Genomic DNA, 121,896 nt, shown 5'->3' on the forward strand with positions numbered 1-121,896 from the left:
TGCTCCCAATAAGATGGTAAATTCCTTGAGAACAAGATGTGTTTCTTCCTCCTTCATCGGCTCCCACATGCCCACCATAGCCCCAGGGGAGGCTCGGTAACACCAATTATAGCCACGGTGACGGCAGCTTCCATGTTCACTGTGTGCATTCCGATCACAGCGCTTTATTAACAGACAGGTGAGGTTACCGGTGGCCCAGACGGTAAAGCGTCTGCCTGCAATATGGGAGACCTGGGTTCGATCCCTGGGTCAGAAAGATCCCCTGGAGCAGGAAATGACAATCCACTCCAGTCCTCTTGCCTGGAAAATCCCATGGACGGAGGAGCCTTGTGGGCTACAGTCCATGGGGTCACAAAGAGTCAGACTTGACTGAGTGGCTTCACTTTCCCTTTATGTGGATTAAGACACTGAATACTCACCCAAAAAACCCCTTGGAGGCCAGGACTGCTATTATCCCCATTTTGCAGATAAAGACACTGAGGCACAAAGAGGTTAATTTAACTTGCCCGAGATGACTGCTAGGAAGCGGCAGAGCCAGGAATGAATCCCGAGCCCACGCGACCCTGTGATGCTGCACAAACTCTGGAGGGCAGGGACAGCAGCAACAAAGGCCAAGCTTCCCGCCTCCGGGACCTCCGTCTGGTGCCTGCAGCAGGACACTGTCTATGCGGTCCCGTGGGAGCTGAATGACGGCACCCAAAGGTACATTTGTCTCTGCTGAGCCACCGGGGAAACAGAGGGTGTGCCAGCCAGAGGGACCGAGTCCTGGGGAGACCTGGCTGACACCAGCCCAAGAGGCCGGCAGACGTAAGGAGCCAGGGAGGGGGGAATAGGCGAGGGTAGAGACTAGGGGGAGGGAGCAGCAGGGCTGAGCACTGAGCGCGTGTGTTTCAGTTATCAGAACAGAAACTGGGGCGCGTGTGCAGGCAGATTAAGGGCACAGCAGGTTCACTAACTCCTGAGTCATCGTAGCCACAACAAGCTACAAGCGCTGCACATCGCAGCCTCAAACCCGTGCTCCTTCGGTGGCCTGCCAGGCCTGAGCTCTGGGCCCCGGGCTCTGCGTGGACCTCATTGCCTGTCCCCACCCCTTCACCCACCCACAGTGCTCAGGCCACTCTGACCCCTGAGAATGCCCATCTCAAGCCTTTGTAGCTGCAACCCTGCCATCATGCCCTTCCCTATGACACCCAGCTCTCTCCTTCCTTTCTCTAAGGTCTCTGCAGTTCGCCTCCTTCCAGGGGCCTTCTCTGACCACCTTTCTAGGCTAGCAGCCCACTACATCCCTCTGTAATTTGATTTTTCTCCATAGCATTGATCATAACCTAGACTGCGTAGGTACTTGTTTATTGCCTGTCTCTCCAACTGGACGTAATATCACAGATGTATCCCCGTGTCTCCACACTGTACCATCCAGGAGCCAGGAGGCGCAGGTGCCTGTTTACTTTTACATGTAAATTACGTGAACATGAACGGGAACTTGGGATTTCTCTGGTGGTCCAGTGGCTAAGACTCCATGCTGCCGACGCAGGGGGCACAGGTTCAATCCCTGGTCAGGGAACTAGATCCCACATGTTGCAGCTCATGCCACAACTAAAACTCATCACAGTCGAATAAATAAATATTTTAAAAATGAAATGGAACTTAAAGCTCAACTCCTCAGTCACGTTAACCACATCTCCAGTGCTTGGGAGTCATGTGTGGCTGGCAGCTGCCTGCCTGAGAGGGGCACATCTAGAGCGTTTCCATCATTCTTTGTGCCAAGAGTCAGTTAACACGAGGCAGGCGGAAGCACCGACAGGGCACAGCAGCGGCTTCCTGCGGAGCTGGTCTAATCCCGAGGCCCTCCCCTCCCAGCCTCCCAGGCACCGCTTGCTCTCTCTCCCTTCCTGTCTGCCTCCCCTGAATTTTGGGGTCTGTCTCCTGCCCTCCTGGGTGCTTCCATACCCTGAGGTTACCCTCCCAACTGCATTTACTGGATTCTCTTTTTTAAAAATTTATTCTTGACTGTACTGGGTCTTCATTGCAGCACACAGGTTTTCTTTAGTTGCAGGGCTCAAGCTTCTCACTGCAGGGTTTCTTTTTGTTTGCTTGCTTGTTTAAACGTTTTATTTTGTGTTGGAGTATAGCCGATTCCCAGACAATGTAGTGATATTTTCAGATGGACAGCACAGGGACTCATGGAGAATGCATCCATTCTCCCCCAAACTCTCCTCTGCATCCAGGCTGCTACACAACATTGAGCGGAGTTCCGCGTGCTATACAGTAGGACCTTGTTGGCTATCCATTTTAAAAATAGCAATGGTACATGTCCATCCCAAACTCCCTTCCCCGCGTCTTGCAACCATAAGTGGATTCTCTAAGTCTGTGAATCTCTTTCTGTTTTGTAAGTTCGTTTGTATAATTTCTTTTTAGATTCCACACATAAGGGGTGTCGTGCAATGTTTCTCCTTCTCTGTCCAGCTTCCTTTGCTCAGTATGACACCTCTAGGTCCAACCGTGTTGCTGCAAATGTCCTTGCGGTCATTTCTCTTGCTGTGGAGCACAGACTCTAGGCACACAGGAGTCAGTAGTTGTGATGCACGGGCTTAGTTGCTTGAAGTGTGCGGGGTCTTAGTTCCCGGACCAGGCATTGAACCGGCTCGTGTCCCCTGCATTGGCAGGTGAGCTCTCCACCAATGGACCACCAGGGAAGTCGCCACGTGCTGGATGCTAATTGCTTCTTCGCGTGCTTTTCCACAAGCCAGGAGCATCCCAGGGAATTGAGGTGTACCTCTATTGCCAGAGAGGCCACAGAGGCCTCCGTAAATGATGGTTCCCAGCGACATTTTCACCCTCGTCCCCTCTCCATTCCCCTGAACCCTAGAGATTCTGATGCCTGGACCCCCAACCCCTCCCCAAGCTGGTGGAGCCTGGTGGCTGTGCCCTGTGGTTGCTGGGGAGGCAGGCCAGAAAATGGTGCCCCTTTTGACCGTCGGCTTCGTGTCTGTTGGTCTCATCGTCACTTGACTTTCTTGTACAGGCTCAACAGCACGACAAGTCAATGTGTGACCTTTACAGCTGTGGAAAAGACTGTTTTTAGTGCACGCGCTCCTAGAAGCCCTGCGCTGCCCCGTGGCACGTCCCCCTCACCTCCTGCCCGTAGAGGATGGGGCCCCCAGGAGAGTCCTGCTGCCTTCCCTCCTCTCCTCCCTGTCTGGGGGCCTAGCCCAGGGAGCAGGGCTCCAGATGGAGGCCGGGGAGGCGAGAGGGCAGGGCCCAGGGTCAATGAAGGGAAGAGAGAGGGCCTGACTTGGCTTATGTGCCTCCCACGCCCAACATGCACGCACACGCCCCCACCCCACCCCCAGCCTACTCCATCCAGATGCTGAGCCATCTGGTCCGGACTCTCAGATTTGTGCAGGAAGTCACTTTGTGGCTGTTCGCCTGGCCTACAGCCTCCCCAGACACTTACCTAGAGCCTGGTGGGGCAGAGGAGGGCGGCAAGGTACCTGCAGGGACAGTCAGGAATTACATTTTCCCAGGGAGGGCACTGCCCACAAGCCTTTGGGATGCTCCCCATCGGAAAGCAGGCTCCAGCCCCAGACACAGGTGGAATTGGTGGAGGTTAGTGCGGGCTTCCCTGGTGGCTCAGAAGGTAAAGAATCTGCCTGCAATGCAGGAGATCCGGGTTTGATCCCTGGGTTGGGAAGATCCCCTGGAGAAGGAAATGGCAACCCATTCCAGTATTCTTGCCTGGAGAATCCCATGGACAAAGGGTTGCAAAGAGTCGGACACGACTGAGTGACTTTCACTTTCATTGCGGGCCAGGGGAACACCTCTAGGGGAGGGTTGGGGGGGTTCCCTCCTCAAGTCCCTGAGACACTGAGAGTTGGAGCGTGTGGAGCCCAGGGTGGGGTTGTCCTAAGCTCCGTAATAAAGCCCCTCCCTGTAATAAAGACCCTCCACTACCCTTGAGGGCTGGGTCTCAGGGGACACAGTCTCCCTTGGGCCCAGCCTGGGGAAGGCTCTGAGCCTTGCCCCTCCCCACCCAGGCTCCCAGAGAAGCTCCAGAGCAGCGGCTCTGAGGACAGGCTCTGCTGAGCGTTGCTTTCCTATTAGCTGGAGTGAGAGTGTCTTCCTGGTCCCCAGGGCCTCGTCCTTTGACATGAGAGTGCTCTTTCTCAGGGGAATCCTCGAGGGGTTTCTCCCTGACGCAGGGTCATTCTCCCCACCCCACTCTGTAGTCCAGGACAGAAGCAGGACAGACTAACACCAGAAACCCAGGCTTCCTAAGTGCAGTCACATTCATTCTCCACCTCCTTGCTCAGAGTGCTGGACTTGACAGCCCCACGGAGAAGCCCCCACTCTACAGAGGAGGTGGCTTAGCACAGACAGGAAAGGGGCTCATCCAAGATCGTGCCAAAAGTTAGGACCAAAGTCTCCTGCTGATCACGGGCTTCCCTGGCGGCTCAGAAGGTAAAGAATCTTCCTGCCGTGCAGGAGAGCCAGATTCAATCCCCAGTATTCAATACTCCAGTATTCTTGCCTGGAGAACTCCAGGAACAGAAGAGCCTGGCAGGCTACAGTCCACGGGATCACAAAGAGCTGAACACGACTGAGTGACTAACACACACACACAGACCTGCTGATCAAACTAGCCATGTGGGCTTTAGAAGCGTGTGTTGGAGCCTGAGTGTGTGTCTTCTGGCGTTTGCCTGCGGGGTGTATCACTGCATCAGAAACCTCCTCTCTCCCCTCCTTCTGGGAGGGGACTGGCCTGACTGAATTGGGGGCTTCTGAGGAAGCTCCCAAGGACCCAAATGTTTCTCTGGCAAAGTGGATATGGCCCATCTGCCGGCTGCTTGGCACCCAGACTCCCCACCTCTTGGCAGACTCTCCCCGTGTGTGAGTCTTGGGAGGCAGAGCCCCGACCCATTTTGGAAAGCAAAGGGGAGCAGACAGGCCCTCCCCAGCCTGGGCAGCTGGGCTGTGGGCACACAAGCCATCTTGGCCAGAGGGTGTTTTTGCCCAGGATTTCATTTTCTACATTAACGTGTAGTGTAATTGATCTAACCTTTTTGGTGGACAGTTCTATGAATTGTAACACAGGTATAGACTCCTGTGATCACCACCACCATCCCCACAATCAGGAGAAGTGGGACCGTTACAAACTGTTCACAATGTGCCAGTGTCCAGATACGTGGGCATCCAGAGGTGGCCAGCGTCCGGAGGCAGCAGCGACCCCTGCCCGAGGCCAGCTGCCCCGGGCATGACCCTGGCTGCGTCTTCTTCACCAGCCTTTCTTTCTTCTAACCAGGTTTCGGAGCCTGCCTCTCCAGCCTTCTCATCAATTCAAGAAGCTAGGATATGTCCTCCCAGCAAATCCCTTCCTCGCTTGAGTTGGACTGGTTTTTGTTTGTTTGCTTTTTACAGTTTGTACTGTGATCCCTGATGAGTTCAGGTGGGTCTGGGGTCTGGGGAGGGAAAGTCCGTAGAGAGCTCAGGGCCAGAGAGAAATGGGATCTTTGGGGATTTCCTGGGACGAAAGATCTTGCTCCTGGGCGGCCCCTGGGGTCTGGTTTCCTGGACGGTCATTTCAGGAAGGCAGACCTTGCTCTAGCATCGCGCACCGTCCTCCTCCCCCCCGCAGCCCCATTTATCTCTGGCCTCGGTCTTAGTGTCCCCCCCCATCTAGTCCTCAGCCAAGAGACAGAACCACCTGCCTTCCTCTCAGTGAAGAAGCAGAGCCCCTGCTGGGAAAATCTGGGGGAGGGGGATTATTTTCAGCTTGGGGCTCCCCTGCAGGCTGGAGCAGGGGCGGTGTGGGGGCGGGGGTGGCGGGGGCCGCTGCCCAGCTCCTCCTTCCCAGGGAGGTAGGTGGGGGAAGGTTTCCATGGAAACAGCAGCTCCAGCATCTCCAGAGATTTGGGGAAAAACTGGCTTTAAAAAATCACCATCTTCATTTCAGGAGGGGAGGGCAGCATAGCTCCATTGGGAGGAGAGGAGCTTGAGGGTGACAGGGTCCTGGAGGGAGAGCCAGGGACCCCCCCAAGGGCCCACTGCCACCCCTGTCAGTGCCTGAAGCCCCCTCCTGTGCCTGGCTCTCTCTGCATCTCCTTCTGCCCCAAAGAGAAACTGGCCTCCTTCCCTTCCTATTGCTCTGTATCCTCACACCGCCCCTCCCTCTCTCCCTGATGGGCAGAGCCCATCCCTCGTCCTCCAGATGCTCCTCAGTGCCCCCTCCCTTGAAGACTCCAGCTCCCCCTTCTCCCATACTGTGAAGATGTGCCCCTCAGGTCTCAGCCCCAGTGCACTGCCCCCACCCCCATCCCAGCCTTGGGGAGGGAAGGAGAGAGGCGTGGGAACTCTTGCCGGGGAGTTAATCAAAGTGTCTGCAGCTTCTCCTGTTCCTGTCCCCTCCCTTGGGAGAACGGGAAGGAGGGCCAGGGACCAATCTGTGTGTGACCGATGCAGGGGCAACATCAAACATGCCAGCCCCGAGGCGTGCGCAGACATGAAATCCATTGGAACTCTTGCTTTAAAAATGACTTTTCCAGCAGCGTTCCTCCCTGGCCAGGGCCCCCCATCTCTGCTAAGGATCTTCCTAAATTCCTGGTGGCGCGAGGGACCTTGCCAGCCTATTCCCAGAAAAGGAAATGACCCCTGACCTCCCCACATCCAGACTGCATCCCACAGAGATATTCATTCATGCATTAGCTCTTCGTTAATCATTATTGAAGGAATATCGATAATGCTAATGATTATTTTGTGCCGGGCAGAGTTTTAGTGCCACAGACACAGAGCAGATATTGGTGGGTGTGTGTGGTGGGGGTAGGGGTCGGGGACAGGCAGGAAGCAGACAAAAACTCCAGCCCTCCTTGTGGAGCTTGTACTTGACAAAGAGACAGAGATAGAGAATAAACAAATAAATAAGTAAAACACATCATGAGTCAAATGTGATGAAATACTCTGGGAAAAAAAGCAGGAAGAGAAATGAGAGAATGTTTGTGTCTGGGTGGATGGTTGGTGGGGGGGGGTGTATATTTAAATCAGGTGTTCAGGGAGAGTCTTACTGTAGGGCGATGCTTGCTCAGATGCAGAAGGTGAGAATGAGCCAAACCAATCCTGAGGATAGAGTCCTGCAGCCAGAAGGAGCAGGACATGCAATCGCCCTGGGGTGGAGATGTGCCTGGCACTTGCAAGGAGCAGCAAGGAGGACCCGTGTGGCTGGAGCGGAGTGAGCCAAGGGGAGAGCAGTCAGAGACGCGGTGTAGGTGATGGGGCAGCATGGGTAAGACAGAGGCTCCGGGCTTTGCAATCCGTTGTAAGAGTCCTGTTCTAGAAACCCCCCTCCAATGCCTCCACCAAGCAAACATATTTTGAGCATGCTATGGGGCTCCTAAGCCCAGGTGGAAAGGACTCTAAGGATAATCTCAGCCTTCCCACCCTCAGGTCGCCCTAGATGAAGAAGCATGGACCTGCGCCTATGGTTAGAACTCTGCTTAATTCCCTGGCTCCCCCTCCGCATTTGGAATGGGACTCTGAAAGCCCAGTGTGGGAGTGCCTGTTGACCACAATCCAGAGAGGCCCAGGGGCCGTCCCAAGGGCACACAGCCAGGCCTCCTGCCCACTGGCAGGCCTCTCCCCTTTATCCTCGCTGCCCACACTGGCCCCTGCAGTGCTGTAATGCTAGGCCTGTAGCAGCATCTGTATAATTACGGTGATGACTTCACAACATGTGGCTTTCCCTTCTCTTATCACCTCCCGGTGCGAAATAAACCGTTCAATAATTAATTGACAAAGATGAACTTGTTGTCCTCAGCTGGGCTGGGAGGGTGGAGGGGGGTGGGTGGCCACAGCCTCCACAGACAAATGATGTGAGAAGTAATTGCCCTAGGAGAGGAGGCGAGAGGTATCAAGATCAGATTTGCAAGGTCCCTTCCAAGAGCCCGTGGGCACCAGGCGACAGCAACCGCTGGGATTTACGTTGCTAATTCATCACTAATTAATGTTCCAAATTGGGCCTGACAGGAGGAGAAATAAATGCGGAGGCATCCACAGAGATAGGGAGACAGAGGCTGGGAGCAGAGAGAGACAAAGCGGGGAGGAGACACACGATCAAACGCTCGAGAGGCGGAGAGAGATGTTGGAGCGAGACCACATTCCAGATCTGCGTTCCCAGTGGTGGTGGTGGGGGGGACAGATAAGACCCTTCCCCTCTCTGAACCTCAGCATTATAGTCTATTAAAATGGTGCTGGGCAATGATCTCTGAAGTTCCTTCTAGATCTGATGTCAGTCCTGATTCCAAGCTAGATCTAGAATGATCGTGGGTGTGTGTGGCACAGAGAGGTCACCTCCCTCTCTGGACCTAGTCTATTAAAGGGGGCTGGGAGGGGCTTCCCTGGTGGTCCAGTGGCTAAGACTCTGCTCTCCCAATGCAAGGGGGCCAGGTTTGACCCCTGATCAGATCATGGAACCAGATCCCACATGCCACAACTAAAGATCCCACGTGTGGCAATTAAGACCCGGCGCAGCCAAGCAAATATGCACATTTTTTAAACGGGGCTGAGAAATGATCTCTCAAGTTCCTTCTAGATCTGACGTCAGCCCTAATTTCAAAACTGGTCTAGAATGATTCTGTGTGTGTGTGAATGTGTCTGTGTCTATGGGCATCTTTGCTACCACACGGCTCAGCTGGTAGAGAATCCACTTGCAGTGCAGGAGACCTGGGTTCAGTCCCTGGGTTGGGAAGATCCCCTGGAGAAGGGAAAGGCTCGCCACTCCAGTATTCTGGCCTGGAGAATCCCATGGACTATAAAGTGCATGGGGTCGCAAAGAGTCAGACACTTCCCCTTTTTCTTCACTCTGCTACCCCCCTGGTGGGGGCCGCCGTCGTCTCTGGCCCGGGTTACTGCCTCCGCATCTACCTCATCCCCTCTCGGATCTTTTCAGACAAGCCAGTTCAAGCCTGTGTCTGTGTAAATCCTCTCATCTCCCCAGGCCCCAAAGCCAGAGCCGAGGGGGAGCTCCAGAAACCCTCCACCACGTGGCCGCTGTGGCCCACCGACTGCAGCCACACCAACCTCCATACCGGTTCTGGAGCACGCCAGACTCACCCGCCTCAGGACTTTCGCACTTGCTGTTCTCTTGGCTTGCAAAGTTCTTCCTCCACGTGTCTGCCTGATCAGCTCCTTCTCTTTGTTCTGATCTCTGTTTATCTCAGGTCTTCCCAGATGGTACAATGGTAAAGAGTCTGCCTGCCAATGCAGGAGATGCCGGTTCAGCACCTGGGTCAGGAAGACCCCCTGGAGGAGGGCATGGCAACCCACTCCAGTATTCTTGCCTGGAGCACCTCATGGACAGAGGAGCCTGGTTATCTCCTCAGAGAGGCCCTCCTGGACCACCCTGCTTAAGTGATCACCTCTCTCCTCCGTTACCATAGTGTATGTTCCCACCTGACATTTCTCTGACTGGAGTCCGTCGGTCCATTCTGGAATGTCAGCTTCGAGAGCAGAGACGTTGTGTCTTGTGTTCAAGGCTGTATCCCCAGCACTGAGATCAGGGCTGGACATCGGGTGGGTGCTCAGTGAACATTCTGGAAAGAATTCCAGGATTCTGCTTCAGAGAAGGGTGGGCAAGACAAGAGAGTGAGGGGTTGGAGAAGGATAAGAGAGGACAGGGAGGGGCCGTGGGGGAGCTCTGTCCTTTGTTCCCTGGAGGGGGGTCAGCAGGAGTGAGCAGGGACTGAAGACAGAACTCAAGGGTGGCCGGGGCCGGGCCGACACCTCCTGAGTCCAGGCGTGTCCCCAAGCCTCTCTCCAGCCAGCCACTGCTGCTTCTGTGGGCACAGAAACGCTCTTCCTAGGCCGGCTCCTTCAGAAGCCACCGCCAACCCAGCATGGGTGTCCCTGACGCCTCCCCCTAGTTTAGGAGAGGATGAGAAGCCATCCAATTGCTACACAATAGGGGCCAGTTAAGTAAAATGGAGTCTGTCAATAGAGTGGAAAATTAGGCAGGCATTTAGCAGGCTGAGATGAGAATTCTGTCGATACCTGGAGCAGTATATGAAATGTTATGAGACCCAAGGAGGCCTCCGCGTTGGAGGCACGTGTAGGTCACTCTTCCCAACGCATTTATGGAGCGCCTGCTGTGTGCCTGGCACCCTGCTGGGGGCCTGCAGCTGGGCTGGTAGGCAGATATGCACCCTGGCTGGGACACGTGACTGTCTCTAGGAGACGGAAGGCCCTGCATCAAATCCTGGCCCAGCCTCTCACCAACAGGGAGCCTGGGCATGCCCCCGAGGCTCTGGAAGGCGTCTTTTCTTTCCCTCATGGGGCTGTGGGAGGCCTCAGCACTGAATTCCGAGCCTGGAGTAGTGCTGTGGGTCTTCCTTCAATTTTACTACTACTAAGTGCTACTCCTATAAGGCATATAAGCTTAAAAATACAGGTTAATAAGGTTAAAAATACAGGCTTGAGCTTCCCAGGTGGAGGATAAAGAACCTGCCTGCCAATGCAGGAGATGCCGGTTTGATCCCTGGGTTGGGAAGATCCCTTGGAGTAGGAAATGGCAACCCACTCCAATATTCTTGCCTGGAGAATTCCACGGACAGTGGAGCCCGGAGGGCTACAGTCCACGGGGTTGTAAAGAGGCGGACACGACTGAGCGACTGAACACACACACACACACAAACACACACACACAGGCTCAGGAGCCTGAGTCCGTTTCTTGGCTCTCCCCCTTAACCAGCTTTAAGCCTCAGTTTCCCAAAGTGTGATTGAAGGTGCCAGCAGCCCCTTGCAGCATCCCAGGAACGCACTCACTCATCCTTGCCAGTTTAGTCTCAGTCTGCACAGCTGAGAGCTCAGTGGGGGCATTAGTGTCCTAGGGCTGCAGTTACAAAGCGCCACAGGCTGGGTGGCTTCAGCACCACATCTCCATTCTCTCCCAGCCCGGAGGCTGTGAGATCAAAGTGTCGGCAGGTTGGTGACTTCTGAGGACTGTGAGAGTCTGTTCCAGGCCTCTCTCCCAGCTTCGGGTGGTTTGCTGGCAACCCTTGGCTTTCCTTACAGACGGTACGTTCACATCATCTCTGTGTGCGGCTCTTTCTCTGCATGTGGCATTTTTTATAAGAACACCAGTCACATTGGATTGGGGGCGCCTCTTATTCCAGGATGATCTCATCTTAACTGTATCTGCAATGAGCCTATTTCAAAAAAAAAAAAAGGTCACATTCTGAGGTCCTGGTGGTTAGGACTTCAATATGCAAATTTGAAGGGACACAATTCAACCCGTCACACTGAGTGTGAGCACTGGTTACTGGGGTCTGTGGCAGGGGGAGCCTGAGGGAGGGCTTCTTAAGGGAGGTGATGCCTGGGTGAGGAGTGGAGGGCAAAGGGGACACATCTGCCTGGTGGAAGAGGAAGGGAGATGGGAAGCTCATCCAGGCAGAGGGCTCATATCAAAATGGAGGATCAGCTCATGCTATCCTATGCTTGGTGGCCCAGTGGCTAAGACTCTGCCCTCCCAGTGCAGCCCAGGTTCGATTCCTGGTCAGGGAACTTAGATCCAGCTCAGCCACTACTAAGAGCTGTGGCAGCCAAATAAATAAAATAGAATCTTTTTTTAAAAAATAACAAAACAAAATATAGCTGTCAAGCTCCAGAGGCAAGCTGGGCTGTTGTAAAGAGTTAGAAAGGTGATGTTAGGGCGCGAGGTCATTTTTATACAGTCAGAAGATCGGGCAGACACTGGAGACATTTGGAGAAGGTTGCACAAGGCCCTTGTGTGAGTCTCAACTACTTTCACTCCGGCATCTGACAGCTCCAGTGGCCTTTGGAGTTAAACGGTAGGGGAAGGTCAGGCGAGAAGAGGGAGGGCTGGGCCGGACTGGGGTGCTCTGGGGGACATCAGAAAAGCGCTGGGCCCTCCCTGGGAGGTCTGCTAACTGCCTTCCCCACGCCCCCCTGTGTGCATGTCTCCCCCTTCAGCAACGCCCTTTCCTGCAGGCCCCAGATAAAGCGAACATTTCAGCATCCCCATGGCCGGCGTAAACCAGTATGACCCTGCCTTTGCTGTGTCAGCTGCCTCATTAAGGGCAAGCAGCCCTCTCCCCCACGGCCCCTCTCCTCCCAGCAGCAAAGCCTTGGATGATCTGTCCCACCTGCTGCACAGGGATGCTGGAAAACCCTATGTGACCATCTACACAAGAGCGCCTTGTACCCTGGGTCAGGCGGAAGGGCTCCATTCAGGACGGTTACCGACTCCAGTCCCATCCATACGCTTTTGTTCTGTCCTTGGAAAGTATGTTGAGCTCTTCCCAGATTATGAGCTTCCCTTGTGGCTCAGCTGGTAAAGAATCCGCCTGCAATGCGGGAGACCTGGATTCGATCCCTGGCTTGGGAAGATCCCCTGGAGAAGGGAAAGGCTGGCTACCCACTCCAGTATTCTGGCCTAGAGAATTTCATGGACTTTATAGTCCATGGGGTCGCAAAGAGTTGGACACGACTGAGCGACTTTCACTTCACTTCACAGAACAGTATAAAGAGGATGCTAGCGAAGAGTATGCTAGTACATGGTCCAGCGGTTAGGACTCTCTGTGCTCTCATAGCCAAGGGCCTGGGTTCAATCCCTGGTTGGGGAACTAAGACCCCATAAGCTGAGTAGTGCAGCCCAAAACAGAAAAAGTGAGTATGCTAGCATTTGCATAAAAATGAGGGGATAGGAACATCATGTAAACATCTTTTTGTGTAAGGATTAAATATCTCTGAGAGCAGGGGGTGTTTCCAGCCTGGGGAACCTAGTGGCTGTGGGCGGCAGAGACTGAGATTTCACTGTGTCCCATTTTATGTCTTCTGAATATTGAAACATGCACTTGTATTACCTATTTAAATCAATTAAATTATATCACCTAATTAAATATGTTCCATTAAATACTATAATTGAAAGTCACTGAAGAGGTTCAGAAGAAGAAGGGATGGAGCCTCCCAGAACCCGGGCACCAGGGTGAGTGGTATTTTAGGTGCCAGTGAAGGACTGACCAGGGACCTTCCCCCTCCAGTGAGCAGGGAGGTCAGCGGACCCTATGAGACGAGGCAGTGAGCATCTCTCTCTGAATCTGTGAATCAAGGCCAGGTTCACAGATGACCCTGGAGCAAGGTCATCTAGGCTCTCTAAGCCTTGATGGCCTCACCTCAGAAGCGGGAACACCATGGAATGCTAAGCTGTAATGAAAAAACAACATGCCCAAGGTACAGACTAGAAAAAGATCTTGAGAGTCCGTTGGACTGCAAGGAGACCAAGCCTGTCAATCCTAAAGGAAATCAACCCTGAAGAGTCACTGGAAGGACTGTTGCTGAAGCTGAAGTTCCAATACTTCGGCCACCTGATGCAAAGAGCCGACTCATTGGAAAAGACCCTGAGGCTGGGAAAGATTGAAGGCAAAAGGAGAAGGGGTGTCAGAGGATGAGATGGTTAGATAGCATTGTCAACTCAATGGACGTGAATTCCAACAAACTCCGGGAGAGAGTGGAGGACAGAGGAGCCTCGGGTGCTATGGTCCATGGGGTCGTGAAGAGCCAGACACGACTTAGCGACTGAACAACAGAGACGTATAGACAGATACAAGGATAGATATTAAACATCCAGTGTTGAGAGGGAAAAAAAGAGACAGAATTGAGGTCCACAGCAAAATATCATTTGTGGAAATTAGAAACACATTCTCAGGCAACCAACACTACATATTTAACAAGAATAGGCCTGTATAATCAAGGACACCAGGATGTGTGCTGGCGTCAGGGAGAAGACGAGAGTAGGCATCAGGGATGAAAGAGAGGAAAGACAATGAAGATGGAGGGCCTTGCGCAGACCAACAAAAGCACACCATGGGCTGAGGGGTGGTTTCTTGTGCTTTGGCCCAGCACGTCCCCTCCCCAGGTGATGACTACTTTACCGGGATATTGCAAGGGCCTCCTGAGAGAATGTATGTGAGCACAGAGCAGGTGCTTAAGTAAATCTTTCAAAATATAGGACTCTTTCCATGGGTGTTTTGCTATCTTGCTCTTCATTTTTTTAAAAGACTTAGGTGTGAGCATTGGCCCCAGGAAAACAAAAATGACCACAGGTGGTGAGCCGCAGGGCCAGAGTTTTCTCCCAGGCCCCCCCAGCTCCAAAGCCAGGACTCTTTCCCGCCATAACTGCCAATTCCCTCCATCTTTTGCAAATGGAAAACCTGAGACTCAGTGATTATTATGGGGGTCCAGATGGGGGTGTGGGCCTTAAGGGGCCTGGATCTGGCAGGAGGGGTTGGACATGCTCATTTGCAAGCAATTGACATTATAAGGTGGCATGACACGAGGTCTGTCTGCTCTCTGGCTGCTTTTAGAATTTTTTCTTCCTGTTTGATATTCTTTTGATGAGTTTCTCTTAATAGCCAAGGGCCATCTTCAGGAGGACAGTTATCCCAAAAAGTTCAGGCAGCCTGGCCTGATGGTTTAGATGAGGCTTTAAAATTTTATCTTCCTTTTCACTGTACTCCCTGTATCTATGAATCCACATTTTTAATCAAAATGGGAAAATTACTAGCCATTATCCCTTTAAGCATTTCAATCTCTTCTCCATCTACTCTCTTCTTCTGAGACTCCAACTAGTCTTTCACACCTTCCAACCCCTCTCCCATATTTCATTTCCTTGACTGGCTGCAGTGCTATCAAAATGCTGTCTTCAGCTCTAGTACCCGCTTCACGAATTTTTTCTTCAGCTATATCTAATCTCCTATTTGACTCATCTACTGAGTTTGTTTTATTATGAGGTGAATCCAGTCCTTCAGAAAAATCTGCCTCGGAGTTCCTTGGCAGTCCAGTGGTTAAGGCTCTGAGGGTCCAATGTAGGGAGCACAGGTTCAATCCCTGCCTGGTTGGGTAATAAGATTTCACATGCCACGTGGTGCAGCCAAAAGATTAAAAAAAAGAAATCTGCCTTGCCATTTTTTAGACTTGTTGCATGATTGTCTTTGCAATTCTATTTGCAATTTTAAAATACTTTGTGCATAACTATTTTGTAACTCGTGTCTAATTACCCTTGTATCTGAACTTCGTGGGAATTCATATCCGTTGCTTATTGTTTCTGCCGGCTCTCGGTATGGTGGCTCATTTTCATAAGTGTTTGGTGAACTTTGTTCATGAGATTTTTTTTTCTTAATCCTAATCTGTAGGAATCCTGGGGGTACTAAATTGGTGTACTTTCCTTGACAGGGGATTTGCAGTAGCTTTTTCTGGTAGCCAGGGGACACAGGCTTGAAGTACTGAGTCTCTATTTTTTTTTTTTTTTTTTCTTGCAAGTCAACTCTCTACTTAAAGCAAGAGTGCCTGGCCAGTTTCCTTGCCTTCCCCTTAGTTATCCCTACTGCGGGGCTAATACCAGCATGTTCCCTTGGGGCAGTCTTGAAGATTCCCTCGACTTTTCCCAAGCCCCACATCATTGTACATGGTTTGTTAAGGATTTGAGTGTTTTGAGACTTCTCTGGTGGTCCAGTGGCTAAGCCTCCACACTCCCAGTGCAGGGGACCCGGGGTTCAGTCCCTGGTCAAGGAACTAGATCCCACATGCCACAGCTAAGAGTTCGCATGCCACAAATATAGATCCCATGTGCTGCAGCTAAGACCTGGCACAGTCAAATAAATTTTAAAAAAAAAAAAAGAGGATTTGAGTGTTTTATAGTCAGAAGGCCCTTCAGTATGTCTAGTCCGTCATGTTCCTGCAAGTGCTGTATCAAGTGAGAGGTCCGGGACAAGGGCTACAGGGGTTCAAGCAGGACAGGTGACTACCAAAAGCTGGGGCGGTAGTGCATGATGGGTAAGGGCAGGGGTGATAAAGTGAGCAAAGTCCCAGACATGCCCTCCCTCATAGTGTCTGGTCCAATAGACCCAGAGCGGGGCCCATGACTCAGCATCTAAAACCCGCTGCCTTCTATACATTTCATGTGATTCTGAGGCCAATGGTGTGAGCCCACTTCAAGAAACTCTGGGCTATAAGCAGTCAAAGAAGGCTTAGCGGAGGAAGCTGGATTTGACCAGACTCTTTAAGGGGCTCAGCTGAAGAAGACAGAAATGAAGACAAAGAATAGATGGTCTAGTTCTCCAGAAGGCAGAGTCCTGTAGTGAGGCAGGGCTGCGGGGAGGGCCCAGATGGTGGAGGCCCCAAAATCTCAGAGCTAGGATTCGGGACTTTATCCTGTGCAAACTTGGGAGCCTCTAAAAACTCTTAGGGGAGGGGATGCAGTGACAAGAGCAAAGAAGGATTTTAAGAAACTCAATCAAGCAGCAGGGAGCTGGATGAATTGTATTTCGACAGTTACCTACTTACTACGGAGAATAATTAACTAAATCACGCTGTTATTTTAATAGAGTTGTGTATTTTTTAGAAAAAGGAACCGTGACCAGCTAATGCTTAGTGTTCTGGGCTGTCAGCTCCCAGAGCCTAGGGGACGGGGCTGAATAGAGCGACGTGGCTTCCACGGGCCCCAACCTCCTCCTGGCCAGGCTGTGTAAATCTTTGGGGACGGGGCTCAGGGGGTCCTAACTGGCTTCCTTCTGAAGATGAGCCTTGGCTCTTAAGAGGATCCCATACATTAAGGCCCACATTCCTGCCTTGGACTCTGCAACCTCAGAGGGCAGGCAGGTGTCGCATCACCCTTAACAGGGGGTTCAAGATGCTGCCACCCCAGTAAGGTACATGATAGCAATTAACTGTAGTAATAGGCCATCATGCTTATGCAATGATTTACAACCTACCAGCTGCTTTCACTGAAACCATTGCATTTAACCCTACAACAATCCATGGTGCTAGGCTCTCTTCCCTCTGTGATGGATGTGGCTCAGAGAAGTTTGCCTATTTGCCTGGGATCACACAGCAAACCAGCAGAGCTAGGACTTGAACCCAGGCCTCCTGGTGGTAGCCCAGAGTTCTGGCCATTGCGCTGTTAGTGGTGGAGGAAATGATGAGTTAGGGGGCTACTGATGAGGGCAGCAGTGGTCGGGGGAGTGGTGGGGAGTTCTGCTTTTCCTGGACACCTGGCCAGGGGTTCTTGCTAGACAGTCTTCATTTCCAAGGATAGCGCTTCCTCAGATTAAAGAAGTTCTGAAAAGCAACCCGGCCCTCCCCCTTCCTCCCTGTAGGATGGCAACTGAGCCTCAGGGGTAAGCATCCAATCAGGGGAGAGAGCCTGCAGCTTGAGCAGATCCCCTCTGCACCAAGCCCCACCATCCTGCTGCTGCTAAGTCGCTTCAGTCGTGTCTAACCCTTTGCGACGCCATGGACTGTGGCCCACCAGGCTCTTCTGTCCATGGGATTCTCCAGGCAAGAATACTGGAGTGGGTTGCCATTTCCTCCTCCAGGGGATCTTCCTGACCCAGGGATCGAACCCACGTCTCTTATGTCTCCTGCATTGGCAGGCAGGTTCTCCATCACCAGCGCCACCTGGGAAGCCCCTAGCCCGCCGTCTTGGCGCCTTCGTCTCTTACGAGTGGGAACTCCTTCCTGCTGTCTGCCTCCTGTTCTCCTGCTGCTTCAGCACATTCCCAGCAGAAGCAGAAATCGGTGGCTTCTCACACGTTACAGTAATCTCCTAGACCTGAGGTCTAGAACCAGAGATCTCTCCTGTCCCAGGCTCTCCAATTTCTCCCTCGTGCAGATTGATGACCAAGCCTGGGAGCTCCTCTCCCTCAGACTGAGGGCTCCCTGAGTACAGGTGCTGTGCCTCCTCCGTCAGACTGGGAGCTGCCTACGGGGCAGGCACTGTGCCTCAGCCCTCAGACTCACACTCAGACTCAGACTCAGACTGGTGGCTCTTCAACACTCTCTCCTTAGTCCAACTCCAGGGCTGGGTAGACCCTGCATGCCCTTGGAGCGGAAAACTCCCTCAGCCCTGGGGTCAGGATTTTCTTCCTATGCAAGCTTTTAGACTGTGCCGGGGCATTTCGAGGGGGCTTCCCAGGGGGCTCTTTTGGTGAAAAACCCGCCTGCCAATGCGGGAGACATAGAGACCCAGATTCGATCCCTGGGTTGGGAAGATCCTCTGGAGGAGGAAGTGGCAACCCACTTCAGTATTCTTGCCTGGAGAACCCTGTGGACAGTGGGGCCTGGCAGCTACAGTCCACGGGGTTGAAAAGAGTTGGACACGACTGACGCGAATTAGCACGCACGCACGGGGCGGCTAGGTCAGGAGCGAATGATGGGAGATGGCCCCTCATCAAGAAGGGGGCCACTAAGTGACGTGACTATATGAGCGTGTGTACGTGTGCACAGCAGTGGGCTGGCCCTGGGAGAGGGCTTGCAGGGGCTGAGAGGGTGCCTCTAGGCTCTTTCACCTCCTCTCTGCTTCAGACCAGGTGCCCCAGGGATGGTGTTCTGTGTGCAGAAAGATTGCCTCTCCTGTTCTGGAGGTAGAAAGGGCTTCTCAGCCCCAACAGCTCTCCCTGTTGGCCTGCCCCACCCCTACCAGCGAGTGCCTGCGTCCCCAGCTTGGCCATAGTGGTATTGCAGGCAGGGGGACCCCTTCCAGGACCTGAGAGTGGGCTCTTGTCTAACCCTCAGAAATGAGTTGTCTGAGGAGACACATGTGCTGACAGAGGAAGAGACTTTATTGGGAAAGAGGTGCCTGAGTGGAGAGCAGGAGGGCAAGGGAACCCAGGAGAACTGCTCTGTTAGTAGTCTAGGGTTTTACGGTGATGGGATTAGTTTCTGGGTCTTCCCTAGCCAATCACTCTAACTCAGGGTCCTTCCTGGTGGCACACACACGTTGCTCAGGGAAAATGGATGCCAGCAAGGATTCTGGGACAGGGAAGGACACGTGGCCTCTCCTTTTGACCTCTCCCAAATTCTTCCAGTTGGTGGTGGCTTGTTAGTTCTGCATTCCTTACTAGGATCTCCTGTTGTAAAATAACTCACACAGATGATTACGACGGTGCCTGGTCAAGGCGACGGTTGTAGTCAGCATGTTGCCCCTAACAGTGGGGGGCTCCCGGCTTTCTCCCTTGGTGAGGGTGGCTGAAAAGGAGTGTTGTACCTGTCCTGGGCTGTGCAGAGTTGGGGGTAAAGTGGGGTGCATGTTCTAATTCTGTGTGTGGCCTGGAGACCATGTATTGGCCTCCCTGGGTTCCTGAACTTGAAGCAGTGGCTTAAAGCCTTGTTCCTCAAAGCGTGGCTCACCGAGGGCAGCGCCAGCATCATGCAGGGCCGGTTGGAAACACAGAGCCACGGGCCTCGCCCCAGGCTAAGTGGGTCAGCACCTGCGTTTTATAGGGTCCCATGTGATTCCTGTGCACATTCAAACAGGCAAAGCCCTGGATTCTCTAGTCTTGGAGAAAAAAAAAAGTGAAAGTGTTAGTCACTCAAACACCATGGATTGTAGCCCTCCAGGCTCCTCTCTCCATGGAATTCTCCAGGCAAGAATATTAGAGTGGGTTGCTGTGCCCTCCTCCAGGAGATCTTCCCAACCCAGGGATGGAACCTGGGTCTCCTGCATTGCAAGCGAATTCTTTATTGTCTGAGCCACCAGGGAATCTCCCCTCTAATCTCAAGGTCCCTCCCAGCTCTGATGATAGCAGTCCCTGGGAGCTGGCTTTAGAGATTATAATGAAGAAAGCACCCAGACTTCTTCTGGCTTCAGAAAACTCTTATTTGGGGTGGGGAAAGGCCCTAAACTGAGAAGGAACAGCAGTCTGAACCCAGGCATGGGGCATGGTTCTGGAGTGGCAGAGAGATTCCTCCAACTCCCAAGATTCTAGAGGCAGGTGTTCCGCCCAGGGTGGCTGTGCTTTGGGGACCGTGCTGCCCCTCCCAGATGCTCACACTCTGCCTTTCCTGAGGTCAGGTTCTCCACCAGCCACTCCCGGCCCACCTCCCGCTTTAGCAGTTCAGTGCAGACCGAGAGCCCTTTTGCCTGGCCGCCAGAAGACCCAGAATAACCAGAGGTGCTGCCCACCCCCCAGGCCAGCTCAGAGTGCCCCCGCCTTTCTGTGACAGCAGGGTGTGTTTGCAAGGAGAGGGTCACTGTCTTTGAGGAGCGAAGACCCCTCAGCAGGTCTACGGGCATTCTTGCCCACAGCTGCAGCCTCTGCACCACCAGCCTGGCTCTGCACCACTCAGCCCTCAGCTCTCTCCGGGAGACCAGGCTCCAGAGGAAGTCTGTGGGCTGTCAGCTTTGTTTCTGCTGCCTTGGAGGAAAACCACTCTCTATCACCCCTCCAGGCCCCCTTTGTCCCCCGGTGTTATGCTTGCCTGTCCTTCCCAGAGACCCGTGGTGGCCCGTGCTAAGTGCAGTGAGAGAGGAACTCTAGCAGGAGCAGACAGCAGGCTGCAGTCCAGGAGCAGAGGACTGGGAAGGCAGGTTCCCTCCCAGAACCCCATGAGATCCTCCATTTCCGTTCACCAGCCCCTGTAGTGAGCACACCCTGAGTCCCTGTGCATGCATCCAACCCAGTACTGGGTCCCTTGGGCTGCAGGGACTTCACCGGTGGTCCAGCGTATGACTTTGCACTCTCAGACTTTGCACATCAGACTCCACACTCCCAGTGCAGGGGGCTCAGTCTGACCCCTGGTCAGGGAATTAGATCCCATATGCTGCAATGAAGAGGGAAGATCCCGCGTCCCGCAACTATGACCTGGGACAGTCAAATAAATAAATAAAAATAAATGAATAAAAAAAAAAAGAAGAAGGGGCTGCAGCCAACCGGGAGACAGGACAGAATGAAGAAAGCTGGGTATCGATAACAACTTAAATATGCATCTATAGTGCAATGCATATATGAAGTATGATATACCCATGTTACAGTTATCTGTTGCTGGGTAATTAATCACCCCAAAAGTTAGTGGCTTAAGACAGCAATAATCAGTTATTTTCCCACATATCTGCTATCTGGGCCGGGCTTAGCCAGGCAGACGTGTGTTCTATGTGGCACCAGCTGGGACAACTTGGTTAAGGCTGGATGAGTCACTTCAAAGTGACTTCTTTACCTGGCTGGCAAGTTGGTCCTGACTGCCAAGCAAGAGTTCAGCTGAGACTGTAGCCCTGGGGCCTCTGCTTCTCTCAGGAACCTCTTCATGGACTTCCTGATAGCACTGTGGCTGGTTCTGAAAGCCAGAATTCCAAAAGCACAAGGTGGAAATGTTTTTGACTAACCTTAGAGTGTTGAGTACTCAAGGCAGTCACAAAAGTTGGCCCAGGTTCCAGGGGACAGAACTCAGACTCCATTTATCAAAGTGAGCTTCTGAGATGAGAGATAGTGTTCCAGCCATCTTTGGTAAATACAATCTGCCACAACGTATAATGCGGAATGCCATGTAATCATTTAGAGATTTTAATGTGTATTATCAAATTTAAAAAGATATAAAAATGTATGAAAAAGAGGAAAGCATGTGCATGTTTATGAGAAAAATACTGGAAAGATAGATACTAAAATATAGTTCCCCCTCTGTGCTTTCTACTCTGTGTTTGCTCTAATGATTTATCAATTTATTTTTTTTTTGCAATTGGGCATGCATTATTTTCCTAATTAAAAAGAAACACAAACCATTTCTATGTTGAAAAAAAAAATGGAAATACAAAAGTCACAATTAGGAAGTAAATGATAAGAAACAAATGAAGGGTCCTACACAGGAGAGAGTGGGATTATCTCATGTCCAAGTTCCTGAAGCCCTTGATATTCTGATGTGCACTGGGAATCTATGTGAGAGGGTTAGGGGATAAAACATTTCTTGGTATTATTTAACCAAGAGAAAGAGAGAGAGAGAGTGTGTGTGTGCACACATGAGATATTCGTAGGCGTTTTTTGTGTATCACTACATGCATGTATGTTTTGCTGTGTACATGGGGGTATGTGTTGTACATGGGTTTCAATACGTATCTGTGTGCATGGTGTGTGCGCTTGTTGTACGTGCATGGTGTGTATGCTTGCTTATCTGGGTGAGTGTATGTTGTGAGTGTGCACGTGTTGTGGCATCTCAGGGAACCCATGATGCTCACATACACTTTGGGCGAAGCTGGTCCAGACAGAAGCTGAGCTCTGTGGAGGAAGGGGGCGTTTTCCCTCACCTCCATGCCGCGTCCCCCTGTTTCTGCCTCTCCTTTTTCTCTCCCACTTGGTGCCCTTTCTTCATTCTGTCTGTCTCACTGGCAGCTCCCAGCCCCTCATCATGGCAGAGACTGGGCATGCGGCTCCCTTTCCCTTCCGCACCTGCCCCTAACCCCTGCTCTTGAGCTCTTGACAAAAGTTGCAGGGTCAGGATGGGGAAAGTGAGTGAGGAAGAAGCTACGCAGGCAAGGCAGGAGTTGAGAGAGTATCAGAGATTCTCAGGAAGTGTGATAAATAGCATCTAAATCCTCTTGAAAGAGACATTTTATGCCTCTTTAAATACTTCAAGTACGTGGTTCAGGTACAGAGATGAGGCTCAATATCTTCCAGTCATTGTCGTTTATTGTTACAGTGTGACTCTTTGTCCCAGACCCTCACAAACACGCACACTCGTCACACACTGGGATTGTGACCACTTCATTATGAACTCTGGGAGAAGCCTTAACACCAAGGGATTAGACCAAGCTTCCCCCCACCCCCTACCCACTAGAGAAATATACACAGAGAGACATATACAAGGAGGTTCGCAACAACAGTGGAAAAAGCAAAAAAAAAAAAAGGCTGGGGGTACAAATTAAACGTCCGTGAACAGAAGAAGGGATAACCTGTGGCATAATCCTGCAGTAGAATACTATAAGAATAAAAGGTGAATGAATAAGATCTACACACAGAGCATGGATGGATATCATAGCACAATATTAAGAGAAGAATACTTAACAGAAGAATTGCACACAATGTGATACCATTTATATATGAAAACATTAAAATATACCATGCATAGTTTGGACATGTATGCTGCTGCTGCTGCTAAGTCGCTTCAGTCGTGTCCGACTCTGTGCGATCCCATAGATGGCAGCCCACCCGGCTCTGCCATCCCTGGGATTCTCCAGGCAAGAACACTGGAGTGGGTTGCCATTTCCTTCTCCTTGGACATGTATACATTCAAGTAAAAGTACTGATATTTTTAAAAGCCCAAGACAGATAACGCACTCAGGTTAGTGGTTCCCTCAGTTCAGTTTAGTTCAGTCACTCAGTCGTGTCCAACTCTTTGCGACCCCATAAATCGCAGCTCGTCAGGCCTCCCTGTCCATCACCAACTCCTGGAGTTCACTCAGACTCACGTCCATCGAGTCAGTGATGCCATCCAGCCATCTCATCCTCTGTCGTCCCCTTCTCCTCCTGCCCCCAATCCCTCCCAACATCAGAGTCTTTTCCAATGAGTCAACTCTTTGCATGAGGTGGCCAAAGTATTGGAGTTTCAGCTTTAGCATCATTCCTTCCAAAGAAATCCCAGGGCTGGTCTCCTTTAGAATGGACTGGTTGGATCTCCTTTCAGTCCAAGGGACTCTCAAGAGTCTTCTCCAACACCATAGTTCAAAAGCATCAATTCTTTGGCGCTCAGCCTTCTTCACAGTCCAACTTTCACATCCATACATGACTACTGGAAAAGCCATAGCCTTGACTAGACCGACCTTAGTCGAAGGTTACCAAAATATTTTCTCTTGGAGAATGAGATGGGTAGGGGAAGAAATAAAGGGGGGATAGATGAGCTGCTAATATTAGTATTAATTGTGTTGCTAATATTAATTATCTATTTCTGAGTATAAAATTATCACAAAACTTAGCAGCTTAAAACCACATACATCTATTATCTCAGTTGGAAATGATCATGTGGATTTTCTACTTTGGTCTGTTAATATGATGGATTACATCAAACAATTTTTGAATGTAGAATCAGTCTGTCGTTCTTGGAATAAACTCCGCTGGGTCATGGGGTATTCTTCGTAATATACATGTTGTTGCATTCAATTTTTTAGTATCTTGTTTAAGATTTTCGCTATGTTCATGAAGGATATTGGTCTGTAGTTTTCTTCTTCATCTGGCTTGTGCACAGGGTAATGCTTACCTTGTAAAATGAATTGGGGAGTTTTCCCTTCTCTGTTTTCTGGCAGGGACTGTGTAGAACTGGTGATATTTCTTCTTTAAATGTCTGTTAGAATTCACTAGAGAAATCATCCAGGCCAGGAGATTTTTTGGAGGCTTTTAAACTGCAAATCCATTTCTTTAATAGGCATGGGATTATTTTGGTTATTTTTATTGGGTACATTTTGATAGTTTGTGACTTTTAAGGACTTGATTTATTTCATCTACATATAAGGTCATCAAAGTTTTTCTGTAAAGGGGTAGATAGAAAATGTTGGCTGTTGGGCCACAGACTCTGTCACAGCTATTCAACTCTATTGTTATAGTGTAAAAGCAACCATGCTGGCTAAGTCGCTTCAGTTGTGTCCTATTCTTTGTGACCCTGTGGATTGTAGCCCACCAGGCTCCTCTGTCCATGGGACTCTCTAGGCAAGAATACTGGAGTGGGTGGCCATGTCCTCCTCCAGCGGATCTTCCTGACCCAGGGATCAAACCCAAGTCTTACGTCTCCTGCACTGGGAGGTGAGTTCTTTACCACTAGCACCACCCGGGAAACCCATAGACAATATAAATGAATGAGCATGCTGTGGTATTGGTTTCCTGAAAGCGAAAGTGTAGTCACTCAGTCGTATCGAAGTCTTTGCAACCCCATGGACTGTAACCCATCAGGCTCCTCTGTCCATGGCCTTCTCTAGGCTAGAATACTGGAGTGGGTTGCCATTTCCTTCCCTAAGGGATCTTCCCAAGTCAGGGATAGAACCTGCATCTTTTTCATCTACAGAGTCAATGACTAAGTCTACATAATTAATTGTATGTTAGCATTTCCTGGGGACGCTCAAAACAACAGAAATTTATTCTCTCACAGTTTGGGAGGTTAGAAGTCCAAAATCAAAGTGTTGGCTGGGCTATGCTCGCTCTAAAGACTCTAGGGAAGAATCCTCCCATGCTTCTTCAGCCGCAGAAGAATCTCTGTGGCAGCATAACTCCCCTCTTAAATTCAGTCTTCACCTGGCCTTCTTCCCTCGGTGTCCTCTATCTCTGTATTCAGATTTTCTGCCCCTCTCTGATGAAGACATCAGTCATGTTTGCTTTAGGGCCCATCCTCATTCAGTAAGACCTCATCTTAACTAACTACAGTAAGTTTTTAGTTTTAAGTTTTAAGTTTTAAGTTTTAAGTTTTACGTTTGTAAAACCCCTAGTTCCAAATAAGGTCACTGTCTGAGTTTCTAAGTAGACATGAATGGGGAGGGGGGTAATATTCAGAGCAGTAGAACCATGTTCCAAGAAAACTTCAGTTACAAAAATAGATGGTGAGACAGATTTGATCCATGGGCCTTGATTTGCTGACCTTTCACTAAGGTTGTTAAACTTAAGGACATAGAGATGTTGCAGTATTTTCTTTTTAATGTCTGTGAGGTGGGTAGTGACATTCCTTCTTTCATTTCTGATATTGGTAACTTGTGTCTTTTCTCTTTTTTCTTTGTCAGTCTAACTATAGGTTTATCAATTTTAGTGATCTTTTAAAAGTATTGGGTTTTAGTTTAATTGATTCCTTTCTATTTTCTTCCTGGTTTCAATTTCATTGATTTCTGTTCTGATCTTTATTATTTACTCTTTCTGCTTACTTTGAGTTTATTTTGTACTTTCCCACTCCACCTCAGTTTCTTAAGAAAAAAGCTGAGATTATTGGTTTTGAGACCTTTCTTCTTTATTAATATAAGTATTTAATAAATACATAAAAATAAATAAAATAATAACTTTTTCTCCAAGCATCTCTTCAACTGATACTACTCATTTTGGTATTTTTCACTTTCATGTAGCTCAAAATATTCTCTCTCTAAGATTTCCTCTTTGATTCATGAGTTACTTAGATGTATGTTAATTTCAACGTGTTTGGAGATATTTCAGTTACCTTTCTGTTATTGATTTTTAGTTTAATTCACTATGGTCAGAAAACATACCTTGAATTCAACTTCTAAAAATTTGTTAATGCAAATGTTCAGCTCTTGTTATTGTCCCACCACTACTGCTGCTGCTAAGTCACTTCAGTTGTGTCCGACTCCGTGCGACCCCAGAGACAGAGCCCTGGAATTCTGTTCATCTTTTATTCCAAGTCTTTTTCCTGTCTGATGTTCAAATTACATAACTATCACTCACCCAAGTTCATTCATTCTTTCCTCTGTCATTTTCATACTGTATTGGACCCATTCAGTGAATTTTTAATTCAGTTTTTTTTTTTTTTTAGTTCTAAAATTTCTGTTTGGTTATTCTTCTTTATATCTTCTGTTTCTTTGCTGAGTCTTTCTAACTTTCTATTTCAAGAGTGTTCACACTAACTTGTTGGAGCTGCTTTAAAATCTGTTTCTGATAATCCAACATCTGTGTCATCTTGGGATTGACATTTGTTGCTTTTCTCTTTCCTTGTGAGTGAAGATTTTCTTTGTTCTTAACACACCAAGCAATTTTGGTTTTTTATCCTAGATATTCTGGGTCTTACTTAAATCCTAAGAAGTGTGTCGGGGGCTTTTATTGTTAGCAGGTAATCAACCAAGTTAAGTTTAGGCTGCAAGTTCTGTTCTGTTCCGCCTCCTATATGTTGTGGTCCCAATATCAGTTTAGTTTTTTAAATGTTTGCAGTGCTTTGAGGGACAGTCCCATGTGTGGCCAGCCTGAAGTCTAGGTGGTGACCTGCAATGTTAGCTCAGTTCTCAAAGCCTGGATACACTGTTTAGGATCAGATCCAAACATACACAGCCCAGAAGTGAGGCCTGGAATTCATGCATACTGTTTTGGGATTCCTCCCTCTTCTCCATGATCCACCTGACACTTTCAAATCCCTGCAGCCTCCCTTCCCAGAGTTACAGACAGAAATCTGGGGTGGGGGGAGCGGGTGTGCCCTATGCTCTTGGGATCACAGCTACTCTGGTGAGGGATAAGCTCAGAGAGGGACACCTGCTCTGCTGACTAAATCTCCATCACTGGGTAACCGTCACTCCTGCCACCACAGTGTTGCCTGGGGGCTGTGGCCAGAAAAAAAAGGGGTGACATAAAAGCATCATGGGATGTCTCCTGCTCTTGGTAACCCATATGGGGCCCCCTTTCCCACTCCCTGGTCCAGAAATAGAAGCTTCTCTTGGGATCTCTTTCTGTCCACACCCAATGAGCACTTCTGAGTTTCCAAGCTGCTTTTAAATCCAGGATGGGCGTTATCAGACAGGTGAAACTTCTAATTCTTACTTAATCCACCTATCACCATTTATTTTTTGGATCCTCTGATACCTGCTCCATGACCAAGCTTTATAGTTTTAGGCAGTGGGAGACAAGATCGGCATATGCTCACTCCATCTCATCAGAACTAGAACCCAAATTCTTATTTTTATGAAAGGAAAAACCCGTCTCCTTTGGCTGATGTCTGAAATTCCACCATCAGAGAAGCCCATCACAATAGCAATCGTTTTGCCAGTTTACTTCTAAGAACTGTGTTACCTATACCCAATCTGTATCCCGGGACAACCCAAGGCACAATCTGCTGCAAGCACCCGGCTCTCTCCTAGTCCCCACTCAGGCCCTTCCTAACCTTTTCCTGTGTGCTCAAAGTGCAAGTTTTCCTCACTTTCAGACAGAAGAGGGGAATTCTCCCCTTGCTAACGACTCTCCCTGATTGATGGCTGGCAGGGCCCACACGGCAGGAGTGGTGGACCCAAGCCAGGACCTTGGAGAGCTCCTGCCACTCTCCTGGGGAGGAGGAAGACAAAGCTGTAAACTTGGCTGAGCCTGTGAGGCAGGGCTTTCCACTCCATCATGATTTAATCACCTGTTTACCTGCCTGTCGTTATGGCTGGAGAACTCCTTCAGAAGGGCCAGGGCCTTGTTCTCTGTTTATCTCCACAGTCCAGCACTATGCCTAGCATGTCAATAAAGAGATGATCAGTGGTTGTGTAAATGAATGAATGAATGATGTTACGATCTTTCCCCTTGGTCCCCTTTCTTGCCTCTCAAGGGCTAAATTAGTTTACCATTTGTTGGGCATCCTCAATGCCATACATTTTACATTTAACATCTCATTTAATTTCCCAATGGGGGAGGTTGTATCATTCTTTTTAACTAAAGACTTGGGCTTTCCAGGTGGTGCTTGTTGCTGCTGTTCACTAGGTCATGTCCAGCTCTTTGAGACCCCATGGACTGCAGCACGCCAGGCTTCCCTGTCCTTCACCATCTCCCAGAGCTTGCTCAAACTCATGTCCATTGAGTCAGTGATGCCATCCAACCGTCTGGTCCTTTGTCAACCCCTTCTCCTCCTGCCTATACAACCTTTCCCAGCATCAGGGTCTTTTCTAATGAGTCGATTCTTCGCATCAGGTGGCCAAAGTATTGGAGCTTCAGCATCAGTCCTTCCAGTGAATATTCAAGATTGATTTCCTTTAGGATTGACTGGTTTGGTTTCCTTGGAGTCCAAGGGACTCTCAAGAGTCTTCTCCAACACCACATTTCAAAACCATCAATTCTTCAGTGCTCAGCCTTCTTTACGGTCCAACTTTCACACCCATACATGACTACTGGTTTTGACTAGACAGACTTTTGTCAGCAAAGTAATGTCTCTGCTTTTTAATACACTGTCTAGGTTTGTCATAGTTTTCCTTCCAAGGAGCAAGCATCTTTAATTTCATGGCTGCAGTCACTATCTGCAGTGATTTTGAAGCCCAAGAAAATAAAGTTTGTCACTGTTTCCATTGTTTCCCCATCTATTTGCCATGAAGTGATGGGACCAGATGCAATGATCTTAGTTTATTAAATGTTGAGTTTTAAGCCAGGCTTTTCACTTTCCTCTTTCACCTTCATCAAGAGGCTCTTTAGTTCCTCTTTGCTTTCTGCCATAAGTGTGGTAGCATTTGCATATCTGAGGTTATTGATATTTCTCCTGGAAATTTTGACTCCAGCTTGTGCTTCATCCAGCCTGGCATTTCACATGATGTACTTTGCATAGAAGTTAAATAAGAGGGTGACAATATACAGCCTTGTTGTACTCCTTTCCCAGTTTTGAACCAGTCCATTGTTCCATGTCTGGTTCTAACTGTTGCTTCTTGACCTGCACACAGGTTTCTCAGGAGGCAGGAAAGATGGTCTGGTATTTCCATCTTTTGAAGAATTTTCCACAGTTTTTTGTGATCCCCACAGTCAAAGGCTTTAGCATAATAAATGAAGCAGAAGCAGATTCCAAATCATTTTCTGGAATTTTCTTGCTTTGTCTTTGATTCATTGGATATTGGCAATTTGATTTCTGGTTCCCCTGCCTTTTATAAGTCCAGTTTGAACATCTGTAAGTTCTCAGTTCATGTACTATTGAAGCCTGGCTTGGAGAATTTTGAGCATTACCTCGCTAACATGTGAAATGAGTACTATTGTGTGGTAGTTCGAGCATTCTTTGGCATTGCCTTTCTTTGGGATTGGAATAAAAACTGACCTTTTCCAGTCTTGTGGCCACTGCTGAGTTTTCCAAATTTGCTGGCATATGGAGTGCAGCACTTTCACAGCATCATCTTTTAGGATTTGAAATAGCTCAGCTGGAGTTCCATCACCTCCACTAGATTTGTTCAGAATGATGCTTCCTAAGGCCCACTTGACTTTGCACTCCAAGATGTCTGGCTCAAGGTGAGTGATCACACCATCGTGGTTATCTGGGTCATTAAGATCTTTTTGGTGCTAGTGGTAAAAAATCTCCCTGCCAACGCAGGAGATGTAAGAGACATTGGTTAGATCCCTGGGCTGGGAAGATCCCCTGGAGAAGGAAATGGCAACCCACCCCAGTATTCTTGCCTGGAGAATCCCATGGAGAGAGGAGCCTGGTGGGCTACAATCCATAGTGTCACAGAGTCATACAGGACTGAAGTGACTTAGCATGCACAAGTACGTTAACAGACATACTTAACTAAATCACTTAACAAGTAAAATGGAGAACCCAGGATTTGAACTGAGGACTATTTGTTTCAGCTGTTCAGTATTCTTGGTCCTCCCTTTGCTTCCCCAATTTCAGCACCATCCTGGGGCTTAGGCACCACCACCCCCATGCAAAGACTGTTAATTATCCCAAATCCACTCTGCCCATATTCCCAATTTTAGCTGGGCACTGGGGTCACGTAGAATAAAGGCCAAATTTTCCAGTCTCGTTGGCAGCTACACATGGTGAATACGTAAATAGAATCGATACATGTAGATTTATGGAGTGTCCTCAAAGGGAGGGGGCACCCCTTCCTTGTCCCTTACTTCTTCCTGTTGACTGGAAAGTGGATATGACTCACTGCTGGTATTCAAGCAGCCATCTCATTCCATGGCACAGAAAGAGAGAAAGAAAGAAAGGAAAAGAAAGAAAGAAGGAAGGAAAGAAAGAAAGAAAGGGAAGTCGCTCAGTCGTGTCTGACTCTTTGTGACCCCGTGGACTGTAGCCCACCAGGCTCCTCCGTCCATGGGATTTTCCAGGCAAGAGTACTGGAGTGAGTTGCCATTTCTTTCTCCAGGGGATCTTCCCCACCCAGGAACTGAACCCGGGTCTCCTGCGTCGTAGGCAGATGCTTTACCATCCGAGCCACCAGGGAAATCACATGGTGAATACGTGAATAGAATTGATACATCTGCTAAAGACGACAGAGCAACAAGAGATAAAGGGCCTGGGGGTCAGCCCTGGACTGATCCACCCCGACATCTTTTGTCTGAGAGAAATAAATATTCACTTTGATTCAGTCACTATTATTTGGAGTTTGCTGTCAGCTGGATCTAAATCCTATTTAACACTCCCCCTTACCTGGATGACCACAAGAACCTTTAAACGCCCTTCCTGCTTCTTTCATTGCAAGCTAAGCTATTCTAGAAACTTCCTCTTCTTTAAATACTACTTTTCTCAAGTCTTTCCCCAACTCATAAACTTTAAGTGGCTTCCTATTTTCTACTGAAAAGAATTCCAAATTCATTAGCCTGCCATTCAAGGTCCTACTAGTAACTGGACTCATCTTGTCTCATAGTCTTCACACGTGCTTATTGTACTTACTGGTTTACTTGAGGTCTCCATCACACAACCGTCTTGCTCAAGGTACGACAGCTGCTGTAATAAATAACCCCCAAGTCCCAGTGGGTTACCATAACCAAGGTTACTTCCCACTCATGTCACAATGTGATGGGAGAGGAGCGGAGTTCTGTCCCACACATTCAGGGAGCCAGGCTCTGTCATCCCGTAACATCACCATCCTCAAGTCGCAGTCTGCATGGTTATCATGCAAGAGGAGGAGAGAGTATGAAGGACCAAGCAGAAGAATTTATGGGAAGCCTAGAAACAGTGCTCATTGGTTTCATCAGTATTCTGTTGTCCAGAGCTCAGTCACATGGGCCAACTGTACTGCAAGGGAGTCTGGGAAATATAGTCCTTCTGAGTACCCAAGAGAGAAATGGCATTGCTTTGTGGAGTACATAACATTGTCTCTGGCCCACATGCCTTGCTTCCCTTATCTCTGAGGCTTTGCATGTACCTTGGAGTGCTTTCCTTCCGTCCCTGCCAAATCCTCCCCATTCTTGGAGGCCATAGGTAATCTCTTCCTTGAAGCTCTCCCTGATTGCTTTCTTCCCTGAATTGCCCCAAACAGGCAATTTGGCACAGGGCTAGTCTTGGCCCTCGGTTTGCTTTATCAGTGATGGTTCAGACAGCAGTTACACGACGCCGAGAAATCCAAAACATGATTTATATACATATGTTCAAAAACCGCTCATTGGCAGTGAGCGTCATCAGAAATGACACATATTGGAGGCTGTGAGGATGCAATAAGAAGAGCACACAATCACTTCTTTGATTTTTATTTTTTAAAGACACGTAGCTTGAAACTGATTATGAGGAAACACATGGAACCTGAGGGACATTGCAGAAAATAACTGGCCTGTAATCTTTAAACATGTTGAGGCTATAAAAGTCAAGGAAAACTAAAAGAATGGTTTTGGAGGGAAGGAAAATTCACCTGACAGAAACATGAGAACTAAACACAGTACATGACTCTTTATAGCAAGAAGCTGCGGTCTTTGCTACAAAACATATTAGAGGGACAGTTGTCAAAACCTGAGCAGAGTGTCAGGCTCAGAAGGTAGTAATGTATCAATTTTAATTTCCTGATTTTGATGGCTGTGTTGCGGCACTGCAAGAGAACGCTGTTGTATATAGGCCACACTAATGCATTTGGAAGTGGTTGGACAGCAGGTCTGCAACTTATTCTCAAATGATTCAGAAAACAAATAGCTCTTTGTAACATACTTCCAACCCTTCTGTGAGTTTGTGGTTGTCTCAAACTAAAAAATAAAATACTTGTTGGAGGAAAATGTCAATAAATCTCAAAGTATGGGAAAAAGATGTATTTCACAGGCAAGCTGTGTCTGTGTCTCCTGGGCCCTGCCCCTGGGATTTCAACAATAATTACCACTGCTGTGATGTGGGCTGTGGATGACCCACATGCCAACCACTCGCCCTTCTTCTCTCAGAAGACCCCAATTCTCCTGGAGCTCAGCAGTGTGCTCAGGCTTGAGGGTGAGTCACTAGTCTAAGCCAAGTGTGACAGCCCACTCCTCTTTGTGAGACACTGCAGTTCCTGTTCCAGGCAACGACTTGCTAGGTCTTTTAGATCAAGCTTCCTTTTAAAAACAGCAAAAAGCACTGGGGAAAATATATTTTAAGAACCAAACTTAAATGCTTCCAAAACGATGAAAAGACAGTGGGAAATACCGAGCTAGTTTGGAGATGAAGTCTCATAACCAGAGAGGTAGGCACCAACACTGCTTATCCTGAGGTTCTTTGTAGACACTACTCACTGGGCTTTGGTTTAGGGGAGGCTCCAGATGAGGAGCACAGAGGTCAAGGTCTGCCACGGCCCAGGTAGGAGGAGCTTCCAGGAGGCTGGGGCTCCTAGGGAAATGTACTAGAGACTGAGTTTCCCGTACTCCCTTGCAGTGTGAGACAACTGTGTGCGTGACTCAGTTCTCTAACCAATGAGACGCAGAGGAAATGTGTGGGATGATTTCTGGGAATGGCTTTTCTTACTGAGGAAAGAGAGGTTAAAGAGGAGAGTCTCCTTCTTCTCCCTCCTTTCCTGCAGCTCAGGATGCTGTCTTGGAAAGTTGTGATGTGGTGCCCTAGCAGCCATCTTGTGCCCGTCAGGTGGGTATTGTGAACACGTTGAAGGTGGTAGAGCAGAGGGATCTGTGAAGAGCCCAGTTATTGACCAGCCTTGGAACCACACACTTCCAGAGCTTTTGCTCTTTGAGAAAAACCATTTAAAGTCACTTTCAGTCTAATATTCTATTCTTTCTAATGGAAGTCATCTCTCTTACCTGAGAAAGCCGAGTATACACAATTGAATGACAGGCGGGCTTGCCTGCTCTCACCTCCATTTCTTACCCATCCTCAGGGCTTCAGGGACAGCCCCTTTGTGAATTCTCTGGGTTCTCAGGAGGAACAGGAAGGTGGGAGAGTAAAAAACCAACTTCCTCACCCTCCCAGGCTCAGGAAGCTAACAGTTGTTTATATCAAATTTCATCTCAATTGCCGCAGGGTTGCTAAAGTCAAAATTAAGAGGGGGATCCCAGTCCCAGTCTCTGCTCCACCTCCTTCAGGATTTGAATGCATTTCTAGGCTCATTTGCTCTGTGAAGTGGGGAGGTTGATCCCTGCTCTACCTGCGGCTCAGGACTGACAGTAAGGTTGCCTGAGAAAACGCCTTATCCTTCTTAAGCCTTTTACTCCATGCATTCCATCTCTTTTACTTTATCCCACCTACATCCTGTGTTATTAATACTCAGTTTACAGACGTGGAAACAGATACAACTTAGTGACTGTTGTTGTTCAGCCACCCAGTCATGTCCAACTCTTTGCCACCCCATGGACTGCAGCACGCCAGGCTTCCCTGTCCTTCACTGTCTCCCGGAGTTTGCTCAAACTCATGTCCTTTGGGTTGGTGGTGCCATCCAATCATCTCTTCCTCTGTTGCCCCCTTCTCCTCTTGTCCTCAGTCTTTCCCAGCATCAAAGTCTTTCCCAATGGAGTCAGCTCTTTGCATCAGGTGGCCAAAGTATTGGAGCTTCAGCTTCAACATCGACTGATGCTGAATGAATGTTCCAATGAACGTTCCAATGAATATTCAGAGTTGACTTCCTGTAGGACTGACTGATTTAACTTACTGACTGAACAACAACAAAAAGTCAAACACCCTTGAGGGAACTGAGTTAGAGCTTGGGCAGGAGGGAGGGTCAGGGAGACGGGGCAGGAGCTGAGAGGGCGTCAGTGGGTACAGCCACAAGGGAGAAGAAGTAGAGCCTGAGGCTAAGCACCGAAACTCAGGAGCAAAGGGCTGGGCTGCCTTCCATCGCTGCTACTTACCAGGTAAGTGAATCAGGGCATTTTTAAATGTCCCTGTGCCTTGATTTTCTCACCTATAAAATGGGTTTGATAGTAGTAGTCATCTTATTGGTTTTAGCTATAATAATGTCCAGTACTTGATCATTGTTACTATCACGGCTCTCCCTTGCTCCTCCGGCAGCACTCGGGGTACCCCAGAGAGCTCCTGGCTGTGTCCCACCTCTCAAGGCCTTGGTCCTTCAGCTAAAGATGCCCACTGCCCCCCGGAACACCACCACTCTGGGCTTCCTCTAACCCCAGCCGTCCCCCTCCCTCCCCCTCTTCTATGTGGGAGAATGAGAGAGATAAGAACCAGCAGCTTCAATTAAAACCGAGTCGCTTGAACAATAATGGAAAAGTAATTGAGCTAAATTGAAATGTAATTGGAAAAGAAAAAAACAACACAATCATGGCTTAACATGGATTTAGAAACCGGGCTGGGGGCAGGGGCCTCTCTACTTTCTAGCTCCCAAATCTCCTTCTCTCTTCCCCATCTCTCAGGGGACCCCATCACCTCTCAGCCCTGAGTCCCCATGAGCTCCTCTTTATCTTCCTGCAGCTCCTCTCTCTCCCCACCCTCACCCCCAGGCATCCTAGACAGTGCTTCTCAACCGGGGCAATTTTGCACACATACACACCTCAAGGGCCATTTGCCAATGTCTGGAGACATGTTTGGCTGTCACAGTGGGTGGTGGGGCAGGGCCACTGGCACCTGGGAGGTGGAGACCCAGGACACATGCATAGGACCGTCCCCTCCCCACCCCACGTCCCAGCAAGGAATTATTCAGCCCCAGAAGCTAATGGTGCTGCTGCTGCCCTACTCGAGCTCTCCACCCTGCCTCAGCTCAGCCTGCAGCCAAGGGGCCTCTAGTTTCCTCTCCCATATTCAGCATCAGAGAGGGCCCCCCCTTTTATGTGTCCCCTTCAGAATTTTATGTAAACTCCAAGACCTTCACCCTCAACAGAGAGAAGGGCAGATGTCCTTACTTTGTGGGCACCACTTATCTCCCTACTAGGGGAATTCACCCTGACTTTCTTCCTCTCTTCCCACAGCTTTTCCCTTCTCCCCTTCCTCTTCTTCAATCCCTCGCTCCAAACTCCCAAGCCCAGGGCCCATCTGGAGGCTGAAGAATGGACAGGATGACCTCTCAAAGCTCTCTGGCATTCCCATCTCTCAAAAGAGCCCTCCCAGGCCAGTCCTTGGAGAGATCCATCATCACCTGTTAGGATGTGGGAGCCAGAAGTGCCCTTAAAGATCATCCTGACAGGTGGAAAGAGAGGGCAACTTCCTGGCTGGGGCCAGCCACCTCCAGACCCCCTGCCCCTGCTCCAGCCACTGTGCTACAGGAGTGAGGGGCACCCGTCCTCAGGACCCCTTCCCCTCTGTCCACATCTAATCGTGGATCTGCCACACGCGGAAGCGGGGCCTCCCCTACAACCCACCCTCGCCCCCGCCTCTCTGTCTCCTCCAACCTCTCCATCTCTTCCCACCACTCCATCCCCTCCATCTCTCCATCCCCTCCCATCTCTCCATCTCTCCATCCCCTCCATCTCTCCATCCCCTCCCATCTCTCCATCCCTCCATCTCTCCATCCCCTCCCATCTCTCCATCCCCTCCATCTCTCCATCCCCTCCATCTCTCCATCCCCTCCCATCTCTCCATCCCCTCCATCTCTCCATCCCCTCCATCTCTCCATCCCCTCCCATCTCTCCATCCCCTCCATCTCTCCATCCCTCCATCTCTCCATCCCTCCATCCCCTCCATCTCTCCATCCCTCCATCCCCTCCATCTCTCCATCCCCTCCCATCTCTCCATCCCTCCATCTCTCCATCCCCTCCATCTCTCCATCTCTCCATCCCTCCATCTCTCCATCCCCTCCATCTCTCCATCCCCTCCATCTCTCCATCCCCTCCATCTCTCCATCTCTCCATCCCTCCATCTCTCCATCCCCTCCATCTCTCCATCCCCTCCATCTCTCCATCTCTCCATCCCCTCCATCTCTCCATCCCTCCATCACTCCATCTCTCCATCCCTCCATCTCTCCATCCCTCCATCCCTCCATCTCTCCATCCCCTCCATCTCTCCATCCCTCCATCTCTCCATCCCCTCCATCTCTCCATCTCTCCATCCCCTCCATCTCTCCATCCCCTCCATCTCTCCATCCCCTCCCATCTCTCCATCCCCTCCATCTCTCCATCTCTCCATCCCTCCATCTCTCCATCTCCTCCATCTCTCCATCCCCTCCATCTCTCCATCCCCTCCCATCTCTCCATCCCTCCATCTCTCCATCCCCTCCATCTCTCCATCCCCTCCGTCTCTCCATCCCCTCCCATCTCTCCACCCTTCCATCTCTCCATCCCTCCATCTCTCCATCCCTCCATCTCTCCATCCCCTCCATCTCTCCATCCCCTCCATCTCTCCATCCCCTCCATCTCTCCATCACTCCATCCCTCCATCTCTCCATCCCCTCCCATCTCTCCATCCCCTCCATCTCTCCATCCCCTCCATCTCTCCATCCCTCCATCTCTCCATCTCTCCATCCCCTCCATCTCTCCATCCCCTCCATCTCTCCATCCCCTCCATCTCTCCATCTCTCCATCCCCTCCATCTCTCCATCCCCTCCATCTCTCCATCCCCTCCATCTCTCCATCCCCTCCATCTCTCCATCCCTCCATCTCTCCATCTCTCCATCCCCTCCCATCTCTCCATCTCTCCATCCGCTCCATCTCTCCACCCCTCCATCTCTCCATCCCTCCATCTCTCCATCCCCTCCATCTCTCCATCCCTCCATCTCTCCATCCCCTCCATCTCTCCATCCCCTCCCATCTCTCCATCTCTCCATCTGCTCCATCTCTCCATCCCTCCATCTCTCCATCCCTCCATCCCTCCATCTCTCCATCCCTCCATCTCTCCAGCCCTCCATCTCTCCATCCCCTCCATCTCTCCATTTCTCCATCCCCTCCCATCTCTCCATCCCCTCCATCTCTCCATCCCCTCCATCTCTCCATCCCCTCCATCTCTCCATCCCCTCCATCTCTCCATTTCTCCATCCCCTCCCATCTCTCCATCCCCTCCATCTCTCCATCCCCTCCATCTCTCCATCCCCTCCATCTCTCCATCCCCTCCATCTCTCCATCCCCTCCATCTCTCCATCCCCTCCATCTCTCCATCCCCTCCATCTCTCCATCCCTCCATCACTCCATCCCTCCATCTCTCCATCCCTCCATCTCTCCATCCCCTCCATCTCTCCATCCCTCCATCTCTCCATCCCTCCATCACTCCATCCCTCCATCTCTCCATCCCTCCATCTCTCCATCCCCTCCATCTCTCCATCCCTCCATCTCTCCAGCCCTCCATCTCTCCATCCCCTCCATCTCTCCATCTCTCCATCCCCTCCATCTCTCCATCCCCTCCCATCTCTCCATCCCCTCCATCTCTCCATCACTCCATCCCTCCATCTCTCCATCCCTCCATCACTCCATCCCTCCATCTCTCCATCCCCTCCATCTCTCCATCCCTCCATCTCTCCAGCCCTCCATCTCTCCATCCCCTCCATCTCTCCATCCCCTCCATCTCTCCATCCCCTCCATCTCTCCATCTCTCCATCCCCTCCCATCTCTCCATCCCCTCCATCTCTCCATCACTCCATCCCTCCATCTCTCCATCACTCCATCACTCCATCTCCTCCATCTCTCCATCCCTCCATCTCTCCATCCCCTCCATCTCTCCATCCCCTCCATCTCTCCATCCCCTCCATCTCTCCATCCCTCCATCTCTCCATCCCTCCATCTCTCCATCCCCTCCATCTCTCCATCCCTCCATCTCTCCATCCCTCCATCCCCTCCATCTCTCCATCTCTCCATCCCCTCCCATCTCTCCATCCCCTCCATCTCTCCATCCCTCCATCTCTCCATCCTCCCATCTCTCCATCTCCTCCCATCGCTCCATCTCCTCCCAACCTTCCCCCTTCCCGGGCCATCTTCAGAGCTGGAGCTGGAGCCTGAGTGTGTGACTCCAGTGGGAGGCGGGGGGTGGGGGCAGGAGGTGAGCTGGAGGTGCCAGTTTGGGCTCCCGATAAACTCAGAAGTCAGCCGGCGTGAAATGAAGAAATATGGCTCCTGGTAAATATTTATTTTCTATCAGAAATTAGCAAACCAAATGTAATTAAAAACAACTGCGTGTGTGCCTTCTCCACTCCCACCCCCAACCCCAAGCCTAGAAAATGACATCTTGGAGTAGTGAGTCATAAAAACCGTCTCCTAATTAGCAGGCGGCACTGCTGCTAAGGCCGCCTCCCCCAGACTCCCCAGGCAGCAGCTGGTACACCCCCAGGCGCCAGACCACTCAAGCCTCTGCCAGTCCCCTCTTTCCTCTGCCGTTCATCCAGGTCTGAAGAGCTTAAACTCAGAGCAGGGCCCAGCAAGGGCAGAGAAAGAGTGAAACACACCTCTTATCAGTGAGTCTGATGGGGGAGGCAGGACCCCAACCCCACCTTCTCTACCTGGAAACCACCTCTTCCCAAGGAGGCAGCTGGGGTTGCTCACCGAAAAAAAAATAGCTCTGGGAAATTAACAGAACCTTCATTTTCTAGCCACATGACCTTGGACAAGTTCCCTTTAATTCTCTGAGCTTCAGTTTCTCCATTTGTAAAATGAGGGTTATGAGGCCTACTTTGCAGATTCATCAGATATACAGTGAGCCCCTACTGTGCACAGGACACATACAAAACACATACAGAACAAACATGCAAAATCCCTGCTCTCAGGATTTGCCTTCTGCAGAATGTGGTAAAGTGCATAGCACACAGTAGGTGCTCAATAGTCGAGAATGTTCTCTCTCACAGCCTCCGTCGATCATCAGGAATCCTGGCAGTGTGGTCAGCACCTAAGCTGGGTAATAGTTAGCACCCCTTGTTGAGCACCTACTGTGTGCTCGGCGCTGCGCCTCCAGTGTGGCTCAGCAAGTTAAAGGGGTCACTCCCAAGTCTAATGCTTGCACTGCCACAAGGATGGGCACCACTCGACTCCCAACTGCCAGCACCTGCGGCTCTTTGCCAGTTTCCTCTCTCTGGACCAGCCCAAACCATCCCACTACACTCGCAAATGACACCTCCTCTGGGAAGCCTGGGGCAGGTTCCATCCCTGGGTCAGGACGTCCCGCGAAGGAGGAAAAATCCCAACCCACCTCAGGACTCTTGCCTGGAAAATCCCATGAACAGAGGAGCCTGAAGGGCTACGGTCCGTGGGGTTGCAAGAGAGTCGGACATGACTGAGTGCCTGAGCACAGCACAGCAGCGGGGAGTGTGTCCTGATTGCTGGAGGCTGCTCAGCTCTGCCCCCTGGAATCGCTCCCTTCAGCTCTATGTAAACCCTGCTGACATGTGGCACAATCCGCCTGGTATCAGGAGTTCTATTTCACATGTCCAACTTCAGCTCATCATATAGACTGAATTCGCCTTCCTCCCAGATCTGTGCCACCCAGAGTTTGAGGTTCAAGTTATGGCCCTCTCACTTAGCAGCCGTGTGTGAGCTGGGACAAGTTATTTAGCTTTACTGAGCCTTGGTTTCCTCATCTGCATACCATGAGTGGTAATAATAGGAATTTATCTTATGCTGGTTTCAATGAAGGTGACAGATAAACTATTTGACAGGTTGCCACACTGTGAGGGAAGGAGACAGCTATGCCCCCATCATTGAGTACCCTCTTATGGTCTTCCCAGCCCCCTCCCCTCTCCGGGATCGGCATTCGTTCCCCATCTTCCAGGGGATACACCCAGCTTGTCCAGCTCTGGGATCCTAGTAGAGAGAGGGTGTTATGCACCGTCCCCCACCACTGGCCATAGATGACCAAGTGAGGAGTGAGCCAAAGCTGGGCCAATCGGAGTTCTCCCCGGGAATTCTTCAAATGGAAGCCGGGAGAGGTTCCCTTCCTCCCTGATGGAGATGCTATGAGACAAAAAGAGAGAAAGCCACAGTGCCTCCCAGGTAGAGGATGTAAGAGAATTCAGGCAGGCGGGTAGAAACCAGAGCGGAATGAGAGAGTGCGGTGTTAGCGTTTGAGTCCTGGCATGCAGCTGTTCCCAAGGCTCTCCTGCCTGCTCGCCCCTCCCTTCCTTTGATTATGAAAGGTATTCTGAATCCTTCCCCTAAGTCCCCCAGCCCCTCCTTCCCCCCACCCTTAGTTCGGTCATTTAAGCTGGGTTTCTTTAGTTTGTTCCCCATGCAGTCCCGGCCAACACAGAACTCCCGGGAAACCATCGCCCCTGAATCTGCCGGAGAACAAAAGAGACGGGACGTTGTGAATGAAGATGGGGAGGCGAGAAGGCCTCCGAGCCTCTCCTGAGAATGCTTCCTGTTTTCCCTCCTCACAAAGGATATAACAGAAAGAAACTGCAGCCCCAAAGAAGGCTGATTAGGGATCAAGAAAAATTTCCCAATGCCGTGAGCATGAAGCTCGGAAGCTGGGGGTGTTTATTTATTCCCGTGAGATGTTAAGTTGGTGGAGAGCAGCCTGGGGGAGGAGCTGGACATGCAGAATTCTGGAACCTTGACCTCAAGTGGGGCTTCACTGTTTCTCTCTACCCACTGGCCACATCCATGTGGCTGGGGGGCTCCTTGGAGGTGAGAGGGTGGGCAGGGGCCTCCATGGAGCCAGCCTAGGTGAGCCTGCTGTTTTCCTGTCTGGTATCGTTTCACTCCATTCTCCAGACTGCTTAAGGAAAATTGCCTTCCTAATTGGCTCTTCTCTCAAACAAGCTGTAATGAGGCTAAGCTTCATTCCAAGGGTGCTTAACCACCCTCTGCCATCATTGGATGCCATCTGCAGCCCCTGCTACAGTCACTGCCCAAATTAGAGGAGGCTGGGAGCAGGAGAGGAACACCAAATATTCCTGCCTGCCTTGGTATCAGAAGCCAGGCACTGCTCTGGCCCTGAGAAAAGCAAGGGACCAGGAGACTTGCCCTCAGGGGATTCCAGATTTATGGAGCTGAGCAGAAGGAGGAGACAGCCTTGCCTCAGAAAAGACCCAGTCTAGAGCTGGGGGGTTACAGCCCAACCCTCAGAAAGCCCCAGTATGAAGGCGAGATAAAACCCTGCCCTCAGGGAGTTTCAGACAGGGTAGGGGACACAGCCCTGACTCAGGCAGCCCCAGTTTGAGGGGAAACACAGCCCTGCTTTCAGGGAGACCCGATCTGACAGGAGACCCAGGTCTGTAGCAAGGAGTCCAGTCAGAGGGAGAAAAGCATCCCTGCCCAAGAAGTCCCTGCGAGCCCTCAGGGACCCGTAGTCTGACAGGTGGACATAGCCCAGCTCTCAAGAGCCCCAGTCAGAACAGACACACACATTCAGGTCCTTGGGGAGCCCCAGTCTGAGGGCAGACACAGCCCTGCCTTGGGGAGCCCCAGTATGAGTGAAGACACAGCCAGCTAGGGAGCATCAATTTGAAGGGGGACCTAGCCCTGCTTTCAGGAAGCCTCAGTGTGAGTGGAGACACAGCTCTGTTGGCCCAGAGGGTAAAGAATCTGCCTGCAATGTAGGAGGCCCGTGTTCAATCCCTGGGTCGGGAAGATCCCGGAGGAGGGCATGGCAACCCACTCCAGTACTCTTGCCTGGAGAACCCCATGGGGTCACAAAGGGTCGGACACGACTCAGAGACTCACACTTTCACTCTCTTTCAGTCTGAGGGGAGACACGGACCTATCCTTGAGAAGCCCCCATCCAGGGGGAGACACAGCCCTGCTTTCAGGGAGCCTGAGTCTGTGGAGAGACACAGTTCTGCCCTCAGGGAGCCCCAGTCTAAAGTTAGAAACAGAGCTGTCCTTGGCAAGCCCCAGTCTGAGGGAAAGTCACAGTCATGCCTTCCGGGAGCCCCCATCTGAAGAGGAGACATAAGCACCGTCCTTGGATGTGGAAATGCTATTTTTCCCAGGATTACTGACCTGTTCGACAGACACTTATTGAGCACCTACCTTTGAGTCATACTCCCTTCCCAGCGCTGGATTGGAGAAATAAGTCTGAACCAAAAGAACAAAGACCTTGCCCTCATGGAGCTTACATTCTATTAAGAATAAACACTGCCCACTTTCTCCCAAAGTCCTGTTCCAAGTCTTTAGACCTGGGCCACTGCAGGCCACCTTGCAGCAGAAGCTGGTTGAATAAAAGATTTAAAAACTGAACTCCTATAAGAGAGAACCCAAAATGCAAATAGGAGAATCATAGCTTCCTTGGTGCAGTTTGAGTGTCAGAGCGGTAAGAAGCTCTTCTCCAAAAGGGATGTGGGGACCCTGGCTCCTTCAAACCCCTTGGGGTGAAAAGCAGCCCAACTGTCCTATAGGCTTTTAGTCTGGTGACCTTAGTCACTTCCTCCTGTGTCCCATGGAGAGAGCTTAGTCCCATGGTTCACGGATGCAAGGGAGGTTGAAAGCAATTGGCAACTAAGCAGCCCCTGTGCTGCTGGGCTACCATCCCCTCACCATGACTGGGGCAGAATGGTTTGAGTTGTCAGCTAACAATCTAACTCCAGTGAGACTTCATTTTCCCTGCAATTCCACCGGGCAATCAGCTCCTGGGGCCAACAATCTCACCTACCTCACCTGTGCCACACCTGGTACAGCACTGGGCTCTCAAAATACCTCTCAGTTCATAGGTTCATTCGGAAACAGGAAAGTGATATTATCGGGTATCTTCGGGGATGTAGATATCAGACCACCTGACCTGCCTCTTGAGAAACCTGTATGCAGGTCAGGAAGCAATAGTTAGAACTGGACATGGAACAATAGACTGGTCCCAAATTGGAAAAGGACTACGTCAAGGCTGTATATTGTCACCCTGCTTATTTAACTTATATGCAGAGTACATCATGAGAAACTCTGGGCTGAATGAAGCACAAGCTGGAATGAAGATTGCCGGGAGAAATATCAATAACCTCAGATATGTAGATGACACCACCCTTATGGCAAAGAGTGAAAAGGAACTAAAAAGCCTCTTGATGAAAGTGAAAGAGGAGAGTGAAAAAGTTGGCTTAAAGCTCAACATTCAGAAAACTAAGATCATGGCATCTGGTCCCATCACTTCATGGCAAATAGATGGGGAAACAGTGGCTGACTATGTTTTTTGGGCTCCAAAATCACTACAGATGGTGATTAAAGCCATGAAATTAAAAGATGCTTTCTCCTTGGAAGGAAAGTTATGACCAACCTAGACAGCATATTAAAAAGCAGAGAATTTGCTTTTTAATATGTCAACAAAGGTCCATCTAGTCAAGGCTATGGTTTTTCCAGTAGTCATGTATGGATGTGAGAGTGGACTGTGAAGAAAGTCGAGCGCCAAAGAATTGATGCTTTTGAACTGTGGTGTTGGAGAAGATTCTTGAGAGTCCCTTGGACTGCAAGGAGATCCAACCAGGTCATTCTAAAGGAGATCAGTCCTGGGTGTTCATTGGAAGGAATGATGTTGAAGCTGAAACTCCAATACTTTGGCCACCTGGTGCAAAGAGCTGACTCATTTGAGAAGACCTTGACTCTGGGAAAGATTGAGGGCAGGAGGAGAAGGGGATGACAGAGGATGAGATGGTTGGATGGCATCACCGACTCAATGGACATGGGTTTGGGTGGACTCCAGGAATTGGTGATGGACAGGGAGGCCTGGCGTGCTGTGGTTCACGGGGTCGCAAAGAGTTGGACACGACTGAGCGACTGAACTGAACTGAACTGAATGGGTATGTAACACAATCAAGGGCTTAAAACAAGAAAACTTACTCTCAATCTGGGGGTCTGCAGTCTGGGATGGGTTCTTGCCAGGGATTGCTCACGTGGCTGCAGTCAGTGGTCTGACTGGGACAGAAGGCTTTCAGGTGAACTCACTTCCACATGTTTTGAAGTTGGTTCTGCCCATCAGCTGGGCCTTGTCTCCAGCATCTAGCAGGTTAGCCCAGCTACTTCTCATGGCATTTTAGCACAGCAAGAAGTGAGAAGAGAATGTGCAAGGCCCTTGAGGCCTAGGCTTGGTCATTGCCCATGACTTCTGCTGTGTTCTACTGGGCAAAGCCAGCCCAGATTCAAGGGTGGGGGAAGTAGTTTCCAACTCTTGATCAGAGGAGGTGCAAAGCATTTGTGGGTGGCTCATCAGTAAAGAATCCGCCTGCAAAGCAGGAGATGTGGGTTCAATCCCTGGGTTGGGATGATTCCCTGGAGAAGGAAATGGCCAACTATTCCAGTATTCTTACCTGGGAAATCCCATGAACAGAAAAGCCTGGAGGGCTACAGTCCATGGGGTCACAAAAGAGTTGAACAAAACTTAGTGACAAAACAACAGCAACAACGAAATATGGTTATCTATTGCCACATAACAAACCTCTCTAAAACTTTGTGGCTTGAAACAATGATGCTTGTGCATCTTCGATTTGGGCAGGGTTTGTGAGGATGGATCACCTCACTGCACCCAGCACTTCAGGCAGGGTGGCTTGAAGGATGGTGGTGAAGCGATCTGAAACCCACTCACTCACTCAGGGTGACTGAGTGGCTCTCAGCTGGGACCTCACCTGGGGCTGCTGTCCAGGACACCGATATGGGGTCTCTGCCTGTGCTGTGATTTCTCCCAGTGTGGAGATGAGTTCCCAGAGAGAGTATGAAGAGACAGACAGAATGAGAGGGGCAGACAGACAGACCCAGACAGAGCTGTGTTGCATTCTCTTGGCAGAGGCAGTCACGATCTGCCCGATTTGAAGACGAGAGACAATAGATTCACTTTTAATGAGGTGTGGTCAGGTTCTGGAAGAAGTATCGCTGAAGTCAATTTTGGAAAATGCGATCTAGCACACGTCCCTGATTCTTCATCCATTTACCAAAGTCCTGTGGCACCCAGGAGGGCCAAGCACAGAGTGTGGGCCGTGCACACAGAGTCCCTGCTTTCCAAAGGAAGTGAGTCACCTCGCTGCCCCAAGGGTGGGAGACTGACAGTCTGTCTTCAGAGGCATCAGGAGAGGACCCCAGGGAGATGCCAGTCCTGATGCCTGTCACACCCAAGAACAAAGAGAGAGCACAAGTTTCAGCAGGCAGGATTCTCATTAGAATCTCAGGAGGATTTTTCTAAGCACAGATTTGTTCTAAGGGACATGTTCTCATTTGCCATCATCACTGTCCTCCCTTCCTTCGTTCCATATTCCTGGGCTCAGAAGGGGTAGCCCACACGAGGGCAGGTGGACCAACATGTGACCCCCAAATGAGATGCCATTGGTGCTCTTTGCCTTTTGGTTCAGATGCATGTCTGGGCAGGGCAGGTGCACACAGAAGTCTGTTGGATGGTGAATGTCTAGACTTGCCTAATTCCCCTACTAGATCCTGAGATCTGGGGCCTTGGCACATGGCACAGTGCTTTCTACAAAGTATGTGTTTATACATGTTTGATGAATGAATGAGTGAATGAATGAATGAAAAATCAATAGGAGTGCCAATTGCCCACCAACATCTGTTCTCATTTTCTTTCACAGTAAAACAAAAATTATAATTTATTGCTAGACACACAGCAACCTAGAATACAGCATGCATTTCCCAGTCTCCTTTGCGGTTAGAAATGGCCAGAACTTTGTAGCTTGTTGTTCAGTTGTCCAGTCGTGTGACTCTTCGTGACCCCATGGACGGCAGCATGCCAGGGCTCTCTGTCCCTCACCATCTTCCGTAATTTTCCCAAGTTCACGTTCATTGCATTGGTCATGCTATCCAGCCCATCTCATTCTGTGACGCCCTCTTCTCCTGCCCTCAATCTTTCCCAGCTTCAGGGACTTTTCAATGAGTCATCTCTTCACATCAGATGGAAATTTCAGCTTCAACTTCAGTCCTTCCAGTGAATGTCCAGGGCTGATCTCCCTGAAGATTGACTGGTTTGATCTCCTTGCTGTCCAAGGGACTTTCAGGAGTTTTCTCCAGCACCACAGTTTGAAAGCATCAATTCTTTGGCATTCTGTCTTCTTTGCAGTCCAACTCTCACAAACCTGTGTGGCCACTGGGAAGACCATAGCCTTGACTATATGGTGTGAAGCTTTGTCAGCAGAGTAATGTCTCTGCCTTTCAACACACTGTCTAGGTTTGCCATCGCTTTCCTGCCAAGAAGCAATCATTTTATGATTTCATGGCTGCTGTCACTGTCTGCAGTGATTTTGGAGCCCAGGAAGAGGAAATCTGTCACTATTTCCACCTTTTCCCCTTCTATTTGCCATGTAGTAATGGGGCCGGGGAGAAGGCAATGGCATGCCACTTCAGTACGCTTGCCTGGAAAATCCCACGGACGGAGGAGCCTGGTAGGCTGCAATCCATGGGGTCGCTAAGAGTCAGACACGACTGACTTTTCACTTTCATGCATTGGAGAAGAAATGGTAACCCACTCCAGTATTCTTGCCTAGAGAATCCCAGGGACGGGGGAGCCTAGTGGGCTGCCATCTATGGGATCGCACGGAGTCGGACACGATGGAAGTGACTTAGTAGCAACGGGGCTGAATGCCACGATCTTAGTTTTCTACATATTTACTCTTAAGGTGGCTCTTTCACTCTCCTCCTTCACCCTCATCAAGAGGCTCTTCAGTTCCTCTTCACTTTCTGCCATTTCAGTGGTACCATCCGCATATCTGAGGTTGCTGATGTTTCTCCCGTCTATCTTGATTCCAGCTTGTAACTCATCCAGCCCAGCATTTCTCAGGATGTGCGCAGTGTATAGGTTAAACAAACAGAGTGGCAGCAGACAGCCCTGTCGCACTCCTTTTTGGATCTGAACAAATCGGTTGTTCCATAGAGGGTTCTAAGTGTTGCTTCCTGATCCGCATGCATTTGCCAGTCTCCTTTCTGGTTAGGAATGGCCAGAACTTTGTAGCTAGTTCCGGCCAAAGAGATGCGAACAAAAATGTGAGGCATGTTAACTTCCAGAGAGAACTTTAAAAGAAAGAACCAGAGACTCTTGCCTTTCTCCCTTCCCTCAAGCTGAGATGTGATGTGGTGGGGCCATCTTGGAGCATGTGGACAAGAGAATACCCCAGGGCTGGTGAAGCAACAAGCTAGAAGGAACCTGGGTCCGTGAATTCTCAGAGCTGCCACCCCAGCCCTTGACTACTTACACTCAGACTATTATGCGTGAGAGAAATAAATTCCTATTTAATGTAGCCATTGTAATGTGGGGTCTCTGTTAGAACATCTGAACCACTATCCTAATTAATTCAGTAAAAAGGTGAATACATGCATGAGTGAATTCATGAGTAAGTAAATGACCAGCTGAATGAATGTCTAAATTGTTGTTGTTAGGCTTTCCTCATAGCTCAGTTGGTAAAGAATCCACCTGGGATGCAGGAGACCCCGGTTCAATTCCTGGATCAGGAAGATCTGCTGGAGAAGGGATAGGCCACCCACTCCAGTATTCTGGGCTGGAAAATTCCATGGATTATGCAGTCCATGGGGTCGCAGAGAGTCAGACACGACTGAGCTACTTTCACTTCACTTCATGGTGACAGCAAAATAATAATAATAGTGGTTTCTTATTTATAAAGCTTTAACCGTTATAACACTTGTTTATTTAACAAGAAGTATGAAAGGGTAGTTTCATGAATAATTCAACAGCTCAAACAATAATTAAAGACCCCAGGCTCATTCTACCTTTCCACTCCACCCTCGTCAAAGTGTTGGGTTTTATCCTTCCACCTGTTGCCTCGTGGTGACCAAATGGCTGCCACTGTTCCAGGCATCATGACTCCACACAATCATGCCTATGAGCAGGAAGCAGGGCAAGGGCCAGGGTGGTAAGATAGGATTATTCTCCCAAGTTTCCTTCTTTCAATAGGGAGGAAAACCTTTCCCAACAGCTCCCAGTGGACTTCTTTTTTTATCTTATTGGTCATATTTGTGTCAATAAGCCAGCTAGCTGCAAGGGAGGCTGAGAAATGAGTACCTTGGTTTTTCAAACTCTGTGATGGGAGGTGGGCAAAAGAATAAAGGGAGAGACTGTGGCATCTCTGGGGCTTCCCAGATGGTGCAGTGGTAAAGAATGCGCCTGCCAATGCAAGAGACGCAGGAGACACGGGTTCAATCCCTGGGTCAAGAAGATCCCCTGGAAGAAGGCATGGCAACCCACTCCATATTCTTGCCTGGAGACTCCCCATGGACAGAGGAGCCTGGCAGGCTACAGTGCATAGAGTCGTAAAGAGTTGGACATGACTGAAGCGACTTAACATGCACACAGCATCAATAACCAGCAATGTCTGCGCCTCCCATCTGCCACAGTGACTAAGTAGGTGAATGAATGAATAAATGAAAAAATACTGATAGTAAAAAATGCTACTATGTCCTCCAGGGTCAGAACCTAAGCAGGGAGAAGCAGACAAGGGAGGGAAAGGAATGGAAATTCTCCAGGGGCTTAGAGGCAACAAGCAGGTCAGAGTTTCTGGAGGCAGAGCAGGTGGAGAGAAAAGTAGGCTCAGAATTGACTGGATGAGCCCAAAGTGGACAGGAAACCTGGTAGCTGGGCAGATGACCCACAGGACAACAGGGCAGAAAGAGCAATACACCCTGGCCTGGAGATGATTCAGCTCCTGCAAAAGGGAGCACGACTCAGTCAAACCTAAGAACCTGGACAGAGCCTGGGGGACGGATAATGGTACCAGGTCTGGGCTGTGGGCTGCGGCCCTCAGATTAAATGTGAGGAATCCATCCTCTGCCAACCCAGAGATACAAATAACCACTGATTTGGGCTATTAGTGATGATTTCTCACACCCAATTCTTTGGTGTTGTTTAGTCACTAAGTTGTGTCCAACTCTTTGTGACCCCATGGACTGTAGTCTACCAGGCTCCTCCATCTATGGGATTTTCCAGGCAAGAATACTAGAGTTGGTTGCCATTTCTTTCTTCAAAGTGTCTTCCCCACCCAGGGACTGGACCTGCATTTCTTGCATTACAGGCAGATTCTTCACTGCTGAGCCACCAGGAAAGCCCAATTCTTTACCCTGCTGCTGCTGCTGCTAAGTTGCTTCAGTCATGTCCACCTCTGTGTGACCCCATAGACGGCAGCCCACCAGGCTCCCCCGTCCCCGGAATTCTCCAGGCAAGAACACTGGAGTGGGTTGCCATTTCCTTCTCCAATGCATGAAAGTGAAAAGTCAAAGTGAAGTTGCTCAGTCGTGTCCGACTCTTAGCGACCCCATGGACTGCAGCCTACCAGGCTTCTCCATCCATGGGATTTTCCAGGCAAGAGGACCGGAGTGGGTTGCCTTTGCCTTCCCCAATGCATGAAAGTGAAAAGTGAAAGTGAAGTCTCTCAGTCGAGTCCGACTCCTAGCGACTCCATGGACTGCAGCCCGCCAGGCTCCTCTGTCCATGGGATTCTCCAGGCAAGAATACTGGAGTGGGTTGCCATGCCCTCCTCCAGGGGATCTTCCTGAGCCAGGGATCGAACCCGTGTCTCCTGCGGCTCCTGCACTGCAGGCAGATTCTTGACCACTGAGCCACTGGGGGAAGCCCTTTAGACAAAGGAAAGGGCCTCAGATTCCCGTCTTAGGGGGACAGGAAATTGGGAATTTTCACTCCACCCTGCTCCTCCTCCCTCTTGTCCCCATCTCTGGACCCAGGGTTAAGAGGTGAAGGAACATCTCTGAGACCCAGCTAGCCCTGCCTCCCACCCGCTTGCACCCTCATTCCAGGATAGGATGTCCAGGGCTGGCCAACGGCCTCCTGGAGAACTTCTGGTTCACTAGGCTCCCTCTCCCACTAGAGCAGAGAGCTTGGGCTGGAGAGGGCTTTTCTGATATCCCTGGGGAGCCGCGGGGGGAGGATTTCCTTCCCCCATCTTAGTAGCTGCCACCCTCGCAACCCTCCAGGGTCCACCTGCAGCCCCCTCCTGCTCTGGAGCCGTCCTCCCTGAGGGGCGTTCCTCTTTCCTCTTCTGCCTGTGGCTCAGCCCTGCAGTGATCCTGATGTCCACCCCACCCTGAGAAGACCCCTGCTTCAGGGCTCACTCGACCAGACCCGGTGGGTCCCGCTCACCTCCAGCCACTGGCGCTCAGTAGGCGGCCCAGCCCTGAGCACGGAGCCCGCCGCCTGCCTGCTCAGTGCCCGCAAAGACTCCTGCCTGCCTCCTGGGGAGATGGGAGAGTTCAGAGACTGAGGGTGGGCCTAGCTAAGGGGGTCTCCAGTGTTGGGGAGGGGGACAGTGACAGACAGATGCTCAGTCCCACCCTAAAGAGGACTCTGTCTCTGTGTTCCCATTAACCCCTGTGGAGGAGACTCTTTTCCCTGCATTGCTCAGGAACACCACATCCCCCTCATTCCGTTCAATCCCAGAGCTGGAAGACTGTTAGAACTCAAACCCCCCATTCTGTCCCCCAATTTACAGGGAAAGGGAGGCCCAGATGGGGCTACCTTATTGGAGGTCACAAGCCAGAACTGGGGCCCAGCATCCCTGTCCCTCCTCCCGGGGCTCTTTCCACTCCCTGGGCTCTGTCTCTCTCCACGTCCCCTCCACCCCTCTTTCTCCCTCCCCCGTGGAATCAGGACCCCTTCTCCCACCCTAGTCTTGAGGCAAATGTCAGCAGAGGCCTGGATGGTTCCAGTCAAGTGAGAGTTTCCAAGGAGCTTTCTGCTGTTGGGGTCAGAAAGGAGCCTGCAAAGAGACCAAAGGCAGTTCTTGCCTGTTTCGTACAGGCTGGCCCCCCCACTTCCCTCCCAGTGGGGTGTGTTTGCCCACACACTCACCTTGGCTAGAGTGAGGGCTCAGTACATGGCCCTGCATTCATGAGAGAGCGGGGGATGCCAGTGCTGAACAGGGGCTGCCAATGCCACAGCGTCCGAAACAGGACACACACATGCACTCACCCGTGTGCCAGCCCTATGCACACGTGCACACACTCACACATGCACGGGGCTTGGGCACACCTCAAATGTTAGTGTTTGTTGCTGCAAGGAGTGTTATCCTCTCTCCTTGGGATTTCTCTCAGTCAAAACTCAGCTTAACATCCCACCTCCTCACTCCAAATCAGCGCAGACCAATTCTTCTCTCTTTCCTCCCAACTGTCTGAGTGTTTTCATTTGAATAAATCAGCAGGAAAAAGATTTTTAAGGCCTAAGTTCAAAGCCCTTTCCCCATCTTTTGATGTATAGTTATAAAAATAGTGCTAAGAATAGAAAGTGACCTTTATTTCTAATCTATAGTCCTTGATGACTTCTGGCTTTTCTTTTCTCGAGAAAATAGATTTTCTTTTCTTGGCTATTAAAAATAATACATGTTCATGTAAAAGTATTCAGACAATAACAGAAAAGTCTAAAGATACAAGTCAGAAGCATCTGAAATTTCACCACTGAGATAACAACAGATAACCCAGTGAACATTCTTCAGGACTTGAAAAAAATGCACACACCTACACAAATACACACATATGTTTTTCAATAAAAAATGCCAGAGCAATAGGCATGCTCTTTGCTGATCTGCCTTTCTCTCTCAACAATATATTATAGACATCTCTAAATGGCAGCAGCAACTCCCGCTGTGGGGACATTAGGCACTTTCAGCCTCTCTGACTCATCGTTTACTCTACTTCTCACCGCCTTGCAGTGAATTGGTGGGTGTCCTGGCGGGGGGCAGTTGCTGAGAGTGGGTCTCTACTTAGCACAGCATGTGTAGACAGAACAGGGCCCTGCAAAATGCTAAATCCATTCGGCTGAACTTTGACTGGCCTCATGAGGCCGGAGAGAGACGGGAAACTCGAAACATGTTTAAAGAAGGACTTCCCTGGCAGTCCATGGTTCAAGACTCCACACCTCCAATGCAGGAAGAGTGGGTTCCATCCCTGGTTGGGGAACTAGGATCCCATATGCCATGCAGTGCAGCCAAAAGCAAAAAAAAAATTTTAAGACCAAAAGTACTAGAGAGACAGGGTAATGGATCCAGTTGTAGGATTTTTCACTGGGGGAGGGGGGGTCCTGCCAAACTGAGCTCAGAGCAGGGACCCCTTCTGGGTCTGATGGGGCTATGTACTCAGGGAAGATGGATTTGGGAGCAGGCAGTTCAAGAAGCATGCCTCCAACTGGGGTTGCGGTGAATTAAAGGAGAAGGGTTTCGACTTTTTTCTTGGATTTATTTATACCCAACCTCTTTCTAAAAAGGTGTTATAGTAGCTTTCCACAAAGGACATATGCAAAAAGGTCAGGCAGCTAGAAATAGAAAATCAGGCCCAGGGACAATTTCCATCTGAAGTGGAGGGCCACACAGGAAAAGGGCCATGCTTCTCCCAATTCCTGGGGATGAGCTGAGAGAAAGCAGAGTGATTCCAAAGGGGAAGAAGAGAAGGAGAGGGTCTGGCTGACGTGAACAAACACTGCACCCAAAGCAAAAAGTCTAGATTCATCTCCAGGTTCTTCCCCTTTGTGAACGATATGAGTTTGGGTAACCACAGCATCTTTATGAGCCTCAGTTTTCTCATCTGCAAACAGGAAAATAAAAATATCTCAGGGACTTCCCTGGTGCTCCAGTGACAAAGACTCCATGCTTCCAATTGCAGGGGGTCTGAGTTTGATCCCTGGTCAGGAAACTAAGATCCCTCATGCTTAAGACCTGGCGGGTGCAGCCAAGTAAACAAACGCTTAAGAAGAGAAATATCTGAGTCACTGGAAGTGGGTAACATAAGCCTCTGTTCCTGGGTTATCTGTTGTTATCTCAGTTACCTGACCCACTTGTACAATTTGCATTGAGATCTGCACTTGGATGGGGTCAACTTCATGGTGCACATGCTTCATAGCTGTGTTCTTGCTTCATAAGTGTGCCCCTGGGAACAGGCTGTCCTTAGAGGAGAAGTGAAAGAGGGAAGAACCAGGAAAGTATGCTCATGGTGCCTGCCAGCTCCCTGCCCTCTGAAGTGGGTCCACCATGGCCCCCAAGCGACCACGTTTTTTAACATTCATGGCGCCTTCCTCCAATCCAGCTGATTAGATCAGGGGTCCACTTCACCCAAGGGCAATCAATCAGCAGGTTGTCCAGTGAGGTAAGTACAACTGGGCACAAAATAAGGACCCAGTCCAGTGGGCTCTTTCTGTAGAGAAGCTGAGTCCGTGAAGGCTGGGAGCTGTCCCTGGCAGGTGGTGAGCTGGAGAGGTCACGATGCCTGCAAAGCGGTAGTCATGAAGGAGTCAACACTATGAGTCAGGACAGAGCCGTGTGGGTAAAAAGACACAGATGCTGGGAAGTGGCAGAGCCATGCCAGGGTGGTTTTCGATTTCTGTTCTAACAAACCACCCCTAATCTCAGAGTCTTAAAACAACAGTTATTTTATTTTATTCTACCCCATGACTCTGTGGGTCAGAAACTTGGGCAAGCTGGGGCTGGGCCACATTCTTCTGTCCCCTGTGGCATCGACAGAGGTATTCAGTTCGTGGATGGGCTGGTCTGGAGGGTCCAAGGCAACTTCACTCTCACGCTGAGTGCTTTGCAGGAGATGGCTGGATGTCTCGACTTGTCTGTGATGATCGACTGGTGCCCCTCACTCAGTCCCTCCGGGGTGTCAGTCTCAGGGGAGCTGGGTGTCCTACAAGGCGGTTCAGGGCTCCCAGAGAGAACATTCCAGGAGGCCTGAGCTGATGCTGCAAGGCATCTTCAACTCAGAGTGGCACGTTCTATGGGCGACGCAAGTCACTAAGGCCAACCCAGATTTGAGGGGAAGGGAGCTGGGGTCACCTTCCCAGTAGGTGGGAAAACAAAGGATTTGCAGCCATTCCTCGGTGGCTCTGATAGTAAAGAATCTGCCTGCGATGCAGGAGACCCAGGTTTGATCCCTGGGTGGGGAAGATCCCCTAGGGAAGGGAATGGCAATCCGCTCCAGTATTCTTGCCTGGAGGATCTCTTGGACAGAGTCTGGTAGGCTACAGTCCATGGGGTCACACTGAGTGTCTAACAATGTCGCTTTCAATTTCACTTACCGTGCCAGGTGAGGAGTATATAATCTCCCAAAACTACCGTGAATCCAGAATACCCATCTGGTTGAAGAAATCCACCCCACCAACAGCTCTTGTGTTCAGCTTTCTGAGCGTGTCTGTCCCCTTTGCTACAGAGTCTCACAGTAATCCTCCTGAACGTGAATGGGCTTCAGCGAGTCTCTCTTTGTACCCAATGAGCCAACCCCAAGCACTGCTGGCCTCCAAGCTCTGGAAGAGAAATCCCAGGTATGGCAGCAAGAAGTTATCCAAGGTGTAAGCTGATAAGGCTGGGGCATGGAGCCCACCATCTTGTCACTTTTCTGAGCCTCAGTTTCCCCATCTGAAACATGGAAATGAATCTCTCTGTTCTGTCTGCCTGTTACTACCGAGCAGCATGACCACCTATCTTTCTGTCATTTGCTGTATCTCCTAGTATGTCATCTCATGACACATGTGCCCTTGATTTGGGGTCACTTCACAAACCTTCACAGAAGAGTGAATTCTCCTTGTCCCTGCCTGCCCCCGTGATCTTGGCAAGCCTGTTTCTCTCAAGGAAGGCATAGGATTTTTAGGATTCTGAGGGGTCTGGAAAAAAAGGAAGTGACGTGAAAGTCGCTCGGTGTGTCTGACTCTTTGCAACCCTATGTACTATACCGTCCTTGGAATTCTCCAGGCCAGAATACCAAAGCGGGTAGCCTTTCCCTTCTCCAGGCCAGAATACCAGAGTGGGTAGCCTTTCCCTTCTCCAGGGGATCTTCCCAACCTAGGAATCGAACCCAGGTCTCCCACATTGCAGACGGATTTTTTACCAGCTGAGCCACAAGGGAAGGCCCCCAAAAAGGAAGGTTGGCACAAAATTATTTGAGGGACGAGGCAGTTAACTGGTGGTGAATAAGGGAGGCAATCCCAGATAGAGTACAGAGTGGGGCTTTGGGGCAGGACAGGACACAGAGATTGGGAGTGGGGGAGGAGGAGCCTGTAGGAGGGGTGGTGGGGTCAGGTGCCAGGCAGGGAAAGGGCAGCGTTGGTACAGGTAGTGGGGCAAGTTTATTTCTCTTTCTTTGGCTTCTTTCCCTTTCCTTGACCCTTCTAAGTCTGGGGGTTTTCTTTTGGCTGTACTGTGTCTTTGTTGCTGAGCGCAGGCTTTCTCTAGTTGCAGCGAGCGGAGGCCACTCTTCCTCGTGATGCTCGGGTTTCTCACTGTGGTGTCTTCTCTTGTTACAGAGCACACAGGCTGCAGTAGTTGTGGCTCGCAGGCTTAGTTGCCTTGCAGCATGTGGATCTTAGTTTCCAGACCAGGGATCGAATCTGTGTCCCCTGAACTGGCAGGAGGACTCTCAACCACTGGACCACCAGGCAAGTTCTGAGTCTTCTAAGTTTTCTCACCCCTCCTGGTCTGCGCATATTCTGTTTCCTCTGCTTGGAAGATTCCCTCTGTCCCCAGATGCAAACTCCTACCCTTCTTTAGGTGTCTTCTAAGTGTCTCTTCTCCAGAGAAGTCTTCTCTGAAGCTCTAACCCAAATAACACCCCCTCTTACCTTTTTTTCACAGCACCAGTTCCCGTCACAGCCCTAATTGTGTTCATAAGGATACATTTTCCAGTGTATTTAATTATGAGCTTATTGTCCGTCTCCCCCACTAAACAGGAGCTCCCACAAAGGTAGCATTTAGCTAGCATTTGTGGAAGGAATTAATGAACAAGGGCACCCGAGTTAACTGGGCTAGAGACCAAGGAGCAGGCCCCCACTGTCCAGACCACAGAGCAGGGTCCATGAAATCAGATGCCAAAGAGAAGGGGCCTGAGCGGGATCCCTGGCCTCCCACCCACACCTGCTCCAGGCCTGGCTCACCCGCCACCAACACACACAGCCTGACCCCAGATGCTAGAACACTGCAGCTTTATTGATTGAAACAACCGCGTCCGCAACTAGAGGTTACATTTGGCAGGGCGGGGGGGGGGGGGGGGGGGGGGCGGGGCATGGGGTGAACAGGGAACAAAATGGGGGCAGAGGCTGGGGTGGAGACAGAGAGCAAGGCAAAGGGGTGAGGATGGGGTCGTGTGACTGAAACAACCCCGATCCGTTGCACCCGTGAAAGAGGGTCTCCAGTTGTGCTTTTACCGTGGTGGTGGGGGTGGGCCTGGGCACGGAGGGGCTGGCTTTCTCCCGAGTCTTTGAGGCCTCAGGGCTGGGGCAATCCCCTCCTTCCCCTGCGCTTTCTCCTGGGTTGGGGATAAAGGCCTGGGTGAGCTGCCTGCCCTGGGCCAGGAAGGATGCTCAGAGGCCACCAGGGCAGAAGGGCCAGCAGAGTTGGACTGAGATGGTGATTATGTGGGTGGCTGGGGGGTGGCGTGCCAGGAGGCACAGCATTCCCAGGGGGGCCCCTTGGAAATGAAGGCATGAGACAGGAGGAGAGGGGGTGGAGGGGGCAAGGGCCATCTTTCTGGACCTCAGCTTTCTCACCTATTCAGTGGGGGCACTGGATTAAGTGGCTCCTAAGGTCTGCCCCAACACACAACCTCACATATACACAGACTCTTACACACCCTCTCTCTCACACACATACACATCCTCTCATAGGGGTACACACAGCAGCACTGAGACAACAGAAAGGGGGTACGAGCCTGCCTTTGGAATTGAGGAGGGCTTCCCTGAACCCAGAAACTCAACAAGCGGCAACTCTCCAGGGCAGGCTCGGCCATCCCATTCCTGAAGACAGACCCTGGAAGTACCCCCTCTCCCCCTTGAGCTGTCCAAAAAAAACACAAGGATTATCCCTGTTCCCCCAGGCTCCCCTGATCCTTAGGGGGAAAGTCAACAGGACGAGGATACCTGGACACATGGACTTTCATTCCCAGCCCAGGGTCATGTGAAGACAGAAGGGAAGGGAGACAGAGCCCCTTTATGTGGGAGCCTGGCGGGCGGGGGGGGGAGGGGCAGCAGCTATACCCAGTGTGGGCAGGGGTGGTGGCAGCCTCCATGTGGCACCCAGGCCTGACCTGGGGCAGGAGAGGCTGTGGCCTGGGATGTGAGACCAGAATTAGGGCAGGGAGGCAGTCCCTCTCCCAGTGCAGGGCCCAGTAACAGCTGTCACATCTGCGGCAGCACCCAGAGACGGGGCTGTCTGACCAAGCTCCTCCTGGCTGCCTGGCAGGGCAGCAGCCACAGGTGTGACAGCCCCAGGGCTGCAGTGCCTGGCTTCCAAGGCTGGCTCCACCTCAGCTGGCTGTGTGAGCTGGGCCAAGTCCTCCCCACCTGCCCTGGGCTTCACGCTCATTTGCCCCGTGAGGAGTTTGGACCCCTGAGGCCCTTCCCAGCACCGACGGCCTGAGCCGGGGGCTTTCACTGAGCACAGAGAGAAGGGAAAGTGAATGAGAAAGAGCAGTCAGGGCATCCCAGAGAGAGCAGAGGCGGACGGTGTGTCCCAGGAGGACGGGGCTTGGTCAGCAGGCTTAGCTCCGCGCCCCGGGAGGCCGTCTGTGGTCCCAAGGGCAGGCCAGCCAAGCTGAGACTCCCTCTCTCCCACCCAGACTGCACCTGGCCCCAGGAGTCCCTCAGTCCCCCAGACACCAACCTGGAGGGGACAGGGGTCAAGGACCCCAACACCCTGAGGACAGATCCTGGACCCCCATTTTAAGGCCACAAAATGCCTCAGCCACCCTGACCCAGAGGGCGAGACTGCCACTGGGGAGACGCACTGGACCCAGCCAGTCTGGTCTCCCCTAGGCTGGGGGTCCTCCTGGGCCACCTACCAACACACAGATGCTGACACTCACTGGCACACAAAGACACACGCGCCACAGATGACGCTGACACAGAGGCGCTGACTCACAAGTTCCCCAGGGACACGCACCGACATTCATTCCTGGCAGACCCTCACACGCACACACATGCACGCACACACACGCACGCATGCACACGCACATGCACACGCACACATACGCACATGCACAGAGGCTAGCACACCCCTCGGTGCACACATCGCACACTGCTCACGTCAGCACACACGAACACCCACATCCCCTACATATCTGCTGGGACCCGCAGACATGCGAGGACCAAGGACCTCAGCGGCCCCCTGGGGCGCTCTGTGAGCCCAGGTCAAGCCACCCTCCAGTCAGGGTGCCCATGGTCCACCTCGACCTCCCTCCGCGGCTTCCCGTTTCTCGCCCCTGCTGCACTCTCTGTCCGTGTGACCCAGATGTCCCCTCTCTCCAGACAGACCTGAACTTGGGGGCCATGAGTGGGAGGCTCAGCTCAGCTGACATACAGCAAGTTCCTTTTCTGTATTCAGCTCTACAGATGTGGAGGTGAGTGAGGGAGACCAGCTCCCCATCGCGGAGCAATCAGAGCCGGGGACAGAGGTCTTCAAAAGTCATCTGAGGGCTGCAGCCACGGGGCGGCATGGAACCCCGAGGAGGAAGTGCTCCGAATGTTCGGCACCCACCCAGGCCAGGGCACAGAGGAGGCACCTGGCAGGTGACGGGTCGGTGGTTCCCACTCTGGGGTTCTCCTGAGGAGCTCTGAAACATTCCTGATGCCAGGCTGCACTCCAGTCCAATTAAACTGGCACCTCTGGAGGGGACCCTGAGCGCTGGCGATTCCTAAAAGACCCTCTGATGACGCTATTCTGCAGCCAGGCCGGGAACCACTGATTTCTATAATCCATCCCGCTGGGCAAAGCTGAGAGATTTCATAACAGGCCCACTGTGCTGGGTATGAGGTGGGGATGGGTCAGGGGAGGGCTGGCAGGCTCAGAGGAGGAGCTCACAGTCTAGTTGGGGCAGCAGACCCTGCACAGATGGGACCATTAAACAACACCCAGAGACGTGATGCAAGCACGCTCTGGGAACCTGGAGACACTCATCTAAGACAGGCCTTGGTGGGGCCAGGCAGGCAGCTGTGCTGGCCGGGTATCAGGAGGCCCCGCTCCAGCCCTGGCCTGGCCACCCACCCGCTGTTGGTGATGATGATAACTCAGGCCTGGCAGAGAGGAGATGGGCACGTTTGCTCTGGTTTCCTGCCTGCCTCCTGGCACTGCACTGCTGCCTCTTGTCTGCAGCTGTTCCCACCAAATGCTCCGAGAGGAGCCCCGTGACTCCTCCACCAAAGTGGCCTTCGTTTCCACAGGGTCATCTGTAAGCTTCATCTCCCGTCGGGGATAAAAGGCAGAACTTCAGGTGGCGGCAGGGCGCTCGAGACCACACTAGGGAAAAAGTGCCATACTTGGCCAACGCTCCAGGAACATTCGTTCATAAAGACAGACGTGCTGACATCCACAGGCACTCACAGAGTGGGGTTAGACCTAGCCTCACATACAGATAACTGCACACATAGATGTATATTTGCACACACTCCTGCCAGAGATGTACCCACCAGTGATACACAGACAACAGATGGGTCCACACGTGCTCACATGTGCACACATACGCACACATGCGTAACAATCCACCCTGGAAAGGGCTGGGCCTCCTCTGTCCCATGGACAGCTGGGATGGGGGCTCAGGGGTGATGGTGAGGAGGAGATCTAGGTCCCCTCATGCCCATCTCAGCCCCCCAACTCAAGACCAAGGGCACAGAGCCTCTTTTCAGTTTGGGGGCATGAGCCTCAGCTCCCAGGGAATATGGTGACCAGCAACTGTCCCCTCAGGCCATCAACAAACCCCACTCCTTCACTGACCCTGGGTGGAGAAGGAAGAGACAGCCAGATCCTGCTTTGCAGTGGAGGAGGACAGGGCAGCCCCCAACACACCCGGCCCAGAGCACCCCTTCATGGCAGGGATACAAGAAACAGAGAAGATTCACTCTACCCCTAAATCAGCACCCGACATGCAGGCATGAAATCATAAAGGCAGAACTTCTCTGCTCCTCTCAAAGTCAAACCTCAGCCCAGAAAATGGCTTGGCCACCACCCCTCCCCTGGCTTCTGGGGATGCAGCGGGGGCTGGCGGGGGGAGGCTGAGGTTAGGCCCATGACCAGGGTGGGGGGCTGTGCTCTCAGAAAGCCAGCTGCTTGTGGGGTAGGGGTGCAGTGGGAAGGGAAGGAAGGGAGGGGTCAGTCCTCAGACTGCCCAGGCCCAAGACTGTACCGGCTCCCTTCAAAGTGGGTACAGTGGTGGGGTGGGGGGGGGGGGGGCGCGTGGATATGACACACCAGGAGTGAACGGGCCAGGCGCTGGGGGGGACCTGGGCTCTCCGGCGTCTGGCCTTCACTCTGGGAACAGGGTTCCATGCAGCCAGTGCCTCATCTTGCGTGTCGTCCACACAGCTCACAGAGTTCCTCGGGGCCCCTCCGACCCCGGCCTCCTCTGTCCCAGGGAGTTCCAGAGTCCCGCCCAGGGCACAGCTCCTATGCCCACTCCCCTTCTGGCTCCTGCTGGGGAAGCCACTGGGCTGAGCTGAGCCTGGAGTCGGGGCCAGGGGAAGGGCAGAGACACACCGTGGCTGCAGCCCCGACAAGGACCATGTGGCGCCGAGATCCCTGGGGGGCGGGCGCCATTCAGGCAAGTCCCCTGGCTCTGCAGTAAAGAAGGTGCTGGCAGCTTGGATAGAAACTTGTGCTTTAATATATCTCTGTGTGTGTGAGTGTGGGTGTGTGGGTGTGTCGAACAACCGTCTCCGGGGCCTCAGTGCTGGGCCTTTGTCCTTGTTCTCCGCTCCTCCTCGCGGCCGACTCCGGCCCCCTCCCTGGCGGGCGGCCCTGCCCCTGGGCACCCCGGCTGGCGTGGGGTCAGTCTTTGGTACGATGTGGACACTTTGGTGTGCCGGGGGGGCGGGGGGGGCGGGCCACGCAGCTCTCATCATCTCTGCAACGCCAAGAGGAAGGTGGCCACAGGCCCCCAGAGCTGTGGGAGGGGCTGGCGGGGGGCTCCACTGCCCGGCATCACCACCACTGTGACGGGAGAGAGAAGGGACACAGGCCGGGGCTCTGGTCAGCTCGGCAGGGCCAGGGAGGAGCGGGCGGGCGGGCAGGCCACGCGAGGGTCGTTCCCCTGCCCCCACTCTGTGCACACAGACACACTCGCAGGACGTGAGGTGGGGGTTCACTCTGCCTGCTGGGTCCAAATCCTGGCCCGTGGCTCACTAAGGAAGACACAGAGCAATTCATTCGACCTCAGGGACCTCAGCTTCCTCATCTATAAAATGAGTCTAACAGGGAAATTTCCTGGTCACCCAGCAGATCAGACTCCACGCTTCCACTGCAGGAGGCAGGGGTTCGATCCCTGGTTGGGAAGCTAGGGATCCCACATGCCTTGTGGTGTGGCTAAAAAAAAAAAAAGAAAAAAAATGGGGAATGATGAAAATAAATAAAGTAAAAATAAAATAAAATGAGTGGAAGAGCCACTCTGGAGGACTGTGGTGAGGAATGAATGAGATCATACATATACAGGTGTCTACCTTGCCTGGTATGTAGTAATTTCTTGGTAACCTCGAACTGACATTATTGCAAACACCCGGCCCCCAGTGTGGGAAGGGGTACAGGTTCACACTTGGATACACACATATACATACAGAAAGATGTTCCCAGACACAGATGCTGCTACCGTATGCTTAGTTCACAGGAGGGTCTGGTCGTCTCACTGCCCATGCAGCCCATAGCCTGAACCAGGGTGGGGCCCGAGGTGGGTACCAAACACACCAGCACCTGTTTCCCCAGCTACCAACACATGCACCCCATCACCTTGCCACTGGGAACCCCAATTCAGACATCAACACCACCTCCCCTGACACAGGCACCCCCCACCCAGTTTCTGCCCTGCACCTTTATTGGGATCCATCTGCTTCCTGGGACACTCTCCCTTCTTCAGGGTGACGTCATCTATGGCGATATCCCCCAGGTAGCCCGAGCCTCGGACACCCTCAAAAATAATCTGGGGTGGGATCAGAGAGCAGGGAGCGTGGTGAGGGAGATTCTGCTCCCAGCCTTTACCCTCCGTCTCCCAGGAAGGTCCCCCCATCCCTGCATGCTTCCCTCCTCAGCTCCCGGGGAGCCGGCCCCAGGCCGGGAGAGCTATAAGCAGAGGCGGGCCCGGGCGACTCACCTGGAAGGGCCCGCTTGGGTTGATGGGCACATGCGCCTGCTGCCACACGTTGCCCTTATTGCCGCTGAGGGACCAGGCGTGCGTGTCCAGGGCCCCTTTGTTCCGGGACCGCACCAGGAGGTTAAGGGAGCCTGTGTCGGGCATGAGGAAAGGCGGCTGTGAGGGGTCACTCCCTGCTTTCCCCATTCACCACCTTCGACTCCCTACCAGGGCTCGCAGCACTGCCCCCACTGGACGGGACCTTCTCCCCACTGCAGACTGGCCAGCATCCTGTCATCCCAGAGGGGACCTCAGCATGGGAAAGAGAGCACAGCAGCAGGGCTTCCGTTCATCAGGACAATTTGCAAAGTTTCTTTCACATCTTTCCTTCCTTCCTAATCAGTAACGCCCCCCAACCCTGGAACACACCCACACACACCCCCACCCTTCCTCCTCTAGGCAGCAGAGTTGTCCTAGGACACTGGGGCCCAAGTCTGAACACAAAGCAAGATTCCCAAAGCATGCAGTGCACACACTCGGTGGCAAACAATGCTACTGCAATTTCTGGAGGTAAGTGTGTGCTAAGTTGCTTCAGTTGTCTCTGATTCTTTGCAACCCCAATGACTCCTCTGTCCATATAATGGTAGATACCAGTCATTATGCTATGCTGAGTCGCTTCAGTCATGTCTGACTCTTTGCAACCCCATGGACTGTAGCCCGCCAGGCTCCTCTGTCTGCGGGGATTCTCCAGGCAAGAATACTGGAGTGGGTTGCCATTACCTTCTCCAGAGGATCTTCCCAACACAGCAATTGAACCCACGTCTCTTATGTCTCCTGGATTGGCAGGCGGGTTCTTTACCACTAGCACCACCAGTGAATCCCCTGAAGGTACAGGAACCAAGTTTAAAAATTTAACACGTGAAGGGTGGCGGGTGGGTGAAATGGGTGAAGAAACTAAAAAGGGTTGAGCTTCCGATTATAAAATAAGTCCTGGGGATGTAATGTAATGGTGACTGTAGTCACCATACAGTCACTAATACTGTATTGCACATTTGAAAGTTGCCAAGAGAGTAGATCTTAAAAGTTCTTATCATAAGGAAAAAAAAACTCTGGTGATGAATATTAACTAGACTTACTGTAGCAATTATTTTGCAATATACACAAATGCCAAATCATTATGTTGTACATCTGGAACTAATATAATGTCAATTATACCTCAATAAAAACGTAATACTTATGTTTTAAGAGGTGAATAAAATGAGCCCTTCAAATCCACAACTTCTCTAGTATTGATGCTTAGGACAAAGCTAAGAAAAAGGACGTGACTTCAAGAAAAATATTAGTGTATGTACTACAGAGATGTGGTAAAATGTGAAATTTTGAAGGTATTAACCTAGGGGGTGCTGAGCCCCTCTGCCCACAGACCCAGGGGCCTGGAATCGTGGAGGTGCTGACAGACAATGGAAAGAGGAGGAGTGGATCCAGCCTTGGCAAGGAGCACCCAGGCAAGGGCGTGCCCCTTCACTGGCGCTGCCAGCCTATCTTGAGCCCCCAGTGACATGAAGACCTGGCTCAGAGGGAAGGGGAATCAATCTTAGGTGGCACCTGGTGCCTGGCATTTTCATGGCACTGCCCATAGACAATGCCACACCATCTGTGACACCAGATAGACAGACCCCTGGTGGGAGAGGGCCACCAAATGTTACCTGCCTGAGAGCAAAGGAGTTGGCTCGGACCAAGGAGAGCTAGAGAGATACAAGGTCTGGGGACAGCTGGTGCCCGGAGCTGCCAGGTAGGGTGAGAGGGGTGGGGAGAGGAAGGACCAGGACAGCAGGAAATGCCCACCCTTCCCCAGCAGCAGGCCTGGGCCTGGGGGAGGAACACTCCAAAGATCCCAGGCCTGTGAGGACCCTTGCCAGCAGACGGGGCCCTCAGAGGGCTGCAGCCAGCACCCAGAGGGCCGGGAGGAGCCACACTGGCAGAGGCAGGGCCCAAGCCGCAGTGCCTTTTGGGCTTCTCACCAGCCCCCAAGGGAACCTCCCTCTCTTCCCCCTTCTTGGAGATTTTTCTCCTACCCCAATCCCCAAATCCCCAGGGTCTAACCTCAATCGTCAAACCTTTCCTTCCTCCTCCACCACCCTGTTCCAAGGACTCAAATGGGAAAACCCCACCTTTTCACTGCTCAAACCAAAACTGAAGTTCTTCCCCCTTCTCTGGTCATTCCACCAGCTCCAAGATCTCCCCTCTTCCTGACAGCCTTTCACAGGGTCAGCCAGAGCCCTAAGGGCACCTGCTCACTGTGTTCTTCTTTGTCACCTCCGGAGCTGAACTGAGCTACAAGCCGCAGCCTGGACATAGTCCAGCTTTGCAGACCCTGGGTTTGGCCAGGGCCTGTTCCCACTGCTTGAGATGCCCTCCCCTACTTTGTTCCCCTGACCAAATCCCTTTTGTGCTTCAAGGTCTCTCTGAAACACCACCTCTTCCAGGAAGTCTTCCCAGGTTGGAGCTGGGAGCCCTCTGTGCTAGTTGTAAATTCTGAGACCTTAAACTGTAGCTCCCCTTGCCCAGAGCACTCCCCGCTCTGTGGAGTGGTAGTTACTGGGATTCTCATCTTCTCTCATTTGACTCCACAGGGAAAGCCCCCATCAAACTGCTACCTGCTCTCAGTATTTGAATGCTCAATGAAGAAATTTCTGTGACTGTCATCAGGATTGAAAAGGGACTTTCATAGCATCTCCGAGTTAGAAGTTACCTCAGGGGTCATCAAGTCCAGGCTCCACTACCTCCCTTTTATTCACGCATTCACCTAATTGAGCAGGCTCTGTTCTAGACACCAGGGACACATCCATGAATAAGACAAAGAACCCTGCCTCCTGGAGCTATGCTCTTTGGGTGGAAAGCACAATAAAGGATTAATGCAGGAAAGGGATGGAAAAGTGTTTTACGTGGGGCTGTCAGGGACCTCTCCAAGGAGACCTGAATGAGGCGGGGGGAGAACATTCCAGGTCAGGGAAAACATCACAAGCAAAGGCCTCTAAGGCATGAAGGAACCTGCCTCAAATATATAAAGAAAAGCAAGGAGATCAGTGTGCTTGAGCTGAGTGGAGTCATGGGAGAGCAGCAGAAAATGAGGTCAGAGAAGCAGGCAGGGGTGGGCCAGGTCTGGGAGGCCTGGAGAAGACAGTGAGGGAGGAGGGCTGAGCAGGGGAGTAATATTACCCAGCACAGGGGTCCCCTCCACAGCACCCCTGCTAGACTCTCCTCCTACCCGGGGACAGAAGAGCAGACTCCTTTGCTGGGCAGATCTGATGCTTATAGCATCTTCCTCAGGTGGAATTCAGATCTGCCTCCCAGAAGTTTTCAATGATTGGTGTTTGTCCCACCTACTGGGGGACACCTAGCAAGCTCTGGAACACAGACAGCTCCCTCAGGGCTTTCTCTGCTCCCAGGCACCCCAGCTCTTAAAGCTTAATCTCCCAGGGCCTTCCTGTATCCTGCATGCTCTTCTTGCCAGCTGGGTTCCCCGTGCTCCTCCTGAACTGAGGACAAAATGACCACCTGTCCTGGTTTGCCTGGGATGTGGGACTTCTAAAAGTGGGAAAGGCTGGGGCAAAGCAGGATTGGTTTGAACTGCCCAGAGTACTAGCTGGGCAGCATGGTCCCACTCATCCCCACCCCCACCTATCTCAAAGGAAGCTTCTCACCAAGTCCAGACCCAGCCACGAGTGAACTGGCCTGGGTAGACAGCCTGGAGGGCTCCAGCGGCTGCAGAAGGTCCCATCCCCACCTCATTCTGGTTCATCAGTTTAGCCTGACCCATTGCTCCAGCTGTGGACACTTCACAGTGAGCCTTTAGGTCTGCACTTGGTTAAAGTCACTTCCTCTGCTGTGCAGCCAAGAACAGTGAAGATTTCTGTGACCTCTTAGGGCATGAACGTCAAGAGGTACAGTTTTGAGGGGAAAGCAAGGCACAGAACACTGTACATAAAATGCGGGGAAAGAGGATACATGTGTATCGGCTTCTCTACACATTAGGCATTTCTGGAAGTGTGCCGCCCCCCCCGCCCAAATCTAGTACCTTGATTGCCTCTGGAGAGGCACTCTAGGTGGCAGGAGGACTGGGATGGGAAGGGGGCTCTCATCATGTACCTTTTGTACCTTCCGACTTGTGCAAAGACATTTCCTTTTCCATAAAAATGTAAACAAACAAACAAAATTAAAATTAAAATTGTCACTTCCTCAGCAGTCTTCCATAATCAGGTCCCCAGCGTCAGTCAAGTCTCCCTGTTATCAGCTGTGTTGACCCCCATCCTGCCGCTGCAGACACACATCACAGTGGCCGCTAAATTCTACCTAGCGCAATGAGTTATTTCATGTCTGTCTCTCCCACTTGACTGCAGGTGCCAAGTGGATGAGGAACCTGTCCATCCTGTTCTCTGAACCACCTGAAGCCAGGCGCAGAGCAGGATGTCTAGAGGTGACGGCTGAACTGACAAGTTCACTGACTAATGTGATGCTCCTACCAGAGCCATCTCTTCCCAAAGGGCACACCCCTTGGGTTCTGTAGGACTTCCTCTCGTTGCTCACAAATCAGCTCCCTTCCAACCCTGTGTTTAGGGCTTGGGAGAGTCAGCAGAATTGGGCTGCTGTGTGATCTTGGGCATATGCTTAACCTCTCTGGTTTATATGGTAACACCTCACTCATTCGGTGGCTGTGAGTGTTAATGAGACCACAGATGCAGAGCATCCAGAAAGTCAATACATGCAGCCTCTTAGCTGACTTCTCCATCCCCTCTAAGACTTCCACCTCATCCTGCGGAAGCCATTTTCTTTACAGACTCAGGAAGACTTGATTATCTCAAGACCTCAGACAAGCTGGCTCTCTGGACCTTCCCCTTGCCCAGATTCTGCTCACACGCTCTACAATCACACTCCCTGTGATCTGGCCGAGCTGGGAAGCCCAGGCCTTAAGCAGACCAGTCCCCAGCTTCCTGTGGACCCCTGCCCCCTCCCAGCAGCAGCACTCACTCGGGCAGGTTCGCTGGTCCTTCGACTCACCGATGTGCTTTCCGTACATGTGATAGAAGAAGGAGACACAGTAGAACTTGGCGCTGGCGTTGTACAGGGGACTCACCAACCTCGCACGGTCCCCCAGCTCCCGGGGCCTCGACGTCTCAATGAACATGTAGTGGCCTGCAGAGAAGTGGAGGTGTACCAACTCTCTCCTCCTCAGCCTTCCCAGCCCTCTTTCCACCTGACTCTTCTTCTCCCCTTGTATCAGTGACCTGAATCCCAGGTGCCTCACACCACCCCAATCTGTCCTCCCTGCCTCAGCACAACACAGGAGTCTGGGCCAGGACTTGTGAGTTCTTAGCTCTGTGGCAGCTTCTCTTCTTCCTAATCCTATAGCAAGTCAGGACTGTGTCTCCCCTCAGACTGGGGCTTCCTGAGGGGAGGGCTGTGTCTCCCCTCAGACTGGGGCTCCCCTCAGACCAGGGCTCCCTGAGGACAGGCTGTGTCTCCCCTCAGACTGGGGCTCCCTGAGGCAGGGCTGTGTCTCTCCTCAGACTGGGGCTCCCTGAGCAGGGGCTGTGTCTCCCCTCAGACTGGGGCTCCCTAAGGAGGGGCTGTGTCTCCCCTCAGACTGGGGCTCCCCTCAGACTGGGGCTCCCCAAGGGCAAGGCTGTGTCTCCCCTCAGACTGGGGCTCCCTGAGGACAGGCTGTGTCTCCCCTCAGACTGGGGCTCCCCTCAGACTGGGGCTCCCTGAGGACAGGCTGTGTCTCCCCTCAGACTGGGGCTCCCTGAGGCAGGGCTGTGTCTCTCCTCAGACTGGGGCTCCCTGAGGAGGGGCTGTGTCTCCCCTCAGACTGGGGCTCCCTAAGGAGGGGCTGTGTCTCCCCTCAGACTGGGGCTCCCCTCAGACTGGGGCTCCCCAAGGGCAAGGCTGTGTCTCCCCTCAGACTGGGGCTCCCTGAGGCGGGGCCGTGTCTCCCCTCAGACTGGGGCTCCCTGAGGACAGGCTGTGTCTCCCCTCAGACTGGGGCTCCCTGAGGAGGGGCTGTGTCTCCCCTCAGACCAGGGCTCCCCAGCGCTAGACCTCTCCCTGAAGCAGTTTCCATTCTGAGCAGCAGGCCATCTCCTCACCCTCAGGGGTGCCACTTATGTCAGTGGGGGGACCAGTGTTGGGGGAGCGCTTGGGGTTCTGGGTGAGGGCATTCTGCCGGGTCCAGTCAAAATTGTCTGTCAGGTCCTGGGTGTAGCCACAGATCTTCTCATCCTCAAAGTGGCAGGTGTTGTCTGCAGTCAGGGCACGGTGGGGAGGGAGTGAGACAAAGAGGGTCAGCCTGCTCGGGTCCCCTCATCCAGTTTTAACCTCCTGGTCACCCCCGAGGCAGCTCCCAAACATCCAAGTAGGGGACCCAGGATCCCAAGGCTCCAGAAACCAGGCAACAGGGCCCCTGACACATCTGTTCCTGGATCAGGACTTCTTAACCTTTTTTGGTGCCACAAACCCTTCTGACGTCTAATAAAGTTAAGGACCCCACTGCAGATTATTTAGGTGCATAAAATGAAAAGCATAGGGTTACAAAGGAAATCATATTATGCTGAAATACAATCATCAAAAAACAAATGCTTGATATAATAAGAAGTGGGCTTCTCTAACTAAATCATCAGATCTAGTGTTAGGTCTAAGTACGGAAGTTTTGAAATACTAATGAATGGAAATGACGTTTACAGATGGCTGCAACAAGTTTTAGGTGGTGTAAAAACACTGGATTTCCACTGGTGACAAAGTCAATCAGGTGACCATATTCCTACACGCATCATTGAAGGGGATGTTAAATTTCTGTGAGAAGTTAGGGAAAATAAAGAAGTACTTGTAGGCCCTTCGAGGTTGCAGTTTCATGGGCCCACCCTGATCATTTGGGGGGGCAGTCAGTTCATGGATCTCAGATTAAGGACCCCTGCCCCAGGGAACAGAGAAGGTGGATTAACCTGATCTTTCCATTTTTCTTCTGGGGACAGTGAACAGTGCTGAGTGAGGACAAAGGACCCTGAGTTAGAGATGTCCTCTTGACTCCACCCTCCCTTCAAGCCTTTAAGCCCCAAAATAAATCCCGGATGCAAATCTCTCTAAACCCAGCCCTGCTCCCTCCTGCTTCTCCTGCCAATGGCGAGCCTCCACGCTATTTTCTCTCTGGGTATCTCTTGGGGGTCCCTTCCCCCCACTGGGGAACCTTTGTGACCCTAAAGGAAGGAGAAGTAGGCAGGGGTATCTCACCTGACAAATTGGGAGAGCTGATGGCTGAGAAAGCAAGCAGGAAAACCAAGTCAGAACCAAGGTGTAGGGCTATGCAGAGGGTGCCTGGGCTTAGGACCAGGAAACAGGGTCCCCAGAGCAGGACTGGGGGCCAGAGGCACCTGGCCTGCAGTAACAGAGTAGGACACTGCAGATTGGGGAACCCCAAGCTCAGGAACCATGAGGGAAATATGGAGGGGTCCCCTGAGCATGAGATGGGCCCACCTATCCCACCGCCACCGCCGCCACCACCACCTACGCTCCGTGTAGTGGATGATGCGGGAGGCCATATCTCCAGCCCCAAAAGTGGTGTAGGGCGTGAGGCGGACCTCGTAGCTGTGGGGCACTCGGAGGTCGGTCAGGATGTACTCCAGCAGCTGCCCCTTCTCCACACGCCGCACCGGGATGGCCTTCACCAGGGCATTGTGCTGATTCAACTGTAGATACAGGGAGTCCCAGATGCCCAACAAGCCATGCCCTCCACCTGAGCACCTGCCCAGACCCTGGTGTGACTTTGCGGGGGCAGCATTTGAGGAGCAGAAAGAGCAAAGGACTAGGAAGCCAGGCCCTCAGTTTCCTCATCTGTAAGACAGAGCAATCGCCCCTTCCACGCCCCGCCTCCCGGGCTGTCTTGGGGCAATGGTAAAGAATGCACCTGCCAATGCAGGAGATATAAGAGATATTCAATCCCTCGGTCGGGAGGAAGAAATGGCAACCCACTCCAGTATTCTTGCCTAGAGAATCCCATGGACAGAGGAGCCTGGTGGGCTACAGTCCATGGGGTCGCAGGAGTCAGGCACAACTGAACACACACATGAACAAGTATCGAACAACTAATGTGTGCTAGGCACTACTCCAAATATGATGTGATTTTTAACTTGTTTAATCCTCAAGATAACAGCCCTATCAGGTGGAATATTATAACTATCCCCATTTCACAAGTGAAGAAACTGAGGCCAAACAGATGTAGCCTGCCCAAATTAAAACAGAACTGATGTTTAGCTTAGGCAGTCTGCCCCGGCGTCACACTCTTACCCTCCACCCAACTCCCCCTTAGCTGGGTGGAACCACATGGAACGAGACCAGCAGGGTGGCTCTGGCCCTGCATCCTAGAGACCCTGTGGGTGAGACTTAAGCTCCTACTTTAAGCTTCTGATGTAAGAGCAGACTCAGTGTTTTGTGAGCAGAAACGGCTCTGCTCCCTTCCCCCACATGAACCCAGCAGACTCCTGCCTAATTCCCAGGGCTGTGCGCAGAGCACGGGTTCAGCGGGGATAGGTCCCTAGAGCCTCCCAGCTCCTGCTGTTTCCAGAACACTGTGGCTCTGGCTCAGAAGAGCCTTCTATAAGAGGGTCAATGTGTCTTCAAGCCCTTCCCCTGGCCTGACAAGCACTCCCAGGGCCAGCCTGCACCTGGGCCCCTGTCCCCCTTGGCCCACCTGGCGGACACTGAGTCTGTAGTTGAGCACGGGGTCGACAGCGTCAGGCTCCCTCTGGGTCCACTGCAGCACGTAGGAGTAGTTCTTGGACAGCTTGTGGCTGCGGGTGGGGTTGGGGGTGTCGAAGTAAAACTCCGGGCTGTAGGCTTTGGCTGAGAGGGTGGGGAGCGGGGCACGGGGCCATGAAGGGTGGGGTTGGGGAGAGACACAGAGAGAGGAGGTATGGGAGAGGGAGACAGGAGAGGATGGGTGGAATAGAGAGCAGGATGGGGGGAGACAAAAACAAGGAATATTGTGAGGAGAGGAGGCGGTGGGAGAAGAGGAGATTGGGGAGAATGAGGGCGGGAGGGAAGGTTGCAGAAGGAGAAAAGGGAGGGTGGGAATCCAAGAGGCGGTGTCGGTGAGGATGGAGTGGAAAGGCCAAGGAAAGGCCAGAAAAGAGAGATATGCAGAGACACAGAGAAGAGATGTTAGAGAAGACACAGGGGACGAGCAATGGGGAGAAGACGCCAAGAAGGGTCAAAGATTTTGAGGAAGGGAAGGAAGGGAAGGGAGATAGAGACCAAGAGGTGGGGAGACAAGGAAAGTGTGGGAGAACAGGAGAGAGGGGAGGGAGGTGGGAGATGTCACAGGGGCCTCTGGCTGGCAGGGCTGGGCGGGGTGGGGAAGGACTGGGGAGGCGGCCGGTGACCTGCGGTGCTAGGCCCCACTGTTGGGTGAGGAGATCCAGAAAAGAGCTAAAGGGATACCAGGCCAGTCAGGGGCTGTGGGGAGAACCAGGGTGCGGTAAAATGGGGGACAGGAACATCCGGGCTCTCCTCGGGACGCTGCTTCTGGCAGGGAGCTGGCTTTCCCCACAGGAGGTGGAGATGGGCTGATTCGGCAATCCTATCCGCTCCCTTCCTTTACCCTCTGCTCTCACCATGACCCCCACCCCTTTCTGCCCAGCTGCAGCCTCAAAGTGCCCTCTCGAATGACTTGAAGACATAGGACTAAAGGGACTTCTGGGCGTGGAGGCCGGAACATCTAGAGTGACAGTTCAGGAACTGTGTGCTGGCTGGCCCAGCGCCACCCTCCATGTTCCAGGGAAGCTGTCGAGGGGAGGGCGGGGGGGCGGCGTCTTCTCCATTCCCTCCACGCTACGGCTCAGGCCCCTCACACCAGGCCTGCAGTCGGGAACAGATTCCCTATATGTAGCTTTGGGGGCCAAGGACAAAGGAAGAGGGCCTTGAAGAGTGATGGCTGAGATGGGGTGGTACCCAGGGCTTGAGTGGGTGAGTCTAAACCTAATTGTGGACCCAGCTGGAAAGACCGCGCTGCCTGCTACCCGAACAAGCGTAAGCAGAGAGCTGGAAGGGGTGAAGCCTATGGGGCTTCATACAGGCTGGGCGTGAGCGTGGTGAGAACCGGCAAGGGCTAGTACCCAAGGGCTCTGGAGGCACGAAGCCTAGGCCTGGTGAAGGCTTGAGCATGGGTAGGGCTGTCAGAGGCCAGGTCTGAATGGGCCTTGAAACAGGAAGGCTAGAATGGACGTGCGGAGTGGGGAGGGCTGTGAGAAGAGGTCCCTGTTAGATCCGAGAGGCCTGCGCAAACGCTACACCGGGCATGGGTGGGTCCTGGCAAGGTAGGGGACCTAAACCCGGTGCACGTGGGCGGAAGGGGCAGGGCTCCAGGCCGGTGAGGGCGGGGCTGGGGTGGGCGGGGTCTGGACCCAGGTGGGCGGAGTCTGGGCCCAGGTGGGCGGGGCCGCCGGGACGCTCACCCGAGACCTGGAAGAGGCAGGCGGCCGAGCCCACGTCGTTGGAGACGCTGCACTCGTAGCTGCCACTGCTCTCGCGGGTGACGGCGTCCAGGCGTAGCTCGGAGTGGTCGGGGGCTTCGGCGGCGACGGGGACGGCGGGCGGCGGAGGCAGCAGCTGCCCCTTGAAGCGCCACACAGCCGAAGCGATGCGCTGGGGGCTGCCTCGAAGCAGCGAGCAGCGCAGGAGCACGGGCCGGCCCAGCGCCTGGCGCACGTCCTGGGAGCCGGGCTCCACCTCCGGCGGGACTGGGGGCGGGGGCGGCGGTCAGCGGGGCCTCTCCCCACCGGGTAAGATCTGAGGAGCTGCCCCACGGGGAGGCGACGCATTCACCCCTACGCCCGCGCCCTCCCCACCCCCCACCCCCAGCCTGGAAGGGTCTCAGGGCGGACACGCACAGCGTACTCAACAGCCACACCTCCCGACCTGCAGATGCCTACTCCTCCCTGCCGTAACTTCCAGCCGAGCTTCCCAGACCGGGCCTCTATTCGAGCCTCAAATGGTCCCCTCACCCCGTGTGATGAAAAGCAACACAGCGTCAGAGTTTAGAGCATGATCCCCGGAGCAAGATGGCTTAGGTTCAAAGCCCAGCTCTGCCTCTAAACAGCTGTGAGATCTTAGGAAAGTTTCTTAATGTCTGTGTGACCCAGTTTCCCTATTTGTAAAAATGGGTGAATAATGGAATCTATACAGAGAGCTGTGAAGGACTAGATGAGTTAGTGCATTAAGATACTCAGAACAGTGCTTGACACGTGGCAGGTTAACTCTAGGGCTTCCCTGGTGGCTCAGAGAATAAAGAATCCGCCTTCAATACAGGAGACCTGGCTTCCATCCCTGGGTTGGGAAGATCCCCTGGAGGAGGGTGTGGCAACCCACTCCAGTATTCCTGCCTGGAGAATCCCTATGGACAGAGGAGCCTGGCGGGCTACAGTCCATGGGGTCGCCAAGAGTTGGACACGACTGAGCGACTAAGCACACAGCGCAGGTTAACTCTCATCATCACACTGAGGCAGTGTGTTCCCTTGAAGGTCCTTCTTCCTTCAAACTCTCATTTCCACTTGTCAAAATCAGTTCTTTGCTCACTGTGTCCCCGGGAATGAAGATGGGGTACAAGTGCCGCAAGGGTCATGGGCCTCCATGTCCTACAGCACGGGGGTCAAGGAGGGGTTGGGGTACCAGCAGTAGGCGGAGGGGTTTGGTCGAACGTGGAGGGTGGGGGTGAAGGAGACCGGGAGGGACAGCTCGGACGGTAGTCTGGGTGGGGCGGTGGGACTCACACTGGACGTTCAGCTGCACCTGGGCCTCGCGCGGGCGCACGTTGAAGCCATTATAGCGAGCAGTCTGGCAGCGGTAGGTCCCACTCATGTCGCGGCTCACGCGCTCCAGCCGCAGCTTCCCGTCAGGGGTCTCCTCCAGGGGCAGCCCCGATGGCAGCAACGCGGCCTCCTTGTCCACGCGGGACCACAGCACAGGCGGCCGAGGCTTGCCCCGCACTTCGCACTGCAGCTCAGCTGGCGAGCCCTCGCGCACAGTCACCACGGCCCTGCCCTTGGGCACGCTGATGGTGGGCGGCACTGTGGGGCCGGGGAGAGATAGGAGCCAGGTTAGAGCTTCCCCCGACCCCACCCCAACCCAGACCTCTGCTCTGGGGCGTCTGCTTCCCTCCCGCTACGTTCGAACCTCCCTTTCCCATCCCAGAGCGCCCACAGACCCTGCAGTTTCTCCAAAGTAGAACTCCCCTCCCCCAAACCCTCTCCACTTCCTGGGCCTCTACCTCTCAAGGTCTCCCAACTCAGAAAGATTACTGAAGGCGTCCAGGCTGATTCCTTTTGTCTCCTAACCCCAACATTACTAAGTTTGGGGGATTCCATTTTTTATTCATTTATTTGGGGGATGGGGGGGTTCCACTTTTTAAATAGTTCTGCTGAATAGCTTCTCCCTTAATCCCCTCTCTCCAGCCCACCCACCCTGCTCTAGTGAAAGCTTCCATCTTCTCTTTCTGGAGTGTTATCACAGATCCGTAGTTGGTCCCCCAGCATCCTCACCCTTCCTTCCAAAGTGATAGACTATCTGGGCTTTTGCAGGGCACACAGCCAGAATGAAGACTACTTCCCAGCCTGCCTTATGGCTGGCTGTGGTCATGTGACTAAATTCTGGCCAAGGCGGTGGGGTCTTTAAAGGGAGAGGCTGTGCCTCTCTTCCTCCTTCCTGCAGGCTGGAATGCAGACTGATGGCTGCAGCTGGCACTGCCATTGTGGACGAGGTGGCACATACTAAGGAGAACAGAATAGCAAGATGAGATGGAGCCTGGGGCTCTGAGGACTTGGAGCAGAGCTACTATTCCAGCCTGGACTGCTCACTTTTACAAGAAGAAGAAATACATATATAGCTCATTTAAAGCCACTATTATTTAGACTTTTTCTGTCATTCACAGCCAAACCTAATCCAACTCAACACACTGCCCAAATGAAGAGTCTTTAAAGACTTCCAGAGAGAGGATACACATATACCTGTGTATACACTGTGTATTCACTTTGCTGTGCAGCAGAAACTAACACAACATTGTAAAGCAATTATACTCCAATTAAAAAAAAAAAGACTTCCATGGGTCCCATCTCATATCACATCAAACAAGTTAAAATGTCTTCATTAAATATAAATTGTAAATAACTCTACAAAGCAAGTTGAGGTCCAGTTATCTAGTTGGCATAATTTATGCTCTATAAACATTTATACATTTATTGACTTTAATTCTGTAGTTTTCTTTTTTGTATTTTGGAGCCAATTAATTTATTTTTCCAATTCTACTCCATTTCTGTAGGTTCTTTAAAAGCTTCCATCCCCTAGGCATCAAGCTTATAAGCCAAACGAAGGAAATGGCCCTGCACCCTCATTGATTTCCCTGTTTCTAAAACATCCCAGCTCCCAACCCTGTTATGCCCCACAAGCTAAAGGGCTGTACCCCCTTTTTGAGGCCATACTGTCCTCAGTTTAAAACTCAAACCCCTTGGCTCTGAAACAAGGCTCTTACCTCTGTCAACCCTCAGCTTCATCTTCCCTTTCCCATCCTGAGTCCCAGCTGTGGGATCCACTTGTAAGGAACATACTTCCTGGATACAGCAAGTCTCATATACCTTGGGGGCTCCCTGTCCCTCCTCTCCTGGGCTTGTTCCCTACACCTAGCAAATGCTCACATGGAACTTGGCTCCTCTAAGAAGTAGTCTCCCCTGATGACCCCAGGCAGCCTGGTCCTTCTCTCATGTCCCCAGGATGCTCTGCAGGCCCCACGTTTAGCTCCTGAGTCTTATCTAAGGTTTGTTCTTCCTTTTCCTGCACCTTGCCTGACCCCTCCACAACAGGCCTATCTCCCTGGCTAGGCAGTGAGCTCTGAGAATGGGGCTGTGGTGTTCATGGCTCGGTTCCCCACCTCCTCACCCAGGACATGGCTCAGGATTTAGGAAATGGATTTGTGGAATCCATGGAGCCTAGTTCACTCCCAAGCCCAGCTCAGGTCTGTCTCCTTCTGGAAGCCTTTCCTGATGCCTCCAGCTTCACCTGGCTCCTCCCTGTTCAGGTATCAGCATGGGAAGGGCCTCCAAGGCCATCTGGTCCAATGTCTCATAGACGAGAGACTGAGGCCCAGAGAGTCAAAGAGGTTTAGCCAAAGTCAGCCAGCAACTCAGTGCAAGGTAGTGGGGGCTGGAGATGAAATTCCAGAGACTTTGTTCAGAGTCACTCCCTCCAAACTCTTTTTCCAAGTGTAAACCTTTCAGGGGTGGCTGAGAGCAAGATCTGAAGTCAGGCTGCCTGGGTTTGAATCCCAGCTCCACCACCTGTTGATGTGTGAAACTCTCTGAGCCTAAGTTTCTTCATCTCTAAAACCTGAAGATGAACCATCTACCTCACATAGTAAATCTTGAACGTGAATGAGATAAATACAAAATCATCAGAACATACAGTGAACACTCACTAAATGTTGGCTATTATTTCATTATTTTTTTTATTATTGGTATAAAGACCCAAATTCTCTGCAAAATCTGGCCCCTGCCAACCTCTCCACTCTCATCTGACTCCATTCTCCCAGCCACACTCTCCTTCTTTCAGGGCTCCAAATGGTTCATGGACTTTCCTGCCTCAGTGCCTTTGCACATGCTGATTCCTTGGCCTGCCTTTCTCTTCTACCTCTCTTGCTCTCCTGTGCCTACTAAAATCCTGCCCCTCCCTCAGATCTAGATCAAAGCTATCTTAGGAAACCCTTTCCTGACTCTCATGCATCACAGTTTGCAGTGATATCTCTATTTGTGGGATAATCTGAAACACATTTGCTAGTAAGTCCAATGAGGGCAGAACCTGTTTTGCCTACCACTTTACTGCAGTGCCTGGCACAGTGCCTGGCATATAATCCATATATATGCATACGATGCATGCGGCATGAACAGATGGTGTCCTCCTCACTGTGGCCTCCCTTTCTCAAGCTGCTGCCCCCTCCCCTCTGTGGGGCTCTCCAGCCCCTTCCATCCTCCCTGTTGCCCCACCTCCAGCTGCCCACCTGTCTCAGAGGAGATGTTGACCTCGACACTCAGGTCGGGCACAGGTGCCCCCGGGAAGGAAGCCACGCACAGGTAGGTGCCGTAGTCACTGAAGTGCAGGTCAATGAGCTCTAGGCTGCTGGTGACGGCAGGCAACTCGGGGTCATTGCGAGTCACCAGCAGCCTCTTAGACATGCGTGCTGGCTTGCCGTTCTTGAACCACTGGTAGGTCACCTTCTCCTGGGGCACTGCGTCCACGTGGCACGACAGCTTCAGATCCTGGCCCAGCTGTATGTTCTCGCTCTCTTTGATCACATCTGGGGTGATCTGGAATGTGGCATTCTTCATGGCTATGGGTGGAAGGGAAGGGAAGGGTGGCTGGGGCTGGCCCAAAGCCAGGGTTCCCTGTCTCACCACCGCCATCCAGATGCGGCTCCTCGCTTCCAGCTGGCCTTCCTGGAGGTTGGGGTCTACAACCCCATTCCCAGGAGGAACCATCACGTTTCCTGCTTGGAAATTGTTCTGCTTGCTCAGATGTGTTTCCCAAAGTTCAAAAAAAGCTGGCTGTAGAAAAGTCAGTTTTAGTAATCAATACAGCCACGGTTGACCATACACTATGAAAGGCCCTGTTCTAAGCACCTAAAATGTGTTTCTTCATTTAGCCCACCCCACAATCTGTGAGGGAGGCATTTTATTGTCCCTGTTTTACAAAGGAGAGAACTGAGGCTCAGACAGTTTAATCCACTTGCTCAAAGAAGTAAATAGCCAATCTCGAATTCACACTCAGAGCCTATGTTGTTAGCTGCTGTGCTGCTTTATATTTTTTGTTGCTTTAAACCTGGAATATACAAAATTCAACTTTTGGAAGAAAGCACTAGAATGTAATACTGGTCATACTGAGTGGGACTGAAGGGGACTGAGGGGAGACTTCTAACTTGCCCTTTTATGCTATTTAGTTCTTTGCAACAGTTTGTGTCATTAAAAAAAAAAAAGACTAATACAATCATCTTACATGCAATTACATAAAAATACAGAGTTTAGAAAGAAAATGGTCTGGCCTCTTTTAGAAATCTGAATATTGTTTAATGTATGCCAAGAGATAGCATGCTTAATATTAGGTGCTCATTGGAAAGGACTCTGTAGCAGCTATAAATCAGAACTGGGCTGAGTGAAACAGGCTGCATTTCACCCCAAGAGGTGACCACAAGTATTTGATGTAAATCGCAATCTTATCAAGCCAGGTTTTAAAGGTCAAATGGAATCAGGTGGAGAAAAACAATCTTCTGATGGGAAAAGTACCATCAAAGGGAAAAGTAGTCATTAGATAACCACAGTTTGACTATTATCTTTCTCACTACTTAATCAGAATTAAGTAAAAAGTCATAGAGTGCCAGCTTCTTTTTTGTGAGGAGAATCAGGGAGAGACTGGTCAGGGAGAGATGAACGAAGAAGAGTGTACATCTCATCAGAAGATTCTCAACTGAATTTGACAAAAGCTGTATTTTACTTTCAAATGCTAAAAAGCTGGAAACAAGTCTGGATCTTTTAAAAAAAATCTTTAAAAATAAATTTTAAAACAGTAACCTAAAGCTGTATAAGCAGAAGAATTTAAAGGTTTCTCCTTATAGCAAAGCAGTAAAATCAAGATCTTATCAAACAGCTAATGATCATTACTGAGGCTGAAATCTAGTTAGGAAAGTATCTGTACTTCTTTAGATTGTGCTCCAAGTTTTAATCATTTTTACATTTAGTAATTATCTTCATACTTACTGAAATGCTTTGCTAATAAAGATTTACATAGGAAGCATGTGCAAATGTGTTTTATTTTCACTTTGATTCTATTAATCTTGTAGAAACCGTTGTACAGGGAGGGAGTCAGGAAATTTCTGTTAGAGACTGCTGCTAAGTCGCTTCAGTCGTGTCCGTCTCTCTGCGACCCCATAGATGGCCTCCTACCAGGCTCCTCTGTGCCTGGGATTCTCCAGGCAAGAACACTGGAGTGGGTTGCCATTTCCTTCTCCAATGCATGAAAGTGAAAAGTCAAAGTGAAGTCACTCAGTAGTGTCCGACTCTTAGCAACCCCATGGACTGCAGCCTACCAGGCTCCTCCGTCCATGGGATTGTCCAGGCAAGAGTACTGGAGTAGGGTGCCATTGCCTTCTCTGTTAGAGACTAGAATGTCCAAATTTAGCCTCAGGCAGCCTCAGTTTGCCAATCTAAAAAAATTCAAAGTGATCAATACCAGTCCTTCCCACATCTTGGCTTGCTAAGGTTATATTTGAAAATGTAGATTGTAAGCTGTAAATAAAACTCTATACCTCATATTGTTAATTGGCTATACCCCAATGTGGCTCAGAGGTTAAAGCGTCTGCCTGGAATGCGGGAGACCCGGGTTTGATCCCTGGGTCAGGAAGATCCCCTGGAGAAGGAAATGGCAACCCACTCCAGTACTCTTGCTTGGAGAATCCCATGGAGGGAGGAGCCTGGTAGGCTACTAGTCCATGGGGTCTCAAAGAGTCGGACAGGACTGAGCGACTTCACTGTCATTTTCACTTTCAATAAAAAGTTAAAAAAAAACTTTATACAAATTTTAGTCCTGCCATCTGCTGGCAGACACCTGAATTGCAGGGAAACTAAAGTGCCTGGAACTTTCTTCCTCAGCCTCTCCCTCCTACCAAGGGAAAGAAGACAGGCCCCTTTCCCCTTCCAGTTCCTGAGCAACAGGAACCCCGTCTGCTTCCCAAGTTCCCTCCCCCATCCCCCCCCACCCCCAAAGCCACGTACATCGCACCAGGAGGTTGACAGTCTTCTTGGCAGGGTTGCCCACATTGTTGGTAGCTGTGCAGTTGTAGTAGCCAGAGTCTCGGGCCTGCACTGAAGGGATGCTGAGGGTGCCACCCTGGGCCAGGGCACCCAGGGGCAGCGGGCCTGGCCCATGGGACCACTGCAGTTGGGGGAGGGGATCACCACCGGTCAGCAGGCACTGAACCGTCACATTCTCCCCAGGGTTCACCACCAGAGTTTCGTTCACAGACAGCTTCAGGGCTGGTGGTGCTGGGAGGACAAGAATGGGGTCTCAGGGGACTGAGGCAGAGCTAGATGTGAGGGAGCAGAGGCAAGGAGAGAAGGCCTCCGGGGGGTGCGGGGGAGGAGGGAGCAGGCAGGAGGGAGGAGGGCACAGACTTGTGGTGATGTGCCTAGAGTCCTGGTTGAGGACGCAGCACAGGCGGGCAAGGGACTGGCGGGGGGGGGCGGGGGGGTCTGTACCCGTGGTGTTGGTGAGCCGGAAGCTGACAGCCTTGTCCGGGATGCCACACACGTTGCGTACAGATACCTGGCAGCTGTAGCTGGCATAGTCCTGGGGCCGCAGGTTCTTCAGCTTCAGGACCTTGGTCTCCCCCTGGGCAGCGACCACTAGGGTGAGGGGCCTGCTTGGGTCTCCAGGGCTCTCACAGATATTCACCAAGCACCAGAGGCTAAAGCAAATTCCTATTCAGGACTGAGCCTGGACTGGATGCCACATTCCCCATACCCTGAGCTTGCATGGGTCCGAGGGTGTCCTGGTACACAATGGCCAGGACCCGGCCTCAGTTTCCCCGTTTGAGGAAATGGAAGGGTAAGGCGGGAATCCCGCTCTGTCTCACAATCCATACAAATACAGGGCTGGCCCTGCAGGCCATGGCCACGTGTGGAGTCTTGACAGCTAGGAAAGCTGCCTCTGAAAGATCTCCCCTGAAGGACGGCTTCATCACCATCTCCTGGGATGGCAGGAGGCCCTTGGGGAGTGAGTCATCTTTATCCCAACCCCGCCTGTGCCTGCCATGGGTTCCCAAGGCCCTGCCAGCCAGCGACAGGTGGGGATGACTTGTCTGCCCCCCGGGGATGCTTTCCTAATTGGCCATGTTCTTAAAGGGCTCTCCTGTCATCACTGCTCCCTGACCTTTCTGTCTTGGTTCTGTCTTCCCCAGGCTGTCTGAAGCCCAATCAGAATGCTTGCTTCTGATATCAGAAGAAAATTGCTGGAGTCAGGGCAGTCCCTAGAGTTCCAGGTGGTGAGACCTCAGCACCCCCCTGCACCCCACCTTTGTGGGGTCCAGAAGGAAGAGTGTGGGGTAAGCCATGAGGAGAGCAGGCCAGCTGCCGCCCATCCTGACCTGGGTGTAGAGGGGCTCGTAGATGTCAACCCCGTTGTCCTGGCTGTGAGACAGGGTGTCGGAGCCCCGCTTCCAGATGAAGCGAGCAGGCGGGTTGGAGCTGACCGTACAGCGCAGGAACACCGTCTTCTCCTGGTAGAAGTTGCCTCGGACATCGCTCACTGTCTGGTGCACCGTCAGCACGGGCTCGTCCAGGTCTGCAAGGGCACAGTCCTGGTGGAGTCAGTGCTGCTTGACCCCTAGGTTGCAGGGGGCGGGGGGTTGCCTCGAGCCCCTGGCAGCCCTCAGGGAAAGTTAAGCCACCCTCATGGGATGCTTCCAGAGAACCACATGCTCTGCCAGCCCTGCAAGTTTGACCAACCCGTCAGAGACAGGGGACTGGACTTGGGGGCTTTTCAGCTATCCCTCCCCAGGGACCTGCACTGGGGGGCGGCGGGGGTGGGGGGACTGTCTGTCTTCACCCTCGTATCACGGGATGGAGGAATCAGCTGAGACTGGAAATCAGGCCATGCCTGCCAGCTCCTTCCCGCTGCAATAACTTGAGAAATGACCCTTGGCCCCAAAGCTTGGCAGACTCCTGGGTGGCTGATAGGGGATAAAAGAGAAGGCCTGGGGTTCCATTGCTCAACACTCTATCAGGTCCCATCTGGGGGGCAGGGGGTGTATTTAATAGGTAGGTTGATTGTAGGTACTAAGATGGTGGCAGATAGACCATTGGGCCTGGCCCCACAGCTTCTGGGTACCTAGGTCAGCCTGAACGGGCACAGAGGTGGGTGGTAAGCAGGCAGATAGCCTCCTGGGGTCAAGGGGAAATCCATGGAGGGCAGGCAGGGATTGGAGGCTTCTCATTCAGCCAGGAGCAAGGACTGAGGGGTGCCTGGTCCTGCAAATGTTGGGGTAGGGAAGTTTTAGAGCTGCCCTGGGACAAAAGCAGAGATATGAGGTATGGTGGGAAGGGCACTGGACCATAGTCAAGAGACCTAGGCAGTGAGCAAGTCACAAGCCTTTGGTCTCAGTTTCTTCATCTGTGGAATGGGTATAATCCAACCTCTCCTGGCCTCCCTGACCACTTTATAGGGATGGTCCAAGGTTCATATTTGATTATGATGGGAATAGGTCTGCTGCTGCTGCTGCTAAGTCACTTCAGTCGTATCTGACTCTGTGCGACCCTATAGACGGCAGCCCACCAGGCTCCCCCATCCCTGTGATTCTCCAGGCAATAACACTGGAGTGGGTTGCCATTTCCTTCCACAATGCATGAAAGTGAAAAGTCAAAGTGAAGTCGCTCAGTCGTGTCAGACTCTTAGTGACCCCATGGACTGCAGCCTACCAGGCTCCTCCATCCATGGGATTTTTCCAGGCAAGAGTACTGGAGTGGGGTGCCATTGCCTTCTCCGGGAGTGAGCCAGGGTAGTGCAAATTGAAGGAACATCAAAGATGCCCTTCTCTAACCCGGCAGAGAGTCTCTACCATTGTTTTCTATGGAACTGCCACGTCTCCACCCTCCTCCCCACTCCTTCTTCCCAGCCTGAGCCCCCAGGAGCAGGCCCCTGCCCTGGGTACTGAGAGGGAACCCGACTCACACTGCACGTCCACCCGGATGGACTTGATGGCGGGTACGCCCACGCCGTTGTCGGCCTTGCAGTAGTAGCGGCCACCCTGCGTGCGCGCAATGCGCTCGATGCGAAGCGTCTCATTGAACACCGAGGTCTCCTGGAACTTGTCCGAAGCGCTCCCAGCTGTCTTAGTCCAACGCACCTGGGCCAGCCAGGCAGGACACAATCGGACTGGGGCAAGGGCTCCCCGCCCACTCCCGTTCTTTTCCCAAGTGCACGCGGGCTATACGCAGGCGGGGGAAGCTAACCCAAACAGCCTCGAAGAAAAGCACACTGGAGGTGGGACCTCTCAGTGGAGAGCCTGGACAATCTAGGAGCAGAGGGAGGAGGTTTTTACAAAGGCAGAATGTGCAGTTGTTAAGAGAATCGATTTGTGGACAAGTTACCCAACCTCTCCTGCCTTCCTTTCCGCGTCTCTAAAATGGAAATATTACTCCCTTCCTGGGCTTATTGGGAAAACTAAACGAGTATATAGTTAGTGCCTGGAAGAGTAAGACTTTGATGAAATTTTTGTTATCCCATTTTTTTAGCTTACTGGCATGGGTAGTTTACTCATCTCCTAGTTTCAGACTTCTCCTGTATGAAAGAGGTCTATGTGGTAGCCAGCCTCTACCATGGATGGCCCCCAGTGGTCTCCACCTCCTGATGGTCACACCTTTCTGTAGTTCCCTCCCACTTTGTACCAGGAATGTTCGGTGTGACCAGCAGAATTTGGCAGGAGTGATGGTGTCTCTGATACTCTCATCTCACCACCCGCACTCTACTCTGATAGACCCAGGGGTTACAAAACTTTGGGAGGGCTACAGCAGCTTCAGGCCATTCAGGCGTTGATCAGAGGGTGTTTGGGAGAAAGAACAAGACCATGAAAAAGATTTTTTTCTTTTTGTACTTGACATTTTGCAGTTTTACCATGATTCACCTAGATGGGGTTTGTTTACAAACTGCTTAGGGCCTGGTTTCTCCATCAAAGAATTTATAGCATTCTTCAGTACTACAAAACTCTCAGCCTCTATCTCTTTAAAGATTGCCGCCTCTAAGTTTTCTCTAGTCCTTCTAGAATGCCTTGATTTATGTTATAGCTTCTCATTCTTCCAACTTCCTTTTCACACTTGGCATCCCTCTGTCTTCTCCAGACTGCATTGTAGCTGCTTTGTATCTATCGTCCAATTCACCAGTTTCTTCTTTAGCTACTTCTACGGCTTTGAGGCCAAATTTTTCTAAAGACTGCATCATTTTTTACTTCTAGGATTTCTGTTTGCTTTTTCTATATCCTTAACTGATCAGGTTTTATAATCTCCTGTCTTGTGGATTCTATTCCTTCCATTATCTCTTTAAACATTTTAAACATATTTATTTTAAGGATTCCCTCCAGATTGCTCTATGATCTCTGTTTTCCCAGATGTGAGTTGTTCAATTATTTGGGGTCTATGGACTGGCTCTCCCAGCATTGTGTTTTAAGATTTTACCCCCATGGGCTTGTATTCAGTAGGAATTACCTCAAAAGTACCACTTGGGCCCTGACATGCCCGTCTGGGGTGTAACTATGTGGCTGCCTACACCCAAGATACATGGATTCATAGGTTCAAACCAGGTTTTATATGTTTTGCAGCTTAAGGTTTCCTTACCACTTGGATAGTGCAAGACACAGACTGGATTAGGGTTATTCCCTCAAAGGTGACACTGTTTGCACTCACACCCTGAAGCAAAAGTCTGCTCCCTGCTGTGACTCTGGGCTGTGGGGCAGAGATCTGGTCCCCATTCATAGGTGGTATAACTCGTATTAAGCTTCCAGTTTTAGGTAGAAGGTCCAGCCCCAGCTCTGGTCATAGATGAGCCTGTGGCCCTCAGCTCATACCACCCTCGTGTGTATTAATACTACTGTCTCTGAAGTGAGTATGTGGTTAAGTCCCTCCAAGGACCAGGTTCTTCAGCTTTTGCTCACTGCCGTTGCTGTAGAGTTCTTCTTCCTTTTGGCCATAGACATCCCCTCTCTCTTGCTGTTAGTTGGGAGTAGGGACTTCAGGCGCACTCATTCCCCGATGAGACCACAAAGCAGGTCATGAGATGGATGGTATTTGCTCCACCCCGAGAATGTGGATGCTCCATGGCGGTGGGAACTGCAGCTGTAGCCTCAGGACCCATCGTAGTACTTGGCACACAGCAGGTGCTCAATATTTATTGCAAGGAAATGAGCAAAAAAAGCACTGGAAGGCATTTCAGAAGAGGTAAAGAGCAGCGGCTAGGGGCTTCCCTGGCAGCCTAGTGGTTAAGACTCCATGCTTCCAGTACAGGGGCACAGGCTGGATCTCTGGTCAGGGAATTAAGATCCCATAAGCCACATGGTGTAGTCAAAAAAAGAGAGAGAGAGAAGGTGAGCAGTGGCTACAGCAAGAGTGAACAGGGTATTTCTGGACAGGTTTACCGAAGACAGGGTGTGAGGAAGATGGCGGTGGGAGATCAGACAGGACAGGTAGGTGGGGGCTGGGCTGTGGGAGATCTCATTCCACCCCATGAGCCTGAACTGGGTCTGGTAGGTAATGGGGATACATGTGGGCAGGGGAGTGATACGATGTAGCTAGCAGGTCTGAGGGTGATGACTCTGCGAACAGGGTGCAGGAATGGATTGGGGGAGGGGATGGGAGAATGGGAGGCCAGTCAGAGTCTACTGCCATAGTCCAAGGGACAGGACAGAAGGTCTGACCTCAACGGGTAATGAGGAATAGAAGGAGATCCATGCAAGAGACATAAAAAGGCCTCAGAGCCTGGCTGCAGGTGGAGACTGATATGGGGCTGAGTCAAATATGAGCCCAAGGGATTGAACCTAGGTAGCAGGAAGAACAATGAACTATAAACAGGAATATAAAACGGGTGTATGGACACACAAGTCATACCCATGAATGACTCTTACATGCGATGCACAAGGGGGACACCCACAGGTGGCCAGTGCAGCCTTAGGGAGAGTTTGCTGCTGCTGCTGCTAAGTCGCTTCAGTCGTGTCCGACTCTGTGAGACTCCACAGATGGCAGCCCACCAGGCTCCCCCGTCCCTGGGATTCTCCAGACAAGAACACTGGAGTGGGTTGCCATTTCCTTCTCCAATGCATGAAAGTGAAACGTGAAAGGGAAGTCGCTCAGTCGCGTCCAACTCTTCGTGACCCCATGGACTGCAGCCTACCAGGCTCCTCCATCCATGGGATTTTCCAGGCAAGAGTACTGGAGTCGGGTGCCATTGCCTTCTCTCTCTTAGGGTTAGGCTTTAGAGAGGACCACCCCTAAAGTCACACCTAGACAGGAAGCATCCTGAAGACTGGCAGCATTGTTTTCACTTCCAAACAAATCCTTAAGAAGGAGCAAGCAGTGATGATTGCAGTTTCAGACTAAAACCTTTGGGCTTTTCCTGTCCATCTGCTTGTCTTAAGGTCAAACCTACTAAAGCTGTCCCTGTTTCCAATATTATCCCCCCTCCAAAAAAGAACTTTGCAATCACTGTGCTTCCTAGGAGCCAACCAAAACCTTTTCTGCTGCTTTTTAAAGGTCACAGCAGCTCACCAGCAAATTCCACCCGTCCCTTCAGCCCATCCTCCTACCTCTTTCTGCCAGCTCTGTGATAACCAGCCAACACTTCCTGCCTGAAACATACAGTGGGTCTGGGACAAAATTCACACCTGGCTTTTCCAGATACCCATCTTCTGTGGGGTTTGCATACTGCAAACCTCCTGAAGTAGTGGTTATGTGTTTTTTTGTTTGCTTGTTGTTGTTGTTTGTTTGCGATCGTGTTATATGTTGTTGGTAACTCCTGGGTCCCCCAACTGGAAGAGGAAGTGTGCTAAGCCATAGAGAACGCTGGTTCTGGATTCAAATTCTGCTTCTGCCCTCACAAGTGCTGGGTGACCTTGGGAGTTTACCCAACCTCTCTGATCCTCGATTTCCGCAGCTCACAATGGAGGCCCTAATGCCTTCCTCAGCCTGGCTGTGAGGCTTCAAGGAGGAAACACTGGAGAAAGCACCTAGCATGGTGCTTGGCTCACGGTCTGACTTCACAGTGGCTGAAGGTGTATCTGCAGGAGTGTTCACTCAGCAGGCACAGGGCATGGAGTGGAATGGAGCTGACATTCAGTTGTCAGTGTTTCCAGGCGAATAAGCCCACAGTCTAGCCCTTCCCCACAGAGTCTATTTTCCAGCCATTTCCCCAGCCCCAGGCTCCTGTCTTCTGCTGGCCTGCTACCATCTGCCTCCAGTCTCAGGCCCCACTGCCTCTTCTGATCCTGGAGTGGGGCGGGGAGTGAGCAGGCGAGGGCAGGGGGACACCCACAGGCCAGGGCGGGGGCTTACCTGGGGCCGAGGGTGCCCAGTGACAAGGCACTGCAGCACAAGGGTGTCCCCCTCCCGGATGGTGTAGACGCGCTCGCTGATGTTGTCCTCCTTCACCACACACGCCTGGCCCGCGTGCACGATCTGAGCCTGGGCTGGAGCTGGCGGGAGACGGGGAGGTTGAGACAGGAGGCTCGGAGGCCAGAGGAGGTCTAAGGCTCCCTCCCGAGTGTGACACCCAGAACTCCCCAGCATATCCCTCAGAGGCCTCATCCCGTTGAGCTCCTCCTGGGGCGCCTAGGCCAGAACCAGAAGGGTCAAGGACTCAGGAAAGGGGCAACTCCTCCCCACCCCACTGCTCTTGCAAGAGATCTGTGCTCTTTGGGGCCTCCCTGGTGGTCCAGTGGCTAAGACTCCATGCTCCCAATGCAGGGGACTGGGGTTTGATCCCCCATGCCACAGCTAAGAGTCCACGTGCTACAACGAAGACGGAAGATCCCGTGTGCTGCAACTAAGGCCCGGTGCAGTCAAAAAATAAATAAAAATATTTTTTTTAAAGAGAGAGAGAGAGGTGCTTTTCAATGAGCCAAGGATTGTGAGGAGGCTTGGTAATCTGTGCAAATTGGTTATCACTCAATGAGCATCATGTCTTAGACCCCAGTCGTGGAGGCTGCTCTCCACATCTGGCAGGTGCCTCCATTCCCAGCTTCGGTGTCAGCTGCGAGGCACGCAGAGCTCACCTGCCCCAAGGAATTGCCTTCAGACAGTGAGCACTGCCTGGACCAAACATGCCTAGGAGGTCACCCCTTGTCCATTGGTACCCCCCACACACATACACACACCAGTGACACGATGCAAAGGCCCAGCCGTGTTGCCTTAAGTGAGGTGACTATGGTTCCGTGCACGTTCCAGAGCCCTTCTGCCCCCACCCGGGGAACTGGCTGAGACTAAGTCAACTAAACCACATTGTCACCCAGCTGTTTCCCTCGTCCCCTTTCAGTTTGTCCTGGGAGCACTTTTTCAGCAAATCACTTGCCTGAACTCACTCCCACCAACCACTCCAGGCTCAACTTTTAGTGAACCTGACCAAGATTATCCCCCAGCCCCACACACCACACATCACTCCCCTCACCCAAAGGCCTGTTACCGTTCCCTCATTGCTCACGGAACCTGTGCCAGCCTCCCCTCCAAGGGACAGAAGTCTTCACCGGGGGACCTGGAAATTCTCCTAAGACTACATGCCCTCCTTGACCCTCTCACAGTGCCTGGGGGCTGGGGTCTGGCCAGGGCTGGGGGACCAGAGGGAAAATGATGCAACCAGAGAAGTTCGCAGCCTTCCTTTGGTGTCTTAACCCCACTGTCCTGAAAGCAAACCAGCCCCCAGCCCACCAGTACTTGGGCTCTGGGAAAGAGGGCAAGACCTCAAGTTCAAACATGTCTGCTCACAGATAAGGGTGGACGAGGTGGAGGTAGGAGAGCTGATCCAGGGTATAAGGGACACAAGGGTGAAAACTTGGGTCCTTGCCCTAAAGAGGTGCAGGGAGATAAAACCTGTTCATGCAATGTGTAACATCCTCCAGCAAGCATTCTATGATTGACTTACATCCTCCCCACTTCGGCCTCCATCACTTTTCCAGCACAGCAACAAAGCATCAGTCTGTGTGACTATCAAACTCAGGATTCTCATCTTTCTGCCTACCCAACCATGAGCTTACATTGGTATCCCCAGCCTTGAATCCAGCAGGTACTCAGTGAACACTGAATGAATGAATGTATAGGAATATTCCACGGTGAAGGTGCTAAGCATTGAAAAAGAGGTAAAGAAAGCCCTAGGAGGTCAGGGGAGAAAGACATCACTGCTGGAGGAAGAATCACAGAAGACTGTGGAAGAGGTAGCTTTTGAACCAGTCCTCAAGGAACAGGGGTCTTCCTGCAGGTTGACAGGGCAGTCTAATATTCCGTATTACCCAGGGTAAAACACTGGTGACCTCTGGACCTTCATTTTCTCATCTCTTAGATGAGAGAATGCTACCAACCCTGACAACTTCCAAGGGTGGAAGTGATGATACGTGCATGCTAAGTTGCCTCAGTCACGTCCGACTCTTTGCGACGCTATGGACTGCAGCCAGGCTCCTCTGCCCATGGAATTCTCCAAGCAAGAATACTGGAGTGGGTTGCCAAGCCCTCCTCCAGGGGATCTTCCTGACCCAGGGATCAAACCCACACCTCTTACATCTCCTGCACTGGCAGCTGGGTTCTTTACCACTAGCTTCAGCTGGGAAGCCCTCAGGAGTGATGATGACACAGGATAAATGAGAAGTGCTTAGTAGAACTCTGATGTGTTCTTACTGTTGTCACAAATTGTACTTTAATTAACAGAGTCTCTCCAACCAACAGTGACAGGACAGGCATGAACTAATGACAGAGATAGGTCCACAGAGGCAGCCTGGCCATAGGTCAAGAAGCTAGCAGAGGGTGGGGGCGGGGGGCAGGTGCGCAACCACTGGGAGTGACGTAGGTTGGGTTTAACCACGAGAGTCTCTGCAAACAGCAGCAGGTTCTGCAAACAGTGGCAGCTGCCACCAACCTAGAGTCTGAGTGTCCAGTCTGGCTGCCCTGGAGCAATGAACCTAGGCTAGTGGTCAGGAGACAAGCTGTGTGGCCTGGGGCAAGTCAGACCTCAAGGACCTCAGTTTCCCCACCTGTAGGAGGTGCATGTGCTAGATAACTTCTGACATCTTTTTTCAACTCATACTTTCTATGAATTTTATCAATAGCATGTAGTCCCTATGCGAGGTGCACCCTGGAATCTGGGGAACAAGTCTGAAACTGTCGCCCCCTGAAATGGAAATGCATTGGAAGAGATAGCCATCTGCAGCCAAGGCCCTCAGGCAATCTCATCAGGAAACAACCCACCAATGTATGATGCGTGTGCCAGTTGCTGGTAAGACCAGAGGCTGCCTGGATGTCTGCAAGAGGCCCGGGGTGCCTCTCAACAAGGAAGACATTGATTTAACAGGCTACAGTGGAAGATAAGCTGTAATTTTGGACAGCATGGCTTGCCCATAGCCAGGCTGTGTTGTAATGACAGATGCTTTGGTGACTGATAAGGAATTCTGAAAGTGAGTTAGAGAGCTGAACTTTCTCAGGGCCTGGACAGCACAAGCTGGGAAAGATGGGGCCTGACCTGCAGACACAAGGCTTCTGACTACCTGACAGGTTCGCTTCCTCACTGGCCATGGGGCTATGAGCTGGCATCATGGATGATGACATCACTAAGATTACCCAACTTCCTTTAATGATATTAACCACTAAGACTATCCAACTCTCAAATGGTAGAACCTCTTTGGAAGAGATTTTGGCAGCCCCTACACAGGCTAAAGACTGCTGTGGAAGCTGAAGCTCCAATACTTTGGCCACCTGATACAAAGAGCCAACTCACTGGAAAAGACCCTGATGCTGGGAAAGACTGAGGGTAAGAGGAGAAGGGGGTGAGAGAGGATGAGATGGTTGGATGGCATCACCAGCTCAGTGACATGAGTTTGAGCAAACTTTGGGAGATGGTGAAGGACAGGGAAGCCTAGCGTGCTGCCATACATGCTGCTGCAACGAGTCAGATACAACAGAGCAATGGAACAAACACAACTCAGGTTAAACAAGTATGTACCCCAGGACACAGGAATCCCATTTCTGGGTATGTACCCAGTAGAAATTGGTGCTTATGACAACCAAATAGGCCCAAGAATATTCACAACAGGTTTATTCATTACAACTAAAAACAAGAAACAATCCCCATGTCCATCAAGAGCAACAAGGGTAAATTAATTCTCACATATTCATACAATGGAATATTACACAGAAGTGAAAAAAAGAACTATGGATAGACACAACAATGCTGTTGAATCTCACAGCACAATTTGAGTGAAAAGAACTCAGACATAAAAGAGGAAAGAGTGTACGGTTTCATATATTTGAAATTCAGAACTTGAAAAAAAGCCAGTCTTATAGTAACAGAGGTCTAAGCCATGGTTGCCCTTGGGTGGAGGTGAGGGATTATTTACTAAGAAGGTACAAGAGAAGCTTCTGGGGAGGAGACGGGATCCCATCTAATGAGATGGGAATATTCATAGCCCTAATCTGAGTGGTTGTTAGAAGGGTGGATGCACACGTGAAAAGGCACAAGGTATTTGCTTAAGATTCTACTATATCACTTGTATTAGATAAAGAAAGAGCATCCACCCACCCCCCTTTGATGACACTGTGCACTGAGGTTATCCAGTTTCCTCAGTCACCCTCTCCCTTTATTCCAAGTCCTTCTTGACGAGCTGCTTCCCATGACTGACTTCTTCCCAGTACAGATGTTCCTTCTGGAGCAAATGCTGGCTAGTTGCAAGGCACCCAGGGCCCTTTGGGCTTCCCAGGCGGTGCTAGTGGTAAAGAATCAAATGCCAACGCAGGAGACGTCAGAGACACGGGTTCCATCCCTGGGTTGGGAAGATCTCCCGGAGGAGGAAATGACAACCCACCCCAGTATTCTTGCCTGGAGAATCCCATGGGCAGAGGAACTTGGTGGGCTATAGTCTATGGGGTCACAAAGCACAGGACACGGCTGAAGCGACTTAGCACATGCACACATACACAGGCCCCCTTGGCCTAGGCATTCCAATTAGCTCATCACCCCCACTGTTTCATTAACATGAGTCAGCCTCCCCAACTCCGCTTACCCACAGGATGGCTAGAACTATGTGTCTGACCCTAAACCAACAGAGACCCCCCCAAGTTACAATCCCCCCAAAAGGGGCTGTGTCCCACTGAGTCTCAGCCTCTCGCTCCACACACGCCCGGGAGGCACTGCCAGCAAACAGCATCTTCTCATTCCAAAGGCAGCCAGGCCGGGGCCTGAGTCAAGAGGCACTGTGACATAATCCCCTCATTCAGTCTCTCGAACGGCAAATGCTCCCAGCCGGCCGCAGCGCTGGATACTCAAGAGACTGTCACGAAAAGCAAACGAGGACCAGCCCTGAAAGAGCACTCTTGGGGAGACGGACGGCAAAGAAGGAAACAGAAGTGAACAGGATGGTTTCAGAGTGTGGTTATTGCCAGGACGACCCTGAAGCGGGGGGCGGGGGGGCAGGGGTCGTGACCAAAGAAACTGGGCAGAGGAGGGGTCTGCTGGAGAGACATGGAAAGAGCAGACAATCTGGGGCTCATTTCTGGCTCTGCTGCCCTCTAGCTGGGTGACACCGGGCAAGTTACTTCACCTCTCTGAGCCTCAGTCTCAGGAGCAAGAGATGCGAAGAATAATGCCTTCTCCCAGGGCTGGTGTGAGGCTTAAATACAATGTATGTAAAACACCTGGCCAAACAGTATGTGTTTCTCTCTTTTTTTTTTTGAGTGCAACTGGTCTTAGCTGCAGCACTCGGGATCTTCGATCCTCGCTGTGGCATCCGGGATCTTTAGTTGGAGCATGTGAACTCTTGGTAGCGGCATGTGACTTCTAGTTGCCTGACCAGGGATCTAACCTGGGGCCCCTGCACTGGGAGTGCAGAGCCTTAGCCACTGGACCACCAGGGAAATCCCAAGCAGTATATGTTCTGCCAAGAAGTGACAGCTCTTGAGATGATTAAACAGGACCAAGAGATGGGGACAGCAGACCAGCCTCTGTGGCCCACGCCATATCCCAAGGGTGGAGGGACTCGAAGCAGACACTAAACCGTTAGGGATGTCTCACGAATTTGTTCCAAATTCATGTTGAGGGCTGTGAGGGACTTTAGAGGGGTCAGAAAACCAGAGGGGCGGGATGGAGCCCTTTTATACACTCAACTTTCAGAAAGTTAAGACTTTCAGCAAGTTATCCAAGCCTTAGTTTTCTCATTTGTAAAATGGGGTTGTTGTGGGAAGGAATAAGTAAGTAAATGTAGGCGAAGTGTTTAAAACTGTTTGGTTCACAGTAAGCCCCCCAAGCACGCCAGCCAGTGTTATTATTCTGTACGTGATCTGCACTCCTCTCAAAACGCCATCTCCCCAGGGCCTGCAAGGGCTTTGCATGAAAGGATGCTGTCTTATCTACCACAGATGGTGAGGCCTGATACATTCCTGGGGTCCACTGTATATTTGCAAGCTCCTGGCCTTATTTCTAAGAGCCAGAAAGGGCATTATTTCTAAAGTCCTATTTAGCCTCCTTTGGTAGCGAAGGAGACTGAGGCCTGGAGAAGGGAGCGCTCTTTCCACTCAGGGTCACAGGCACTAGCAGAGCTGGGGCTCGAACCCAGGCTTTCTGTCTGCTAGCCTGGAATTCAGTTCTCTGCCCTCCATGGACTCCCCTGCCCCCTCCCTTGTGTCACCCTGTAGGGGACTGGTGGCGAGCCCTTTGCAATGCAGATTCCCAGGCCCTGTGCAGAATCACCAGCCTGACTCTTCAGAGTTCATATTTGTAACAAACTCCCTGGGAATTTCAGAGGTACTGCTGGATTTATTTCTCTCTGGTGCCACTTTGGTGGATAGAAACTAGGACAGGATTTTGGAACTATTTCTCCGCTTTTGGTCCAGGAGACTTTTGCTACAATATTTCACTTTTCTTATCAACAAATCCCCCCAGGAAAAGAAAAAACAGTGTCTCCTAACCTGGGTGCCACACAAGGCTCACAGAGCCCATCGCCAAATAAGGATGTTGTACCTTCTCTCTCCCTCTGAGTCGCAGCACAAAAGAGCATACTCTTAGAGGCTCTGAAAAGGCCTGCAATAAACACAGTGGCTCAGCGTAAAGAACCTGCCTGCAACGCAGGAGCTGCAGGAGACGCGGGTTTGATTCCTGAGTCTGGAAGATCCCCCAGAGGAGGGCGTAACAACCCACTCCAGTATTCTTGCCTGGAGAATCCCATGGACAGAGGAGGCTGGTGGGCTACAGTCCACAGGGTCGCCAAATCGGACCCAACTGAAGTGACTGAGCACACAGGCACGCATGCAAACACATCCACATAACTTGGTTTATTCCAGTGCTTTCCATTTGACCATAAAGCCCTTTCTTCACAGAGTATAATGGCTACGGAGTCAAGGAACATGCCCCTCCCCAGGCCCTTGGCTGAGAAGAGCCAAGTAGCATGAGGGCTGTCACCGATGGGGCCGCGTGCTAAGGAGGGCCGCTGAGCAGAAATGGCAAGTCCCTGGCAGGTTCTCCCAGCTCACTCCTTCCTTCCTCCAAAAGCATACACCCCGAGTCCCCGGTGCGGTAGGGACTGCCAGCACCAGGAGGCCCAGCGAGGAAGCCACCAGCTCTCAAGGACTCACTTTAAGGCAAATTCCAGCTTGCCCCCTGGGCTCCTGAAGAGAATTCTCACTGCAACCTGGAAGGGGAATTTCATCAAAGATCCCCATCCCCCATGGGAGAATTTTCTCCCTGGATGTTAGCCAAGGGGGTCAGGGGTGGGGTGGGGTGGGGTGGGGGGGCAAATGCTGGCCAAGTGCAGGAGGAGTCAACAGTAGGATGGGGGGCCAAACAAGGCTGACAGACAGCAGTGGAAATGAAACTCCTTGATTAAAAGCCCCATCCATCGCTTTCCTTCAGCTTTCCTCTTCATCCTAAAGTTTATTTATTTATTCTTCAGAGAAGGCAATGGCAACCCACTGCAGTACTCTTGCCTGGAAAATCCCATGGATGGAAGAGCCTGGTAGGCTGCAGTCCATGGAGTCGCTAGGAGTCGGACACAACTGAGAGACTTCACTTTCACTTTTCACTTTCATGCATTGGAGAAAGAGATGGCAACCCACTCCAGTGTTCTTGCCTGGAGAATCCCGGGGACAGAGGAGCCTGGTGGGCTGCCATCTCTGGGGTCGCACAGAGTCGGACACGACTGAAGCGACTTAGCAGCAGCAGCAACAGCATTTTTCCCAAACTTTAAACTTTTTATTTTGTATTGGGGTATAGCCGATTAACAATGCTGTGTTAACAGTTTCAGGTGAATAGTGAAGGGACTCAGCCATACATATACATGTATCCATTCTCCCCCAAACCCCCCTCCCATCCAGGCTGGCACATAATGTTGAGCAGGGTTCCATGTGCTACATAATAGGTCTCTGTGTAAATAAAAAATATTTACCCATTTTAAATATAGTAGTGTGTACATGATCTTCTCAAAGTCCCTAACTATCCCTTTCCCCCCGGCAACCAGAAGTTCATTTTCTACTGAGTGGAGTAAGTCAGAGAAGGAAAAATATCATATGACATCCGTTAAATGTGGAATCTGAAAAAATACATATATATACAAATGAACTTGCCCATCCTAAATTTTAAAAGGTTAATCATGGCCGAGTGGGAGCTGGTGTCCTGCTCGCCACTCCTGATTTTCATGGGGAGTGTGTCTGCAGGCTGAAGGAAACTTCCAAACAGAGCAGAATGAGGGGAGGACAAGGAGAGAAAAGAAGTGGGGGCCACAGACTTCCCCACCTGAAGCCGGTTCCATCCGCCCCAGTTACTGGCTGGCAGGCCAAGTACCAGCACCCTAACCACTTCTCAGAAGCATCACCAAGTGTTCCAGGCCAGGCGATACGGAAATAGAATCTGTGCTCTGGTCCTGCCTTCTATCAGATCGTCATTCAACAAACCCTCATAAGTGTGAGGTGCTGAGCTGGGTGCTGGTGAGAGCTACAACACCCAGATCCTGAACTGGGGAAGTGGATAGTCAAGAAGAGCTGCGATAAAAGCCTGCTGAGAGGCCGACAGGAAGCATGGAGGGAAGGACTGCTGTGGGCTGGGGTTATGTCTCAGGTGTCCCCCCATCACCATCATATAACAATAACATCATAACGTATACATAATAAGTTACTCCGGGCCAGTGCTGTACTGAGTGTTTTATATCTATTGTTTACTGCTCATAACAAGCCTATTATTGTTCCCACTAATCAGATGAGGAAGCTGACGCTTAGCAAGGGCAAGTAACTTGCCCAAGGGCACCCTGCTGGTTTGGAGTCCATCTGACTCTCTGACATTTGTGCTAAGCCCTTCGCATCTCCAGTTTCTAAGTGCCTGACACAGAGCTGAGGACAGAGTCTCCAGGCGTAGGACAGAGTCTCCACGTCACTGGTTGGGCTTGTCCCAGGGCACATCCTTAGAAACTCTTCTTCCCTCATCCTCCCAGCTCCTGGTACCCACATGTTTATCGATCCCTTTTTGTACATAATGCAAATGGACACTTAATAATTTAGCAGAGTTAACAGTGCTGAAATATTAACAGGCTTTTCCCTTTTAATTAGCTGCTCAGAGAATGGCGGCCGGGGTCTGAAATGAGGCTCTCAGGGTAGGCACTTGGCTGGCGCCGCCTGGGCCTTGTGATGCTACGTGATGCCGCACACCTCTCCCGTGGACCACAGGCCATCGAACAAGGACCTCTCGGGGAAATTAATCTTGTGCTCTGTGCACTCCCCAGTGAGGGTTCACCCTGCCCTCTGCACAGACCTGTATGCAGAGCTGGCCAAAGCCTGGCCTCTGGGCCACGGGCCTGGGGGCAGGCCAGCTGGTTTCTCAGGAGTGCTGGGGTCTGGGGAGGCTCCAATTCCATGCTGGGAAAACCAGTCTGAAGCCGTACCATCTCCTCTGGCCTCACCTTAGTGCCTGTCATCTTGAAGGGAAGCATCATCTCCCCGACCCTATCCACTGCTGGTCACTCCCCCAGGGTATTAGACATCAGTCCAGGATGCTTTCCTCTCCATCTTCCTTCTTGCTCCCTGGCCTCCCAACCCTTCAAACACACACACATCACCTGTTCATCTGCATTGATTCCTGGATCCCTTCTGTAACATTTCCTGAGCACCTACTGTCCTGCCCTCAGCTCTGGGATGCAGAGCCAATCAGGCACGGTTCCCTCCCCGAAGAACCTCTGCCCTCCCCTTGCTACAGACTCTATTAAAGTCTGCTCTCAGCAACTGGGCTTTTTTGCTTATCAAAACCAAATCCACGTTCAGCCGACCTCCCCGTTGACTGCAAAAATCCCTCCCCAACCCGACTGTACATATCTCTGACCTCCGGGTCCAAGAGCACTGTCACTGAGCGTGGAAAGCAGCCACAGCTGAAAGATCAGGGCACAGGCTGCCAGCCTATCACCACGACGGAGCGTGAAGACAAGCGCTGCTCTCACAGTCAGAGGCAGGGCCTGGTATGGCTTGCAGAGTCCACTATGATGCATAAGGCCTGGTCCTATTTTCAAGACCTGATGCTGTCTGCAGAGCTTGCTGCCTCTGGCAGAGCCTGGCACTCCTGACAACCCTCCTCTGCTGAAAGTGGTGGGCAGTCTAGCCACACCCCCATCCCTTGGAAGGTTTGGCACCACTGCACCTACATCCTGGCTCCATCAGAAGGCACACAGGTTTTGAGAGTGCCGGGCTCTGCTCAGAATCTTCACTGAGTATCAGTGGAAGTCTAGTCTGCACAAGACTAATGAACTCTGGAATGTCAGGACAGGCCACGGGGAAAGCCCTCTAAGCGAGGGCTCTGAGGTCCCCTGGGGGAACTATAAAAAGACGTTCTCTCTGTGGGGAGGGAGATCAATTCTCAACAACGAGGTGCCCCAGGGCAGTTCTGGGCTTCCCAGGTGGTGCTACTGGTAAAGAACCCGCCTGCCAGTGCAGGAGACGTAAGAGATGTGGGTTCAATCCCTGGGTCAGGAAGATCCCCTGGAGGAGGGCTTGGCAACACACTCCAGTATTGTTGCCTGGGAAATCCCAAGGACAGAAGAGCCTGGCTACAGTCCATGGGGTCGCACAGAGCTGGACACAACTGAAGAGAGTTAACAGGGCATAGCACACAGGGCAGTTCTAACCAGTGTAGGCAGGACACTCAGGGAAGAGAGGGCAGAAAGGCGTCGCTACAAGTCAGGCGTTGCTTGAGCTGAGGCTGTAAATGCAAGTCTGAGGGGCTGTCCACAGACAGCCTTGGGCAAGTTATTTAACTTCTCGAAGCCTCAGTCCCTTCATCTGCAAAATGGGGATAATACTATATCTCAGCTCTGGCAGAAGGAACTTCTAGGTTGGGAGGATTAAACAAGACAATGTGGATACAGAGCATAACCACCGGTATCTAGTAACTGCTCAATAAATTTCAGTTCCCTTTCCATTTGATCATAGGGACTGGGACCCTGTTCCAAGGGCCTGCAAGAGGAAAATGTAAAACTGAATGAAGAGGCCTACTTTGGGGGGATGCCAAGAGCCATAATCCAGACAGACCAGAATATCAGTGTGGACTGAGGACTTTCCTGGTGGCACAGGGTTAAGAATCCGCCTGCCAATGCAGAGGACATGGGTTCAATCCCTGGTCTGGGAAGGTTCTACATGCCAGGGAGAAACTAAGCCTGTATACTCATACCTCAGAGTGTGTCCAGCATCAGAAGGTCCCCCTCGTCTGAGAGCTGCAGCTTCAGTCGTGGAGCCTGACAGGCCCCTGCGGGACCCTGTTCATTGAAGCCCGAGGCTCAGTCAGCAGGGCTCCAGCATTCCTGTGACCAGCACTAGGGACACATCCTGGACCAGCACATCGTGGGTGGGACCAGAGACGCACGGCCAGGTCCAGGATCCCAAACCAGAATGCAGAGCCTGGGCCACCCCTGGGTCAGGGTGTGGAGGGAGCGGCAGCTCTGCTAAAGCAAAGAACCCCCAAAGCCCCCTCTGACCCAAAAAAGCCCAATGGCTTCCTCCCACCCTGTTAGCTGAGACCCAAGTCTGAAGCACAGGGCACAGTTTGCAGCCTGACACAGGCCTGGCTGTGGGAGCTGAGGGAGACAAGGGGGCTTGAGGCAGTGGACGGGGGCTGAAGTTGGCATCTGAGGCCCTGGATGCTCAGAAAGGACGGGATGGTGGCGAGTGGGCATGAGTTCTTTCCAACCCAACCTGCAAGGACAGACTGAAAGCTCTACTCCAGCACTTGGCGTGACTAAACCCCCCAATTCACCATAGAAAACAGAAGCCAATACTATTAGACGCATCGTGTCTTATTAAGTGAGATGACATACCAGCAAGTGCCATGTGAACTGTAAAGTTCTGTGCAGATCAGGTCTTATTATTATTAGGTATTGAAAAGACCCAAAGAAGCAGGCCATAATGCACCTATGACACCAGTGAAAATAAATTAAAATGATAAAATCCACTATGGCTGGCCTCTGCACAAGCCCAGCTCAAACTTTTTGTAACAGCCTGGCAGTGCAAAAGGAGAATCATAAAACTGTTCCTATCTTATGACCTACTAGACAATCTCACTTTGGGGAATAGGCCCCAAGGAAATAATTTAAAAGGAAAAAGTAATTCACATAAGGATATTCATGGCAGAGCTCTTTAGAAGAAGAAGAAATTGGCATCTGCCCAAATGCCCAGGACTGGAGAAACAGCGACCAAACTCCAGCACATCGATGCAGGGGGTGCCCTGTGGCCATTAAGCTGACAGGTCTGAGGGCTCAGTCAATACCAGGAGACGTGCGCAGGAGATAAAGTCATCGAGAGTGCAGAGTGGACCGCTGTTTACTGCTATGTAAAAATATATTGACAGGTATGGGCAGGGAATTTAGAATGAATGGCTCATGTTTGATAGTCATTGGATTCCTTTTCTTTTCCTATGAAGTTGTTTAAGTGGATAATAATAACAGTAACAACCCTGAAAGCAAAATCAATCTTGCAGCTCGAGAGCAGGTGGGGCATTAGACCCCAGGACAGGAGGGCAGGGGAGGGAAAGACAGTGTTTCTGGAGAGCTTATCACCTCCACTCTGCTGGGGGTAGCACTCTGAGCCCCCACCCCCGCCCCAGGCCACTGTGGGTTCCTGGGCATCATCCTACCTGGCTTTGGAGTGAAATTATGGGTGTCACAACCTGACAGCTTGAAACCTCTTCATGCAGCCCTTGCAAAGCTCCTCTGGGCTTGATCTTCACCCCAGCTCAGGAGGAGGAAGGAGGATTAGCTCTGAAGGCTTAAAAACCAAGGAGCAGAGATGTAAGGGCCTTTTTAACTTTATGCCTCTTTCCACATCCAATGACATCAGGAGGACAGCACTTAGTGCCGCTCAGCAACCCCAAGGCCTGGGGGCCAATCCTCACTCCCATCTTGAAAACACACCATCAGCCAGAAACCTGAGACTCAGGGCTACCGTGGTGGTCTGGCTAAGACTCTAAGCTCCCAATGGAGGGGGCCCCAGTTTGATCACTGGTCAGGAGCTAGATCCCACGTGCCACAGTGAAGATTGAAGATCCTGCCTGCCGCCAGTAAGACCCAGCACAGCCAAATAAGTAAATTTAAAATATATATATAAAGTTTAAAAAAAGAAAGAAACCTGGGAGTCATCCCTGACTTCTCTCCTCCCACACCCTACGTCCAAGCCACCAGCTCAATCTTCAGAACTGATCCTGAACCCAACCCCTGAAATACCAAACTGGACTGAGCCACCACCACCATCCCCTGCCTGGATTTTTGTAACAAAGAGGTTGACACTCCTTCCTTCCTTGCCTGGTACAGTCTGTTCTCCACAGCAGCCAGAGAGATCTCTTTATACTAAGTCTGATCCCATCTCTCCTCTGCTCAAACCCGACCATGACTCCCGTCTCACTTCACGTCAGAGCCACAGCTTTTTCAGTAGCCTGCTATGCCCCACGCCTGCTCCCACCCACCCCTGTATCTTACTCCCCACTACTGCAGTCACACTGCTCTTTGCTGTTCTTCCAGCAGACAAGCCCACTTCTGCCTCAGCGACCTTTGCACTTGCAGCTCTGTTACTGGACTGCTGTTCCCTAGATTTCCAGAGCTACCCCATCACTTCCTTCAGCTCTTTTATGAGCGAGGTCTACCCTGACCATGCTTTTTAAGACACCATTCCTGCCCCCACCGCCATCACTCTCGGCCCCCTTCCCTGCTTTGTGGGTTCTTCATATGACCCGTCAACACTGGCAGATCAGTCCCTGTTCATTCTCTTGTGTCCCTTTCAAAGGACAACAACCCTGGGAGGGAAAGCAGGTTAAATTCCTGCTTTAACAATGGGACGAATAATCTTGGTTTTTTTTTCAGGAGTCAATTCCAGAAGCATAAAGTTTGGGAACATATTTTCTTTACATCAGGTATATTTATAAATCAAGAAATATAATACCTCCCCCACACACACACGCTTAAGTATTCTGATTATTTTTTATTCCATCACGGAAGGGTTTCTCTCCTTTTTTGGCTAAAATTTTAGAAACCACATAAGTGGCATGCACCGCAGGATCTGATTATAATGCTGAGCCTCTGAACAACTTGTAAATGACTTGAAACCCAGTCGGATGGGGGGAAAAAGGACCTGTGGATGGGGGAGGCCAATTGGTCTAAAGTTCAATCACAGCCAGGAACAGAAAAGTCATTGCCATTAGGAGGCTCCTAGGGGCTAAGGACCGGAGAAGGCAATGGCAACCCACTCCAGTACTCTTGCCTGGAAAATCCCATGGACGGAGGAGCCTGGAAGGCTGCAGTCCATGGGGGTCACTAAGAGTCGGACACGACTGAGCGACTTCACTTTCACTTTTCACTTTCATGCATTGGAGAAGGCAATGGCAACCCACTCCAGTGTTCTTGCCTGGAGAATCCCAGGGACGGGGGAGCCTGGTGGGCTGCCATCTCTGGGGTCGCACAGAGTCAGACACGCCTGAAGCGACTTAGCAGCAGCAGCAGCAGGGGCTAAGGACTGGAAAAGGCAATGGCAACCCACTCCAGTACTCTTGCTTGGAAAATCCCATGGACGGAAGAGCCTGGAAGGCTGCAGTCCACGGGGTCGCAAAGAGTCGGACACGACTGAGTGACTTCACTTTGACTTTTCACTTTCATGCATTGGAGAAGGAAATGGCAACCCACTCCAGCATTCTTGCCTGGAGACTCCCAGGGACAGCGGAGCCTGGTGGGCTGCCGTCTATCGGGTCACACAGAGTCGGACATGACTCAAGCGCTTAGCAGCAGCAGGGGCTAAGAACAGGGGGAGGGGGAAGCTGCCTCTTAGGAGGAAAGCGAGGTCTGGAATGGGCAGCCATGTGGGTGGCAGTAAAGGTACAAAACACAGCTGTCTCCCAAGGCACAAAGTAGCTCAGAGAGAACATCCTTGCCGTCAACATCCCCAAGAGGGAGATGGGAGGAGGGCTGGAATCCTGCCACCCTTTCTCCAGGGCCAGGGTCTCGCTCCCTCTTTCCCCCAGTGCTGTGTCACGTGCCTGTATGTAGAGCCACACATGTCCCCTCCCTGGTGGCAGATCCGTGACTCACCAAGCAGGCCTGAGCAGGCTGGGACGCTGCAAGTCACTTACTTAGCAGGGCCTCCTCTGAACAGCCCAGGCACTGGGCTCAGAATGGCTTTCCACACCTTTCCCCATTTGCTCTTCATTGCAGCCCCCTGAGGTGCACACTATTATCCTCATTGGCTTGTGCACGGTGGGGGGGGGGGGGGGAATGAGGCGCCGTGTATAACTGCTGTGCCCAAGACTGCACAGCCAGTGAGTGGTTGAGGCTGCTGGACTTGAACCCAGTTCTACTGCAGAGCCCTCTGCTATAAGCCTTCAGGCCACACTGCGTCCCTACGCTCCCACCTGAGTGAGCAAGATGATTATTCATCGACTTTGATATATTTAGTTGCATACTTCTGAAATTAGACCTTGGTGGTGTCAGGGAGCCTGGGAGTCATGTGCGACAGCTGACCTCAGAGCTGCCAGTCACTGACACCTCGGTGTGAAGAACTTCTCCACTTACTCTCCTCCCTGGGGCACTGAGGAATGAGGGAAAGAGACGGTAGAGGGTAGGGGTTGTGGGGGGAGGTGGCAAACTGCAGGACCATTTGGCTGACCCTTCCCAGAATCCTCCTCTCTGGTTGCCATGGAGCCACCTCTGCAGAGGCCTGGACCCTGGTGGGGATGAGAAGGCAAGGTGCAGTCAAAGAAAGTGATCCAGAAGAAAGGGAGCTAGCCTGTTTGTGGAGTCCCATGGAAAAGCTGGTCGGCAGGGGCCGGGCGGGGGGAGCTGCAGAGACATCAGTCATTAGGGCCACCCTCAGGAGGAAAGGAGACGTTGCTCCCAGGAGAAACTGAAAACAGTGAGCAGGGATAGGTGAGGGACGTGGCAGAAGATTCAGGAGAATGAGGGGCAGGAGGAAGCCGGGACCCTGCAAAAACTGGGTGCTTGCCAGTGCCCAGCAAGCAGCTGGTACTTAATAAATGTCAGCCAGAGCTATTGTTATCACAGGTGCTCAAGAGAGACTTCCTAGGTTGGGACACCCGTGAGCTCTGGTCTGCTCAGTCCAGGAATGAAACGTGAGCACTGCTCAGTGCTCCCGCAGTGAGGGGCTCTCCGCCCTGCCAGGGAACTCTCCAAGGTGCCAGCTCCCTTCCAAGCCTGAGCAGTTCTGTTCCTAGCAGGATGGCTGGGGAGGGCTTTAGGAGAATAAGAGTCCCCACCCCACCCTCCGCCACTCAACCCAGCTGGGGCCACTGGGTCCATGCGCCCAGCCCAGCCCCCACCCTGGCACAGGCACAGCGGGTGAGCGCACGCCTGGCAGAGGCCCCAGTGCCTGGGAGAGAGGCTCCAAGCTGGCGGCTTTGTATTTTGTGAAAATCGAATCCACAACTGAGCTCTCCAGCCGAGGAGGGCCTGCTGGGAAGGCTGGCGGGTCTCTCTTCCCGTCCCCCTTGCTGGGCCCCACCCTCCCCTCTGCAGCCCCCACCCCCAGGAACCATGGGGAGTACCAGCTGCCACCCCAGCTGGCACAGGGGTGCCAAGGGGGACAGCCTGGGGGCCCAACTCTGGCCACCATGCCAGGGCTCGCCCCACCCCCACCTTGACCCCCCCCTCCCCTGCTTGGAACAAATTGAAATACAAATCAGAGGGAAATGCTTCCCTCTGTTTGAACAAATTGCTATGGATTCCTCCCTGTCTCAGGTCAGGGCTTGCGATGGGGGATATTTTCACTCGCCGACTGCTAATAGACTCAGGAGAAGCTGCTGGATCGATGGAGGCCGGGAAAATTAGCCAGGAGCTTCAGGCCAGCCTCGGCCTGTCCCTACCCCCACTCCAGGCCTCCTAGAAGAGGTAGCAGGCAGTTATAATGCAGGCCAGACAGAGTGCTGGGCTGACGGCCCTAGGAGTCAAGGCAAGGACAACCAGGGGCCGCCGGGGGCAGGGGAACAGTGGGATAAAGGCGGATCCAGAGATTCCCCAAAGAGGTCTGCAGTGCCCTCCACACACATACATACATACAGGACTCCCTGCACATAAACCCATGTTCTTGCGTGTATTGCCACACATATGCACACCTTCAGCACATGCATGTCCACGTATATTTATATATTCATTAAAAACACTGATGAAGTGTACATGCCCAGAGGCGAGAGGACTTGGGGAGTGCAATGCAGCTCCTGTTGAAGTTTCCAGCGAGAGCATTTTATCTCCTGACAATGGTTTTCCATATACAGACAGACAGACAGACGGACAGACAGACACACACACACACTGATCTCTACCAGCAACCACAGCTCCCCATCAATCACTCCTTTCACCCCTCAGCCTGGCTCTATAATTCTGCAGGGGGAGCCCAAAGAAGCCACTGCCTTCACTGGTCCCAGCTCCAATGAATGAGCGGGAAGAGACTAGGGGGTGCAACCCACCCTCGCCTAGACAGCCCCACAGCCCCTGCTCCCTCAGCTCCCGAGAAAGTGAGGGAGGCAATGAGCCAGACAGTGTGGCAGTGCTTCTGGCACTTTAGGGCATCCCTCAGTGCTGAGCTCTCCCAGCATCGCCCAAGGCCACTGTGCCAGTGGGCAACGCCAGGGGCCACGGCTGTACAGGGAGCTGGGGAAAGGCAGGAGGGGAGGGGAGGGCTTGCTGCAGCCTCTGAATGCCCCAGAAGGAGGTGGGGAAAGTCTCTTGTGTCTCCTGCCTGCTGCCCTTGGCATGAGAAGCTATGACACGCACACACATACTCCTCTCAGTAACCTAGAGCCCAGACCTGACTTGGGAGATAGAAGTGGGAGAGAAGGCTGCATTCACTGGCAGGCAGAACTTGGAGTGACCTTTCACCTCTGACCACTGGCTTCAGTCTCTAAAAACTGACCAGTTCAGCTAGGTGATCTCTACGTCCGTTACCTCTGACTTTCCACGATTTCTCAAGCTGGGCTGTCTGTTTGCTGTGTGATTTGAGAACTTCTCTTGCCCTCTCTCAGCCTCAAGTTTCTTTTCTGACAAACGATGACATATGTTCTGTTTCTTCTTGGCTCTGATTCCACAAGGCTGTGATTCTAGATCATCTCTTTGTGTTGTGTTCTTAGCACCTAGAACAGTGTCTGGCACACAGGAGGTGCTCAGTAAACATCTGATTAATTAATTAGTTAATCGCAGGTCCCCGCTGGTAATGAAAGACAGAGGGAATTTCACAATAGGACAGAGGTGTTGTTCTGATCCTGCCCCATAGGCCCCAGGACATCCAGGGAAGCAGGTGAGCCTGGCCCACGGGAGAAGGTGTGATGCCTGGAGAGAGGAGTAGACAGAATGCAATCAGCCTTTTAACCCACACAGAATCCTGCCTGCAGAAAGAAGAGGCAGTCTTCTAGTCTCAGAGATCATTCCTATCTCTTTCTTAGTCTTGAATTCAGCAGATGGGAAGCGAATGGTCATGCCTCTGGTAGCATGTCCAAAGGACCTATAGACTCTTGAGTTGGTGCCCAGTGACCCTCCGCCCTGCCCTCCCCCACTATAGGGTCCCCTCAATCCTTCAGGGAGAGTCTGGATTCTATCAGGAAGGTCTTGGGGAAATCGACATGCTGGAGGTTCTGTTCCCAGGATCCTAGGAAGCAAATGAGCAGCTCACGGAGCTCATGGCCACAGGAGAGAGTTTTCAGACTGGACTCGGAGATGATTCATACAGAAGACAAGTTCTAAGAACAAAGAGTTCAGCAAAGCAGGCTGGATCTGAAAAAGCAAGACTGATGGCTCAGCCAGGAGGTAGTACAGGTTGTAGGTGCCCCCTGCCAATTATTGTCCAGTTGCTCAGTCGTGTCCGACTCTTTGCTACCCCCATGCACTGCAGCACACCAGGCTTCCCTGTCCTTCACCATCTCCCAGAGTTTGCTCAAACTCATGTCCATCGAGTCGGTGATGCCACCCAACCATCTCGTCCTCTGTCACCCACATCCCCTCCTCTCCCGTATTCCCTCCCCTCACCACTGCAACGCACAACAGCCAGCACTGCTTCTCTCAGTGTGAGCTTCACTAGAGCTCACGCTGCCAGCATGTGCATGTGCAGTGGGCCGAGTACCAGGAAATTAACACTCCCTGGGGCAGCCCTCCCAACAACAGATGGGAATTAGTGTGTTCAGGCCCCAGCTCCCACATCCCCACGGTGGGATGACTCTTAAGTATGTTTTACACAGTGTCCCAGAGGGCCCCAAAGGGACACGGTGGTGACTGGCTTGACAACGCACCTTCCATTGGTTGCTTTATGTCCCTGTCTCTCATCCCCATTCCTCCATCAGAGCTTCCTGGGCTCATCTTCCAAATAAACCACCCGCACTTGGCTCCTTGTCTCAGGATCGCTTCTGGGGAACTCAAGCTAAGACAATGAATCCAAACCAATTATGACCATCAAGGTGTCCACTATTAAACCTCTCACATGGACTGTACCTGGGGCTCTCATGTTGCTTAAGACACACATACAAACACACACCAAATACCCTACCACGCTCCCTTACCTCACCTGTCTCTTCCTTGGAAACCTCCTTTCCTGAATACCAGCACTTCAAGATCCAACTCATGTGATCAACCAACCTGGATCACTGGAAAAGGCTTGAAAGATGCTTGGTACTCCCAGGACAACCTTCTGGAAACAGTGACTGTGTTTCCATCAGCTAACATGAATAATGACTTTAAGATGGAACTTAGGCCATGTGACAGAGATATGGGGCCTGGTGGAGATTGGTAGCAACCTCCAGTTCATCTACCAAGATGACTGCCTCCTCCACCCACAAGGAGCAGGGCCTTCCTGACACCTCATTAAAGGATTCTAACACCTAACCAGGAGGCCTGGACTCAGAGTGAGCCCCAGATCCTGTAGTCCCAAGGCAGTGAGGCCCAGGAATAAGACATGCAGTTTACAGGGGTGAGGGGAGCTTTATTAGAGATGTGGATATGAACTGGGCTTATAAATGCCATGCAGTCACGTCCTGGCTTTTCCTGCGCCTGCAGAATAATAGAGAACGAGAAAGACCCAGCTGGAAAGTCCCTGGACGTGACTTCTAACTTCAGTCTTGGTACCTAATTGCTGTGTGACCTTGACCTCACCTCCTCTGGCCTCAGTCTCTTCCTGCACTGAATCTTTGACATTCCAGTGCCTCTGGGTCACTTAAGGCCACTGGCTGGCAGCTGAGCTCTTGCCACACCCTCAAGCTGGCCTTCTCTGTGTCTACTGTGTGGCCTTATTCCAGGAAGGCAAGTAAATCCAGGTCTTGTGACAGCACAGACCTTCAGCTTGCCTTGTGAGCTTCTGTATTTTGCTGGAGATAAACTGGCCTCCCCAAGTGAAAGTCACTCAGTCGTGTCCAACTCTTTGTGACCCCATGGGCTATACAGTCCATGGAATTCTCCAGGCCAGAATACTGGAGTGGATTGCCGTTCCCTTCTCCAGGGGATCAAAGGCCCCCTGCATTTTACTGGAACACCAGAGCCAAACCCAGGTAGAGGAAGCCACCAGAATCGAACTCCCTCCTCACCTCTACCCTCCCGATGTCCCTCTCAGAGGTGGGAGAAGTGCCTGCATTTAGAGTTTCTTAAGAATTACAGAGGGAAAGTCTCAGAGCCAAGGAGATATTCAAGCTCAGCTCAAAGACCTCAGCTCCTGAATCTTTCACATTTATTTATTTGACTGTGCTGGATCTTTAATTGTGGCATGTGGGATCTAGCTCCCTAACCAGGGGTCGAACCCAGGCCCCCTGCCTCAGGAGCGTGGAATCCCAAGGCACTGGACCACCAAGGAAGTCACCTGAAACTTTCTGATAAGATGTTATACTACAGCAAGTTGAAATAAGGTTAGACAATCGGAAGAACTTTCCTACAAAGGATCAGACATTGAGCAAACAGCAGTGGGGTGGCCCGGGCTCATGTGGGTGTGAGGCCTACTGAGGGGCAGAAAGATGGGGTAGATCATGGCCTCTAGAAGAGTCCCTCGGTTTCTTGCCTCCTCGAATAAGAAGGGTCCACAGAGCTCTCCTGCAGCTGAGACTGAGGAACCACCTGCTAGAGGAGAGAGGTACCAACCAGGGGAAATGAACAGCCTCACAGAAGGATAAATGAATGAACAGTGTGTTGGGAGGAGGAGGAAACGAGCTCCAGCAGATGGGCAGCTGGGCCTCATAGGAAAGTCGGGCGGGGGGCGCTAGCAAGCCTCTTCCTTGCCCTGGCTTCGTCTTCTCTAAGGTTCCTCTGGGCGTCCTTGGAGCAGCCAGAGCCCCCCACCCACCCACCCACCCACCTGAACTAGGCTGGCAGGGTCCAGGGAGGTGGGGAGAGGAACAGCTGTTCACATCCATCTAAATCTGCTCATTTCAAGAAACACCAGCTGATCCCGAGGTGGGGATTTGTGGTAAAGACTGCTCATTACCTACCCAGCTTTCATTCTCCCCTTCTATCTAAATAAACCCTGACGTTTTCTTAGGTGAGAATCCATCTAAAAGGCTGTATTTCTCAACCTCCCTCACCTAAGAAGGGCCAGTAAGGTGTAAGCAGACATCATTGGGAGGGGGCTCCTGGAAAAGCTGACTCAACTTTTCTGACTGGGTAAATGACTCACCCTTGCAAGTGTTCCTTCCTTCTTCCTGTCTGCAATGTGTCATGATGGTCGAGCCCCAGCAGCGCTTTGGCGACTTTGAGGCAAAATGCTCTAAGGCAAAGGTTCCTGAACTTTGCTGGCACATCAGAATCACCTGGGGACTTTTTTTTTTTTTAATGCTGATTCCTGGTTCTCACTCCCAGACATTCTGATTTATTTGATATATGACCTAAACACGCTTTTTTTGGTTAACACTCCCAGATAATTCTAATATGCAGGAGGTTTGAGAAGCACCACTATAAGGAGATCAGAAGAGCAAGATGAAAGGGACCTGGATCTCTAGGGAGCAAGGAGCCACCAGCACAGCCGTGCATAGCCTACTTCTAGACTTAAGAAAGTCACTTTAATTTGTTTGAGACTCTGTAGTCAGTTCTTTGGTTCTGGCAACAAAATGTGACTCCTTTTTTTTTTTTTTTTGGCCTCCCAGCACGGCATGTGGGATCTTAGTTCTCCAACCAGGTATCAAACCCGCGCCTCTTGTACTGGAAGGGCAGAGTCTTAACCACTGGACTGCCAGGGAAGTCTTCCGAATGTGATTCCTAACTGGTATAGGACAAGAGAAGACTCTTGAGAGTCCCTTGGACTGCAAGGAGATCAAACTAGTCAATCCTAAAGGAAATCAATCCTGAATATTCATTGGAAGGACTGCTGCTGAAACTGAAGTTCCAATACTTTGGCCGCCGGATGGGAAGAGCTGACTCAGTGGAAAAGACCCTGATGTTAGGAAAGATTGAGGGCAGGAGGAGACAGGAAAAACAGAGAATGAGATGGCTGGATGGCATCACCGACTCAATGGACATGAGTTTGAGCAAGCTCCAGGAGCTGCTGTGCTGCAGTCCACGGGGCTGCGAAGAGTCAGATATGACTGAGTGACTCAACAACAACATAGGACTGAGGGTCCTCATCAGCACCCCATCACCCACAGCACAAGCTGGGGAACAAAACAACGGTCAGTTCTTGCCCTCAGGAAGGTCACACTCAGCCAAGCATGAGACTTGACATTGGGCAGCCTTGAGTTCAAATCCTGACTCCACGACCTGCTAACTGCTGGGCCTTGGCAAGTCCCTTGAGCTGAGCCTCAGCTTTTCTAACTGTAAGGTAAGGACGCTGGGAAAGACTCCATTCTCCTGCTGCACTGCGAGCTCCTGGGGGCAGGTGGCCTTCACCTCTGCAGCCACAGCACCGACTACCCCTCCAGACACTCAGCAGATACTCATTCAATATCTGCTTGCTTTACATTGAACTGCTGCAATGTGGTCCAGCTCTGAAATTTTCATTTTCTCTAAATTAAAATGAGAAGAGAATGAACAAAAAGGCCACATTTCCAAAAGGTAACATAATTTGCCTATTGAAAATCACTGAAAATGATATTTCTAGAGCAGTTTCTTAGGGTCTCTCTAGGTTCGAGACTGCAAAATCCCTGGCTAGAAGGGCAAGAGAATCCAGTCTCCTAGGCTCCTAACCTAGATGCTCCAGTTAGAACCACAAAACTAGAAAGTCCCCTAGTGTCCAGATGATCATGATAGAAACAAAGCTTGGACGGTGACCTGGAAAACGCAGAGATGCCCTCAGAAAACCCAAGGGAAGAAGGCATCTGCTTGGGCCTGACTCATTCAGATGCGCTGTCTACACCAGCTGTGCCCAGGAATCAACTGGAGGGCTCTTCCGACCACAGCTGCCTTGATACCACCTGCGGAGTTTCTGATTCAGGAGGTCTGGGGGCGGAGCCAGGCATCTGTTGTTGAAAAAGCTCTCCAGGTGGTTCTGACAGGCTGCCCGGGCTGAGAACCATTTCTCTGCACAGCTTCCAACCCTCCAGATCATCAAAGTCAATCTCGGCTGAGTTTCTGGGACTGGAAAGGAACCAAGAAGAGCCTGGGGTGGAACCTCCGAGGCCAGCCCAGCAGCAACTCCAGGCCCACACACGTCACCCTTCCCCCTCCAGAGGTCACCTCCCCCTTCCACTGCAGCTCCAGCTTCTCACGGGCAGAAGGCCCGGCTTGGCGAGGGAAACTGGGGTTCCAGCCCTCCCTGGCCTGTGGCCCGCACCTCCTGCTTCCGTACACCACCCATACCTGGGGCTCCCTACCATCTGCCCGCCAGCCCTCTGCTCCCGTGAAACAGAGTCCTCATAGTGCGCCTCAGAGTTTACAAAGTGCTATCCCTCTTAGCTCCTCGGCAATCCCAAGAAGTGGGCATGCCTGAACCAGCCTTCCAGATAAGGAAGCTGAGCTCAGAGAGGCAAGACTCCCGGGTTAGGGGCCCTCAGTGAGCTGCCCCCCTGGCTTGCCAACCCAAGTGGTCCCATCTGAGTCCAATCCTCTTTCCTGCCTACTCTTGCTGCTCAAAGAGCAACCCCTGGGCCAGCCGCACTGGCATCCCCCAGGAGTTTGTTGGAAATGCATTGTCTCTGCTCAGCCTTGGACCCACCGAATCAGAAATCCCCAGGGGCCTCCCACTGACCCTTGAAGACCCCACTCTATGCTGCAGCCGCCTCCCCACCAACCTCCCAGTCCCCAGATGGCCCTGCTCCAGCTCCTCTCCCATCTCAGATGGCCCTTTCTCCCCTGGACTCCATCCCTTCCCTGGCTTTCTGATCCCCGTCCTCTATCGAGTCTCCTCCTAGCTCCCTGGGGGCACCTGGTCTGTCTCCACCATCTCCTCCCCCGCCCTCCAGGGCACTGGTCTTAGCCCAGCCTCCTCTCAGTCTATCCTTTGTTGGCCATTTTTTAGAAAATGTTTACTGGAGTGTAGTTGCTTTACAGCGTTGTGTTAGTTTCTGCTGGACACTTCCTTGGCAATTTCATCCCACCTCGTGGTCTCAGCCCACATCGTTGTCTCAGCCCACATCGTTGTGTGGACATAAATCCAGATATGCGAGTCCATCTCTCAGAACAGATGTCTACCTCCTGAGCACCCCCCACCCACGTCCACCTGCTCCATCCACATCTCTCCCAGACTTCCCAGTGCCAGAATCGCATGAAGTTCAAAACTGCACCGACACTGTCATTCAAATAAAGCTATTCACTCAGGAGACTTCCCTGGAAGTCCAGTGGTTAAGACTTCACCCTCCAGTGCAGGGGGTGCGGGTTCCATCCCTGGTAAGGAAGCTAAGATCCCACATGCCTCTGGGCCAAAACATCAAAACGCAAAACAGAAGCAATATTGTAACAAATTCAATAAAGACTTTAAAAAAAAAAAAAAAACTATTCACAGAGGACTTGCTAAGTGCCCGGCACAGTGCTCAGGGCTTCCCAGGTATGGCTCATTGCATGCTTATCACAAACCCATCTGACAAGCAGTAAAGCCACAGCTTTAAAAGCAGATGTAATTTCTCAGACTCTCGCAGCTGGTTCAAACCCGGGTTCCTTACCAGAAGTCCGGATGTTGAACTACTTTACTCCACTGTGCCAAACTTGTCTGACTTCCTGTGGTCTTTGTTCTATCTCATTGCCATTGTGTGCCAAGCTTCCGAACTCCAAACAGCTCCTATCCTTTGTCTGAGCCCTGAAACACTGTCAGGACCTAGTGACTGGACAGTCTCACTTCTCGCCTTTATAACAGTCTCTACTGGATCCGTCCCCCACCTCCATCCCCAACCTCCTACAGTCTAGTCTCTCCATGGTGGCCAAAGAGATTCTATTTAAAAGGTGTCAATTCATGTCCCTCCTTTGTTCAAAATCCTCCCAGGGCTCCCACTTCTCTCAGAATAAAACCCAAAGACCTTCTATAGCCTTCAAGGCTGCAAACAATCTGGCCCCATTAACTCTCTAATCCCACCTCCTACCCCCCATGGCTCACTCCACTGCAGCCATACTGGATTCCCCATTGTTACTAAACAGTCCAGGCATGTTTCTACCCCAGGGCCCTTGCACTGGCTATTCTCCTGCCTGGATCACACTTCCTGCAGATGTCTGTGGGACTTCCTCCCTCAGGCATGTTCAGGTCTCTGCTCGGGGAGGGGAGACCCACTCTGGTAGCACCCCTACTCTCTGCTTGGGGAGCGGAGACCCACTCTGGTAGCACCCCTACTCTTAACTAATGTATATGAACTTGAACTTGGCTGCTTTGCCTTTTTGTGTAGAACTCATCACCAGAGAATGCATTCTATACTTATTCACTGACTTCTTTACTGCCTGTCTCCCTTCAACTTGAACTTAAACTCTAGGAGAACAAGAGCGTGTTTCTTTCACCAAATTCACAGGTGCTCCACACAGAGCCAAACTCAAATGTGTGTCGATTGGCAGCAGTTCTTATACTGACTCCTTCCTGTCCATTCTCATAGCCACCACCCTGGATCAAGCTCTCACTACAACCTTGCCAAACAACTGCCAGATCTCCTGACCAGTCTTCTTCCTCTTAACCACAGCCTCCTCAAAACACACAGCTACAGGACTACCCAGCCTAATATGAGCTCCCGGGATCATATCAACCCATTCACCTGCTCAAGACTCTCCCAATACTATCCCCCAAACCCAAGAGTCCAGCCTACTGCCTCTAGGCACAGGCCTTATAATCAGCAAATGTGGGTTCAAGCCCAGCTCTGCCACTTGGACAAGTAAATTCACCCTTCTGAGCCCTCAGTTTACTCTTTGATAAAATGGGCCGATGAATGACTCTCCCTTAAGGGATTGTGATAAGGATTAAAGAAGAAAATACATATTCCTGATCTCATCTTGGGAAGTTAATGGTAGCAATTTTTATTACTTTTCTTTTACTGCTCCAACTCTCACTGCCCTGACTCCCTTTCAACCTACATTCCAGCCCAAATGAATGACTCACTACTCCCTCCCGCCCCCCCAACACATACACATCCTCCTTGCCTTTGCCATAATAAGCCATCCACCAGGGATGCCCTTCTCGCTCCTTACTTCTATTTGTCAAGGCCAGTTCAAATGTCCCCTCCTCTAAAAGGCTTTGGAAGTAATTTCCTCCCCCTTGGAATTCCCACAGCCCTTTATCTGCCCTTGCCACACGGCATTTATCAAGATCTCCCAGGAACCACCGTCTTGTATGTGATTCCTCTCTCCTTCTCTTTGAGGGCAGAGCCTGCATCTTATTTATCTCAGTAGCCCTGTCAATGCTCAGAACAGGGCCTTAATCAGGGCGGTACTCAGTAATTTAATGGATAGTGAGAGGCACACCAGGCATTCGAGGTGGCACTAGTGGTTAAGAAGCCCCCTGCTGATGGATGAGAGAGACATAAGAGATGTAGGTTCGATCCCTGGGTGGGGAAGATCCCCTGGAGGAGTGCATGGCAACCCACTCCAGTGTTCTTACTCGGGAACCCCACGGACAGAGAACCCTGGCAGGCTACAGTCCGCAGGGTCACACAGAGTTGGACATGGCTGAGTGAGCACACAGGAGACGGACACCATGTTTTCCTACTTCCAAATCAGAAGGCCCACTGGGATCGAGTCTCCAAGCCACTTCCTACCAGCTGTATCACCTTGAGCAAATCCTTACACTCTTACAACCTTGGTTTCGTCATCTATTAAATGGGGACCATAGGACCCACCGTTCTGACCTCTCAGAATGTTATGGAACCAAAGCAGACAGAGGTGTGAAAATGCTTGTTAATGCATGTGGCCTTTACACACCTATAAGATGTTGTTGTTATAACCAACAATTCTCCCTAAAATATTCACTCCTAGGACTTCCCTGGTAGTCTAGTGGTTAAGAATCTGCCTTGCAATGCAGGGGACACAGGTTCCATCCCTGGCCAGGAAACTAAGATCCCACATGCCGTGAAGCAACTAAGCTCAAACGCTGCAACTACTGAGCACACGCACCACAACAAAAGATCCCACGTGCCACGACAAAGACCTGATGAGGCTAAATGAAAAAAAAAAAAAAAAAATGCGGTCCTCTCTGTACAAGAAGATGCCTGAAAGAATCATCATCGAATGCAGTGCAAGATGTCAAGTGAGTTTTACTTTCTTCCATATACTTTTATGTTTTCTGATTGTTTTTGCAGAAAACACATATTACTCATAGGTGTGCGAAAAGGGAGATTGCATTAAGAAAAAAAGGTTCATTCCTTTGAGTTAGGCATTGCTCTTGTCTCCCGTATCAGCCTCTAAATGCAAAAGGGGCCCTTTAACACCCAGTACCAGTGCCCAGCAGGGTCTTCTGACTGTGGGGAGGAAGATGCAGAAGAGGGGCCATACCCAGGTTCTCAAGGAGGCAGCTCTGCCAGAGCATGAGCCCCTGTTCTGCACACGGCCCCAAGGGTCAGGAACCAACCCAGCCAAACCCCACCAGGAAGCTCTCCTCCAACCTAGGGTGTCGGAAGTGTGGCTCTGACCAAAGGCAAATGCCCTGGATGCTAGGGTGGGAACACGGGAGCTAATGGGGGGAGTCTGGAGCTTCAGAAGGCCCTACGGAGGCTAAGTAATTAGAATAACTCTCATCCTACTGGGAGGCTTGAGGCCAAGGGAGCCCAGGAAAGGCAAGAAGCAATGTGATGGCCAAGCCCTCCCCCTGCTGGCCACATCTGGAGCGGCAGTGCCAGTGGCACAGGGCAGGGTCCACAGACACCTGAGCACTCATCAGGCCCCAGAGTCCAGAGGCAGGTCAGAGTCGGGGAGGGCTCATCCAGGACTGAGCGACCCAAGGTCCTGTTTCCTAGGTTCCATGTTTTTGCCTGATGGGGCATCTCCTGGCCCAACCTCTGTGAACCCAGCCACCAGGAGACAACAGGTAAGAGCAGGGGAGAGGAAGACGGAAGGGAGCGGGGTGGGGAGGGGAGAGGATGTGGAGGAGAGGAGGGCCTCACACTCCTGGCTGTCTCACTCCTCCCAGTCCTGCTCGTGCTTCCTGGGCAGCTGGGGAGAAGCAGTGGCCGCTACCACTGCCCGGATTTCCACTCCCGCCCCCAGGTATTGATTTCCTGCATCATTCATTTGCTGGCCTTGGCGCCTGTGATTAGCTCCCTCCATTCTCCCTGTGGAGCCCCCCGCCCTGTCCCTCCATGTTCCAGCAAAGCAGAGCTAATACCAGGCTCTAAATGAGGCTTTGCCACCCTGGCCCCAGCAGCTCACAGTCAGGTCTGGCCAATTACAAGGAGGCTCTCAGCATGTCCGCAGCCAGCCCCTGGAAGAGGTGCTTTCCCGGCTAATAAACAAACTCCTCCTCTCTAAACCACCCTCATTTCCCAGAGCCCCCTTCCAGGCAGGAAGCACAGATCTGCAGCCTGCAGCATAGGGTGGGACGCCATGTGGATCCAGACCTGAAGGGGGGACTCTCCTGCCTGAAATGAGGCCTGGGAGCCCTCAGACTAGTTGAGGGGCCAACTTAAACTTGAAGGGTGGGAGGTGGGGGTGCAGATAATGCTGACAAAGCAAACAAAACAGCCTGGATCTGTGAACACAAGGTCCTCTTTCTCCCTCGTGTAGTTTCCATAACTGAGAAGGAAGAAGGGACAAGAGGCAGGGACCTTCTCAAGGATACTTAGAAAACCCCAAGCCTTTTGCTTGTCCTGGGAAGCCAGAGTTTTCATATGCTATGACTTCCTTCACCAGCAGGCAGCCAGTTTCAAGGCATGGGGTAGAAATATCAGTGCAAACTCCCAAGGGTCCCCACACCCAGATCAAGACCCAGAAGATGGCACTGGGAGACACACCTCCTCAAATTCCCTTTCCGCACCCCTCAGAAGAGGGGGAAAAAACCTGACTTGGTGATAATTCTGTAAGCTATGTTGCTCTTGTCAAATTATTCAACATCTGTCTTCATGTTCCCACAAAAATTAGCATAGGATAGTAGTTTCTGATGACACCTTTAGTGAAATATTTTGACTTCCACCAGTAAGTTGCAAACAACCTGTCTTAAGGATAATGTCAATTCCCACTCCTGCATATTAAATAATCCAGGGGTTTGTTGTGTTTTTGAAAGGCAGAGGAGTCCCACTGACCTGCTGCTGGCTGGAAGTCCAGCGGCTATGGGAGGAAGAGAGGAAGCCAGAGTGGAGGAGAGGGTGTTCTCTGATGCTAACCACACACAGGACACTTCTCCTCTATCACCTGGCTACTATCTTTGCCCCAAAACGAGGTCTCTGTGGCCAGCCCACCTCCCTCTGGCATGCCAGAAAGCAGATTACAAGATCCACCCCAGAGCACAACAAACTGGCCCAGGAGATTGGGAGGCGGAAGGGAAGAGGAGACCAGCTCCAAATGGACCATCTGCTCCAGGACTCAGCTGCCATAGCATCTGTGCTCCCAAGAGCAAAGCCACCTGACCAGACTGAAGGCACCTCCCCAAGCCTATTGTGGACAGCGGGCCTCAGAGCCATCAAGTGGACACTCAGAGGGAAGCCGGGCATAGAGCTCCAGGCACCTTCTTCCTACCAGCCTCAGCAGAGAGCCACGGTCCAGGCAAGATCCTGATGGCTTTACCGTCCACGTCCTGTTCTTCCTCACTCTTCTCAGTTTAGCTTCCATATTAATCTGCCACTCCCTTAGCCACACAGGCTGTGAAGATGCAGGGACTCCCTTGCCCAGGCACACTTTTATCTTTTGTGCCTTGAGTAAAAGCTTCTGCCTCCCCGCTCACTGCCATGGCAGCTAAGGTGCCCTCTGGCTACCAGCCTAGGACTCCATGACTCGCCCTAAGAAGAGACTCTCAAAGAGCCCCCACTACCCTGCTGAAAACCATCCTGGACAGACTTCTAGGGGAGAAAGAATTTCAAGAAGTATTTCCTCAACTTCCTCCCAGCAATGGCCCTTCATTCATGCAACAAATGTTTGTCCGTGCCAGGCACCACGCTGGGTGCCGACATACAGTGATGGATGGGCATGAGTGACCATCTCTCACCCCCACACTCTTACTCTTTTCTCACCTGCTTTGGAGTGGGGTCAGGGCACAGAAGAACTAGCTCTCCATACTGTTTCTTAACCCAGACCCAGTGATAGAGTAGCTGTCCCTTCTGCTAGAGCTGGCCAAATTTCCAGCATCATAGCCTCTTGCCATCCTTCTCCTCACACAAGATCTTCCATTCTCTCCATCCACCCCAATTAAGGCTATCCACCCTGCAATTCCCCAGAGGCCCCAGACTTCCTTGGAGGTAGACTCTCAAAGGGCAAGTGGAAAGAATGTCACCCAAGAGCTCCAGGTTGGCCCCAGTACACCAAGCCCACCTTGATTTGCTCTGAGAGCAGCTACAACCCAGGCACACGAGGGAGTGGAGAAAATATAGTGAAAGGGGGACTTATAAGGCAATGGCTAAATCCTGGCCCCAGAGTCCTATGAGTGAGGGTCCACAGAGACCACCGCCCCACCCCTTGCCCTCATGGCTGGGGTTTCCTGGCTAGGCTCATGAGAGCCTCTTCGAGATCGGTCTCATGCAGCCCTGGAGAAGGATCAAGAAGCTAGAAGGGATGTAGGAGACGGATGGCCAGGAGATGAGCCTGCCAGATCTGCCCAAGGGCACGGAGAGGGAAGAGCAGCAGAGGCAGCAGCTGAGGCAGAGGGCTCCCCATCGCTCTCCAGAGCCCCTGGGTGTGGTGAGAAGGCAGAGGCCTTGGCTGGTCCCTCCTGAGGTCACCTCTTAAGGAGGCAGTGAAGCTGTAGGGAAATCTCGAGGAGAAAAAAAGAAACAGGACCCGCTCAGTACACCCGGATATCTTCCCCTGCCCCGGGGAGGCCGAGTCCTCTGGAACCCGCTCAGTGGGCTCCTCTCCACAGCCCAGCCTCTCTGTCCCTGCTGCATTCCTCTCCCTTCTTTCCCTTTCTGGCCTATGTAAAGGGCCAGGCAGTAAGAGACACAAACTAATTAAGAAGCAGAGTTTGGCCAGATGCCTGAGCTAGCCTCCCCGGGGAATTAAACCCAAGCTAGCTAGCTGTGTAGGGCCAGGAAGATGTCATCTCACAGATACCGCCCCTCCCAGGACACCCCTCCCTCTTGCCAGGCATCCCCAGAAAGAGGCTTTTAGCATCTGCACTTGAGGATGGCAACTGAGGGGACAATACCTCAGCTCCCACCCCCTCCCCAGAACAGCTCAAACCCTCTCCTGATTTAGAGGTGAATACTCAGGTCGTCCACCCTAAGGAAAGAGAATCGTCCCCACTCCAGCTACACCGCATTAAAAAACTGACCCACACAGACCACCCTACAGTCAAGAGAAGGCACGGCAAGGGCCATCGGGCCCCAAAGACTTTTTGTGCTGTGGGTCAGGGCATTACCGGCTGCTAGAACTCAGACGGGGGGTTCCTGGGAGGGATGAGCCCTTGTGACCCTGAATGGATGATGCCGGCTCGCAGGATCTTTCCCCCAAAAAACCCATGAGAGAGAAGGAAGAAGGGGGTAGCCAAAGTTCCCTTGGCGCCTGAGAGCCGGGCGTGCGGACGCGGGAGCAAAGCTGCGTGGGCAGGAGGCAGAGTTTGGACACGTCACCTGACGGGCGCGTGCCGTGTTTGCTTTCCCGGGGACAGTGGCTGAATGTCTGTGTGCGCGCAGGGAGAAGGAAGGTGGAGCTGGGGTTTTGTAGCTGAGAACCGGGGACAGGAAGAACTAACCGGCTCAGGAGAGGTCCGAGAAGGGATCCTGGCGTCGTGGGAGCCGGATCTAGGGGATGCCTGCATCCGCTTGGGCTGTCAAGAAGCGAAGCCCAGCGAGAGAGCTGGGAAGGCGAGCCCGCCGCTGGGCCGCGGAGCTGGCAGCCAGCTCGCCCGCCAGCCGCGCGCAACTCCAGATCGTGCAGCGCTCGGCTTCCACTCCAGAGGCCGAGTTAGGGTGGGACAAGATTTCGGTGCAAGTCGCTTTCTCAGTCCCCAGTGTGCGGTCTGTCAGGGTCTCCCGGGCCAACTGGATGCTCTCAAGGCTTCCGATTCATTCCCGCCCCAGGCAGGGTTTGAGAAAGTGGATACTACCTCCCCCTGGCATCCCCGGCTTAACGCCAGACCCTACGACCTGCCTCCGTGGGCTGAAGCAGCTAGCTCGATTTCCTCGCGCTCTGGAAAAGGGCGGGGACCCGGGCATCCACTCCAGAGTCCGAGCCAGGGTACCCATCAAACCCGCGCAGCGCGCACTTCGCGCCTCTTGCAAAGTTTCCGCGCGGGGCTGAGCGGGCTTACAGCGGGACGCGGGCTCTTACCGTAGACTCCTTGTCCCCGGCAGTGGAAGGGGAGCAGCGCCAGAAGTAGAAGGCAGGTCACCTCCATCTTCACGGCCCGTGCTTCATCCCCGCGAGGCGGCGCAGCCCAAGAGGCAGTGGGGGGCGCATCCGCCGGGGCCCCTCGGTGCCCCTTGCGTCTTCCCCTTCTCCGAGAGGCGACGGTAGGGGCGGCGGCGGCGATCAGGAGACTGAGGCGGCGGCGGCGGCGGCGGCGGCGGCAGCGATCCGGGTTTCTCCTCCAGCGGGGCCGCTGCCCGCGTGGGGACGCAGGGGGCGCTGGCCTGGCCCCGGGTGCCTCGGCGCGCCCGGCGCCGCAGCCAGCGCCCCGGCCCAAGGAGCCCGGCCGCCGAGCCTCTCCGGGTCCCCAGGGCTGGCCGCTCGGGGTTCTGGGTTCCGGGGACCCCTCCGCGGAGGCGGAGGCTTTTGGATCCAACAGGCCACCGACGACTGACAAACTTGCCGTTTCCCCGCCCAGGGGACGCCCCTCCGTGGAGCGGGGGCGGGGAGGCCCGGGCTCGGCTCGCGTTAATCCGCTGTCTCCAGCTCTGCGGCCGGTGCTGGGGGCTCAATGGCCCGATCCAAGGGGGCCGGGCTAGGCGTCCTCTCGGAGGCGAAAAGCCCCGACTCTGGGCCTCCAGAGCCGGGGAGAAGCGCGGGCTGGGCTCCGCCGAGGGGCGAGAGCCACGGGTCCCCGCGCGAAGTTAGCCGAGCCGCGGAGGAACCCCGGGGAGGAATCGCGCCCCAGCGCCCCGCGGGAATCAGGAGAACAATTCCATCCAAGAGAGGCCCCAGAACGCGGGGAAAGAAGGAAAGTTTGAGTCGTTTGAAAAATATTCGCGCTCTCGCCGAGGCCGGGGCTGCAGCGCTGGAGCCGCTCGCCGCCTCCGCTCGCCGCGCTCCGCTCCCGCCGTCTGGTCGCGGCGGTGGCGCTCCCGGGCTCGGAGCTCTCTGGAGAGCGGGGCTGCGCCGCGCCCCAAGTTGGTCGTCCCCGCCCCCGCCCGGCGGCCTCTGCCGGCGGGGGCCCAAAGCAGGCGGGGCCGGGCCGAGCCGGGCTCCGGGGCGCGGCGGCCGCGGGGCTCCGGGCCGTGGGAGCTCTCGGCTAGCTCGGCAACTTGGGCTTCGCTGTGCTGCTTTCCCCCCAACCCCGAGCTTTTCATTCCGCGCTCCCCCCCCCCCGCCTCCCCCGGCCTGCCCCCACCTCCTCCCTCCTCCCCCGCCCCTCCTCCCTCCTCCTCGCGGCTCCTCGTTCGGTCTCTCGCTCTCCCACCCTTTGTCGCTCGCTCTCCTGTTTGATTCCCCTCCAGTTAAAAAAAGGAGCCAATTAAAGGCAGCCCAGCTCTCCGGGCCCAGCCTCTGTCCAGTTTCCTCGCCTCCCCCAGGACCAATTAG

At 52.0% G+C, this 121,896-nt stretch overlaps 1 protein-coding gene across 1 annotated transcript; it reads right to left on the reverse strand.

Annotated features, from left to right (window-relative positions):
- Positions 1-60,983: 60,983 nt before the first annotated feature.
- Positions 60,984-120,553, reverse strand: MDGA1 (MAM domain containing glycosylphosphatidylinositol anchor 1). The gene is made up of 17 exons (XM_068960730.1): positions 120,487-120,553; positions 87,572-87,711; positions 83,208-83,382; positions 81,625-81,821; positions 80,738-80,870; positions 80,255-80,524; positions 77,491-77,820; positions 74,219-74,515; positions 72,905-73,189; positions 71,143-71,294; positions 69,964-70,141; positions 69,687-69,710; positions 68,549-68,701; positions 67,461-67,595; positions 62,424-62,554; positions 62,144-62,252; positions 60,984-61,273 (listed from the first exon to the last, which is right to left on the reverse strand). Exons 1-17 carry the CDS (start codon positions 120,551-120,553, stop codon positions 61,182-61,184), a joined length of 2,868 nt encoding a protein of 955 aa, XP_068816831.1. The 3' UTR covers positions 60,984-61,181.
- Positions 120,554-121,896: the final 1,343 nt, after the last annotated feature.

Source organism: Capricornis sumatraensis, chromosome 22 (assembly GCF_032405125.1).
Source record: "Capricornis sumatraensis isolate serow.1 chromosome 22, serow.2, whole genome shotgun sequence".
Lineage (NCBI taxonomy): Eukaryota > Metazoa > Chordata > Mammalia > Artiodactyla > Bovidae > Capricornis > Capricornis sumatraensis.

Excerpts from the sequence above, each read along its gene's own strand:
- MDGA1 (XM_068960730.1), bottom strand. The coding sequence starts at position 120,553 with ATGGAGGTGACCTGCCTTCTACTTCTGGCGCTGCTCCCCTTCCACTGC. Across the intron at positions 68,702-69,686 it reads CAGCTCTCCCAATTTGTCAG|ACAACACCTGCCACTTTGAG; the intron begins GTGAGATACCCC and ends CCCTGACTGCAG. Across the intron at positions 62,253-62,423 it reads ACCCAAGCGGGCCCTTCCAG|ATTATTTTTGAGGGTGTCCG; the intron begins GTGAGTCGCCCG and ends ATCCCACCCCAG.